The sequence below is a fragment of the Centroberyx gerrardi genome, chromosome 17 (assembly GCF_048128805.1).
Source record: "Centroberyx gerrardi isolate f3 chromosome 17, fCenGer3.hap1.cur.20231027, whole genome shotgun sequence".
Taxonomy (NCBI): domain Eukaryota; kingdom Metazoa; phylum Chordata; class Actinopteri; order Beryciformes; family Berycidae; genus Centroberyx; species Centroberyx gerrardi.
The window spans coordinates 9,696,882-9,833,495 of record NC_136013.1 but is presented as its reverse complement, the minus strand read 5'-3'; the positions used below and the strand labels follow the sequence as shown (position 1 = coordinate 9,833,495).

The following is a 136,614-nucleotide window of genomic DNA, read 5'->3' as shown; positions in this document are numbered from 1 at the left end:
GTTGCCCACTCTGTTCTACAGTGCCATGTAATGCAGAGAGAGGTATAAATAGGGGTCCAAAAGCCCTGATAAGTGATTGATGAGAGCGAGGAGAGTGTGTTGTGGTTGGTTACGCCTCGATCCTCTAGCTGTTGTTAGTTACACCATATCCTCACTAGCACTCTGGTATTTGCAGCCATCTCCTTCACCGCACAGAGTTGACACAGGTCAGGCCAGTGCCGGAGTGTGTGATAAGTGTGTGTCGCCGGGAACAGCGGTGTAAATAATCCATCGATGTCAGTTGGGGATTAATGTGAAAGTTCAGGCGACGTGCTCAAAACTCGGAGGAGGAGTTCACTGTCCTCAGCTATAGATTTGATATTTGCCTGGTTAAATAATGCAATGAATGAATTCTGTTGCTTAATTCACTACACGAATATCACTCTAGGTTCCTTGGACACATTTATTGACTATAACTGTTTTTTACCTTATTGTATCTACACATAATTCACAGAGAACACTAAATGTGAGCAGCAGCACTGTAATTTTCTCAACATAGATTGTGCAAATATTTCATAAAACATCCTCTCTCCATTTAAATTCTGCCCCCCCGACCCTGGCAGACAATACATCAGAGAATGAGCCATCATCCAGATGAAATTCCTACCATACCGGCCGCTGCTGGAGCACGATGGGGGCCGTTGCTTTTGGGATGCATCCGAGAATCTGGAATCTTTTCACAGTGAACTTCAGCTTGTTTACTTGTGCTGCAATATCTGTGTAACGGGAAGTGTTTTAGCACAAGGCACTGGAGAGTGAAGCTATTATTCCTGGGAAAGTATCTGCGCTGTCGCCACAGCTGAGGCTCAAAGCTAGAGAAAAAGGCATTGTTGGAAAAGGCACTCAGGCTCTTCTTTGGGTTGTGAAACTGTCTGAGGCTCACCAAAGATTGTGCTTTCTTCTACCAGGTGGGTTTGCATTTCCATATCTTCTTTTCAAATGTTGTCTAGGTTTTGCAGGCTGTGAATAATTGATTCTAATAGGAATACATTTCTGATTAAGATTAGATTTGGAATATGCTGCTGATGGCAAATCTGCGCTCCCACACGCTGCTGTCATCAAAAGGTGATCACCAGCTTTGTCTACACTCGGCTCATCCGAATACCACAAAATCTGTTAAAGGAGGAGAGTGTGAGGAATTGATGCGAGCATTTTAATGGGTTCTGCATTCCAAGGAGTAGACAACTTTCTCTCCTCTTTAGCAGTGGAGATCATATGTCTGGCTCTCTGACAGGTCTCATCACCCACTCATACCATGACTCACTTGGTGAGAATTGGGGGTTGTGGGTGGGGGTGGCAGCATTACCCAGGCACTCAGTTCCTCCCTGAAGGGGTGTAAGGTTTTGCGAGATCATAGACTTAGTGATTGTACCTCCTTGTCCCCCGGCAACCCCCTATGTGGCTATCCTGTTCTGTCTGAACGCTTTGCTGAAAGCAAGCTCTCCATATTGGAGAAGAGTTTAGAGGCCTGCTCAAAGGGACAGGTCTGTGTGAGTCCTCTCATTAACTACTAGAGCAGCCCCTCGTCTCAACCTAATGGATCCCACTTATCCTGTCATCACCATGCCAACCAGCTGTCAACTCTGGTGCGGCGAGGCCTTTGTGCTTCAGAGGGAAGCGACTGTGTAGCGTTGATCCTTCTCAGTCTACAACGAGTCGCCACCTCAAAGGAGCCACCAAAGTAAATGTATCTGTTCTTCTCTGAGATCATTTGATTAAAGAAAAAAAACAGCCACTGACACCTTGTTGTAAAGAATGAATGCATTAAGATAAGAGGACACCCGAGTCCAGGTCAGATAAAGGCCTATTTATTGGGGCTAGGCGGGCGGCATACGAAATCTGTTGGCAGCTGCCCACTAGTTGACTTCAGGGGATTAAGCAGGCAAAGGAATATGCAAGATCAGCAAGCTTTTTGCTCTGCAGAGCTGGCACAGTCTGGTGCCCATCTAGAAGTTCATAATCTAAGAGACAAAGACCGCCAGTGGCCCTGCTATCTATCAGATACTGTACACGTTAGACTAGAGAGGTTATTGTAAATTCACAAACACACACGCACAAATGCATACACACACAGATTAATACTCAAAAATATATAATTACAATAATCCCTGCTTTAAAATCCAGTGAATAACATTGCCAGTAGCAACACGCTATCCTTGAATATTAACATACAAGTTGTTTTTCATGACTTTCATATTGTGTCTTTTTGTTTGCTGGTGAATATAGGTCACCTCCACATTGGCTTGGTGTCACATGATAGACATTCAGTGCAGCACCCACCATTGCAACAAAGATCAGAAGCTTTTGAGAGGCAATGACTATAATTTTCCCATGCAATTGGGTCCGGGTTTATTTCAGGTCTGGCTTTTTGATTTGCAGCTGCTGATCTGGACACCGACAGTGACCGATACAATGTTGCTGTAACTTAATCCAGTGCGGTGGATAACTCTGTGTAATCCAATGGATCCACCTACTTACCGAGAAGTAAATAGCACCTCAAGGATAGCATGGTTTCACATCAAAATTGTTTTCCAAAACTTTTCCTGCACCTAAATTCCTGACCTGATATGGTTATTTTGAGCCAAAAGCCTTACATAACGCGCAGCAATGGGTTCACATGAAAGCAGTTTGCAGTTCAAAAATAACACAGCCTTGCATTATCCCTCAGAGGTTTGTAGATGCCACCTCCATACACAGAACAGACCCGAGATCCAACATTATGAGCCAATACAGAGGTGGAGATTAACTTGAAATAATTACATTGTAATTATAAGAGTGTAGTTTCTTTACATGTAAGAGAACTGAACTGGATCCAGAGAAAAAAACAGTAGGGAAATGAGTCTATCTAGCCAGAGTTGCATTCCTTTCAGCCTCATCCCAGTCCCTGACCTTCCTGTGTGTGTGTATGGAGGATTAGGCCTCTGTGGTGGGCTGGTGGTCCTCCCAGGCTATTTTTATAAAGATGTCCGCCTCCTGATCCTTTTGAAAAGCGATACGACCACATGCTCCAAGATTCAAATGTAATTAGTTGGCAGTCAGTCAAACATGATCAAGAACTGGGATTTTTAACCAGGTGGTACATTTGGGCTGTGCTGGTTTGTGCTGTGTGGGCCTGTACTGTCTCAAATATGCATTTTTGACAACTACTACTGTATATTAATTTACTTTCCTTGGTTTAGTTGATTGAGCCAAACATTAACAAACAAACAAACAAAACAAAAAAACACTTTTTAATGTAATACTCAAGGCACAGCACCCTAGCTAGTGAGATGTCTTCCCATTTGGAGAGCCAGAGCCCATTAAACACAACAACATAAACAGAGAATGTGATTTTTAATCAAGATGGAAGAGTATTACTATCAACAAAATAGTCAGACTCAAACTGTCATCGCCACCCCCCACCCCCATATCTAAGAATTTGCCATGGGTGGATTGAACATCCACAGCTTCCCCCATCTGAAGTGCTGCCAATACACTCTCAATAGCCACTGAGTGGTCCTGGCAATATAGTTCAGTACCTGGCAACCACAAAGCTATTGGCGCCTTCCTCCCGTAAACCATCTGCAACTGCTTGCATGGTGCAGGCATGGACCAGGGCCACAAGTGTCACGACAGCCAAATGGCTATCTATCTACTGTACTGTGGTACCAATGGCCAAACTGGATATTAGTGTGTAAATGATGACAGATGTAACAGTTTTAGGATCAAAAGTATTCTTTTGCTGATGTGGATTTCTGTGAAATTGATGGAAAGCAAAGATTTGGGCTTGATGTCATAGCATGAATTACATAGTTTCATCTCTCCCACCAGCAGCATTTGAATATCTTCCATTCACACGTTTTTCCTCAATTCAGACTCAGAGTTTATGTAAATATATCAAGATTTTTAAATGGATTAAAAAACATGCTCTTTCTACAGTGTCAGTGTATGGTGCATACATTCCTTTGTTCATAAACATGCATTTTTCATCGCTTTTCTGCATTTCTCTGATAAAGCAACAATGATTAAATCAATTCACGGGCTTGGTGCTGTGTGCACCACCAGCTCCCTTAAAAGGTGCAGAATGGTGCAGTGGAGCATGTCCATTCTCCCCAGAGATTACTGCTAATAAGAGGGCCAGTATTTATAGATGAGCCCCCCCAGTGTATACCCCTAATCCTGCCTTACCCCTTTTCATCCCTGCCCCATCCCTGTGCCTGGACCGCTCTCTGCAGCCCCCAGCTCAGCCTCATCCTCGCCCCAGATCAACTGAGGTAGAGACTTCTTAGTTTCTTTAATAGAACTTTGCTTTTTTTTCACATGCTTTTGAAAGGAGGGGAAAAATGCTTGGCCTCTTGGTTGATGAGAAGGGGATGAGATTGCTTGGACTCTGATTGCAGGAAAGAGGGCCTATTACAGGACTTTTTTTTTCCATTTCTCCTATTCTTCTTCATTGTGCAATTTTCCTCCTCCTCCTCCTCCTCTCTTTGACCTGCAGCTAAGAAAAGCGAGCGACGATGTCCACCAGCGAGCGTTTCGACTGCCATTACTGCAAAGACTCCCTCCTGGGGAAGAAGTACATAATGAAAGAGGACACGCAGTACTGCACTAAGTGCTATGAGAACCTGTTCGCTAACTGCTGTGAGGGCTGCTCTTTACCAATTGGCTGTAACTGCAAGGTAAGGGAGTGCCAGTGCTGACCTGAGAATAACGGTTTTGACGTCAGCAATGTATGAAAGAAGACACAAGATAAGTGCTAAAATACCTTAAAGTACCGGTTACAGCTTTATGTCTATGATGGCCTAAAGTGCTCATGCCCTAAAACAGGCGAGAAACATTTTAAACCACCTTTTTCTTTAAGGTTAATGTAGACCTTACCACGCACCAACCCATTACCCCCACTGGAATTACTTATCCTGCCATGTTCCTAACCATGCCAGCTTTAAATCAAACCTTTCGCCTTACATCCGCTGACAAGTGCAGTAAATAATGTCTTCAACATTGATAGGACCTGTCCTATAAGGATCGCCACTGGCATGAGCAATGCTTCAAGTGTGCCAAGTGCAGCCGCTCTCTGGTGGAAAAGGCCTTTGCTGCCAAGGATGAGCTGCTGCTCTGCACAGAGTGCTACTCCCATGAGCACTCCTCCAAGTGTACCACCTGCAAGAAAACCGTCATGCCAGGTACGGTTGGCATGACGACGGCGATGACGACAATGATGATGATGATGACAGTAATGATTATGCCCAACTGCTCCAGCAGTCAAAATAAACAAAAAATGATATGATATTATGGCGATGATTATCACATGTGCAGAAAAGAAGCTTAACACTTAACACCAGACATGAAATGCAATTTTTCTCTTCCCTATCTTTCGAGGTGGCCTCATATCAGCTCTTTATTCATAGCAATGCTTCAATTACTTCAGCATTGGCCCACGCTAGATTATGAGGATTGCGTTGTCCTCCCCTACAGATAGAGGTGGTCTATTTTGGGCAGGAATGTGTTTCTGTCATAGAGGTACCATATGCTGACTAAGCTGCTCCTCATCCCCTGTGCCAGGTTCCCGCAAAATGGAATACAAGGGGAACAGCTGGCATGAGACCTGCTTCCTGTGCCACCGCTGCCAGCAGCCAATAGGAACCAAGTCCTTCATCCCCAAAGACACCGGCTACTTCTGTGTGCCCTGCTTTGAGAAGCAGTTTGCCTACCAGTGCTGTGCTTGTAAGAAGGTAAGGTTACAGCTAAATGTTTTATACTTATTGACTGCTGCAATAAATCTACCTGACTCTGTGACATTTTTATGTTACTCACACTGTTGCTGAATAGTAAGAAGATGAATAGCAAGAGGAGTGTCAGCGTGTGCCAGTTTGTGGTTGTGTGTGTGTTTTTTTTTACTCTAGCCTGTGTTTGTGTTGCCTCTAGGCCATCACAACAGGTGGAGTGACCTACCAAGACAAGCCCTGGCACCGTGACTGCTTCCTGTGCATCGGCTGTAAGAAGCAGCTGTCAGGTCAACGCTTCACCTCCAGAGAGAACTACCCCTACTGCCTCGAATGCTTCAGCAACCTGTATGCAAAGAAGTGTGTGGGCTGCACCAAGCCCATCACCAGTGAGTCACAGGCTGCGCTAATGTTTTCATTCATTTTGACTCCTCTCATGCTTGGATCAGCTTGGATTTGGAGCCTCTATTTTCATGTGTGGGAACTGTCGGGCCATACGAGGTGAAGATCCTCAATTAACCTGCCTCTTCTGTGTGTGTGTGTGTGTGTCTGTGTGGATCTCTATTTGATGCGTACAGGTCTGGCCGGGGCCAAGTACATCTCTTTTGAGGAGCGCCAGTGGCACAGCGAGTGTTTTACCTGCACCCAGTGCTCCGTGTCTCTGGTGGGACGCGGCTTCCTCACCCAGCGTGACAACATCTTGTGCACCGACTGCGGCCGGGAGAAGTGACCTTTCCACCAGGGGTCACAGCCTTATACGATAACAACAGAGCTCAAATTCTAATGATATACAGTAGATACTGAGGATGCATGAATATTTCTTCTTGCTCTTAAATTAGGCACATCAGCAGGCTGGCTGATGCATATACAAATTCTGAATGGTGTTGGTCTTGTGAATGATTAACACACACACACACACACACACACACAGAGAGAGACACACGCACACAGAGACACACACACACCACCACACAAACTGTGGTGGTTAAACATTATGTATCTTTAAATTATGCAGGAAGCCATATGTGCCAGTGTCAATAAATGTTCCGTATGAACGAGAAATCCATGGTGTCAAAACACTTTATGTGGATTTTTACAACATGATTTTTTTTTTTTCTCACACACTTTAACTTGTAACAAGGACAAAATGATGTTGAAAACTAATGCTTCCCTCTGATGCAGGTCTGAATTTCAATTCCTCTTATCTGTAACTATGATATAGATAAAGTTGTTTCCACTGTATTCATATATGAGAGTACATCCGTTGCACTTAAGATAAGGAATCTGTTCAGAGGATGCATAGAATTTAAATGGTGTACGATTGATGTATGCTTCACTCTCAGAATATCATTATATGCTATACGGACTGTTTCTGTGATACTTTGCTTCCATAATAAACTATGGGTATCATGCTGAACTGGGTTTGAATAGTGCAATATTGGAGGCCTGCTCTTGCTGGTTCTGAAATGTCTTTAGTGAAGAAATTTTGCTCCAATGATGCCATCCAGAGGAGAAGTCTATACATGTCGGTTTATATGAATTCCTTAGCAGGGACAGTAGACACGAAGTTCAGTGTAACAAGTACAGGCATAATGGTACGTTTGAAATGCTGATCTTCTTTCTCACTTCCTTTTTTATGGCCGTACTGTCCCTTCTCAGTTACCATTTAGACAATGATTACTGTAAAACCTCTGTCCTCTGGCGTGTGTGTCGCTTCTTGACCTCTTCACTCCCAGCTGGTTCATATTGTAAACAAAGGGAGGATGACCATATATGGTTTGGTCAACAGATCACTTGTTCTTCTACTTGTAAATTATCCACTGACCAAAGCCTCCACTTTGGTCCATGCAGAAGCCAAGAACACAAGTCACCGTGACCTCTGCGGGCACCTCGAAATATCCTCCTTCACCATACCCATTGTTATGATACTTGTAAAACAGTTTCTTTGGTCAAACTGTTGGATGAATTGTGTAATTGTCCTCGCATGCCAGGATGAGTGGCGCAAAATGCTGACACAGACTTCCTGTCAGGACATAGTCACATGGGGAGATGAAACTACCTCACACAGACAAACTAGTGGAGCAAAACACTCAAGCAGGAGAAGTGAGCAGCACAGAGGTAGGGACTTCTTTTGAATTAGAACACATTTCAAGGAGATGACATTTTCTTTATGAGCTCTATAGCTTTGCTTTTGGCAGATACCTATTGTAAGGGCTTTTTACAGTGGCAATATTCATGAACTATATCTCTGTTCCTCATTACTGGTGAGCCATTATTTGAATAACATTGGACTTGAGCTCTTTTGCCCTCTTTCACTTTCTAGAATTAAAAGTCAGCATCCATACATATCCGCAATGACTTTGACAGCTTTCACAAAAGTACACGTCTATGAAAAGCAAGTTGCCCCAAAAGAAAAGGACAAATCTAGCATCCAATGCCTTGAGTGCTATGACCGGAATGTGTATATAGGGACTAAAGATTCAGTGGTGCAGCACTTCATCCTTCCCAGTAGCACAAATGGAGATGTGAACCCTGGTCAGAGCAAAACCAGGGAAGGTAGGGTGAGAAAACTAGGCTCAAGCAGTCCAGTAACCCAAATGAGGGCAGTCCCAGTGTTCAACCACCTGCTGGTACTGTGGGACCGGTGCGTCAGCGCCCTCAACATGTTCTCCTTAGAGCCCATTCCCACTCTGAAGAAGATCCAGCATGTATCTTTGTTTGAGGTATGCAAATCACCGTTCACGGCCCAGTCCCAGTCAACGTGTGTGGAGATGGTGACTTCCTCCAGCCGGAGGAAAGTGGTGCGGATCCACATGGTTGGGGTGGACAGGTGGGAGGTTGTAAAGGAAGTCCCTCTGCCCCAGGACCCGGTGGCCCTGGCAGTAGATGGCGCCTGTCTCTGTGTAGCTACCAGTGACAGATACCTCCTCTATGATAACAAGACTGGGAGCAGCGTGGAGCTCTTCCCTCACAATCACAGCAGGCAGCATGTCATCGTTACCTCGGCGGGAAGAGGGGAATTCCTGTTGAATGGGCCTGGATCCTTGGGTAAGAGCTGTCTCAGTGTTTATGGTACATGTGGTTCTATGGGACATCCCCTACAGAGCAGGGTTGGGGCCATTCATGAATTGAACTGAGAATGCATGGAATTGGAATGTCAGGAAACAGAATTGAATTCCATTAAATTCCATGAAATTCCACTTCTAACCCTAAGAGAGTTTTGTCTTGACTTGCTAAACATTATAAATCAAACGTTATGAATCAAATAAAAGACAGTTAAACAAATCAAATACATTCAATAATACAATGTAATACAATGTATTACAATTACATGTTATGCATTTTCATTTGCTGTTGTTGATATTCAGTAATCTCAGATATGTGGTACGAAATAACAAAAAAAACATGGAATTTCGCAGAATCTCATTGAATTAAATTCAAGTTCCTGAAATTCCAATTCAATTCCAATTTCCATTTTTTTTTTTTTTTTTTTTTTCCAATTCTAATTCCAATTCCAGTTCCTCAGTTGAGGAGTTCATTCATTCATGAAGTGACCCCAACCCTCCAACAGAGCATTCTTGTAAGGAAATAAAACAGAAAAACTGTAGAGTACAGACATCGCCGAGTCCCTACATGCATCATTATCCGCTTCCGTTCCAAAGCAGCATATATGGGAAAACACTTCACAGCGCTGCCCCATATATCCATCTAGCCAGAGGATATTTGTCTTGCTGATATATCACTCCTCTGTCCTTATCCCACAGGCATGTTTGTGATGGAGACAGGGATATGCCAGCGCCCTCCCCTGCAGTGGCCTGAGGTGGTGCTGGCAGCGGGAGTGTGTTTCCCTTACATCCTGACCCTGCAGCCCCAAGCGCTGTCTGTCTACAGCATGTTGGATCAGCAGCTCAAACAGACTGTGAGTCTCAGCGGGGCGAGGGGTCTGCTCTCCACATCAGGTACGCTGGCACCGTCGCTCCATCACCTAATCCTGGCAGATTGTAAACCACAGGGCCACGTAAACCGCCTGCCAAATGACAGTTTGTTATGAAGAATCTAGCCTTGTGTCTGCCTCGATTTACATTTCAATCCGTCATTCTCGCATCCACTGTTACTACGCATTGAGTGTCTCAAAAAAACAACAAATCTCCCCTCAGATGGCGTGTTAGTGTTCACCGAGAGAGACATTTTCAGCCTCTCTCTGGTGCCGTTAGAGGAGCAGATCCAGGCTCTTGTAGGACACGAGAGAGCAGAGGAGGCCCTATCGCTGCTGGACGGAGTTCAAAGCCACCTTCCACTTCACTCCTACAAGGTGAAACACAGCACAAGGAACTGCTCCGGTTTTTCCTCAAGTAATACCATCGAAGACGTAGAAGGACCTCAATATAATATATTCTCATATAAATAAATGAATAGGCACACAGCGGAGAGCAAACATGTTCCCACTCTGAAATCTAGGTCTCTAACAAAGTACAAATATACATTTTAATGTTCTTCCTCCCAAGGGTTGCAAAAGTACATTTCTGAGGATAACTAGACGAAACACAAGGATTAATCTCTTATCTTCCTTAACTCCTCCATCTAAGAAAAAAAAACATAATCCACCTATTCGGATGCTGCTATAGTTCCACCAGTTTAGATATGCATACACACCACTGATGTATAGATAATATGCATGTATTACAAACCCAGCTGGCATTGCATCACAGTGTATTACTGTAACTTACTGTAATATTTCATCACTGTAGAATAGATTGAAGCAGAATGTGGAGGCATGGACTGACTTGCTATAGCAGGTGTATTCCAGTAGGCTGAATACAACCAAGGACAACAGATGGTGCCTGAGATTTAGTGTAATCTGTGCGATATCTCAGGTTACAGGTTAGAGGTTAGGCTGAGGATGTTAGAATTAATACCCTGATGACTCATTATTCATTCATTACGCTTTGTCCCGTAAAAGCTTTGTTTCGTAGCGTTTGAATATCCCGGATTGTAGCGTATTGCCCTGGAGATTTAAGGACAGCTGTGCAATCTTCTGCCTCCTTAATTTCCAGTTCAAATATTCATGCATTAAAAAGAATATGCTCATGCAATGTGTGCCTGGTCTGAGAGAATATTTGTTCTTGGCAGGAGCTGCATAAGGCCGTCACTTGCCTGGCTGGATTTGTTCAGTTTTACCAGGAGGCTTTTTCAGAGGCCAGGGATCTATTCATGTGAGAGCAAAACCCCCTTGCATATAATTCTCTAACGTCTGTTCCAAATTCAACATGAGTCACAACAAACTGTGCAGTAGTAATTCGCGAATGCTGTGTCTATTCTGCTTTGTTGCACACTGAAGTGTAACACAGATCGATACTTATCACCCACTTGAACAGAAAAGGTGAGCTGGACCCCAGAGAAATCATCAGCCTCTACCCAGACATGGAGCCTTGTGTCGGCGAGGCCTTTCAATCCCAGCTTGATCAAGTGAGCAAGGGCAGGGATCTGCAGGTGCTTCGGCAAGAGGACAGAACCACATTTCATCATTACCTGGACTTCCTGGGTGATTTCCTCAGAGAAGTCAGGGGGATGGAGCAAGGCCTGAGGTGCAGTGAGGAGGTGGACTGTGCCCTCCTGAGGCTGTACGCAGAACAGGGCGACACCGACAACCTGCAGCAGCTTGTAGCTTCTCCCAATGCCTGCAGGCTGGACTACTGTGTTTCTGTTCTGGAGCAGCACAACAGGTGAAAATAAATGATCATGGGTGATTTATAACCATACTCATTGATAAGGTAACATATTTGTTGAATGACAAAATTGTTGAAAGAAGAGGCTCCAATTCAATGACTGAGATATTTGTTATCATTTGTATAATTTTCATATATTTTGCTGAATATTTGCTGAACGATGCAGATTTTTTCCATTTTCAGATTTTTTGCATTAGGCTTACTCTATCAGAACCATGGGAAGCAAACCGACGCAATAAAGGTAACATTTCCAAAGACTCCACACATGTATTTACTGATTGTATGTGGAAAACATGTTTTAGCTTTGCTATATTCCTATAGACTTGGGTGAAGATTGCAGATGGCCACCATGCTGACCCCTCTTGTTCAGATGTGTATGAGCACATAGTGCGGACTCTCAGTCAGTGGACAGACAGAGATGCTGTGTGGACGTTTGCAGACTGGGCTCTGCAGAGAAACCAAGAGGTGCCTGTTCGTTTTTTAATACTCTCAGCTTAACTGCAGAGGGCAGAGTCGCACAATATAACCATGTGGTATAAACATTCAAACTAAATATCAGAGTTAAATGTAACCTACTGTATTAATTGGATGGTTTCAAATATGAGCCAATTTTTTGTTATTAATACCATCTTCAAATGAGTAATTACAGTTTTCCTTGATCTTAAAAAGATCGGAGTGCAGATTTTCACCAAGCGTCCCCCAGATGACCGAGTCACATTTGAGACAGAAGATGTGCTTGCTTTCTTGGAGAAGTACCCACTGGCATTGCTTTTGTATCTTGAGTTCTTAATTCACGACCTGAATAGTGAGGTGGGTACAGCAGCTAATTACTCTAATAAATGGACTCCCTACCTGGAATGCATTGAGAAATGACCACAGATCTCTGTGTACCTGAATCTGCCCCCAGGAGGAGAGACATCACAACCTGCTGGCCCTGGCTTATGTTACTCAGACACTGAAAACCTTAGAGAAGGAAGAGGAAACAGAATCAGACGCAGGGGAAACCAGAGGGAAACTGCAGCAGCTGCTATGGGACTCAGTGTTCTATGACATCTCCACTGTATACGGTTTGTGAATATCTTATCACAAAGTACATAATTACTAAATAGTCAGTGAATTATGTCTTGAAAAGAGATAGATCATGGCCTGTAGTGCTGGAACATGCAAAATGTAAAAGAGTAAAAAAAAGGGCCATTCTCAAAAAATAGTAAATGGAGGTAAGCCAATACAATAAAGGCTTTTTAATACTTTTCACTACATTTTGCATGTTCCAGCACTAGAGGCCATGATCTATCTCTTTTCATGATCTAACTCCCTGGATTGCAAAAACACTTTTTTGACACCAGCAACTTCGGTACAGCGTGCTTTGTATCTTCTTTTCTATAGAATCATAAGTGTTGTTTTATTCAAATGCTCTTCCACATCACAGAGCGAGTCGAACCAACAGCCCTCCACGTAGAGAAAGCCATTCTGCTTGGTAGGGCAGGTGAACACTCCCAGGCTCTGCAGATTCTGGTTCACACGGAGAGAGACCCGCGCGCTGCGGAGGCCTTCTGCTGCAGAGCTGCGCAGGGCCAGGACAGACCGCTGAGGCAGACCCTGCTGCTCACCCTGCTCAACATTTACCTCAGCTCCGACCACCTGACCAGCGCTGCCGCCGACCTGCTGAACAACAACCCCCAGGTCTTCGCACCAGAGAGGGTCATCCAGCTCCTGCCTGGCTCCTGGTCCGTTCAGCTGGTGTCCCAGTTCTTAATGGGATCCCTCAGGGAGACTTTCCACCAGAGGCGGATGGGAGGGCTGCAGAGGGGTCTGGCCCAGGCCGAGCTCCTCAGACACAAGATCACTTGGGTGAGTTTTACGACTTCTTTCCCATTTCTTTCTGTTGAAGAATTTAGTATAAACTGATTAATAAAACAAATAACAAATAATTCAAGGAGAGGTCTGTGTCTTCTTTCCAAAAAGGTTTATTATACACACTGGTGGCAGTGTTCTTTGTTCTCTGAGTTAGATGAGAATAACTAGGTTCTTTGTAGTGAGAAACACACACAGGGAGGGGGAAACATGAAAAGGCATTCTTGAGCATTCACCTGTCCTTGTAAATAAACGTTACACAGCAGCAGAATATGTGTGAATACATACAGCTGTAAGTTAAACCATATATATACAGTATATATATGTATACAGTTTATGAGTATAGGTGTCTAATGAGTATAGGTGGTGATTATTATGCTTATAAGGCACAGGGAGTATAAAGGAATGAAGGAGATAACATGCAGGAGTACATAATGTGGAATGCAGAGTGAAACTAAGTTGAAACTGCTAATTAAAACACAGACATAGAAATGTCTCTCATACTTTCCCAGTGTTTGGCTCATCATGTGCATCATTGTTCCCAATTTCTGAACTCCCTTGCCCCTCCCACTGTCTCCCCTTCAGACCCAGGCCTCAAAAACAATGTTCAGAGTGGACAAGGGCCAGGTGTGCCAGGTTTGTCAGAGGGACCTAACAGAGCCGCAGTTTGTCTGTAACCTGCAGGGTGAGCTGATCCACACAAGCTGCACCGGCTACACAGCATCATAGAGACACTAATGGACTCATCTATTGTCTGTGTATGCATATACTGTATGTGTGTGTGTGTGTGTGTCTGAGCACCCTTGAGAATCACGTTTATATTTGGCCAGATAAGTGTCTGCCTCTCAGTCGATAATTATGCCGGATTAGAGTGTGTCATCTAGGCACATTCAACAAGGATTCAATTCATGGACCTTGGACTAGACACGTTCCCTAATTAGAAAAAGAAAATACATTGCGCAAATAACTGGTTTCAAAATGCAAAAAAGCAAGCGATGCACTTTTCCGGGCAGCATGTCTGAGCCATTTCCTTGAAAACTATAGACAGCAATAGCTATAAAGTGAGTTGTGGAGGACACTCAGGGGCATATATTCACTGATCAGACAGTGGTATTTTACAGGGAAACCACCTGTGGTCAACCTGATGACCCGAGGGAATTTGACCATCCTCCATCGCTGTATATATGCATCCCTACCATCATGGTTTCCACCGACTGTGTATATTTGTCTGCATAAAGATGGAAATAGAATGTCAATGTCAACAACCGACGGCACGTGAGAGACTTTTATTCAGCTGCTGCTTGATGTATTAATATACATTTAAGACCGAAAAGAAATCACAATTACAGGTTTTAAAAATGAAAAGTAAATACGTTAAGGAAGCGCAACGCTGGGTTCATTTTCTGTTATAAACTAATTTTATAAAAGCAGAAAATGACATGTCTGTGTGTATGGAATATGAAATCTGAGGCAATTTTACCAACATCATCCCTATATCATTAGGGAACATCACAGTGTGCTTCCAAATAATAACACACAACCCCAGTCGATCCAGGAAATACAGTATGGAAATCTTGTTGTAAATAAACTTAAACACATATCATTAAGTGACACCACACTCAACATGGATTTGTCTATTTCTGTCGCAATTTAGTCATTAAGGCTAACCATAAATGCAAGTTTTTCTTTATACTGATGCATTTTGGGAAAGGAGTTAAGGAGACGCCTTAAGGGGCTGGAACAGAAGCCTGAGTTGTGCATTTGGCCAGCCTGATCGTAAGTGCAAGTGTTTTTGGCCTGGAGTGAGTGAATAATTGTACTGTAGGAATATGGTGAATTATGTGTATTGAAATTACAGGCCTGACCGTCCGTTTCTTACTCTTTTTTTTGTGCTAATGAGGTTTTCATGGGAGTTTTTCCTTGTTCTCATTGAGGGTCTGAGGTCACAGGGGTGTCATTTTCATTTACTGTTTCACAGAGAGGGTGTTGTGTTGTGAAGCCCTTTGAGACTGTGATTATAATTAAAGGCTATATGAATAAACTTGATTTGACTTGAGACTTCTCACCATGCTTGACTACATGAATCTGGCCTGAATAAACAGAATAAACCTATAAACTCAGACAAAATCACAGTTGTCAGGTGAAAACCTTGCATCTCCCAAATGTCAACTTTTCAGGAACCGAGAAACACAGCCTTAGTTTTAGCCATACATTTTTGAGTTTCTCTAATTGGTTTGGAAAAAGGTTTTATAAACCCAAGCGTTTTAGAATTTTCTCAACCCACAGACGAGCATGTAATCTTTCAATTGAAGTTAAAGTATGAAAATCACACAAATTGGATTTGTGAGGTTTTCACCTGAGGGTGATGAAATGTATTGTCAGTCTTCCCCCAACTGATTCATATCCCCTCTCCTCTTCTCACTCTAATTGCTCTCTCTAAAAAAGACCTTCTATCTTTCTCCTCAGCTCTAGTTTTATTCTTTTCCTAGGACTTCTCTCTTACATGATTGCACTATGGAATATTGTCAGGTCATTACGGCTCTGACCCTTGCTGTCCTCTCCCTTGGTTGCTTGTAGTTTTGATAATCTAGGAAATGAATCTTAATCTATTGTTGAGCATGAGTTAAACAGATGAAAGGTAAATGTAAATGATATAAGAACTGCATGGCTTCGAAGAGAGTATCAAATGCTGGAAAGAAAAAAAAATACTATCCCCTCCATTCTTACTTTGTGTGATATGTTGCTGTGAGCTGTGAATGGACCTGTCAGGGTATTTATTGACTGAGTGAGCGGCTGCTGCCCTGTGAGTGGCTGAGCGCTGGGCCGTGCCTGATGACCAGTGACCACTGGGTGGACTCAGCCTGCAGCACGCCGGGCTCATACCACTCCCTTCCTCTCACGGACATCCTCAGGGAACACGAATGTTGTTTTGAACGCTTGCGGGCCGCCTGCTGCCCTCAAGAATGTTTTTCTCATCTTTGATGTTGGCCAACAGGCCTGAGGAACCCGAAAGGTAAAAATAAACAGACACAAATACAAACGCCCCTCCTTCTGCCCAGCCGTAAGACATTAATTTGTTGTATTTAACTTCAATTTTTTAGTTTTTTTTTCACACCTGATGCAGAGGTCTACTCAGACTGTACAGGAAGTTGAAATCTGCAGTAGAGAATCATAATGATGATCAGCGCCTGTACATGTGGGTGTCACGCTCTTGCAGTCTGGTGTGGTTAATGTTGGGTGAGCGAGGAGGCCGTGGCCCTGGACCCTGGACTGAAGCCCTGGATCGCTGAGGGGCGCTGGCCAGATGGTCGTTTTACACTTGAGGGGAATGGATTGGATGCAAAGATCAACAGTTATGGAGGCAAGTATGGTGGGTATCCAGACATTGGTCTCCTATTATAAATATCCATGCCACCACAGAGCCAGCGGAAGAAGAAGGCGGCAAAACAAGAACATTTTCTTCTTGCGCTTTTTCTAAATTTAAGAAAAAAAAGTCCGCTGTCTGGCTTGCAGAATGTTACTGTTTACAATGTGAACGCTGTTTTGTAACGAGCGTGAAAAACTACTTGAGAGACTTGCACAGAGTTTTTTTTGTCTCATGTTCTTCACAGAGGATTCTTGTTATGAGACTTGTTGTTTTACTATTTCATATCTTCAAGTTTGATATCATGGAAACATTATTTCTAAATACTGTATACAGCACATCTGCCACAGGATGATTTTATTATTATTTCTGTAAGTTGTATGCTTCTGAATATATTGAACTGTAACTTACCCATTTCAAAAGGACGAATGAATGTTCTGAGCATGAAAATTGCAAACAGCAGGTAGCTCAATGAATAAAGCCTATGGGAAAAAAAATGAATACACAATGCTCTGCTGTGCATCGTAGATATTTATAGAGACGCAGCCACAAATTACTGTATCATGTCTCTTATGACGCATTTTTCAGTCTGTTAGTGGTTGCCGGGAGACAAGGAGAATCTTAATTTGCAACCCTTTTGGTAGCAATAATGGTAAGGTAGCAGAAAACCTAAACGATTGAACTTTCTTTAATTCCCACTTTCCCTGGCAAAACTAATGCTATAGCTGTAGCAGAACAAGTATGGGAACAAGTAGCTGAAGCGGACGATCAAAACATATCTATTTTTTAACTCCTAACGCAACGCTGTCATTTTCATGGCTTTCTTTACCTTGTGTTTTGGCAGCATGCCACTGGGAGAAATGTGTAGTGTGGCCCGCTGGAGACACAGAAGGCAGAGACAGTGACCACAGACTCCCACCCAGTCCTCCCGCACTGACACATGGGTAATAAAGCATATGGTATGGCAAGTCATACCATGTCTAGAGGGATAATATCACAGGCTCAATAAGCTCCACTGTATTCCTCTGTCAATGCACAAGACTATTTTCTTTGACTAGATATTTTGAGGGAGATTTGATATACTTCATTTTGTACCCATTTAGCACTTTTGAATAATAATAATCGTTGCTTCAAAAATATTATTTATTTGCCTCCAGATTATCAGTGTAATTAAGAAGTAAATAACATTATTACAAATATTGATGCAGTGCACATTTTAGAACATAACGACTTCTGGCAAAGTGCTTAGGTGACTCTCATCGCTCCCACTATCTTTTCAACGAACTTGCCAGAGCAAATCTCACAGAAATAGCAAAAGCAGCTTCAGATGTACACAGAAACTTCAGTTCTTTCTCTGACCTGCAGTCAACCAGAAATAGATATATTCCTCAATTACTTAAGTGGCATTAGCTTAATGATCTGTGCTGCACAAGGCTAATGACTCCGTTTTGGATAAAGAATGAGAGTTTTTGGAAAGTAAAGACTTCTTGGCACCCTATCTGTTTTTCACAGGCCTCCATGATTACTTTTATCAGATCGAAGGCCTTTCCCTGCTTTTTTCTAATGGGTGAATTTCAGGTGGAGAGTAAAGTACCCTGCCCAAGGGGTCCAGTTGTGGTCGTCCACCTGGTTCCTGAATTTGGAGACATGCGTCTCATTTCCAGGTCCAGCACCTTTCATCTCTGGTTCATTTGGGTTTCTGGGAATAGATCCAAACACTCCTGCTGACTAGTGGAAAGCTGAGAGGAAACTGCCACTCTGTCAGGAATCTTTGCCAATCTTACTTTGGGTCATTGTTCTCCCCATTCACACAAATGGAAAATAATGACCAGGTAACATGCTCATCAGTTGGTTTCATGGAAAAAACTGAGGCGACACTTTTGACACTTGCCAATTTACATTTTTTTAGCATCTCGACAGACCAGCAAATAGCGAATTCAAACGAGATCTTATCAACTTTCCCTTAAAATGAACCTCATACACTTCAGTGATAAGATGTAAATGCATCTCATATACACATAACCCAGATTTCTACAGTAGTACATCTTAATTCTGAGCAACCTGTTGCTGACAATCAAAGATGGGCAGTTAGCAAGCTGCCAGTGACCGATATAGTGCCACAGAAAACGACTTCACAGTCTGTCCCATGTGAAACTAGCATAATTAAAGCTCTGTCACCAGGAGGGACGTGTGCTGTTCACCACTGGAACCCCACTAGTTTCTAACCGTTATCTCTGAGACTGCGCCTCATGTGGCGTTTGACATCACTGATTACAGAGCAAACGCCGCTGTAAGTTACTGTTACTGTACCCTGAGAAAGTGGAGAACGGAGTATCACGTGTAATTAGACATTTAGCGCCAATCCTCCCCACAGATGAACACACCCTTCGCCACAATAGAGAGGCCCGGGAGTTAAAAATGTCCCAGCGCCCCCTGATATCAACCGCTGGAGTCAAAGACGCCCTCCCTCTGCTCTCTAGGACCGAACCTGCAGTAACCCGCACTGTAAAGGCCCATGGGGGGCAAGAAGTCCAACAGCACTAACCTCCCTCGGCTCCATTCAGTCTTAGTGCTGAAGTTCATGTATATTTTAGTGCAGGAAAAGTCCCTTGAGCTATCATAAAGTTATATATAACAATCAAAGCCCCAATCACATCTGTAGAGTACAGTTAAATTAGGGGTATATCGTGTTTTAGCATAGAATTACAATTCTATTTCTACAGATTGAATATCTCTGGAAGTATCATACGAAGGATACTGCCAGTCTTTCATAAAGTCTTTCATGAAGCATAGCTACCATGGAGAGCAAAAGAATAGGCCGACTCTGAGCTGATGTGAAGCTGCACGGCAACTCTGCAGTTTGTGGTTTTACGCCCCAACACATACCCATACTTGAGAGTATTTCAGTATTTCTCAGAGTGTCCGGGCATCAGCATGCATCTAAAAAGATGCAAAGAACAATTACCCAAGAGCAGAAGATGTTCCAGCAGGACAAAAACAAAACCACACATGAAAAGCTAATGGTTGTTCTTAAAGTTCATGGATTCCACATAGCAGGATTTTGAGTCTTTAGCTTTTGTCACATTTAACTTTCCCTCATCTGTATTCATTATTGGTCCTTCATATGTTCCAGCCTGCTACTAAAGCACTAGTTCTATGTAGTATGATTGATTGTCCGTTGAATGAGGTGTTCATCAAGATTTCAGCACAAGTACAAGCCTTGTGGTTTCAGATACGACAGTAAATAAAAAGGCAGTGATTACAGTGGTGACAGCACAGTGACTCACAGCGTCCTAAATAAAGCTCTCTCACTTTCCATTGTTTTATCACCAAAACCAACTCCAAACTCTGTAACTTATCTTAACTTAGCAACAAAACCATAGCAACAGTCATGGATGTATGTATGTGTAAACCAGTGTCAGCATGTTCTTCAAAACCATAAAATGTGGGTGAAGTACATTCTCTAAGAAATTATGTGTAGGCTCTGTTCCCTTCCTGGGGCGAGAAGTACTTTAAATACTTTCAAATGCTCACTGTCTCTTTTCCCCTATGCATAATAAAACTTTAATATTATAGCGCCAAATGTTACAAGTTAACTGGTATAAAGACTCTTGCTTCTACGTCTGTTATGCAATCATAAATTAACGCATTATTATATGGAATATCCATATTATGGCATGATTACAATGTAATTACATCTCTTCATTATATTGTTACTAATTTGTTTATAGTGTATAAGCAGATAAACTTGAAGATACTTCAATACCAGTTGGGTGGAGTTTATGTGTCGGGGACTTATACGGATAATTTCAGCTCCACTTTTTTCGAGAAATAAAATACAATTTGACTCAGATCGTGTATGAAAAATGAATATATCATGTTTGGTATGAATAATATGTATAATGCGCTGCAGTGATGGTCATCTGAAAGTGCTGCAAAATGGCTACCTTCCGAGTAAGGTTGATTTTGAAATTGTGTTCGTCAAAGTTTGTGTTTCTCTGCACCTCTGTGTGATTGAACAAACCATTTTTTTGTCCCCAGGTGATTATTGACATTTACAGTTTATTGCTGTATTTCATCAGAGCTTAAGTGGTCTAGAGCAGTGCACCTCACCTCCCCTGCTCTGTGTATGAGCTAGAGACCAAGACGGATTTTCACAAGCTGAAGCTTATGCTAAGCTCTCGGTTGGCAGCTGATCTCACGTTGGGATAGACTTGCTTGCTGACTGACAGACTGGAGAGATTGGGCGGCTTTTCTCTCCCAAAAAAAGCTCCCAGCTTATAATGTCAGGTTTTGGCACATTTCCGACCTTTAATTTGGAGAGGGTGTTTCAGAGAAGTCACGGAACCTTAGAAAGATAATAGTGGGTAAAAGTATAGCTTACAGTGGCTGAATGTGTACAGGCGTGGAATATAATTAGCTTAATTTCAATGAAGCAAACCACTTGTCTGTGAGGTATAGATAGGATCAAACTCTGCAATCAACAGAGAGGCTTCACATTGTGTGTATGAATTGAAAGTAAAGCAATAGGGTTTTAGAAATAAGATTTCAAACATCAAACAAGTCTCATCCAGGTTTGGAATCTCTTATTTCAGAAAATGTATGCAATTTGCATTGATTTAACAACAGAGTAATAAGAGAAGGTGATCCTCTGTCATCAGAGATGTAATATAATACCTCATGCCTGCAATGATCTAGCATCTGAAATCCATCATGAACCGTACAGACCTCGGGTTTGGACAAAATATGAAGAATTATAGCATGCTATTGTGCAGCAAAATGCACAATTATCAGGAAAATTCAAACTCTTTTTAGGCTGTTGCAAATGCTCCACCTTGCTGTGGCCTTGGGCCTACTGTGTTGAACCTCACAGCCCATAGGGAAACTTACTTGTGCTATCAGAGCAGCCAAAATAAAACTTACTTGTGCTATCAGAGCAGCCAAAATAAAACTTACTTGTGCTATCAGAGCAGCCAAAATAAAACTTACTTGTGCTATCAGAGCAGCCAAAATAAAACTTATCAAGAGATATTTATTGGGAGGCACTCGCAGTCTGCCTGGTCTTTGGTCCCTACTGACTGAACACAAATGTTTGACAAATGTGTGTTGAGAGAAATTCAACAAAAAAGGAATAAATGGCTCTTAAATTGTATAATGCATCATTAGTGGAAATAGATACCGCACTTGCATTTGTTTAGAAAATGATTTTTTATTCATCGCCACAACCAAAGCAATTACAGCTTGGAAATGGTTGGTTTGGCTCATTGAAAGAGATGCACACAGCACACACTCTGTTAGCGGAGCCTGTTTCCATCTTGGGAAAACGCATTTGATCAAATTTTCTGTCCCTTTATTAGACACCCACTTCAGAAAGCATTTAGATGCTAAAGCAAGAGTTTCCAGACAGAGTTTGAGTCCACCTGTCTGGTGTCAGATGGGATTCAAGCAGTGGCTACAGCCGCAGTTTTATTCAACCGCTAGCTGTTGCAATTTGACCAATATGTGACTAGACCAATGTAAACACACTAGAGAAAAAGTGCAGTTTATGTGCACCAATATTAGTACTGTAATTCTCTCTTCCTTTACCACAGGACCTCAAACTTCCACATTTGGAGATTTTGTTTGAAATACAGCACTGCAAATAGCTGAGGAAAAAACACCAATTGGAAACTCCTTCAAAGTCTTGTATGTGTCCCATTCAGCAGAATTAGCAAATCACCTTGCACCATTTAAACTTGACTATCCAGCTCCAACTTTGTTGGCAGTGAGAATGAAGTACGCTATCACACTTACAGCTTATAGTTGCAAAACGTCTGTGCTGTACCTTAAAAGCAAAGCCTGCAACCTTCAAAACTGTGTTTACAGTAGTTTCATTATCCAGAAAAAAGAAGGAGATTTGGTAGAGGCATTATAGAAGAGATTACAGTAACAGAGGCTCTTTGTCGGGAAAGAAGGTCAGAGACCCAAAATAGGCATCAGGCCTGTCCTAGAAAGATCCTCCTGCAAGCTGTCATTGTAGTTAAACCTATGCATACTGCAATTGAGGGGGAGAGTCCTGGGAAGTGACGTTATAATTATTATGTGAAGAGGAAGGGAAAGTTTTACATGTGGATCACCCTGGTTAACAGGTCTACAGTCGTGGTCACTTAAAACAGCTGCTCTGTGCTGAAATTACAGAGCGGGATGACTCACTCTCTTTCTCTGTTTAAGACCACTTGGCTTGGTTTGGGATGGGACAAGCCCTTACAGTAAAACAGGCTTTCCACAGAGAATCTGTCGGCTCATCAAAATAACAAACTCTTTGTTCTGTTTTGTAATGCTGGCCCTGGGGACCACCCGCAAACATTTGTTATTTCTGTCATTATAGGTTGATCAGCTCTGAAGGAAATGTGAACTGTTCATTTCACGCACATAAAAAGACCTGGTATATTTATAAATTTGCATTAAAAAAAACATCTAGACCTCCCACATGCAGGAAATCAGGTATTCTGATTTTCATTTGTAAAATTACATTTCCGTAGCTTTAATCTATATAATGTAGCTGACTCTCATACCTGATTTATCATAACCCAGACAGGATTCGGCCCATTAGATGCCACGGCCTCAACCTTTCCACAAAAAGCCTTTTTTAACAAGTGCATGTAATGTTAAAAGCCAGGGAATTACAAATATGCACATTTCTGGTACATCATCCTTAACACTGTTACAAGTAAAAAGGAGTCTGAACAGCTCATTTGATATAAATGCACGTCTAATAGCTGCTTTAAAAATGTGCTCAACCCTGACTTTTCATTGTGAAAAAGGGTTAAATCACCTTTGATTTTACAGCATCCTGCAGAACTGCCAACATAGTTGATTTATGGAGCTTCTGTTGAATTTCTGGCTAAATATCCACCAAATACTGTACAGCTGTATTTAGACAGTGAGCTTTTTACATGGCTTGTGATTTGTTGTGTCTAAATGTCAGGGACAGTCTCAGATGACCTGTGGTCAGACAACTTTAACGTTGTTGGTGGCTGTTCAAAAGATACACAGGAGGCAAGAAATATGCTGGAGGCTGCTGTGTCAGACAGCCTGCCACAATCAGAAGCCACGTGAGGCGCTCCACAAACTCACAGCAGGAGTGTTTCTGCTTTCAAGATCCACCTTCAGAGCCACTCTTCAAAATATCCTGCAAATATGAAGAGTTCGGGCCACCAAACCCCTAAAGCAAACATAATGAAAAGCCAGCTACCGACATGCAAACCATATGGAATGAATCTTCCATTTGTGTATTTTCATGATTTATTCTGGGATGTTCTTGTGTCTGTGGATTACCAACAGCAAACTGCAAAACATTTGTAGCAAGCCACTTGTCTGAATGATTGTGGTATTATATGTTTAATCTTTGGAGATTGCATGCCAGTTTAAAACTTTTATGTAGGCAAACACATATTCAGAAACACATGTAGACTGCAGTACATCTGAGTTCAATTCACAAACCAGTTGCATTAGAGCTTCTATCACAGTATTATAATTTTGTAAAGAGACGAGTGCATTTGTGTCTCGTTATGGATTTTAGAATTACATATTGGTTTTGCAAGCGCAGTGTGATTGATTTGTTTTAATTTTCCACCAAATTCCAACTTTGAAACTATAAAATAGCACTCTTTTCGCGGTATTATTTTTACGATGTTGTTACTAGAGAATAGACAGCACAATATTGTATGTGTACATTATATAATGTGGACTTATTCCCATTTAGACACACTTGTTAGGATTGCTGTTTCTGGCTGCAGTCAGAGTTTCCTCCCACACAGCCTCCAACAGCCAACCACCTTCGCCTCCAAACCACACTGGATCAAGCCTCGACCCCAGTATTGTTTAAGACATATGTTAAACGCCGGCTGGTTTCTTGTCACCATGTCTCTATATGTACCGGAGGAGAGATATGTGAATTGTGTGGGCACTAACTAACATTTTAGCGCTGACATTTATTTCTGGACAGACTTGGCAGGATCCAAATATACAGAAACAACACTTGTCTTGTCTCTCTACAAGTCATTACGGCGCGGTGCTAAGTATCTGCTCTTGGCGAATGAGGTGACATTGTGTTGTATAAACTTCCTTTCTTCTTTGAGGCGGGCGCAGAAAGTGCCGTGTTTTTTCCCTCACTGTCTAACTATGTGTTAAAGTCAAATGTATTTGTGAATTGACAGCCTTTCACAAAGACTTTTCCACACATTGACAGGTTTTTTTGTTTTGTTTTGTTTTGTTGTGAAATGGCTTACACTGCCTGATGCAGACAGTGAAACCTGCAATTTTCACTGGCTTGATGTCTCGGATTAGTCATTATCCTTAAATACAGGACTCCACCACCAACACTTAAGCGCCGAAAATCCCATTAAGGTGGCTTTATTTAACTTTGATATCCTTAAATGATTCCACAATAAGCATATACCTCTGGCTCCCGTTGTGTCATTTAAGCTGTCTTCTGTTTGATTGGGAATTTTTTCAAGTTTGAAGAGACTTGGAACAAGGCAGGAGGATTCAAAGACAACACATATTGAAATATTTTTTTTTACAACATAATGAATGACAAGACTGAATTCTAAGAAAATTTGCATTCCTTGTTGGAACAGAACAAGAATGCAAATAAAATACCTATAAATGTTATTCTGAACTTTTTACCTTTGTAGTACATCGTGTGCACAAGTTCTGTTTCTGCAGCACCTCATAAAGCGTCTGGCTGAGTATTTTAGTTAAATGAGCTTCTGGCTGCTTGTACTGTGATTTCCTCTACTAAACAAAGATTTAAAAAGTTGCTTCAAACCAGCAGCAGCTGAGTCAGGCCTTTCCAGAAATAAACTTAGGCCAAACTATGGAAAGAGAAAAGTTCAAATTTCACAGTCGAGATAAAGTAACACTTGATTTGGTTGAGCGGTTGACCGACAATGAGCAAGTTTATGCCTTCACAAATTTGGGTGAGGGCAACTTCGTCCAGCGCAGAACAGCCTGACAATAACATCACATGTACAAATTACAATCAGGTGGGCCATGAGCTTAGATTTCCAACTATTTCCAACTTAAATGCAATGTAAATTTCATCTATTTACAAGTTAAAACACCCTAAAATGAAAGTTTTCTCTTCACCGTGTATTATTGGGGTTTAGCTATTTGGTGTTTGGGACCCCAAATTTATTTTTCAACCTTCATGCATTCATTGCAGGCCTGCAGAGCAATCATGCTATTTTTCAGCCACACACTGCTTCCCATTCATCCATTTACATAAATTCACACCTGGGAGTTGTTGAGTGACAGGCGGGCGTTACTCACTCCCCCCTTCTCCTGTCGTCCTGGGGCCTTCAAACTGGTGACCTCCCAGACTGAAGCCCTCATCTCTAACCTTCAGCCTGCCACCGTTCTTCAGCACTGTTCCACTTCCGGCTCCATTTGGGCCGTGTTTGTTTTTGGGACCCTGTAATTTCCCCACCAATCACTCCAGAGGGCCCCCATCAAGTCTGCCATTCATAAAGCTTAAAGTAGCTCTTAGTGGTCCGTGGAGTTTATTGAAACATTAAATTTGTATCCCAGCCGTGATGGTGTATCTTTAGCTGTTGCTTAACTCACGTGCTCGGTCAGGCCCCCTTACATCAACCGCCAATTATGTTCTCCTCTTGGGTGTGGGTTGAGGCTCGGTCAGCATGGCAGAGAAACCAGAAACATCAATTCCTGGGCAGTGGAGCGAACAAAAACAGACAAAATGCGCAAAATCTTTTCTTCAGACACTGTTATCATCATACAGTACAAGCACAAGCATCACCAACATTGCCGGTAGTGTTGTCCAGCAGTATTCTCTGGAGACTGTGCAGTGGTCCTGAAAGCTTTGGGTTGTTGTTAGATACACAGGAAGGCCCCAACAAGCAGCTGGACTTCAGGACACCAGCTGAAGACCGCTGCACTAAGGTCATAAGAAAAATCGCCCCGTCATGACTTCCCACACTTGCTACACCGCAATGTTTTAATTGTTCTGGTCTAACCATTTCTCAGGAGGACAATCAAAGTTTGCATAGAAATATCCTCTTACAGTACACACACATATACACACACACACACACACACACATACACACACAATACAAAATCTGAAATCTGTGTGGGAATAAAATAAGAGGCCATATGGCTTTGATATGCCCTCAATGACTTTGGGTGTGTCATATTCCTAATTAACAGTTTTCATAATTCTTTGAATTCAGTAAAAGTGTTTTGTGTCATATATCAAGTCTATGAAGCATGTGTGTATTTTACAGTGAGCGGCATCAGACAATATGAGAGCGACGTCATGGCCTTCAATTTGAAGGCCGTTAACCTAATTCCTAATGGTTATTACAATGAAGCCTGGCGACCACATCAAGCAGCTGTGGGACTGTAATGAGTTGAACAGAAGCTGCCATGCTCTTTCACAGTCTTCATTTCTACCAATAAGCACAAGAACATTGAGTCTTTCCCAAATGAACTCAGTGGCGTGTTTAGAAAATAAAAAAATATGTTGCGAGGATATAAACAACATCTAAATTACACTGCTAACTTGAGTCCACCTCATGCCAAGGTACACTGTCCTTCCAAGACACAAGATGAATGTTACTGCCTCCTGACATGCAGATGCAGATTGTTGTTATTTTTTTATGGATACAGAGATGAATCATTGTCCTCAGAAATTGAACTAAAAACAGAGAATGTCTTTGCAGTGGTTTTGTGCTGTTTAAAAACATAAATAAACTGAAATTATCTGAACCTATAAACATGTAAAATCCTGACTCCACCCTCTCTTGCTCTGTCATTTTAGCTAAATCTGACTGAAGCTGGCATGGCCGGGCCTCCTCTTGGGGCACAAACATAAAGAGATTTTGAAATAATATAGTATAACTAAAACATATCAAAATAGGTAGCATATGGAGCCCAAGTTGTGGCAGTCATTAGTACACCAGCAAAATGGAAGTTCAGCTTCAAAACAGTTGCAAAACACTGAACACATACAGCAAAACATGACTTTGCTCAGCTGATATAGCAAGACTGAACATGTGGGATCAAGATAAAAAATATGACTGGCATTTATGACATTTGCCTGATGGTGAGCCTCCATCTTTACTGCTTGAGTCGCACGTGTCCTGCTCACGTGTAATCTGACATTTCTTTATCATCCCAAGATATTCAACACCTTCGCTGTAAACCCTCGCTCCCGTCAGAATTTCAAACATTTGGAAATTACAGTAAAATCGCAAAATTTTATTTGACAGGAACAGCATGCTCAAACAATGCTTGTCAACCATGATTAAGTGCTATAAGCCTTGCAAGGTAGCACTTTGGAAAATTACAGATAATTTGGTCTAATTCTGAAAAATAAAAAAGAAAGAAAAGTTCAAACAAGCTCCATGTCGTAGAATCTTTAATTATAGCCCCGGTGAAAGAAGGCTCTCGGTGTCACGTGTTGTATAGGTGCCTTGTGCAGAAACCTGGTAAACCCCACCATCATCCTTTACACAAATATACACACATATTCACACATCAGTCAGCAGTATATTCATCATGAGAACACAGGAAGGAGATGTACCATAAATGGCCCCATGGATGGAATATAGAGTACCCTACACATCGTTTATGGCTACTTGTGTGTTTGAGAACATATGATTATTTGGGTGTATGCATTTCCTATGTGGCCGGGCTGAAATTGAGAAATTACAGTTGGAGGATCTAAGTAAGCAGGGCAAGGTGGAGGGTGAGGGAGGATAATACTGGAGGATATAGCTGATTGAGGAAATACAACATCATGACAGAAACCAGCTGTAATTGTAGGAATAGGCCCGAAAACCTCTGATGATGTATATGTGCTGAGCGGACCAAAAATAACAAGTGACCACAGGGGCATGGCCCCTTCTCGGCAGCAGCGTCCCACTCTGTGGAGGTGCAACAGTAAAACCTGCCCTCTGGTGTCTAAACGCCGGTACTGCGTGCGACGGCCGCCACACACTGCCTCGCATTCACAAGGCAGGGACAGAAACAGGCCCAAATGTCTTTTCCAGCAGCTCTTTATATAGCTTTATTAGTTGTTTCGAGGGTGAAACACTTACAAAAATACGCAACTTAAGGACTATAAACTGTTCGTCCTGAAATAGTGACCGAAAATCAAAGCCTCTCTGTCCTCCATTAGCCGCAAAGACAAGCTGACCAAATAATATCCAGGATACTTTGTTTATCTCAGGATGAAAAGCTAAAAATATGTACAATTCAGACGATGTACTACATCAGGCACAATTGTGATGATAGACAGATAGAATTAATTGCCATGTTGTTATTGAAACCTCAATCTTGTTATTGCTGCTGAGATGCATTAAGTATTTAAAAAAAAAATCTGGGCATTCTTTCAAAAGACTTGTCGATGGAGGAGTGGATAGATAGATAGATAGACAGACAGACAGACAGATAGATAGATAGATAGACAGACAGACAGACAGACAGACAGACAGATAGATAGATAGATAGATAGAAAGACAGACAGACAGACAGACAGACAGACAGACAGATAGATAGATAGATAGATAGATAGACAGACAGACAGACAGACAGACAGACAGACAGACAGATAGACAGACAGACAGACAGACAGACAGACAGACAGATAGATAGATAGATAGATAGATAAAGACAGACAGACAGACAGACAGATAGATAGATAGATAGATAGATAGATAGATAGATAGATAGAGAAAGACAGACAGACAGATAGATAAATAGATAGATAGATATTTTTGATCCTGGAGGGAAATGAAATGCATAGAATAATGCTACACATAATGTACCAAGTGAAGACTTTGCACTTGTAAAAAACAACACTTTTCAGCCATAGCACTCTACACAACCTTTCCATTTCCCACCATTTCCCCTGTTTACCTTATCATGGCGGGGTGGAAGGTGCCCAGACGGTCAGCAGAGGTAAAGGGCAAGTCTACACCGACAGGCTGAGGGAGATGTAAATTTGGAGATGAGTCTGCTACTGTACATCCTCAATGCCAGCTTTGTGAAGCAATGTAGGTGCCCCTAGAAATCTTTTTTTTTTTTTTTTTAGATTTCTTTGGGTATATTCACATGTTGGAATATTTATAGAGGGGGTCTTATAAACACTTATAAATATAAACATGTCCTGAACATGTGAAAAATATAAATGTTGCTAAAAAAAAAAAAAAAAAGCGAAAATATTAAAAGTCCAACTAAATTTAAAAAGTTTCTTTAATTTTATCCCCAGCCAAAACAGCATGTCACTCTTCTCTATTTATTTATTTACTGCTGTTTTTGCTTGAACTTGATGATTCTGTAGTTGAGAAGAAGACTGAAATAAGTGATAATCATGTGTCTGGATATTCAAGACATGGAGGCACCCTGATGTGACATGCCTGCTTTGGGCAGATCTGTCTGCTAATTACAGCCTAGCTCAGAAGGAGGGAGGTACTTGTGCGGTGGGGGCTTTTTTTTTTTTTTAATGATGCGAGGGGCAGATATGGTATAAATACCCACATCATTGTACTCGAAGGCAGCATATCCTCAGTTGTGCTCCTACCCTAAGGATATACAGCAGCACCAGCAGCTTACTGGTGCTGAAGAGATTTTTTTTCCTCTTCTTTGGATGCCGGTATGTGTGTGTTTTCTCTTCCTCTCTAAACATCTCCATCTCTGGGGGAGTGTAGGCAACATTTAGGCTCTTCTCAGGCCTTCAGTGGCTCCTGTGCCAGAGGGGAAAGCAAGCGGGCTGGGGAAGGGAAGCGGGTTTTGGCTCCGGCTCTGAGCTGAGCAGCGTGGGTGCTGCTTGGATCCTCCACTGAAGTGCCAGTGGAGGATCCAGAATGCTGAGATCTAGCATTGAAATCTAAACCTGTTACTCTTAACTTAGCTGCTTTTTTTGTGCTTTACTTGCATTTGCTGTTCATAGAGTTTTCTGTAAAGATGTAAAACTTGTAGATTTAGTTGAGAAAGTTTTTAAGTTTAGAAAGAAAACGCAGAACTAGAGAGAAAGAAACTGCTTGAACAACCTTGCTGACACTCCATGCAAAGAGGCTGGTTGTCCTAAATGTCTCCCTGTTCCTTTTGCAGATTTGACCTTTGAAAATGGACATACGTGTAGCAAGCATCCTCCTCTTCATGGTGGCCTTAACAGCTGCCCACGGAGAGAGATACGTGGTGAAGAAGATGGTGAAGGCCGCTCCTCAGTACCAGCCCTACTCTGTGAAGAGCCATGGTAAGAAACTGCAGCCTCCTGCTGTCTCTACAAACTGTCTTTGTTCCCTGCAATCTGTTTTTTCATGTCAACTCTGCCCTCACAGAAGTTGCCACTACAGGCAAACCTTCTTCACATACATCCGCACTCAATAATTCCTCTCTTTGCAAACAACATTTCACCCACTCTCTCTACGATCCTGCCTCTTACCTTTGGATCTCCAGCTAGGGCATGAGCATCTCTGTCCTGGCCAATAGGAAGAGAGTAGACACCCAGACAGAGGCGGGCCACAGGCGGCCGCACTCTACTCGCTCGACTTTGAAACTTGAATTCCAATTTGCTCTAGAACCATCTTGTGCTCTGATTGGCTGTGAGGGTGCGGATGCTTGTCCAATTGCATAGTCCGTTTAGATTATGAATTTGCATAACAGCGCTTATTTATAGGGTGTGCAGCTTTGCAGTCCTTTCTTTCTCTGGAAGGATAGGATGAAGTTAAATAACTGCATCTAACTTCGATCCTTTCTTACAGTTATTGTAGTTTTACTGAGGCTTTTACTTATTCTTTTACATTTAACCTTTCTCAAATGACTTGCATTTGGGGCTTTTTCATGACAGTTAACATGACAGACACTTTAAGAAACTTTTTTTTTTTTCAGATTTTTCACATTTCTCTGTGCATCGCTGTAACTGCTTTTATTGGCTGTCTGGTACAAAGTGTTCACTGTATCATCAGCACTGTTGAGTTGCAATGAGGAGTAGCTCATGTTTTTCATATCAATGTTAGGGTGAATTTAGGTTAATATCTCCCTCTAGTGATATCTAACATTTTGATGGCCATACTGTTGTCATGAAATTTGAGCTGCACTTTTTAGATTCATTCTTTTTAGTAGATTTAGCATATATCTCACTTTAGTCATTTAAGCTGAAAAAGTTCACAATCTACAAACTTTCTAGGATTCTTTACTTTACTGAAGACAATAGAGAGATTGATATTAGTACATGTTGTAGTGTGTTGGCTTACATGCAACACAAAATTTGCATTATTACTTTTGTGCATATCTAAATAGTGCTATTTTTATTTGAGAAAGTAGCTATAAACTATGTGCCTCGTGCTGGATTATTTTTAGTTTGTTACTGACAATTACAGTCCAGTCACCCAGCAGTGTGGTTTGTTTGGGTGTGCCTGCCTCACACAGAAGTAGAAACATCTGTTCAGCTTTATCCAAACTAGGCTACGGTCGGCCAAGCAGTGATGCCTTTTGCACTTGACAGCATGTGACCACATTAAGGCAGCAAATTAAAAAAGACTCCCTCTCATTTAGACATACGGTTTCACAAACAAGTCCCCTGGAGTTTTCACTCAAACTCTTTGAACTCCACTATATAAAAAACAGCAATTAAATATGATACCAAACTTGGCAGGAAAGACAAATTTCAAAAATTATTTGCAAGTTTTTAAGAGCTCAGGGTTTGAGGAAGGAGTTGATGACATGACTCAGTGAGTGAGTGACTGGCAACCCAGAGCACAAGACTTGCCCCACCTCCTCTTCAGCATCAAATATCATTGAATGAATAGATTATCTTGCAACAGATACTATTATTGTGTTTTAGTACATAGTACAGGACATAACAGGGGACATAATAAGACAAATGCTTTTACTTATTCTTTTGAAATGTTCTTTTTCAACAACATGCTGCCACACACTCATTCATACTCACACAGACTCAGACCTGAGATCTGCCCAGTACAACCATGTTCTGCTACTGTTTGGCACTTTAATGGAATATAAGTAGAAGCACTTCAGAATAACTTAAATTTATGCTCTATGATAGCATTGTCTTTACCATGTTAATGGTAGTAACATGTTGTTGCAGTGTATGGACCACTGCTTTAATTACAATGTTATAAAATGTAGCAAACTGGTTATTGTACAACAGGGTTGGAAATACAACCTTAATTACATACTTGGTCAAGTGTATGCAATTGCAAAGGCGTTACTTTACTATTATAGGCCTATTATACCATTATAATGCAATGTTACATTCATAGTAATAATAATACACAACTTGGAGCTTTTAAGAAAATCCACTGTGGTTACAGTTTCAGTTGTTATTATATAGGATGTTATTTTGTTCTTTGTTGTTGTTTTTTGTTTTTTTGAGGTATTGATGAGGATCTCTGTTTTATTCTTCACAGTTGTGTCAGTGGCAGGTGAGCCTGGTGCCCCAGGTGAGCCCGGCCCTGAGGGACCCGCTGGCCCTCCTGGCGAACCAGGTGAGGATGCCACTGGTGAGCCTGGACCCCAAGGACCTCCTGGACCCCAGGGACCTGCTGGCCACTCTATCGCAGGCAAGCCTGGATCCGCAGGTGGACCTGGCAAGCCTGGCATCCCTGGTGCCCACGGTGCTCAGGGAGACACTGGAGCCCCCGGTGCTCAGGGACCCAGAGGAATGCCCGGACCTTCTGGAAGCCCCGGACCCGCTGGCCTCTCCGCTACTGGCAAGCCCGGACCTTCAGGTCTGCCCGGAGGAAGTGGACCCAGGGGAGAGCCCGGTCTGAAGGGACATCCAGGTGTACCTGGTCTGCCAGGAGCTAAGGGTGATAGAGGGGTGGGAGCAACCGGACCTCAGGGTGATTCAGGACCTGTTGGACCTACGGGTGCAACTGGAGCCCCTGGTCAGTCCGGAGTTGGAAAGCCAGGAAAGGCAGGTATGCCCGGTGAGCCAGGAAAGTCAGGTAGCCCAGGTAGGGATGGTAGCTCTGGTCCCATGGGACCACAGGGACCCAAAGGCCACACTGGTGCCCCTGGTGTAGGTATGCCAGGTAAACCAGGTGAGAACGGAGCCCCAGGTATGCCCGGCCCAGGTGGTCCTAAAGGCCACCAGGGACCTGCTGGAGCCACTGGTGCCCCTGGAGTCCCCGGATATGGCAAGCCAGGTGCAAATGGACAGAAGGGAGACAGGGGAGTTACAGGTGCCACAGGTGCCCCAGGTGGAAAGGGTGAGCAAGGTGCAACTGGAGCCACTGGTGCTACTGGTTCAACTGGAGCCACTGGTGCAACTGGCCCTCAGGGTCCAGTAGGTTTCCCAGGTGAGGGCGGCCCTTCTGGCCCTAAAGGTGATGCAGGTGCAACCGGAGCTCAGGGACCTAAGGGATACAAGGGAGATCAGGGAGCACAGGGTTTCCCAGGCAAGCAGGGTTATCCAGGCACAGCTGGCCCCACTGGCCCCAGAGGAGCCACTGGAGCTACAGGTAGCAAAGGTGACCTCGGTGCCCCAGGTACCCCAGGTGCCCCAGGTATTCCTGGCCCCGCTGGGCCCAAAGGTCTTCCCGGCCGTGCAGGTGAAAATGGTGCCTCTGGTTCTGATGGCGCTCCAGGTGCCAGAGGACCTGCTGGGCCTTCTGGTCCCGCTGGTGCTAATGGCCTGAAGGGACACCCAGGTGCCCCTGGTGCTCCCGGACCTGCTGGCTTGGCTGCTAAGGGTGTCCCTGGACCTCAGGGTCCCCCTGGTCAGACCGGTGACTCCGGCGCCGATGGAGCCGAGGGCCCAGCCGGTCCCCCCGGCCCCCCCGGTCCTCCTGGTGAGGTTATGTTTGAGAAGAGCATGGGAGTTGCTGAGGTTATGGTCAAGTCCCCCATGTCTGCTTTCACCGCCTCTCTGGCCACTCCCTACCCTGCTGCTGGCACCCCCATTAAGTTTGACCAGATCGTGTACAATGCCGAGAATCACTATGACCCTGATAGTGGCCTGTTCACTTGCCAGGTGCCCGGAGTTTACTACTTCTCCTACAGCATCCATGTTAATGGAGCTCATGCCCTGGTGGCTCTGTACAAGAATGGCCAGCCTGTTATGTTCACTTATGATGAGTACAACAAGGGCTTCCTGGACCAGATGTCAGGTAGCGCTGTCCTGTTGCTCGATGAGCAGGACACCGTCTACGTCCAGATCCCCGATGATGAGGCCAATGGCGTCTTTGCTGCCGAGAATGTCCACTGCTCTTTCTCTGGGTTCCTCATTGCTTCAACGTGATACGGTGGGAGTTCCCAAAGGCCAAACAACTAAATTTGCAATCTATTTCTCAAACTAAAGTAAACTCCCTGTTAATTTTTCCTCAGCCAAACACAGACAGGTAGTTCACTCTCTTCTTTGAGGAATAGTAGCATCTCGACTTGAAAAATACAAGAAATGGGTGCTTAGAAGAAGGAAATCTAATTTATGAAAACAGGTTATCAGGGATGGGGGAAGCAATCCACAAAGTTACCAGTGAGCTTTTGTAATGGAGACAGCATGTGAAATTGAGGTGTTATAACTGTTGTGTCCTTAATTTTTCTTTTCCACTCTGTTCCTTTTATACTGACTTCAACTGGTGATTCTTTTTTTTTGTGTTTGTCTGTTTTTGTTTTTTTTTGTACCTTGTTTTTTGGTGACCAATAATCTTATTAAAAGTACACAAATACTTTCTGTGCAACATGTTGTACCTGTTGTCCTTGTATGTGACTTGAACATTGTGAAATAGTAATGGTCAAATTGACCATTATGATGATATAAGACACCAACAATACTGTCATACCAATACAAACTGTTTACCAGCAACATTGTTATATCCCTAAATATGCATTATGTCATGTAACGCATAATGACCAAAATAAAAGATGTCTTAACAAATGTTTTTGTCTCAGTAACAATTTTTCAATGTGATCCCAAAGAACTTAAAGCTGACTGAATTTCTTATAGACAAATTACCTGAAAGCACACATGAAATAAATGTTAAACCACTACACTGTGACTGAAATGTGAAAGTGATAGGTCATTTTATTGGATCAGGTGCAATTATACTATTACACACTGGAGATTGTATTGGAAATTTCCTAATTTTGTTAAAGCAGAGAAGCCAGTTCACTTTAATGTGATACTTTATTAATTTCCTAGGGAAATTCTACAGAGCAGCTGGTAGGGATTCAGTGTTCTGCTCAAGGACACTTCGGCAGGGTGAATGCTTTCCAGCACAAGAGCTTGAACCTGAGTCCTTCAGATGATAGATGATCTCCCTACTCTCTATGCCACCCTGCTGCCTATTTTGTATGCAATATGACACAAGCTGGGATTCAAACTCATGTAGTAGCATTTGCTGCACAGCACTAGATTAATGATCCATTAATATACCTGGAAATTACCTATACTTTCCATTTTCAAGTGCTGCAAAATACACTAAAATACTGCCAAAACCCACACAAATCTTTATCTCATGCAAGTACAGATGATAGCATGTTTAACAACGATAGTGCTCAAAGTAGGGAACCAGCCATAGCCACATGTATCAAGTATGCTATTCACTCTTATGTGTATTATGTTGTTGTATTAGCTTACTTTCTTGTAATAGCTTATTCTCACGACTCCCTATATCGGAGATGGGATGGATAAGGATTGTAAAAAGTGAATCCTTCCCCACATGACAGCCATTGGTTGTCTGCTGGTGGCAGCCACAGTTTGCAGAAGCTGTTTGCCCCTGCAAGACTGAAGGTGTGTGCTGAAAATAGTTCTGGTGGGATGAAGGACAGGGACGGTGCTTTGGCAGGGCAGAGGCTGTTTGATCCTCCCTGGGAGAGAGGGATGGTGGTTAGGTGAGGGGCCCAGGGAGACAGAACAGAGAGTAAATTGGGCAGAGGAAACCGCCGGGGATTGCCAGCCATAAGCCACAAGCAGCTGAGGGGACTACCATTCAGAGACGGGCTGTGGTCGGGGCGAGAGGTGGACCGGAGGCGGGACAGACAGGAAGACAGACGGGGCAGTGGCCACGGTCCACTCCACAACCCTGTCACCACACTCCCAAATTATCAGCTGGACCTAGAGGAATATTACACTTTGATTTATTTTCGTTTTTCAAAATGCGTAGGCTGTCTGGTATTTCATCATTTGCCACTGACCACTATGTATCTGTGTATTCGTCTGTATCTATGTATTTATCTATCCATCTGTCTATTTTTTGAAAGAAAGAAAGAAAGAAAGAAAGAAAGAAAGAAAGAAAGAAAGAATGAATGAATGAATGAATGAATGAATGAATGAATGCTAATGAACTGGAATGAAGACAATGTTGGACCACACCAAGGAAGAAGGAGGTTGTTAAAGAGTGGTGTGTGGCATGCTGGGATACTATGGGATGCTGGGACACTATGTGAGCAGCGCGTGGGCCGGGGCGCCGGGGCAGAGGTGGGCAGCCGATACCTCAAGATCCTGTCCAAGAAGGACATGCAGTCCGGGGAAGCAGGGACAGAAATATTATGCGTAAAAAACACACCCTTCTTGCGGTGGCTACGCTGCAGTATACAGGGTTAATCTGGGAGCAAAGGAAATAGACGGTTTAAAATGAGCTTGGGTACAGCTGTGGGCGGCTAAAAACACCCTGCAGAAGTGTGCTGCCATCTCTTCTACTCTTAAAAAGATTCTGGTGTTTTCATGAGGTTTTGGATTTCCTAGAAAGATTCCCAACATGTCAATGGTGAGCGAAACTATCAATTAGATCCGTGACTGCAGTTGTTTGCTATAGATACTGAAATGACGGCAGCTCTAGACATAGTAAAAATGTTTGTTTTGAACACTGTCATTTACAGTGCAAAACCAGGAGCTCTGTGATTGAAGCAAACACAGCTAACCCCCAAATCTTATCACGTAATTATGCTGTGGTTGTTTTCCAAGCAGCTCAGCCATTTCCCGAGAAGAGGAATTCGAAGTGCAGCGAGGAAATCTCACTTTGTCATGCTGCAAATTATGCAGTGTGAGGGAGGGAAATATGCTTGCCATAATCACATATTTTGTAGAAAGTGTTGACAGGGGTCTCAAAGGGGTATTTCACTGAAAATTCACCTCACTATTTTGTCCTTACCTTAGGTGTAATTGATCCCACCATGAAGATTAGCACTACAGACTTAATTTGATATTTGGTTGGAATTTACTTGAATTTCTATGAAACCCTATTCACTCCTTTTAAGTATATAAAACAATTAAATAAGCTGGAGAAATAATATTCCAAACAGTATCCTTTACAAAAGCTTTGAGTCATTTTAATTTTCTTCTAGATCATTTCATTGAGTTAACCCAAAGATTTAGTGCCTTCCCTGTGAGTTTGGTAGACAATTTCACATTAACTCAATAACTCTAAAACGATTTAGTTTCTGCATGTTTGAGAGAAACATTACCTTTGGGGTTTTTTTGGAGGGTGAAATGCCCCTTTAAAAAAGCTCAGATACCAAGTATAACTCAGAAATAGGCAAGTCAAATATAGAGATCAATTTTTTTAAAGATTAAACTTCTCTGCTTCACATCAAGATCTGAATGGGTGAGATTGATGGAAACAGCAGCTCTTCACCTCCAGCTCTTTCAGCCACTCACCACATGAGGGTGCTGTAAGGCAAACAATCCCCATGAACATTATCCTCAACACACTGCTCTCCACCACAAAAACCAAGATTAAAATCTCACACCTACTCAAATTGCAGAAAGCCATCATGGGAGCTTCTGATGTCTGCTACGTCTGTGAATAAATGAGCTCAGAGTGCCAATTCACACTTTATTCCTTTATTCTTTCACAGTGCTCGAGGAAAATAGACTGAACACCTCAATACCATTTTGTAGGCAGTTACATTCGATCTTGAATAAGGTGAAGCCTCATTGTTATGTACAAAAAAGGATAGTGTTTAAAGATTGCACCCCTAACCGTTTCCTGTGTGCTTTTCAGTCTAATCAACGCATAATTTTCAGTGGAGTTGTAGTCATCACAGCTTGATGCAAAATCTGCTTAAAACATCTCCCAATTTTATTCAATCTTACAAATGGTGAAAAACAAGGAAACTTCATTTACAATGGGTAATCTGTTAAAAACTTCAGTCATTTAGGTACATCTCAGTCATAAAACCAGTAATATCAAAGTCTATACAACGTGCATTACTACAGAGTCTTGAAATGGTGGAATCTAATGGAAAGTGATGAGCACCTATTGTTTTGACAATTAACTAAAACTAGTTCATTCAGGAATGGTAGTGTGTCCACAGGAGCATTGAGCTTGAGTTGTAAACAACTGTGCACTGCAAAGACAACATTTAAGACTTGGTTTAGGACTTTCCCTTTAAATATCACAATGTGTCAATCTTGCAGACACAGCTTTAGCTGCTACATCCAATTGCCCAGCACCAAATACTTCAATTAAATATGTCAAATTCACCAGCCTGTCAACACAGTCATGGTTTCATGTAGAAAACATTCACACTCGCATTCACACTTACACGCTCACCCACGTCACAAATGCAAACACCAATGAGCAGTGAGGAAGCGGTACGCTCTCCAGTACACCTTCTGTCCATCACTGCCAAGGACATTGCAGTCATTATGGATGAAATGGTTGTAGAATAGTAAACAAACACCAACAAAAAAATTTAACAAAAAAATCCCTGGTTTTAGACAAGTCCTCGCATTCCTTCAGACAGGTTCTCTCCACTCCTTCGTTCCGGTGTCTCGTTCAGCAGGATTACTCAGCGGCGGCCGGGGCCTCCGGACTGGCTGCCGTCTCCGGTTCAGCAGCTGAAGCTTCGGCCGGTTTCTCCTCCGCCGCCTCTCCCTCTGCCTTCACCTCCTCGGCCTTCGGCTCCTCTGCCGCGGCCTCCTTGGCTCCCTCCTCTGCGGCCTCGGCTGGCTTGGCCTCCTCGGTGGCGGTGGCGGCGGCGGCCTCCTCCGACTCGGCCTTCTCTTCTTCGGTCGGGGCGGCGGCTCCCTCCTCTGCTGCCTCTTCGGATTCCTTCTTGGTCTTCTTAAAGGAGAAGCCGCTGAGCTTGAAGGAGGGTTTCTTGAAGGAGAACCGCTTTTTCTTCTGTTTGCCGTCCTCGCTGGTGGAGGGGGTGCCTTCCTCTGGCTTGGCAGCAGCCTCTCCGTTTGTGGCGGCGGGCTCCTTCTCTCCGTTGGTCTCGGCAGCCTCTACTTTCTCTGCTGGCTCCTTCGGCGCCTCCTCGGCAGGAGTGCTGCCGTTGGCCTGCACATCTGCTTTGTTGGCCTCCTCTGCAGCTGGAGAGGCATCCCCATTGGTCTTGGCATGGCCATTCTCCTGGGAGGAAACACAGAAGAAATGTTACTCCTATGCATGCACATCACCATGCTGATTAAATAAAGGGACTACACTGTGCTGATTGCCCATAATCTCACCACTATGAGGCCAAATAAGGATCTTCCTATGAACATGTGCATGCAAGACTGCCCCCTGCAAAATCTGGCGTGCTGTGATATTTATTCATGATCGTAGAGTACTAGTAACCAATCGGAAAATAGTCCTAAAACTGCAGCAACATCTGTTACTAGGAGAGTGACGACAGATCAGTGGCTTTCAGCAGTAGGCTAGTCGGTTAGACGTCAATACCGCCGGGATCCACCAGGCGGCGTCGCGTGTCGGCTCGGTGGGAAGAACATAGGAATTTTGGGAATTTTTAATGACCCGTTTCGTCAAACAATACATTTTATTTCCCATTTACAGCGTTTTTCACTTTCTGGTCCTGCTGCTCTTTAAAACGTGTTGACGGTCTGAGTTATGAGCGCATGGAGCATGGCCCTTTCCTCGAACCTGGCAACAAAGGCGTGGTATCATTTTTAAAATGGCCATGCCACAGTGAGAGCGGCTACAAACCCTGCCATGCACCCTTTAATCACTGGATAACATACAGCCACAATGTTTATGGAGCCCGAGACTCAGAGCAACTGTGTGATGGTTACAGTGAATTAGAAATGCCATTTGATCCATTCTCTAAGAAACTAAATATTCCATAAAGGATTAGCGCCTGACCTGCTTAATGCTCAAATAGCAAATATCAACATGTAGCAATTTAATGAAAGCCTTTCAGTAAATGATCCCCACTTGAAATAATGTTTCGTTGCCAAACGTTTAAAATTGCAGATACAAAGTCGCCAGTGAAAATGGATACATGTGGCCACTTTCCCTGAATACCGGTGAGCGTGGGGATGCGCTAAATTGAACATGGAGCACGCCATTGACGCAACACATTGCTAAATTGAGACCAAATTCCACTTGATCAATAAAATCAAACAATCCAAATATAGTCCTTTACCTGTCCATTTGTCTTGGCTGCAACAGCTGCACCTTCTGCTGGCTTATCTGCAGCAACTTCTTCCTTTCCAGCGGTTTTGGAGATTTGTGCTCCCATGCTTTTGGTCCAACAAAGGAACCCAACCGATCAAATGAATGAACAAAGACCGCAAGCCTCCTTCCAAAATTCAAGTCAAACGCTGAGACCTCCTTCTCAAACCGAAGCCGGGGAATCAACTCGAGACCAAAATTACCACACGGGACGGATAAGAACTTGCAAAATGTCGCAGGATGCAACTAAAGAAACGCGAATTCTTTCAATTTTTTCTCGAGCAGAATTTGTAAATGGAGAAATTGGCTCCGCCGCAAATGAGATGCGGAGTACAACGCCCAAGTCCACTGATGAATGGGCACTCGGGCTATGACGACACAGCCACCCCGTCTCCACCAATCACAAGTCCGACTAAAATACAGAGGGTGGGGGGTTGTGGAGAGGGGTGCCATGGACAATAGGAGAGAAACAACAACATGGCCAACAACTTGCTTTTATATCCACCCAAAAGTGCAGAAACTTGATTTATTCCGGCTACAAAACAACTCAGATTTCATTGAGTCAGTAGGGTTAGTTGTCGCCTTATTTGAAGGAAGGAATACTTCACAAATATTTGTTCATCCCACACTGGAAAAAACAATACATTTCATATATAGTTTGGAGTATGTTTAGATATATGGTTAAAATCTAAACAAAATGGCCAAAAATGTATTTACACATGTAGATGACACTCATTCAAAATATATTTTGGACACTGGGAATACATTCTTCCTATGAACTGCTGACAACATGCTATATCTGCAGGTATAACCACAATATATTTTGGCCACTCAAAATGATTTCAAATGAATGTCATCTATATATACAATTAGCCTAGATATTCCCCAGTTTTTGTATATTTTGATACATATTTCTAAACATAATCTGAAATGGAATGTATTTTTTTCCATATGGGGGAAATATCCATCTTCCCATATCCATATCTACTCTGGAATAGCCTGTTAGACTGGCAAACTCTGTCCCTTGTTTTAAGAAATGACTAAAGACCCACTTATTCTATCAAGCATTTTCTTAATTTGCTGTTGTTTGTCACGCTGTATCTACTCACTGTTTAGCCTATATGTTTATGTCTTTAACTTTTTTGGTTGTCACTGTGTACTCCGTCTTAATAAATCCTGTTGTGTGTCCATAATTTTTTCTTAATGTGAAGCACTTCTGTCTTGAAAGATGCGTACAAATAAAGTTTACCCTACTTACAAAGCTTAACTTCCAGATTCAGTGAACAAGAAGAAAAACATCACAACTTTTAATGTATGCAAGTACCAAAACAATAGCGTGATCAGGACAGCTGACACAGCATCGCCCTGGCAGTCTCATTGTTATATCATCACGCACCCTCCTCACATATGTGCCACCCAGAAAACAAACGTCTCTGTCAGTATAAGCCCTTCTGCCCGCAACTTCCCTGATCCCGTCTTGCATAACAGCGTCTTGTCTGCTTGTTGCAGCTGGAGCATCCCAGTGACCTACATATAATGAGAGTTTATGGCCTGCTGCTGCTGCTGCTGCCTGCACCGCTCTCAGTCCACCACCAGCCTCAAGTCTCCTCTCTCACCCATCACTGCATGACCCCGCATCTCCATGGTTACCGGTCCAAAATGGCTTGATAGAGGCCTTTAATGCTGATGACTCCTGGTTATAGAGAAGGTTACAGGGTGAGACTTGAGTTTGAAACTGAAGCAGCACACAAACAGACAACAGTTGTGGATTAGGGTGACTTCTTTCACCCACCCTCCTTTTTCGGCGGGCTAACTAGGCCATGCTCATTGTTGTGATGTTCTGATGACATGCAAAGCTTTAATTATTGCAACGATCTGCCATGGGTCCATAAACTAGGGGATAAAGCCTTCGGGGCACTAAGTGTTTTCATAAGGCACCAGGCAAGCAGCAAACCTTTGGGTCCCAAACATTCAGCTGTCCAACAGGCACCTCACCTGAAGATATCATCTCAAAATATAAGTGGTGTGTGTGTGTGTGTGTGTGTGTGAGCGAGAGAGATTGCACAACTATTGCAAGCTGCTGCCTCCCCTAGGCAAAGGAGCACAAGTCAGCAGAAAAAGGACATGTTTTGGATGAGTTATACTGGGAAGTTTACTGAAGAAATTGACTCTGACATCGTTGCAGCAGTGATCTGACAGTTCGTACACATAGTACAGTGTTACATCAGTGAACACTCACTGCTACATACTGGGCTGGTGCAGAAGTCTGGATTGATATGCATACATTTTCTTAGAACAGAAGCGTTGATCTGAAAACAGTTTCCCACTTAAGGCTCAGAGACAGTTTCTCCCCACATGCCATCAGACTCTTGAACTCACAATCAGCCACAGTCACATGATCACGGTTTTAGGAGATTTTTACTCTCTGGCACCAATAAATGTTTTACTATGAACTTGCTATACAATAATTATGTCCTTATGCCCTTTTATTTTCCTCTTAACTTCTGTTTTTCCTTTTTTAATTATATTCTGTACTTTCTTTATTATATCTTTGTGAATTATATTTTCCAAGCATAAAAGCATTTCATTGCACTGTTTACCCTGTGTATGCTGTGCATATGACAAATAAACACACTTGAACTTGAGTCATAGTAATGGTTTTCTTATTTTAGTGGCGTTGCATAATATTTTGTGATAAAAATCCCCCTCCTATTCTATTCTATTCTATTCTATTCTATTACAGTCTAGTCTAGTTCTGTCCAATGAGCCTACCGCCTGCAAATATCTTTAAACATAGTTGCAGGTACACTTACTTGAAGTGTGACACTAGAACAAGCTCAAAAGTTGTAACACCAACATCATCTAAGATTCATCTCAATAAGGTTTTCCTCATATTTTGCAAATATAAATAAAGGTTAGCTCAGGTCTAGTGCCACAGAGTTAGACCATTCTCCACTCTTTGTTTCACCAGCCAATGCCTGATCATATGCCACAAAGCCTACAAATAGGCCTGACAGAAAATATCTGTTATCCATATGGTTCCCTGCTCCTTACAGTAGCCTAGTCAATGAACCAGGTGAAACCTTTTGGTTTTCTTGTCACCTAACCACTACACAAACAGCAGCAAAAATTGGGAGTCATAGGGGTCCAAATCATGTTTCATAATTACTGGGAAAATTCCTGGGCCGGCCAAAACACTGTAAATCAGTTTAAAGCAATAATAATATTTGAAGCAGGATGAGGGTTGTTTGGCCCAAGTGGGACACATGCCACGTCTGTCCCCATCACTCGGTTGATGATATTTTTGTGGTCCGGTCATTAATAGAGAACCAAACCACAGCATTCCAGTTTCACTTGGTTGTCAGACTATGCTTAATCCTTAAAAACCTATCAAGAAACTTTCTGGTAAGCCTAAGTGGTTTTCATCATACCTTAATAATGACAGACTCAGAAATGCTTATCATAGTGTGATCATGAGGATGGAGCTTCATAATTGGGACTTCACTATGCAAATATATACTCAAAGGTCTAATCCATAAACCAAAGATTAGGCCCAAACGAAAAACACAGTCTGATGTTTCTGTCTCTCTGCCTGGGACTGGGTGCAACTGCCTTTTTTTTTTTATTGTAAATATCATTAATAGAATAAACATCAGAATACACAATGAGATCTAATTACTTGAACAAGAACAGAACATATGCCAACCTGATTCTGAACCTTGTTTCTGTTTTTCAGTCAAAGACCCAAAGACGAGGAGGTGTCCGACTAGACATTGTAATCTCTGATTGGTGGAACGGGATGCCAATCAAAGCTTTGGTCCGCATCAGCCCTACGCCATCACATCTGCGTCAAGCCAGCCAGAGAGAGGTAGACTAAAACCGAAAGTTAAGCGATTCTGCCTTCAAATAAAAGCGTAAAAATGGTCACTGGAAAAAATCGAATATAGGGTGTACAGAGCAGAATCTTATTAACATAAGCTACTAAGTGGAATTAGTACATAAATATGTATGGGGGAACATCAATAGCGTGTTAGTTTACTACAGATGATTCATCTTTCTTTATTTCCACTTTGGTGGTACTTCGTATGACTCAAAAAGTTGAAAAATAAGGCTTTTATTCTGAAGGCTGTGGCCGGAAGTCACGTTTGTTATTCTGTTTAGCTTGACACTGGTCGCCATCGTCATCATCTGTACGCACGGCGACAGGGGCTTCTGAATCGGCAGGGACGGGTATGCCGCTGTTATTTTCTCAATGCCAAAAAACACTAACAGAGAGTAGAAAAAATATCGACGAATTTCCCCCGATAGTCCTCCTGGAAACCCCGATGGATTAGTCTGATTTATCTGCGGTAAGCACGTTTTTCTGTGTTGAATTTCAATTGGTGCACCCGCCTCGTCCCTTGCGCTGTAGACTGCGAGATGAATTCATCTCGGGAAAGCAGATAAATAACAGTTTGTGGGGCGCAACGTTCAAGCCAGTTTTCACTTCAAATGCTGTAGATGTAGGTTTATCTGTTTGAGGGATAACTTGGCCCTTGGCCGGCCGAGTAGCCCTGACTGGAAAAGACTAGTAATGGACTCGTAATTGTGGATGATGTTTTGCAACGCTGTGATTCTGGAGAGGGGGCTCTTGTGTTGCAGCAGCAGGGATGGATGCGCTGCAGAATAGCTTGCCACTGAGGCTATGCACAAACATAAACGCTACGATGGCCTACAAACAGCCTGCTATTGATTTGCTCAAAATAACTGTGAGATGCTTTGGCCCTAATTGCATTGCCGCGCTGTTAATTATCTAATTAAAGCTGTACTAATCGGGTTATCTAATGTGTCTGGAGGTGCAGCCATCCATCTTGTGTGAAAATCACTATGAATGATATATTATTTGCTGTAGCCGGGCATTAGCCTCAGTTTTATCCATCTTCCACGAGTTATGCTACTTTATATATAGGGCAGTGTGACGGCTGAGCTGTAGAAACAACATTGGAGTTGTTTGTTGGTTTGCAAATGTACCACTTAGCATCCTGAGGCTCCTGGTGCTCAGTCTGCCCTTGGTATATGAATGACTGCACATTTGGCGTGCGTGATATGTATCAAGTTTGAATGAAAGGGATTGAGTTCATTGCATATTATGTTTCATGAACCGTGTACATTTCCCCTCAGGCCCTCTAGGCCCATACAGTTAAAGCTACAGATATTTGCACATACTTGTGAATTCAGGACGAGGTTACCATGAAATATATGTGCTCAGTACAATGAAATATTTGGTTCAGTAAGGAGCCAGTTGATTATTGTATACTCTCATCAACATTCTGGTTAAAGCAAACTGTATTCATTTACATACAGAGTTCCCCTCTTTTTGGTTTTTAATCTGAATTGATATTTTTGAAAGATATCAAGCATCAATCAGCAGATGTCACACAGGGAGATACTGCCGCAGAACCTGAGCACTTATCCAGCATGTATAGCCCGTGTCTCTGTTTGCACTTTCCATCAACCCAAGCGTTATTTAGTTATACCGCAAACCTTCCAACCTCCAGTGCTGCAGGCCCACCACATCATAATTTCCAGTGGATTCTTACTTTGACCATTGCCCTCCACTGGCAGCAGATCTGGAAAGAACCGTTTTTAAAACCCCAGTGCAGAGCGACACGCAGAATCAGTGAGGAGCTGCTCTACTTCCTGGAAAGACAAAAAGTTAGTGCACGTTGTTCTGAAATGCTTTTGAAAGTGTTTGTCTCCTAGTCACAAGTCTTACAGAATGGACTTACTGATTTACAATGGGCTCAGTGATTTAACAACATGACTCAACGTACTCGACTGTGAACAGTGTGACACCAAAACACAGTTAGGCCTAAACCCACGTTTGCATATGAGGCTCAACTGTGGGTTGTCTAACTACCTCTTTTCATTCAGTAGATGAAGAATGCTTTGAAAGCCCAACACTGCTTTTCATTGTGTAGATAATCTTGTGGCCCAGTGAGTGTGTGTCCATTGTCTTGTTGTTGATACACTGAATGAACTCAGTTGTCCAAGACAAGCAAATATTGTAACTATCCAGAGAATGGTACCCATAAGGAAGAGTTTGTGTGTCAGTGCTGTACCGAAACCAGTCAGCATACTTCTTGGCTTCACATGCATTTTAAATGGCAAACGGCTGAAAACGACCCCTTTCTCGGCCGATTCTTTGATAAATGTATGGCGAGTTGTATCTTGGAGTTGAATAAGCTCATTGCGAGTGCAGCTCCAGTAGGAGGGGAGTGGGAGGCTTGACCTTGGTTTGTGCCATGTCAGTGAACCGAGTGCAAAGGGACCCCACACTTCAATTTATAAAGGGCCGCGTTGTTGAAGGCTGCGTTGAATTGCTAAGCGATTATATTCAGGAGAGATTTGAAGTTCATCAGGGTTAAATAGTGAAGGCATTCCTAGATGTCGTGGCAAATTGGGCACAGTTCCTAAATCACATTTCAAGGGCTCAAAGCCACTTTTTTACATTTTTGTTTTTTACATAAAGCTAACACAGAACAGAAAAAAGGAGAACAGGTCAGTGTGTTACTTATGAAATGGCGTCTTTTTTATAGTTGTAGCACTGTCATAAACATTGCAATTTATTAACTCAAGCGCTCTAGATTCTCCAGCACATTCAGCTTTTTATTTGTGTATCACATGTACAGAAGCACAGGACACATATCTGTTTTACAGGCTCGACTGACTGACTGCTATTTAATCCATCAGTTACAATGCGTGACCCTGACATGTTTGTCCATTTAATTTAGTATATTGATCTCCTGGCTATAATACAGAGGGGAGAGTATCTCATCATGGCTCCCAGCACTGTGTGTCATTATGGATGATTGAGGCATGTGCCCTCACAGCATCAAAATAAAGCCCTTCATTTCGTGAAATTAATTTGCAGTTGAGCCCAGGCCTTGTGACTGATGTAGTGCTAAACCTGTCCAATTACTTTATGTTCAAGTAGTATTGGCACCGTGGCTCCGTCCCTCTCATTCTTCACTTCCTGATGTGAAGGAATCTTGCAGCAGCGTTGACAAATACTGTTCAACAGAACTGGCCAGACGTCAGAGTAAGAATTCAGACATCTTGAGCTGATCAGCAGTTTTAATATGACATTTATGTCTACCTCTAGATAACGAAGCTTGTCTGCCTGCCTGTGTTTATAAGTCAAGTCCTCCCACTCTCTCTGTCTCTCTCTCCCTCTCTCTCTGCCTTGTGCTATTAACTGTTACAACACATTACGTAGCTACAACCGTGTCCCCATTGGACCTTCTTTATCACGCCAGCACGGTCCTCTCGGAGGCAAGCTGCTCATTTGGGTCTGAAAATAGCGTGATGAGTGTTTTTGCAGGCCGAGGTGGTCATGCGATACCCAGGCTGTGCCACGGAGGGGAAGAGCCCCGCGGCTCTGATGCCATCATGTTTTTTTGGGGGGGAATGTTGTGCCTCGGGTCGGGCACCGAGCAGGCCGACATGTCTGTCTCTGTCTGTCTGTGTGTCTGTCATGGGGGGAAGCAGGGAGAAAACCCACCTAAGGTCATGAAGTTGTAGGTTTTTGTCTTTATGTTTTGAGATGGTCCTTAATTTTGGTTCATGTGTGTAACTGAATAACAGAATAGCTCGTCGAGTGATTCTGAAAGCCATGTACACTACTAGTCAAAAGTTTGGACACACCTGATTGAATGAACTGTTTTTCATAATCTTAAAGCCATTTTGATCTAAAGGCTTATGCTTAAATGCTTGAAATTAGTTTCTTAGACAAATATAAAGAGTGAAGTTGATGCCTATATATGAATTTATCTCCAAAGCCTTTGGCTTTCCATCAAGGCAAAGGGCGGCTAAAGGGCGTAAAGAATCTAAAATATAAGATAGTTTTGATTTGTTTAACACCTTTTTGGCCACTGCATAATTCAATTTGGGTTATTTCATAGTTTTGATGTCTTTGCTATTATTCTAAAATGTGGAATAAATAGTAAAAATAAAGAAGAATGTGTGTATCTGTGTTGAATGCTGGAGAAACTCCCTCTCGTTGTATTGTTGTGAATGGCTGTTGGATTCTGGTTGCTGCTGGCTGCTGTTGAATGCGGTAGAGCAAAACTTGTCAAATCTGAATTACTATATATCTTCTTATGTGGAAGTGTGTATGTTGATGTCCGAAAATGGCTGATTTCTGCGGTGCTCATTCAGCAACGTCAGTCACAATACCGTGTACGCACAGACACGATTCATATGCAAATGTTTATTAAGCCAACACAACAATACCACAAAGGCGACACATAAACAATACGAGATGCCCTAGTTTCTGTGCAGCAAAACGGCTTCAGATATTTCAAAGCTGTGGTAGTCCCTGGCCTTTTTGCTTTAGAGCAGAAAGATTTTCATAATCCCCAGAGGCAGCATGATGATGTGAGATCTCCTCTCATTTACTCTGCTCCCTCTAGGAATGGATGCAGCGCAATTTCCAGAGCGACAGTTAAAGGGGAAATCCATCATAAAACAGAATCCACCTGTGTTGTTCCTGTCATCATGATGATCAGTGTGGTTCTCTCAGACAAAACTAAGATGCTAATATGTGACCAGCGCTATGATCGTCAAGCAAGAGGCTGACTTTGTGGATTCATGTATTATTCTTTTAACTCTTATATGCAAATGGGCTTTGTTTCACAGTAATGCCACCGGTTTCAAACCCAGAAAATGTTCCCATAACTCTTGAAAATCACCCTGGCTACTGTTACAGTGTGAAGTCAGTCTGCTGTGCATTGTCAACAGCTCCAGAAAGTGTCGCTTGATGATATAATCGTCAAGAGTCTTGGCTCTATTATTTCTACTGCAGCTCTTGGAGAGACTTGTGCATATACACTTCATCCTGAACATGTGTTTTAAGGTGGATATTTTTGCTTTAATGATACCTGCTGTGATGTAGGGCGCCGCAAATAGGCTACTAGAAGATGGGAGATGTAAATATAAATGACAAGGAAGATTATTTGCTGTATTAGGATTACCGGAGAAGCTGCAGTCTTTTTATCTCATATATGTGGTCTAAGCGCTGGTCTAGGCTTATACTGTTAGGCTACCGCTGGGCTCATTTCTTCCTCTGGGTATTTTATGGGGTTTTATTGGCAGTAATTAATCAAAATAATCTCCTCCTCTCTGCAGTGGCTCCGTTGTTCTGTTAGTTAAGCAATGTGGAGCAAATAAAGATCTGGAATCACTGAAAGTACAGTGTACAGTAGGTGAGCTGTTGATTTGATAGGTCTGTATTTTATACTATAGATACCCACAAGCCCCCCTGCTGACTTGCTAGTGTTATTAGTTTTTTATCATGTCCCAGTCTGTTGACAGCGGAGACAGCCAAATACATACAAGTCAACATAGGTAAGATCATGACAGGCTAACAAAAACGCAAAGCAGATGTTTTGTAGATTTGGTTAATCATCAATCTAAATATGTTGTCATGGCGATAAGTGATACGTGTTGTAACCTGATAGTGTGTTTTTTTGTTTCATTTTCACTCTGGCATTAAGTCCACAAATGAAGCCATTAGAAAACATTATGGACTTTTCTGTTTAATTTCTGACACGAACAAATGACTTGTGTCGCAGTATTACTGTTGGCCGGGGCATTTCTGTGCTCTCTGAAAAGATCATTTCATCCTCTGTTTCTGTGGGATATTATGTGCCTTTCAAATGTGGAAAACACTGATGCAAGCATTTTATTAGTTTATTAATCTTTCATACTATATACAGTAAGTTGCCTGTACCCTGTTGCAGTACCCGCAGTATGCAGCAAGTGACACATCTGTTTGCACTTTTTTCTGAGTAGGCGTTTGGGTTCCTTTGCTAGTAAATGTAAAACAGAGTGCAGGCCTGAAGGAATTTAGTCGTATACTGTATAGCTTTCCCTTTAACCACTGAGCTTCAGTGTCATCCTGGAATAGAATTAATTTAGGGGGGGAAACAATGGGAAGCTTCCTGATACAATATATCAAAAATATGATAGTTCCTGAATCAGAGCTGTATAAGGAATATTGAGAAAACAAGTATGAAGAGGATCAGATGTAATGAGACTCAGGGTTCAGAAAGTAAGTGCAGGCTGTTTCTGTTTCTAAATCTTCTTTATATCTGTGCTGGTGCTGATGTGTTGGTCGCTTTCAGTGATCCTGCCCTCCTGTTTTTTCGTCTGTATCACCGCCAAACACATTCCTCGCAGCATGATCATTCCTCTGGTTATGTTAAACTCCCCTGACACGAATGCGTCAGCGTCTGCGACCCGCCCTACTCCAGCCGCCCCGTGGGTCTCTCGCTCGGTCTTTGACGGGGGGGGGGTCAGGAGCGGGCCGACGGCTTCCCGCTGGGCCCGTCCTGCCGAGACGCCAAGCGCTCGCCCTCAGCGGCACCTCTAGCCTCCATCCTCGGCCACCGCGGCTGTAAACAAGCGTGTTTTCAATTACCCATCTCAGAAGTGAGTTGGCTGCTGAAAGTCAACAGTGCTGTCAGGCAGCGGTCTCTTCCTAGCCGTTGTTTTTTCCCGGCCGCACGGGGCTTCCAGGGCTTAAGGGGGAAACAGAGAGCTGGAATGTGCATTAGTTTAACTGGGTCTTTAAAGATGGTAAGGCTCTTTTAATTGGCAAAGCAGATTGCCTCAGCCATTATAGAAACTAGTTTAGCTTTACAGAGGGCCAAATGCTCCCTTAGTCCCCCTCATGAGATCCAGCGTAAAGCCGGGGAGTGGTTTGTTTGTTAACGGCCTCTCTGTGCATTTTAATTTAGGCTCTGCGTTGTGAATCTATAGATGGGTGTGTGGCTCCTCGTAAAAAACAAACAAAAATAAAGTGCATGCCAACTCGTAAACGCGGCTGTTGTGTGTAAATTCCTTTCACAAGTGTGGTAGTGCCATAAGACGGAAAAATAAACCCTAATAAGTAGCGCTGTTAGGCTGTTTTATGGCGAGGTATGCTGGAGGATATTCCCAGCGTGCAATACCTCACATCAACATGCATCAGGATACCAAATATCACAGTTTACAACAGTATAATCGAATTAGCCAAACACTGCAGCTTACATCCTCTAGTCACATCGCACTCCTCTGTGTAATTAGTAATGGAGTTTAAAGTATCATGTTTTATTTCATCCTAATTGAAAGTATTTTCAGAAGGCTCACCATAACTCTCTGTGGAAGCTCTGCAATAATGGAATATTGAATCATAATTTCCCCAGTGGGATTGGCTTTTAAGCTATTATTTTACCTACCTACTAATTCCAATCCCTCTCTCTCTTTCTCTCTCTCTCTCTCTTTCTCTCTCTCTCTCTCTCTCGCTCTCTCTCTCCCCCACAGAAAGTAGAGAATGGGCTGTGTCCAATGTAAGGATAAAGAAGCAGCAAAACTCACTGATGACCGGGAGACCAGCCTCACGCAGAACTCGGGGTACCGCTATGGGGCCGACCCCACGCCGCAGCACTACCCCAGCTTTGGGGTCGCCGCAATCCCCAACTACAACAACTTCCACGGCGCGGCCACACAGGGGGTGACGGTGTTCGGAGGGGTCCACACGTCCTCGCAGTCCGGGACGCTCCGGTCCCGGGGAGGAACAGGTGAGAGTGTTAAACTGTAGAGTGCATTCACTGTCTGTGGTTGTGTGTGAGACGTGCAAATGCAAGACAAGGACTCAACCAATATGGGTTTTTGAAGGCTGATGCCGATACAGGTATTTTTAGACTTATGTCGCTGATAGCCAATATTTTGTGCCGATATTCAAGATCTTTAAATTTTACCTTTTTCATGGCAAACACTTGTAAAACAAACACAGGTATTCAGTCTTTTACCCAAGAATTTTATTGTTGACAGCTTGGAAAAGCCTCTGAAACAGCATTTAGGCCATCTTGGGACACCAAAACTCTCCATTGAAACCCATACAGTTTACATTTTTTTTTAGGTGGGTTAGCAGCTACTTAAGGCAGGGTGACTCACTCCACTTATTCAGTGGTAGGGGAAACTCCTGCCATTAAATAAAGGAGTTAATTTACAAAAAACATGACTGGAAAATTAAATGACAGACTGTTTTTCTGTAGCGATGATCAATGAGGAACCTGTCAGATCAGCAATGGACGGCACTGACTGGCCATTTTCCAATACTTAATAAAAGGCCAATATTGGTTCAATATATCTCCAAACAAATATACCGGTCCAACCCTAGTAGCTAGTTGCCAGTTGGATGATCTCAAATTAACTCCATCAAGGTTGGCATTGCCACCTGATCCCTTGTCTTTCCTCCTCTATTCTATAAATGAGTGTGTGTTTCTTATCTTGTGTGTGACAATGTTGCTGTGCTGCGATAAATTCATCTTGCTAGACAAGATGAATGTCCATCGGCCGCAAGTTAATGGAAAACAGAGTGACCTAAATTATAGCCGGTTCTCGGCAAGGCGCATCTGACGACCAGAGAGATTGTGCTGAATAGTGCTAAAGTAGAGAAATATTTTTTAGTTTCTCACTCCGATCTCAAAGATACATACATGCAATGCATAAATTAACAGCATCTCTAGCTTTGATGTCAGCTACTGTGGGCCTTTTCTGAAGGTAGATCCTCAGCACAGATACTGTACATGAACTGCATGTGTACTGTGGAGTCAGCAGCATCAGCTTTTATGAATAAGAAATGACTCCGGGAGGGCAGCGCTGAGCAACATTCATATCTGAGATTGCAAACGAGGAGATTACAGTAAGAAAACACTCAAAGAAAAGTCAAGTGGAAAAAGAGCTAGAGCTGAAACCTTGTCTGACCTCTTTTAACACTCCGGCATGTTTGCTTCTGAGACGGTGGCGAGTTTTGCTGGACTTCAGGTGTGGTTGAGAAGACATGGAGGGAAATATGCAGGGCTTTGTTGAGCCACTGGAGATTCTGATTTGATCTGAGTCATCCCTGGACAGTCATAGTGTCCAGAGATGACTCAGATCAAATCAGAAAATGAAATCATTTTTACCAGTTTCAGGCCTTTTAAGAGAGAGACTCCAGGGCCGATAAATTCAGATAAATCTGACTGGCCTCCAGAATCTAGACAGTTGGCAGCATTAACTGTTTGCTCACCTTTCTTAGAGGATCCTCTCTCTAATAAAGAATAGTCTAAATTCCTCCTGTTTTCTGTATGTAAATAAAGGAATAAATGAAGAAGGCAGTAAGAAATTGAATGTTACTGCCTTTACAAAATAGGCAGCCCATATGTTCGACAGTCAAACCCAACAACAAAACCACAATCAAAAACACACCATGATACTTTATCCATACGCTTCACACTTCACTCTGACGTTTTGCTACCAGCGCTATAACCGCCACATGTAAATTGCCTCCTGCAGGTGTGACCCTGTTTGTGGCTCTGTACGACTATGAAGCCAGGACCGAGGATGACCTCAGCTTCAGAAAGGGGGAGAAGTTCCAGATCCTCAACAACACGTAAGCGCGAAAGCATCTACATGACAGCATGAAGGGTGGCGGTCCTGTTTTTGGCCCTCTGTTTTTCATCTTTCATGAATGTTGAGGCAGGCAGAGGGAAGAGGGAAGAGGGAGCGGGTCCGACGCTTGTAGACCCAATCTGTGAAACATCAGTCAAGGCTTATGAAGGTTGTTGTACTTATCAAGTCTGACAGATCTGTCATTTTTCAGTGGTAGTTTTGCATAATAATGATTGACTGCTTAAATTTAGCGCTGTAGAAATACCTGACCTCTTGTGTTGAATTGTTGTGGAAATAGTGATGCGACTGCTCTGCTTTGACACAACACAAGCATGTTCCTTGGATCATGTATTGCTTATTTTCAAGTCTTCCTGACTCACAGCTAGATCATGCCTAAACCCAGACCACAGCCTGTTCGATGCTGAAGCCTCATTTAAATCCTCATTCCATCCGGTTTCTCAGCCGCCTTGCCAATTACTATCCTTCCTCTCTTGCTATACTAGCATGCCACCCAATCTATGCATTTTAAAGAGATTATTCACTGAAGCATCGGGAGCCCATGCATAGGAAATAGACTGCATAAAATTTTGGAACTTTTTGGGACTAGTTCGCTCTAGTCAGCTCTCAGGGATTGGACACCCATTGGATTTGTGTATCCAGTAAATCTGAATGTTTATTTATGCCTGTCTGAATAATGTGTAAATGTTGATTATTCCACCTTCCTTCTATCCTCTCTCTCTCTCTCTCTCTCTCTCTCTCTCTCTCTCTCTCTCTCTCTCTCTCTCTCTCTCTCTCTCTCTCTCTCTCTCTCTCTCTCTCTCTCTCTCTCTCTCTCTCTCTCTCTCTCTCTCTGTCAGTGAGGGAGACTGGTGGGAGGCTCGTTCTCTCACTACGGGTGGAACTGGTTACATTCCCAGCAATTACGTAGCTCCAGTGGACTCTATCCAAGCTGAGGAGTGAGTAAAAGTTTTTATATGAGCACACATTCACACTCACTCGCACACACGCACACACACACACACACACACACACAGGCAAGTTCCCAGTCTCACAGCCACTGCAACAAACTATCTCCCTCAGCGGTGAGCACATCATAAATATTTCAGAGCTCATCATGCCGTCTGTTGTAAAATGTGGCATAATAGCACATGAGCATAAAAGAAAAACATTTGAACCAGAATTTCAACAGCACAGTTTGATTATTCCTTTCCCTCCCTGCAGCTGGTATTTTGGTAAACTAGGCCGAAAGGACGCAGAAAGGCAGCTCCTCTCCAACGGCAACCCCAGAGGCACTTTCCTCATCCGTGAGAGTGAAACAACCAAAGGTACTTTGACAAAGTAGCATCCAACATCCTGACAGGTTGATTGCTTTCAAGCAGCAGCAAACAGACCCATCGGTTTGAATAAATAAAGATTCGGTAACACGTTACTTGAAGTGCACAGTGGCATTGCAAGCAGATTACAAGCCCGTTAGAAGCATGGATAAACTTTTCTTGCAATATAATCATCAGACAAACATCAGAAAATTGCATTGAATTTAATGTCATTAATTATGCAATTGCCCCATATTCATCCCCCTAATTCTTTTACACATTGTGCTATACTCTCATTAAAACAATTATCATGCACTCACAATGTGCTTATAATGTTCTTATGATGTCTTATAATCCCTTATGAGCACCATGTCAAGTAAAGTGTTACCAGAGTTTCTACTTGAGCCTTCTTGAATCTGCCCCTTTTCTTCTGTATCAAATGCGTCTCCTCGTCTCTGCTGCAGGAGCCTTCTCCCTCTCCATCCAGGACTGGGACGACATCAAGGGAGATCATGTCAAACACTATAAGATTCGCAAGCTGGACAGCGGAGGCTACTACATCACCACCAGGGCTCAGTTTGAGACGCTCCAGCAGCTCGTGCAGCACTACTCTGGTGAGACTCTGTGGGGAAACTGTGGGGAAAAAACAGTAACTTACTGGCTAGGATGAAATTCTATATCTTGTTTTTCTTCTCCTAAAATGGTCAGATTGTTACGGCTGAAGTATCTTAAGCACAAAGGGATGATAGTTTATAGAGAATTCAAATAATTTCATACTATTCTAATGCAATTTTAAATTCAAACCGTATCATTCCAGCTAGAGCTGCAGGACTGTGCTGCCGGCTGATAGTCCCGTGCCACAAAGGCATGCCTCGTCTGGCTGACCTGTCCGTCAAAACCAAAGACGTGTGGGAGATCCCGCGGGAGTCGCTGCAGCTCATCAAGCGTCTCGGCAACGGACAGTTTGGAGAAGTCTGGATGGGTGAGTATCAGCGTCTATTTGGCACCGACTTGAAAATGGACGGTTGTGAGCAATTTTGCAAAACAGGGATCATTCAGCATGACCCCAAGAAAGAAGTGCTTGTTTTAATAGGCTATTAAGAACGATTTCAGAATTAAATGTAGACATTATGTCCCTGATTTGAATAGGTTTTATTGGGTAGATCTGCATAAACCAATGTCCATGTTGACCAGATCAGGATTTTGGAGATTTCAGTGGTTTCTGATTGGATCCAGGACTTGGAAGGGCTTTTAGACCTGTCGAAACTTGTAGTATGCATCTATCAATTATGGAATATGTTTCTTATGTCTAATTATGTTTTTATGACACGGCTTATCTTAACTCAGTTCAGGCACAGTATCTTAGTTCACTTCAGTTCAATAGAACCTAATTTATCCCACATTGGACAGTTAAATGCCCCATGTGTGCCTGATCTGCTGCCATCTGAACATATTAGGGGCCGGTTCCACAAACATGGATTAAGTCTAATCCTAGAGTGGATTCTTTTGGAGATTTTAATTGAAAACAACTTTTTAGTCTAGCTCTAAGCTAAATCCATGTCCATAAAACTTGTCCAGTATTATTCAACAGACAGTAGATGCTTTCTGCAGACAGAAATCAATGGAAATGTATTTCCTTTATTTCCCTTGAGCAATGTTGTGTATATAGGTAATCAGACTCTGACTGTAATATTTGGTTAGGATGGATTTGATTAAATTTAAAGTCAGTTTAACTGGTAGAATAGCCAGTACTCTACTGCTAAATGAACACACAGCTCATTTTGTTCTTCCAGTGTTGGTTATTCTTCCAGTTTTTGCAATATTTTGAGCCTTTTGCACCACACTATATATGTCTCTATGGTTTTTGAGTTGAGGGCCTCCAGCCTGTATTTGTACAGCCTGTTACACATCGTCTTGGACTTAGAATTGAAAGGTTTTATTCCAAAAACATATATATTCAATGTTGCCTTATATTCATTCATTGCTCCATATTTAAAATAACAGACGATTACATCCTCTAAGATAGACAGACAGGCTCAAGATAACTGATAACTTCAGTAGTATTCAATAAACAATTTTACTTTCATTTCATTTAATGCCAGCAATCATTTTATCAGACTTGGCGTCACATTTTTTGAATTTGTTGATATCTCATTTTGTGATGACTATCTTCGTTTTCTGACTTTGGAACAATGCCAGACTTCCCCTCCTCCTGGCTGACTGTCCATAAATGTTCCCCTCCTGTCTTGTCGTCAGGCACGTGGAACGGCACCACCAAGGTGGCAGTGAAGACTCTGAAGCCGGGCACCATGTCGCCCGAGTCGTTCCTGGAGGAGGCTCAGATCATGAAGAAGCTTCGACACGACAAGCTGGTCCAGCTGTACGCCGTGGTGTCAGAGGAGCCCATCTACATCGTCACCGAGTACATGAGCAAAGGTAGCACGCGCTCAAACACTTGAAAACACACTATGAATATTACATACCCGCATGCAGGCACACCCACGTAGTATGTACATAATTTATGCATCTATGGACAGTAGAGATGTGGACATGCACATCGATGCAAGTGCAGTATATGTGCTGTATTTTGCATCCTAATTTACAGTGCATGGTGCTCATTCCCATGTCTCCCGTGTCCAAACACAATTACACAGTGATACACACCCGCTTACTAACTGCGGTTGTGACAGAGGTCATCTTGCTCAAAAACATTGAGTTGTTCAGTTACCACAGCAAACAAATAAAAGACAAGCTTAGTGTAATGTGTGTGGCAGCAGTCCCAGAATTGATGTCACTTTAGCTGCAACATGTTGTTTTCAGTTTTGATCCAGATCTGAGTTGAGGACTAGCAGCTGGTGATGTTTGACTGTGTGATACAGTAGATCCCAGCTCATTTTTTTGTCCCCCTCTCTTTTTTTAGGGAGTTTGCTTGACTTCCTGAAGGACGGAGAAGGGCGAGGCCTCAAGCTGCCAAATCTAGTGGACATGGCAGCTCAGGTACACTGTTGAAGCTGATCATAAATCATGATGCTGTACACTGTGAATCTATGTTCCTCACTAACACGCCTCGAAAGAGATATATTTTGTAAGACCATAATTCACTTCAGTCATTTTCAACTGATGCACACTTATTTATTTAAGCTCAGTGATGCAAATGTATAGCCATTTTCAATCTTGTTATGCCGTTGAATTTAAAGCTGCACTAGGCAACTTCTCACTTTGGCGGCTCCATCTGGCAGCGAGAGGTAACTGTTTAAAAAACTTCAGTACCCAGAAATAATGTAATGCAACATCGGTAAACTATAGGGTATCAATTAGTGGGGATGAGACTCACTTTGTGATTTAGGCTGATAAGATGGCTGTATTTTTACATAAAGATCTTGCCTAGAGCAGCTTTAATCACCTAGAAACCATTGAGTAATATGATGAGCACTGAAAAACCAATTCCATTTCCCAGGTGGCGGCGGGCATGGCGTATATCGAGAGGATGAACTACATCCACAGAGACCTGCGCTCTGCCAACATCCTGGTCGGAGACAGCCTGGTGTGTAAGATCGCTGACTTTGGTCTGGCCCGGCTCATAGAGGACAACGAATACACAGCAAGACAAGGTACCAGTCGGTTTTAAGAGACGGCACTTTTACTTTACTGGTAAAGATCCGATGTGGAAATTTCGTGTGGCTGGGCGCTTGTTAACAGGGAGTTACTGACGGCTTGTGTGTTTGTATAGAGATTTTCCTGTGACAGTTGTGTAGTTGTTATATATGTCTGATATCTGACTATTAGTGGTGCTACAGTTTGTTGTCAGCCATAGTTGGATGAATGTTAAAATAAAGATTCCTCCCCACAACCGCAGCCTCTTCTAAAAAATGTCATCGTCAGAGGAAAAAGTTGGTGGGGTGTCCAATGACTTATTCCAAGACAGATCATATTGTGCACACACACACACACACACACACACACACACACACACTTAAACTTGTTTTTTCAGAATCATTTTATCCACGAACTACACTAAACGAACAGGAATTTGTTTTGGTGACATTGGTGGAAAAACCTAATGAACTCACATATTGACATAAGTACATGCGGTTGCACATGGCACGAAAGGCAGCGGGACATCACATTTACAGGACTGTATTCAACCCAGTAGACTACACATATCACTGAACATGCTGTATATACATAAAGCACTCTATCATTATGTATCTAGTTGGAAGGAAAGGGGTGAGGCAGGTTTTCCCCTGTCTGTCAGTCATAATGCAGCTGTATCCTGGTCAGCTCCAACCTCTTTCTCCCCCGAGTTGGGGAGTTGGCAGACTTGAAGTTTACCAGGAGGATTTCCAGACTCTTTGTCATTCTGTCAACATCTAACAGCCGCTCATTTGTTAGTGTTTTAAATGTTTACTTGTTCACCCGGGGCCGAGCCCAAACTGCGAGGGAGAGGAGAGATAATGGAATTGTTCCTTTTTTCCCCCGGTGGGATGTTATCATTTCCTCATGTCTGTGCGCTGATGAAATCACAGATGTAGGGAAAAAATACAATACAGCGGAGAGTGACCTAGTTTACTCCTTGGGTTTCCCTAAAGAGGCTATTACTTTATTTCTGTCTGCATTTTTGTTGGAATTGCAGCAGCGAAGTCAAGTAAAGCATTTTAAACCTGCAGCTGCCTACTTAACCCCGCGAGTTTCAGCAATTTGAGAAAGATGTGGGAAGTGTAGAATCACATTTCTGAATTTGTCTTCAGGTGCAAAGTTTCCCATCAAGTGGACCGCTCCTGAAGCTGCTCTCTATGGGAAATTCACCATCAAGTCAGACGTCTGGTCGTTTGGCATCCTGCTGACAGAGCTGGTGACAAAGGGCAGAGTGCCCTATCCAGGTGAGAGGGTTTAGCCCTGTATGTTGTATAAGCACTTCTCACTTTCATTCGATTGCCCCAGTTTGATGACTGTGGTGTGTGTGTGTGTCTTAGTGTCTACTGACATTGTGTAAAAGCACACCAGTATTGGTGCGGTGCTGGCTGACAGGAGCAGAATTAATCAAAATGAAAAATGTCGCTACAGCTCCGATGCAACAAATTTGATTGTCCAAAACCAACGTTTTGACAGGCAGGGTAATCTAGTGGAATACACGTCACCTGGCCGGTTTTATAGGGCAGAGCACAGGTGTATGTAATCAATGTCACATGACCATAAAATAGGTTACTAGATTCTAGAAATGGCAAACATAGAAAGGCCATACCCACATTCTAGAGAAAACACAAAGAGGCCATCTAGAAGTACAATTACAGAATAGCGGTAGAAATACAAAGTATACAACAGAACACACATATCCACAAATCCAATAGAACAGCACAGCAGTATCACTTAGTTTCACAGACAAGATCACATTACAGACAAAGGCACATAAACAACCGATCTAATGCAACTCGCAATTACAGGAGAGGGCAGAGATCAAATTCTACATTGAGGCAGAGAAGAGAAAAGGTCTTGAGGTTGCAGTAGAAGAGATGGGGCGATTAGCCTCAATAAAATGTGCAGACAGAGGATGGGGAACATTCTTACATCTGATAGTGCTGCGATGCTCGGCTATACAATATACAATACAAGATATATTCAATGCCTGTTTTGTTTTCCCAACATACACTTTGCCACAAGGGCATGTAATCATATAAATAACCCCACTGGTTGGACATGAGATGACTCTGTTAATGGGTATTTTCTTGTCAGATTGAGGGTGTTTGGATGTAACTTGAATTTTTATTGTGTATTCTATTGTATACTTTGTATTTCTATTGAATACTGCTATTTTGTATTTGTACTTCTAGATGGCCTCTTTGTCTTTTCTCTAGAATTTGTGCATGGCCTTTCTGTGTTTGCCATTTCTAGAATCTAGTAACCTATTTAGTGGTCATGTGACATTATTGATTACACACACCTGTGTTGTGCCCTATAAAACCAGCCGGGGAACATGTATATTCTATTAGATTGCCCTGATGGAGGCAGCTTGCCTGTTGAAACGTTGGTTTTGGACAATAACATTTGTTGCCTTGGAGCTATGAGTGTGCGGCAACGTTTTTCATTTTGATTAATTCTACTGACACTGTAACCATGGCTTTTTACCCTTGTGTAGAGATTTAATGAAAACTAAAAAAAAATACAATGTACATTAGTATACATTATGCAGAGATGTTCCCCGATGATCATGTTTCTGTTTCTGTGAACATATGAAATGTCCCTGTGCTCCTTTGTCTGCCATCCACATTACTTTTATATTACATTTACAGTTTAAGCATTTAACTGCCGCTTTTATCCAGAGTGATTTACAATAACATCAGAATAAGCTCAAATTCTTAGATAAACAAAATCACAAGCAGCTAATAGTAAGAAGTTCCCTGGCAATATTCCTGTGACTGCAGAAAGATCTTGTAAGAGAGAGGTTTCAGGAAAAGGGAAGAAATGCAGGAGCTCATGAAAGAGATTGAAGGGATTTTTATTTTTTTTTGAGAGCAATTAGAGCGAGTAGCGGAGAGGGGAGAAGATTCAGCAGGGAGACGGAGATGTGAGGTAGTTTATTGAAAAGATGAGTTTTCAGCACACAGTGGGAGACAGGGGGCAGCGGTGGGAAGAGTACTAGAATATCCTACTCAACCAGAAGTATTGTTAATAGAAGTAAAAGTACTGGTGTAAAAATCTACTGAAATAAAAGTAGAGTAGAGTAAAAGTCACTGAGTTATTTTTAAAAAAAGCGTATTTTGTTAGATGTGATACTTTCCATGCGGACAGAGTTCAAAATGTATTCTTTTAATTGGAAAATTTGGAAAATACAAAATAAAGGGCACAAACAAAATAAAGCTTAGATTCTCTTCTTTGCTGACTGACTGTTCACTGTGAACGGCTCCACCATCTGTCAATTGTTCAGTTTCTGATGCTTATGGGGAATCTACAAAATGTATACTCTGTAATGGATGTGATTTAAAATGCAGTGAGGTACATTACTTCATTAAAAACGTAGTTAAATGAAATGAACTCTTTTATTATGTTTACTTCCTGGAAAACAGAGTATCTTTCATGGTGAACTCATGCTGCACTAGTAGGCATAAATATAAATTTCTAACCAATAAAACTATCCAATTTTTGAACAATCCCGCTCCTCCGCACCCCTCCCATCAAATAAAATTGCCTTTCTCTCCCTGAGTCATATTCCATTGGTTTAGACTTTTGAATGATCCCTCACTGCATTGTGTCCTGCCCCAAATGCATCAAATCAAGGAAGTAAAGATGCCATTTCAAGGGGTCTTTAAGTAAAAGTAAAATTACTGACTTTAAAAAATACTCAAGTACGCAAAAAAGCTACTCAGTTACAGTAACGGGAGTAAATGTAATTATTCGGCTGTTTTGGCTTATTCCCCCCATGTTCCTCTCTCCAGGTATGAACAACCGGGAGGTGCTGGAGCAGGTGGAGCGGGGCTACAGGATGCCGTGCCCCCAGGACTGCCCCACCTCCCTGCACGAGCTCATGGTCCAGTGCTGGAAGAAAGACCCGGAGGAGAGGCCCACCTTCGAGTACCTGCAGGCCTTTTTGGAGGACTACTTCACTGCCACTGAGCCTCAGTACCAGCCAGGGGATAATCTCTGAGCTCCGTCACCTCATGTTATTCACACACTCCGGCCACCAGAGGGGAGCCAGACGCCACCGCCAAGTTGTCTTGTCATCCCACGTGGCGAGACGATCGAATTAACTCATCGACTTGACTCCTGACTTCCCTGCTTCACGCACACAGGGACGGCAACGCTACGACCGACTCACTCCTATCACTCTCACACTTCCAGTTCTCTCTTGGTGCGTCGAGGTGTGGAACGACTTCACATCTCGATGCACTTCACCGAGAGTGAAAGCAAAGGATGTTTCTGTTTCTGGGACAGGGGGAGGGGGGAGGGGGGGGGGGGGGGGGGGGGCTGTGATGACTGAAGAATCGAAAAATGACTGCTGCGGATGAAAGAGACGAATCGTGTCGTGTCAACTTGTATGTAGTGTAAATATAAATTGCTTGTTTACTTATCCCTTTTTATTTTTTTGGTTTTCGTTTTCATTTTATATTACTTTTGATATTTTGGAAACGTGTGGATTTTTTTTAATCCGAGGTCAAAGGTTATTCCAGAATTATGGCTTGTAGAAAAACGTGTGAAGCTCACAGTTGGTAACAAATCGTGACATAATCGTATAGGAACGGTAACAGTTAGACATTGTGGACCGGAACATCTCAGACATTTCTCTGGGAGTCCACTGACCTTTTTTACGAGGTTAATATAATGATATTGCTATCCTCTTCTCAAGGAACCTAGATGTACTATAGCACCCGTTCTTGCCTTTTTATGTTTAGTAATATTCTTATAATGTAAGGGAATGCCTTCATGCTTTCTATACACTAACTAAACGCCTATTGCATCATGGACTCTTCCACCCAACGTGTACGGCATCTGCACTGATATTAAGTGCATCCATTGTATTTGTGCTTCAGCCAATGATTTTCGAATCCGCTTAAAGTAACTTTTAGTTCATTATGGCTTCTTGCGGTTGTAACGGGGGCTGACCCGTCCCACTAACAGCAACCATTGTTAGGCTGACTGCTTATTATAATGATGATATTTTAAAAATGTATGTTGCATTATTGTATGGCAGCAGGCTGTGTAAGAATTATGCTTTCAACATACAGATTGTCTTTTTGCTTCTAAAGGCCAAACAAACAAACTGCCATTTTCATGACTGGAATGAAGGATGCGTACCTGTATTTGTCCCGCCATAATGTGTATATGGAAATAACATGTTGTTTATGAGACCAGACATGTTTATTTCATGGTATTTATTTGCTCCACATGTCTGCCATTCTTGTATGTCCTTTGCCGGGGAAACCTGCAGCTCTGGACAACACATCCTGAAGTACTGAGTATGTGAGATGGTGCATTCCAGGACAATACGCCATTTCTTTACGTGTATTTATGTTACTTTTTGAGGGGGGGGGAAGTGAGCAAAGGATCCTTAGATTTTGTATCACTTTGTTTACCCTCATTCAGTAGATATACAGGAAATGTTTTTGGTCTCCACATTATTTATTGTCTCTGTCTGTTACTTGTACACAACTGGTTTTGAAATAAACAATCTTGCCATCATCATGATCCTGTAAGCTGACCAGTTTCAACCAATGAAAAAAACCCATTCAAATATGCCCTGATTGTTGTTTTAGAGATCATGCAGTGCCAGAGACTTTTCCAACACCAGCAAACAAAAAATGGATTGACAGAAGAAATCAATCATTCATTTTTATATAAATATAAGCATCCAAAAGGGCACTGCTGTCATTAAGAGTGATTGGAGTCTCTGTGGTTGTCGCCCAAGGCTGAACATGACATGAAGAAGACGGTATGACTGAACCGCGGATATATGCAAATCACTTCACAGGTATCTGCTGTGTAAATAAGAGTGAGACTCACTGCGCATACCAGCACCGAGCAACTGACAAAGAGGAGTGAAAACTATTTACATTTTTGCTTTAGTGTATAACAACCAATGTTTCATTGTTAAGCCTATAGACTAATAATCCTTTATAGATTATTCTAAGGTAACTTTCGTTTTCAAATGAAGTCAGTCCATTGTGCAGTATTACCTTACTATCAGAAACTGCTCCGATCTTTCTGCACAACAAAACCTGCCGGAATGCACTCTTGCCTCTGATTGGATGCTGGTGAAGTAGTGAAGAATTTGCATACAGCAGGCTGTAATATAAACTAAGCTACAAGCCTCTGCACCCACAGGAGTGTGAAGAATCCAACAAGGAACAGGTAGGCTTTTGTTGCTCTTCCTAGTGAGGGTGTGTTCATTTGGTCCTGTGTGTACAATGCACATTTTTCTAAAAGCATCATGTTTTCATGAGGTAATGTCAAATTGATTACTGTGTGTTTTTTCAATGCCTAATAGGAAACCGGCAATAGGAAATCACTCTGAATTATCTATTCTATATCTGAAATAATTTAAGTGGCTTTGATGGCTCGTGTAAAATAAGTCTAAAACAATTTAAGAAACTTATGTATGACGAAAACTGTCTATAGGAGACACTTTTAGTTAAAATTCATATATATATGCTTTTTTTTTTATCATACTGTCAACTTCCACAGAGTTTGGTGTTTGTTTTTGACTTAATTGGTTAATATTTGACAATTTAACTGTTTTTCTGCTTCTCTCTTACTTGATAGCTTCTGGCCACACTGAAGTAACCTGGTTAAAATGGAGGAATCTGAAATAGCACCAGAATTGAAAGCATTTTGCAATATAAATAAGCCTTCAGGAAATGGTATGAGCCCTGAAATCACAGTAAATAAAATATTACAAGCTAATCCGTGTGATGATAAGGTAGTGCCAAGCTGTCGCAGGGATGCAGATTATTTCTATCAAAGCACATATAGAGGCGGACAGGTTTTCAGAGGGCCGGAGCTGTGGAGCCAGTCAGCTCGTCTTGCGCAGCCTTTAGAGCTGACGCAGCACAGAGAGCCAGCAGAGCGAGGAGAGACTCAAGCTGGGACGCATCTCCATCGTCATCATCAACCCGCTGACGGCTGCTGCCCGCCTGCTGCTGCACAGAGCAGTCAGCTGGACCTGAGAGGAGCCTGCAGTTGTTGGAATTGTGCCCCAAACCTGTGCGGGCCCACAGAGCCTGCAAGGACAGACACAACTAGGTAAATGAGTGAGAAAAAACAGGCTTCTTACGTCAGTGTTAAGAAATCCAACAAAGAAACCAACAAGGAATGCAGTACAATGCAGATTAACTTCACACGTAAAAGCCCAAATCAACACTAAACCACATAGAACAAAACATCTTTGTTGTACTGCTCTTTTTGGGTTGAAACCAATCAGTGATGTCAATGCAGGTGTTTTAAATCTGATTTCGAAGGCAAAATACATGCAGTTCAACAATAACTTTCTGCCATATCAGATTTAGTGTTGATTTGCCCTTTAATATTCAGGGGAAAGAATGAACACCAAGCTCAGCTTCAGAGCGATCTGGAGGAACTGGAGCCTCCCTTACCACTGAGATCTGAAGTCGAGTGGCAACACTACACCCCCACTGCACCCCATCAACACTACTTGCACCCATACAGTAAGGAAAATAGCCTTTGTGTTTGAGTACTGTGTATTTCCTTTTTTTTTTTTTTTTTTAATCTCTTTATTCAGGAACATTACTAAGGTACATACAAGTTCAAACAGAAAAAATCATAATTAGCTAGTAATGCTCCATTTTGCTTTTATAGAAGAAACAAAAAACAAAACAAAACAAACATACAGTCAACAGTAACAACCTAACAAAGAAAATCTAACAGAAAGACACTGTCCTTCCTGTCCCCCCAACCTATCCAACCCCTGAGGTCATCTCACACAGCACAAACACTTTTGCACAGTACACAACAATTATAAAGGAAAAGACTGTAAATTGGGGAAAGTTCATAGTATGCAACAAATTGGTCCTTTAGCACTTTCACTTTCATTCATTTACTAATTTTGGTCAATGATGTTATGTAAAAAAAAAAGGAAAAAAAAGGTAAACTATGACTGACTGTTTATCATCGTAAGGCAAGTAGACACTGGTTGCTCAGGTAGAATGAGTCCCTTGTGGTTGCCCTGAAGTACTCCAATATAAGGTATCTTTGCCTCCCTGCAAGAGGGTGACCAGATCATCCGGTAAGTAGCTGATCAAGGGTTTCCATATCCTATTAAAGATCTTTAGGCTACCCTTGGCTCTAGCACAGAGTCTCTCCATGGGTAAGACCCTAAATATTTCCCGGTACCACTGCGTGACTGTAGGAGGCTTATCCATAATCCAGTTAAAAAGAATACACTTTCTGGCCAAAACAAAATCAATTTTTGGAGGAGCAGAATATTAGAAGCATTAAGAGGCAGGTTCTTGTCAGGCAGATTAAGCAGGAACAGACCCGATGTTTTTTCAATTCTACTTTCTAAAATGGCATTTAATTCTTTGGTTACTGCTGACCAGAATTTACAAATGATGGGGCATTGCCACAGGCAATGTATGTAAGTACCAATCTCTGTTTTGCACTTCAGGCAAAGAGATCGGCTGGGGTCAAATTTATTAAGAATGTAGGGTGTTCTGCTGTCTGTGTAAGATTTTATATTGAGTTTCCTTAAATCTGTTACAGCCATATGTTTCGTGACATGCAAGGATGCACTCAGCCCAATCGTCTGCTTCGTACTTAGTCCCCAGATCTCTCTCCCATACTGACTGAACATGATCAATATTATGTTCATTCCAGGAATCCAATGATTGGTAAAAAAAATATGAAATAAACCCTTTAGTTTTGGTGAACCCTGTGAGGCACTTATCCAGGGGACTAGCCACTGGACCACCAGGAGGCAGCAAAATATCTGTTTGTATGAAATGGCGAACCTGCAAAAAGCCAAAAAAGTGCGTACGTGGTATGCCAAACTGAATTTTAATCTGTGTAACAGACATCAATGAATTTTCTGAATATAGGTCACCAATAACTCTAATCCCCTTCCTGTGCCAGAAATCAAAAACCCTGTTATTGATACCTGGGGGGAAGGCCTTATTGCCAATTATAGGAGTCAAAGAAGATGAAAACCCCTTCCTCCCTGTATAGGTCACCATCTCTCTCCAGTACTGTGTATTTCAATGAAAGGAACAAAGATAGGAAAAAAGTAATTTGAGAGAGAAAATGCTGCCATTAGAGGCTATTGTATTTTTTCAGCGTTTTTTATGACTGTTTTATGCTATGTTTTATGTTATCAAAGCTACATAACTCACAGCACAGAACACGTGCTTACTATCATGTGATTACACAAAGCTATTTTTAAACCGTATCTATAGACTATCACCAGACCATGGATGCCAGGTATTACCACTCTGCAGGAGGAGGAGAATTCAAAGACTGTGTGTACGGCATCCATCCAGTCAGTGGATACCCACCTCACCCATGGCACTACTCCACTCCCTGCCAGGACAGACGAGCCTGGTCTGACCTCCAGAACTGGTAAAAAACACTTTGGGGTGGAATGAGAGGAATGAAAATGTCTTTGCATATTACCATGTGTCAGCTGGATGCAACTAAAGAGGCTTTGTTCGTTTTCTTTCACATTTTTCAACATTGTCACTTCAGGCTCCATCCTCATGGTAACTTCATGAGTGGGAGTGTTCCCCAAGCAGGTTTCTCAGTTAATGTGCCGCAGTTCTCCGTTCCTCCTGTGGAGGGCGTGTCACAGGTCAGCGTGATGAACCTGAGAGAGCCAGGACTGATGAGTCCAGCAGCAGCAGCTGCCTCAGACCCACATGAGACGAGGAGGACCATCAGTCTGCCTGATGAGTGTCGTGAGTCGCTTTCTGCTTTCTTTTACAGGACAACAGTTTGGTCACTTTACCCAATATGTGAGGAGAGGATTGGCCCTAAAATCTGTGTATCCAGTTGGTAGCTCTGACTGGTACTGTAGCATACAATATGTTCAGTAATTGTACCACAGACACAGAGATGATTTTGGTGCCAACCTTCTATTCACATATTGGGTAAGGTGACCAATGGCCCAAACTCCCAAAAAGTCTTTTAATTTACTAATGGAGAGTGATATATTATGTGGTACTACAGCAGAATCTCTGAGATTTATTTGGATTTTATGATGTGTTAGATGGCGTTTGTGTTGAAAAGGTGGAAAAGAGGGAAATTCAGTGTCATTGGGTTCACACTGTTTACTATTCTCCTCTCAGGAAACATCTTTGTCACCTATTCTGCGGACACGGCCTCGGAGATGGTCCCCTTTGTGGAATTTCTTACGAAGCAAGGTTTTCGACCAGCTGTAAGTTACTAAATCTTATAAGAGATGACATTTTATTTTACCTGAATCAGCTTTACAGTCCACTAACAGCCGTGGCCCGTCTGAATTTCACAGATTGACATATTTGATAATCCCATTAGACGCATGGACGTCAACAACTGGATGGACAGCTACCTAAAAGATGTAAGTGGACAAAGTATAGAACACAAAGTTTAATTGCTTATCTTATTGTTTTATTGTCTGTAAAGTGCTTTCTAAGGCTGTTTTGAAAGTCCTATACAAATTAGATCAGACTTGAAACTTTAATGAGTTGGATCATCACAGCAGCAGAGAATAGGATAAGAACAGAACATAAAGTTTATAGAGTTAACTATATAGAGTCATATATAACTTATTAAAAATAAGGTTTTTAGTGGGAAAACGTAGCCTATTAAAATACAGCCCTATCTGCACAGTGGTTCTCAAAATCAGACAAAATGTGATATTACACATTAATAGGTGATTGAATATCCCACTAGAAACCTAATAATCGCTGGATACAGTAATAATGAAAACCAAATGTAGCACAGAACAGAAACGCTGCCTGGGCTTCAGATGTCTTGGAGAGATGCTCATTGGAAGTTGGGATTTATGAACATTGTAGATGAAAGAAGGAAAAAGAAAGAAGAAAAAAAAAGTCCAAGGTGGTCTCTCTTGGAAAAAGTCAAAAAGCCTTTGTGAGACGCAACACAGTGCTTTTTTATCTTTGACTTTATGCATTAGCTGTTAAAGGCTTTTAACTTTTTCCAAGAGAGAGTGCCTCGGACTTTCTTTTCTTTTTTTCTTCTTTTTTGTCTACAATGTCCCAGTATACTTGAATGGTTTCTACACGTTTCTTTTATTCCACAGTCTTTTTAGACAGTGAATGTGTAATTGTCAGTGCAGAGTGATGATGTGTTTTTTTATGCAGCAATCTGTCCTGATTATCATCGCCATCAGTCCCAAGTATAAGGCGGACATTGAAGGATCTGGAGTGGACAGACGTGGTCTGCATACCAAATACATTTACTCCATGGTGAGAATGTTAACTTATGAATGTTCATTTTGTTTTATGAGACATAACTCTGAGAAGAATTGCTTGAGAGTTGCTTCTTATAAATCTGCTTTTTCCAGATGCAGAATGAATTCATTCAGCAAGGCAGCTTGAATTTCAGATTTGTACCCGTTCTCTTCCTTGATGCAACCCAGGTGAGAGAACTCAGAATTTTTGCTGAATAACTGAAAATATATAGATTTTTTGCCACACCCACACCCAAGTTTTGCTGTTACTCAATTATTCCCTTTCCTTACACTTTCTCTATCACATAAACATATGTACATACACACACTCCTTACAGAGGCACGTCCCAGGTTGGCTTCAGAACACGCGTGTTTACCGCTGGCCGCAGGACACTGAGGATTTGTTACTGCGGCTGCTGCGGCAGGAGAGATACGCCCTGCCTCCTGTACCCATGGAGCTCACCCTCATCATCAGGCCCGTCGCCCCCAATGCTGCAGCTACACTGTGAACACACAGGGGGGTGTGGGTGTGTGGGGGTGTGTGTGTGCGCGTGTGTTTTTTGTTTGTTTGTGTTTCTAAGGTGTATTTTTGATATCTCTGAATAAATCCAGCCTGAGTCAACAGCTGATGTACAAAGCTGTGTTCTACATGAGTTGTTCTATCAAAAACTCTCATATACTGTAGTTTTTATAATGTTTCAATAAACAGTTTTTATCTGTGTGTACCAATACATACCATATAAACAGTGTTTTTAAATAAAAGGCTGCGCTCAAAAAATACACATTCAAGGAAAAATTTGACTATATCTTTTTACCAATTTACTTCCTACTCTACTTTAAGGCACTGCTTTACACTATACTCTTCCAGTAGTATGAGCAGAACTGTATATCCTGTTAAACCTGTTGTTGACCCTATGGTCATGTAACCAGGAAACACAACTGAGACGACATACAACACATTATTTCTCTGAAACAGGTTAGTTTCTGTCACGCTGCTCAGTGCTGCTTTACCATTCAGGTCCTAGTGACTCATTGAACCCTGACTGTTTTTAGCATTACACAATCCAAGTGGGGATTCACACACTTTTCTAAGGAGAAAAATACTTTTTAAATTGTACAGATTCATAGCCATTTAATTTAGGTTTTGATGTTCCTCTATGAGCAAACTGTCATAAAACACTACAGTATATACAGTACTAATATAGTAGACCAAACAGTTGTAGGGTACAAAGCAGAGCACAAGAGGGCAGTGTTTTAAGGCAAACACTAAACCCCTTTTTTCACAGATGGCAAGTGCTGGCTTGGCTCATTGGTGAAGTTATTAATAATTTTAGAAACATGTTTATTTTGAAACTGCTTCATGAAACCAAAGACTACAACACATCTGAGATTCAGTTAAAGAGTGGTGAGTGATATGATGTCAAAACCTCAAAAAGGACAAAATGAAATAATTTGCAACCATCAATATTATCACTTGTGATCACGTCTAACAGTGGAGGAAGAAGCAATACATTTCTGAGGACATAAGAGTGGAGGAACATTGTACTACAAGTTTCACTACAAGTTTCAACTGTGAGTCTGTGTTGTCTTTTCCCCATCTCGGGGTGCCTGTTACTGTATGTTCCAATCCTTTTTTCCAATCCTTGCACCGTCCCACCAGTAGGGGTTCCCCATTCGGCCAACTGATCTAACACACCCACCCTCAACCGCCAAAAAAGGCCTGACAGAGCGGCTGGTGTGCAGAACTCCAGCTAAGAATAACCCGGACCTTCTGGGGGATAAAGTTACCTTGAAGCCTCCCTGTGCTCTGCTCTGACCTATACCCATGTGAGGCACCAGTAACACTGGGTGGGATCTGCTGTCTGTACCCAGCCCTATGCTTAGCTTGGCTCTCTCCTCCCCTGTTTTGCTCTCCTCTGCCCTACCATCCCCAGACCCCCCTCTGCAATGCTGCCACACCGGCAGCTCCAAATTCCCCACCACCTGTGAAGCCACAATTTTTATTTTGTTTTCCAATTTCTTCCTTTTCTTGGAGAAGTTCAACCTGTGGATTATATGGGCCAGGAAACGGGACAATTCGCCGTGATCGCTGAGTGGAATTGGAATAATTTATTGACTGGGTCACAATTTCACTGACAAGTGGATGCTGATTGGATTTACAAAGGCTTTGCTTATTCCCTGCAGTCAGCTCTGTATGTGGAGGCTTTGCCCCCAAGTCAAAGGATTATACCTGAAGTAGTCTTCATGTCACCATGGCTGAAGGTAGGGCTTTTACACCTGTGTAATTAACAACAGTTAACTTTGTTTTCTGCAGCGCACATTTCCATAACAACTGTGCAACACCTACAAGACTATGTTATAAATAGATGGCACTGTTTGTATAGGGTACCCCCTCTTAGGAAAATGTTCTGAAAGTTGGTTGCTATAAATACAGGATATCATGTAGCCAGAGCATTAGTGCTCCTCTCCTGTGACATGACTGCTGCTGTGGCTGACCATGGGGTTTCAACAACTTTTCATACCATTTAAATCAAGTCTCCTTCTTCATCTTATGCAAAATGCTCAAAGAACTGGTATTTTATAACTAAATAGCTTGTTTGAAGAAGTCCTAGGTCTTGAATGAACTGTTTCCATGTAATGTGCAAAAGTTTGAATCAATTTTCTCTCAGTCACAACACATATTGTGGTAAAACAGTGACACCACCTGTCGGTTTTCTATAATTCAGTTGAATGATAGGAGAGTTTACTGTTTTTCTATCATCCAACATTTGTTTTTGAGGAAGTGAATCATGAGACAGGCATGCTCAGAGTTCATTCACAGTGTGAAGGTGTCTCTAACACCTTGGCGCCCGGTCCCACTTGTAAAGTACACTGCAACTGCAACACTAATACTCTGTTAGCTGATGATGGCAAGGACGTCACTAAATGCCATGACCAGCATTTTCCACTGCACTAAATAAATGAGAATCATGTGCATGTTTGTTTGGATCAGCTTTCCACCGAAATCAGCAGATTTCTGATTCAGATTTTTAATCTAGCAAGATTTCAAATACATTTATGTTAATTAAGTTATAGCCTCTTAAGTATTCCATCTAATTCAAATAATCCCTTGATATCAGGAAAATAGATCTTATACACAGGCAGGGGATGAGGTGTAAATGGAAAATTCCAGTAAGCCAATTAATAAAACAGAATACAATAGTCCAGCTAAATGGAATGACTCCACCATGTGATGTTTAAATCCCTACAGATCACAAGGGAAACATCCCTCACCTGTCATGGTTTAGTCTGGAGTCTTCCAGTCTCAGTCTGGACATACAGCTATTGAGGAACATTATTTTTCCAGACATGCCACACTAAATTCACCTTCCTGGCCAGAAACTTTGATTAAGCCACGTTAATATGTTCGCCAAAAGTAAAGTGATGAGTTGTCATTGGAAAAAAGAGATACCTTCCCTTACAAACAATTTGTTAGCATGAAATGAATGGGACAATGGTAGATTTTAAAAGCTAGTGGATGCCTTAAGTTTTTTGTTCACAAAATGATAACACTTTCACAGACTAGATAAAAAACTTAAGATAATGATTTTGTCCAAGATGGATATGTAGCATTATTTATCAAATACTGAATCACAGTGTTCAGTACACTGGAGGGTAATGATTGCATGAGCAGAAAATACTTGAAGCATAGTAAACAGCTTTGCTGACTCAACATGCTGCATTGTGTTACAGTATATTTGGAAAGTAACAATAAAGAACATTAGGAACTTTGAATGTGACAAAGAGAAGGTTTCCCCAATATGTTTGAGACAGTAAACATTATGAATGAAAGCGCTGTGAAATTGCGATCAGTATTGGTTACTGCACTGTTGTTTGTATTTTCTCTTGTAATATAAGATGCACATTGAGAAGTGGGGCAGTTATGCTGATCATGTTTACACTGTCACCCATCAGTCAGAATGGCTGTATTACAGTAGACTAAACATGCAACAAGGATGCATTCAAAGAACTGTTCCAGTACAGCAGCATTGGCATATAGTTGGTAACAGTTAAATAGGGTCACAGTCATGAGTAGGATAGAAAAAGACCAAGTTGATAATGCTGAGAAGCGTTGGTAGTGCAAAACAGAGTGACTAGGATCTGCAGGTGCAATAAAGTCTCTCTCCTTTTTCTCCATTCAAAGGAGTAAAATCCGTTTCCTCCTCTGCAGCCGGCGGGTCCAGCGAGGCAGCGGCTCCGGCACCGAGCTCGCTGAAGTCCAGAGGCCTGGGGCTGCTCAGGAAGCTGAGGCTCTCTGTGGAGCTGGTGATCGCCCTGGTCGCCCTCCTGTCCTGGGTGGTTGTGGGAGTAGTGATGTTCGACTTTGTAGAATACAAGGCAGTCCCTGGTTAGTCTCTCTCTCTCTCTCTCTCTCTCTCTCTCTCTCTCTCTCTCTCTCTATTCTGCTCCCTCCTCTTCTCTTGTTTCTTTTCCTCTTTCTCTGTCTTTCATTTACCTCTATCTGTTGCCCACTCTTTGTTTCAATCTGCCTGTCATATGTGCATCTCTCTCTCTCTCTCTCTCTCTCTCTCTCTCTCTCTCTCTCTCTCTCTCTCTCGCTCTCTCTCTATCTATCTATCTTTCTATCTATATATCTATCTTAAATAAGTTAACTATGGCAATCTGACATATACTACATGCTCTGTCATTTGCTTATACTATGAAATGCAGTAAATTATCTCAAATACCTGATAAGTTGTCTTTTATCTCACACAAACATATTTATGTTACTTACATATACAGAATGTCATTATCTGTATGTTTGTTTGTGCTATTCTCAGACATTCAAGAAATCATTTTGGACCCTGTGCAAGCTGTAAACGACGCTGTTGATGAAGTATCAAGTCTGCTCAATAAGGTTCAAGGTACATAAGAGAGACAGTTTGCATGGTATACTTTGTTTACTGTATAATAGTTTTATGATACTTCATTCTTTTCTTGTCCCCAGAATGTGCGCCTGATTTAAGTGACCCGATGTCAGCAGCAAATTATGCAGCAGACGAAATAACAGAAGCAAAAGATGGATTTGTTCGCTACTTTTCTGATGAGGAGGGTATGAGGAGACCAATCACTTACACTCTGCCTGACTAAGAGTCATTACACACTTTGGAAGAGAACAGTTGTCAACATTTTAGCATAAAACTAATGTAACCATGATTTTATTCATTTCTTCCCCCCAGGAAACTTCTACCTCAGCTACGTCGACCCTGTGGTCGTTGGCAGAGGAGTTTTCCACTCCACTAATGACTTCATGTGTGGAGTGACGGGCTCCTTCAGGGACGTGCTGTGTGCCATGGTGGACACTATATTGGATACTATATTGGATATACATAAAGGTATCTACCTCTATATTTACCCAGTTTCATTCAAAAGCAACATAACAGAATAATTACGCTAATTATCTGATTATCCCTTATTAAGGAAGACTAAACTTTAGATTTTTTAAGCAAAACTATCTTGGCCTTTCCATGGAGCTTGAATGTTTTGTCTGGTTTATCATAAAATTGGAAACTAATCGATGAATTTGCATTTTTGCCCTCATTAATATCTTTGTTTTTCTCAGGACAAATTGACCTTAGCTTCATTGACCCTGTGGTCATAGGCAGAGGCGTCTTCAGTGTTACTAATGAGTTCATGTGTGGAGTGACGGGCTACATCCAAGATGTGCTGTGTGCCATCTTGGATACCGTTCTGGATGTAGTGAAAGGTATCAACTCCTTGTCTTAACATGTCTCTAATCTGTAACGTCATATTTAGATAATATGATATGGTCGACTGAGTGGAGCTAAATGAATAATAATACATTTACCAACCACATAACAAATTAATGACATATTATTTACTAACTATTCCTTACGAATGGAATATTGACACAAGCAAAAACACAATATAAATGACTGTCAACTCTGAAAAAGGTTTAAAAAATGGTGTTATGTTTTACATCTCAGGCATTTAGCTGATGCTCTTATTTAGAGCAACTTACAATGAGTGTTACATTGACTATTGAAAATATGTAGAAGAATTTTGCTTGTGTGTCTCATCTACATCTCAATATTTTCCTTCATGCTCACCTGATTGTTAAACAGTCACCTTTAATGGCACTGTTGAAGGCTTTCACTGTAAATTTGCATATCAGTGCATTATATTTATTTGTTCTTTATTTGTTCTTCTCAGGCACCACTGACATCAGCTTCATGGACCCTGTGGTTGTGGGCAGAGGCTTCTTCAGTGCCGCTAATGACTCAGTCAGCAGAGTGTTGGGCTACATCCAGCATGTGCTGTGTGCCGTCTTAGACACCGTACTGGATATAGGAAAAGGTATCCGCTCCCTCTTTTAACCTTTTGATCATTTTTAGTGTAATATTTATATGAAGTTTGATTATGATTGAGTCAATGGTGCTGACTTACTTATTATATTGCGATCCAGATAACAGATTAATTACTAGATCTTTATTATTATTATTAATTATTAACTAGTAGCATGTGTTTTCTATGGAAGGCAAAATAAGGAATTGAACTAAACTGGTTACTAAAAATACAAATTTAGAGGGTGAATGTTGATAACATTGTCTTTCATCCTCACCTAATTGTCAGCTTGTTGAAGTAGTGAAAGTCTTTTGTTGTCTTCTTTAATGTTTTGTATAACAAAATTGTATTCCTTGAATCAACTAACTAATTTGAGTTTTGGCCTGAATATATTTTGTTTTTCTCAGGAACCACTGACATTAGCTTCATTGACCCAGTGATTGTTGGCAGAGATGTCTTCAGTGTTACTAATGACTTTGTGAGTGGAATAGCGGGCTACATCCAGGAAGTGCTGTGTGTTATCTTGGAAAAACTGTTGGATGTGGTAAAAGGTACAGTATCTGCCCCTTGGTTTTAACCTTTACCTAATCTCTCTGGATCATTACAAATTACTTTCCATTGTTGGCCGACTGTATGCTTCACTTAGAAACTACTACGGATTAACGAATCATTAACAGAAGTACTTATTGACGATTTTTCTGTTGATCAGATATCCAGGATGCTGTGGGCTTCAGTCCCATGGCGGTTCTCAGTAGAACAGCAGAAATCACCAAGGAGCAGACGAACATGTTTGTGAGCTACGTGTCCAACATGCTGATCGGTGAACAAGGTGCGCTTTAACATATGAGTTACACAACAGCTACATCTCAATTATGAATATTGCTGTGTTTGCATTTGCTGTGATTACTCTTACCTACCTCATATATGAGCGATAGAGATACAAAGTTATAAATAAGTACATCTTTTGCGTATAACTTGTTGTTTTGGTGTTTCAGGGATCATTCCTGAGGTGACCATTGACCCCATGAAAGTCGTGACAGACGCTGTAATGGAGATGACGGACAAGAAAGACTTGTTCTTGGGTTACATGTCGAGCATGCTCGTTGGTGATCAAGGTATGCTGGGTTTTCTCAAAAACAAATTCAAATTCATATTTTTCGATATTCATGTTGATCCGAAAAGAGACATGTATTGACTCTTGATGACTTTTTGTATATTTTTCTCTTGTTTTAGGTGAATCTGTAGCCACACCACCGGTTGTAAATATAGTAACAGAAAAAGGTCTGTGCATTTGTTTATCTTGATTTTAGTAGACCTAGAAACATATCACGATCTGTCATTCATTACTCTGAAAAAACACTAATTATTTAAACATGGACAATTACACAACAATTGCACACTAAGTCTTTTTATTCTCTTTGATCAGATGAAGCTGTGGCTTCAACATCTGACATACATTTGGTGAGAAGGAAAGGTAAGTACTGACAATATTTTTCTTTGCTGACAAGACTGACAATCATGCTTTTAGAACATTTAAACTAACTGCCTTTCATTATCATATCTTCTATGAAATCTAGGTGAATTTTTGCCACCTTTTGAAAAAGGTAAGTAAATACCACCATACATTATAAAGATTATACGCTGTGTATTTTTGACATTTGCAATGTGCCAGCAATTAGTCTGCATAAACTTTTTGACTGCTTTTTAAATTTGTCACACTGACATGTTTCCATAATATTTGTTTCTGGCCTTTCATGCATGTCTCTGCATTCATTTTTGTGTATCTTACCATTTTATTTGACTTGGTTTCAAGTTTGGCTGATGTCATGTTCAATGTAATACAGCAAGCCTGAAGTACTGTGAAACTTTATGTCAATTCCATTTGAATAAACTCCATTTTGCACTTATTGAGACATTAAAAAGAACTTACTGCATGAACAAATATGCATCATAACTACTGTGTATTTACTTTGTAATATAATAAATGTCTGTATGCAACCAAGTGGTTATGGGTTTGGTGACTGCCTTTATCCCTCCATCTGTCACACAGACAGTTCATTGGATTTAACATTTTCTCTGCATTTCATGGAAGTCTGCCTTCATGTTACATGTGTGTCTTGCCAGTTTTTTGTGGTTCCATTCATCACATTTTGTGTCCATTTCAAATGTTGGATTTTCTGTGGAGCATTGAGCATGAAAAATTATCTTTAATGTGGATTCTTTGGAGTTGCATTCCTCTGACGCCGCCCTCCTGCATTGTCCAAGCATCTTCTGTATGACTGACTGCCATCTGTATGTCAACAATTTAAACATCGGTGATATACTGTATGTATTTGGATTGTTTGTACTGGATGATGTTTGTTTCCCTTGGAATATTTCATTTTTATCTTTGCATGGAACCATACATGTCGTTTACACCACATGTTTCAAGTGTTAGTATTGATAATATTGACTATAATTATGTTGGAGGTACAGAGGTGAGGCCTCGAGTCACATGAGTTGGACTCAAGTCTGTCTCGAGTCACAATTTTAATTGCTTGAGACGACTTGATGCATGAAGAGAAGACTTGAGACTTGACTTGACTTGGGTTCTGGTGACTCTGGTTGACTTTGACTTGTACTTTAATGACTTGAAAAGGTTTCGAAAGTCTTGACGAAAGATCTAGAGTTTGTGTAAATTACTTAGATTGAAAGATATGAAATTTGTTCCACCAGACAACTGAATTGTTGTTTGTTGTCTGATAATAGAGTTTTAAAAATGATATTGCATTCAAAAGTTCTAGATATTTTGTTTTCTTTAAGATACTCGACTCTGTTCTACATTTAGACTTGAAACTTGACATTAATGACATGGACTTGACCTGGTAATCTACATTTAGACTTGGGACTTGACTTGAGACTTGTGCCTCAAGACTTGAGACTGGCTTGGGACTCGAGCAAAGTTGACTTGGTCACACCTCTGTGGAAGTAATTTACTATTTTGAGAAAGGGCTGATGGGGGAAGGGTCAGTTAGAATGCTAATAAGCAGGTTTTGCTAATATCACCAAGTGGTATTTACTAACAGCAACATGTGGTGTTTACTATACAATGTCCCTAATGTTATGAATGTTCATCATCAGTTGCCATTTCACCCCATCAAATTCCTTCAATTCCATAAAAAAAAAAGTTTGGATCTGCACTTCTGTGTAAAATGCCAAAGATGTAAAGGGCTAGTAAGAGAGATTACATGGCTTGATGATACAGTTGCAGAGATGATGAATGCTGCCAAAGAGGAAGCTGCTCCTGCTCCAGAGATAAGTGTCACTCCAGACACACAGGAGGAGGAGGAGGAGGAGAAGGAGGAGGAGGGTGAAGTGCCCACTGAAGCTTCCATTGAAGAAGATGGGAAGGAGGCAGAGGAGGACGATGGTATTTTCACATGATTTTTCCTCTATAATGATATTCATTAATCAGTTACAAGATAGAAACGATGCAGGCACTAAATTTCTTGCTATCACATCACTAGCGAAGCGTGTCGACCTCGAAGAAACAGAACACGAACCATCACTGGAGGATGAGGAGATCTCTGATGATGACAGCAAGGACGAGGAGAAAGAGGAAGAGGCACAAGAGGATGATACTGAGGAAGAGGAGGAAGAGGAGAAAGAGGAGGAGGGAGAGGTTAAATCAGAGGGGGATATGGCAGAAGCTGAGGAGGAAGAGGAGGAGGAAGAGAAGGTGGTACAAAAGGAAGCCTTGGATAGTGAGGAGGAGGAAAAGGTGGACACAGAGGAGGAAGAGAAAGATGAAGAGGTGGGTACAGATGAGGAGGAGAAAGAGGAGGAGGATGAGGAGAAGATAGAAGAAGAAGAAGAGGTGGCTACAGAGGAGGAGGAGGATAAAGAGGAGGAGGATGAGGAGAAGATAGAAGAAGAAGAAGAAGAAGAGGTGGCTACAAAGGAGGAGGAGGAGGAAGAATTGAAAACAAAGGAGGATGTAGAAGAAGAGGAAGATATTAAGACCGAGGAGGATGGGGCAGAAGAGGAGGAGGAGGAAGAGGAGGAGGAGGAGGAGATAAAAACAGAGGAAGATGTGGTAGAAAATGAGGAGGAGGCGGAAGAAGAAGACCATGACGTAGATGATCAAGATGACCTCACTGTCAAAGACGAGGCCAGTGATGAAGATGACGGAGGAGAGCTTGATGAAGAAGAGGAGGCCACTGACCTTATTCTAGGCGACAGTGATGAGGAGGAAGAGAAGAAGCAGGAGGTCGAAGAGGCAGATTCTGATGCCGCTGTCGACGAAGACGTTGAGGCCGGAGATTATGATTATGATCATGATGAAGATAAAGATCTCGATGGTGATGAAGAGGGAGACGAAGACATGGCTGACGCTGATGTCAAATATCAAGATGTAAAAGCTGATCAAGAAGATCAAGAAGTTGAAATGAAAGATGATAAGGCTGTGGAGGAAGAGGAGGAAGAAGAAAAACAGGACGAGGAGGATGAAGAGGAGATTAAGATGGAGGACATGAAGGAGGAGGAGGAGGAGAAGAAAGGTGTGGAAGAGGAGGAGGAGGAAGAAAAAGAGCCATCAATCCAACAACTTCATCTTCAACTTGAAATTCTGACAGCTGAAAAGCTTGATGTGGTCGATGCAGTGTCTGAAACTGACGATGAGGATGAGGAAGAAATGACAACCGTATCCGATGGAGATGAATACTCCGACATCATCGACGATGACGACGAAAACAACAACAACAGTGAGAGCAGGAAAACTGAACCTAAGAGACGGAGGAAGGTTCACATTCCCTTCCAGAGGCTCAGAAGAGTCGGATCCAGGGCGAGCCTCAAAGAAGACAAACTGGATATTCAGCTTGAGAAAGGTATAACACATTTACCATTATCATCACATATTTTTTTATCATTTTTTTCATTACCAGGTATTATCATCTTAAATGTATCTGAATGGTGAGTGTGTTAATGTGAACGTAGTGTTGAATGAAAGCGTGATTTTCTTATCATCCATATATAACATTTGTTTCCAAGGAGATACTGAATGCTTTTCAACTCAAAACAGTCTTCAGTAGCATTGTTGTTTGGGAAATGACTGTAAGGTTATGAATATAATAAATATTTGTATAGTGTTTGATGTAGCATGCTTGATATTTCCATTTTACCAGTTTATAACATGCAACATTGTGTTTGTGATTTGTCTGAAAATCTAATGTTTGTCAACTACCACTTGACAGTTGATTGATTTTTCGGGGGGAATTTTTTGACTGTAATATTAATAGTCATCAAGCAGTGCATCAGTGTTTTACCACCGGATTGAATTTCAACACCAGGCTGTCTACTAGATTATAACCTCACTGCTTTATAGGGCTCATTACAGACAAATTTAGGGCTATAATTGAATAGCAAATGAAGATGGACACAATGAGGCCAAGTCAAGTTTTATTTAGACCAGAAACTCATCCTGACTTAGGTGTGAATAGCTGCAAGGAAAGAGGATCTTGGGACTGATGCACACTGTCCCAAGTGTCCCTGAGCACATTTCATCTCTTTTTAGTGTGCTTTATATGTTTCACATTGATGACTCAGTAAAGACAAATCTGTCTCCCACTGTGCTAATTCTGAATGGTCCCTTATTGAAACAATAAAGCGATTGCCCTTGGCGGTGTGCTGGGGCCATTTGTACAGAGAGCAGCTGGACGGAGTCGTCAGACTGCCAGCGAGACTTACAGAGAAGCATGGATAGGTTTCTCACTGAAGACGTCGGAGTCAACTTGCAGCTGTACTGTTCTGCCATCCACAGTGAATTATGGATTGTGTTAAAGGGAAACAGTCATTGAAAAATGCTAATTCATTAAATAGATGTTTATACTTTACTGTACAACTCTACAAGCTGGCTCTAAAAGTTAGGGCTAGTTGTTTCAACAGTATATCATAACATTATTTGTGGTGTGTTTTTGATTGCTTATAGTGCTTATGCATGCATGATGTATTTTTATGATGACTTTATATTGTATCTCCCTACCTGGAGATACTGCTTAATGTATTGTGGACATACAATTCCACAAACCTTTTATTTTCTTTACATATTTCACATATTTCTATATGATATACTGTAGTTCTCAAAGAAGCAAAGGAAAGACATGCAACAAAAGAAGTAGAAGATGCCCTTATTAAAGGTAATATTCTGACCCTCCCCACCCTTTGAGCAACTCCATCAATTTACCTTACTACCAACATTAATTTTTACATTTCTGTCACTTACAGACCTCAAAGCTGCAGAAACCAAAAAAGATGAGAAGAAGGAGAAGAAGGAGAAGGAACCCAAATTTGAGAAAAAGGTAGAGACAAAACTTAAAGAAGAACAGCCTGAGAAAAAGGTCAAACCTGAGGCAAAACCCATTGTGAAGAAAACAGAGAGGCCAAAACCCAAAGGTAATCAGACTAAATGATGAAATGAATGCCTGAAATGACAATATATTGTTGAAATATCCCTGGTGTATTATAGGAAAAATCCACCCTAAAACACTAACACTGCTAAAATATAAACAGCCATTGATGATGTACCTTGCATTTCTGGGACCGTTTTGTTGTTTGGTGTATTTTTCTTATTCCTGCGTAGACATGACATTGAGATATTTCCTGCGCAGCTACAATGGAGTTCATTTTTTTTCAATTATCTAAATCCATCGTAGAAGATGAAGATATACCAACCAACAGTAGCCTCAGTAGACTATAATGCAATGCAGCCATGCCTTGCATCATTGCATATCTGTCATTGGTAGCATGTGAAATACAACGCCCTCTCTGATGGCTTATTTGTAATTTGAACAACTGGGCACAGCACAGCACGGCATTGTTCTCTCTGCTCTCTCATTTTTCCTCAACTGGGAAAACTTACTATGCTCTTGCTAACAACTAAGTGTTGAAGGTAATTCTGGGAAATGTAGGAAATCACTACCTGAAGTAGAATTAGATGAGGCAGGTTGAGGGAAAGAGGGTACACTAAAAAAGTAAATGACAACACTTCACATCACAACTCCTGGAATGCATTGATCATAAACTGATGATATATAACAGTGTAAGTATCCGAGGATGGCTATTGGGCTTTTAGATAGCCATAGGGTATAATACGTAATGTAAAGATGTAAATATGACGTATGCCTATATGCATGTCTTTGAAGATACAGTATAGTCCTGTCAAGTTGCCTCATATTACAGTAACAGTGTTAATCTCATGACCATGATAGAATGTGCTGCTGCTTCATTAACATGTTCAACTGTATTGGTTATGTATTCATATGAACATGCTGCAAATATATGACTGCAAATACTGGTAAACATGCAAAACAGGACTGTATCTGTGAAACAAGATTCTCCAAACAAACTATAGTGCTAACTACAGAAAATAACATGTCAGTAACCTTACAATTTATCCACATATTCTCAGTGTTTTACCACCAAAAGATCTACTTTTCAGGAAGTGAGAAAGCTATGATTCCCCCATTGACACTGAGTCAGAGAACATGTGCTCCACCTGTAAGAAAATGTCAGCTATTTTCTTACAGCAAGACAAATATTTTTTAGGACCTGAAAAACTGACATTTTTGTGATTGTGTTTAGAAGAAAAGCTTAAAAAGGAGAAAGAACCAAAGCCTTCCAAAGAGGAGAAAGAAGTGAAGAAGCCTTCTAAAGAAGAGAAAGAAGTGATAAAACCTTCCATAGAAATGAAAAAGCCTTCTATAGAGGAGAAAGAAGTAAAAAGGCCTTCTAAGGAAAAGAAAGGAGTGAAGAAACCTAAAGAAGTGACAGAAGTGAAAAAGCCTTCTAAGGAAGAGAAAGAAGTAAAGAAACCTAAGGAAGAGAAAGAAGTGAAGAAACCTTCCAAAGAAGTGACAGAAGTGAAAAAGCCTTCTAAGGAAGAGAAAGAAGTAAAGAAACCTAAGGAGGAGAAAGGAGTGAAGAAGCCTTCTAAAGAGGAGAAAGACGTGAAGAAGCCTTCTAAGGAGGAGAAAGACGTGAAGAAGCCATCTAAGGAGGAGAAAGAAGTGAAGAAGCCTTCTAAGGAAGAGAAAGAACCAAAAAAGCCTTCTAAAGAGGAGAAAGAAGTGAAGAAGCCTTCTAAGAAGGAGAAAGAACTAAAGAAGCCTTCTAAGGAGGAGAAAGAAATCAAGAAGCCTTCTAAGGAGGAGAAAGAAGTGAAGAAGACTTCTAAAGAAGAGAAAGAACCAAAAAAGCCTTCTAAGGAGGAGAAAGAAGTGAAGAAGCCTTCTAAGGAGGAGAAAGAAGTGAAGAAGCCTTCTAAAGAAGAGAAAGAACCAAAAAAGCCTTCTAAAGAGGAAAAAGAAGAGAAGAAGCTTTCTAAGAAGGAGAAAGAAGTGAAGAAACCTTCTAAGGAGAAAGAAGTAAAGAAGCCTTCTAAAGAGGAGACAGAACCAAAAAAGCCTTCTAAGGAGGAGAAAGAAGTGAAGAAACCTTCAAAAGAGGAGAAAGAACCAAAAAAGCCTTCTAAAGAGGAAAAAGAAGTGAAGAAACCTTCAAAAGAGGAGAAAGAACCAAAAAAGCCTTCTAAAGAGGAAAAAGAAGAGAAGAAGCTTTCTAAGAAGGAGAAAGAAGTGAAGAAACCTTCTAAGGAGAAAGAAGTAAAGAAGCCTTCTAAAGAAGAGCAAGAACCAAAAAAGCTTTCTAAAGAAGAGCAAGAACCAAAAAAGCCTTCTAAAGAGGAGAAAGAAGCGAAGAAGCCTTCAAAGGAGGAGAAAGAAGTGAAGAAGCCTCTTAAAGAAGAGAAAGAAGTGAAGAAGCCTCTTAAAGAAGAGAAAGAAGTGAAGAAGCCTCTTAAAGAAGAGAAAGAAGTGAAGCCTCTTAAAGAAGAGAAAGTGAAGAAGCCTCTAAAAGAAGAGAAAGAAGAGAAGAAACCTTCTAAAGAGGAAAAAGAAGAGAAGAAGCATTCTAAAGAGGAGAAAGAACCAAAAAAGCCTTCTAAGGAGGAAAAAGAAGAGAAGAAGCCTTCTAAGGAGGAGAAAGAGGTGAAGAAGCCTTCTAAAGAGGAGAAAGAACCAAAAAAGCCTTCTGAAGAGGAGAAAGAAGAGAAGAAGCCTTCTAAGGAGGAGAAAGAGGTGAAGAAGCCTTCTAAAGAAGAGAAAGAACCAAAAAAGCCTTCTGAAGAGGAGAAAGAAATGAAGAAGCCTTCTAAAGAGGAGAAAGAACCAAAAAAGCCTTCTAAAGAGGAGAAAGAAGAGAAGAAGCCTTCAAAGGAGGAGAAAGAAGTGAAGAAGCCTTCTAAAGAAGAGAAAGAACCAAAAAAGCCTTCTAAAGAGGAGAAAGAAGAGAAGAAGCCTTCTAAAGAAGAGAAAGAACCAAAAAAGCCTTCTAAAGAGGAGAAAGAAATTAAGAAGCCTGCTAAAGAGGAGAAAGAAATTAAGAAGCCTTCTAAAGAGGAGAAAGAACCAAAAAAAACTCTTAAAGAAGAGAAAGAAGTGAAGAAACCTTCTAAAGAGGAGAAAGAAGAGAAGAAGCCTTCTAAAGAAGAGAAAGGAGTGGACAAACCTAAAGAGGAGAAAGAAGAGAAGAAGCCTTTTAGAGAAGAGAAAGAAGTGAAGAAACCTTCTAAAGAGGAGAAAGAAGAGAAGAAGCCTCCTAAAGAAGGGAAAGAAGAGATTAAGCCTTCTAAAGAAGAGAAAGAAGTGAAGAAGCCTTCTAAAGATGAGAAAGAAGCAATAGAAGAGGCTGAACCTCTGAAGAAGAAAGTCACTTTTGAAATTAAAAAGACAGGTAGGCCACTAACGAAGCAAAGCCTGGGAAGCTAGTTCAGGCAGACAACTCGAGTGGCTCTGTGGCTCTGTGCTCTGGATCAGCGATGTTTCAGCTGAGCTTGCCTATTGCCATGACTAATTGGACGGCCGGTCAAACTCTCATACTCATTTTTTTGCTGCTGCTCGCCCTGATGCCGCTGCTGCTGCTGCCGCTGCTGCCCATGCTTCTCACATCCCACCTCCACCCCAGCATCCACCTATGGTCTCTGTTTCTTTGTGGTTCACCAGAGGGGGTTGCATTGATCTCTTCCTGCTGTCGCTTTAGGCTGGCATTAATTTACGCTTCACAGGGAGCCAAAATACAATTTATTCTCAATAAAAATGTTCCTATTCAGTTTGTGAGTTGTCTGACTGAAATGCAATAATTGACCTCATCAACATAGAGAAAATGCAAGTTGCTGTATGGAGCATTCATGTTATGGATGTTATGTGTTATGCTGTTATGTACTGTGTTTATGTGCTGGTTAAATGAAGGGTTTAATTCCAAAATGGCATCTTTCCTTTGCATGATATTCTTAATTTATTGGCTTTTTAAAATATTACGAGCAATAACTGAAAGCTTGTAATATTTAAGCAATTTTGATGCTTTTGATGGTTTTTTGAAACATTATGTTATCACATTTAGCAGAGAAGCCTCATAAGAAGCCTTCCAAAGACGAGGAAGAACCAAAGGGGCCTGAACCTCTGAAGAAGAAAGACATTCATGAGACTGAAAAGAAAGGTAGGCTAATAAATCAACTTAACGTGTTAGGTTCCTCATCTACATGTATGCACATAAAAGACAAACTCTGTATTTTTACTAAACATTAATACATTTTGAATGGCCCTATGATATAAAACTTGATATTGTAGAGACATAATGACTGGTGTTTTCTGTTGAGATGTTTTTTATTATTTTGAAGATGAGGGACCCAAAAAGGAGAAAGAATCTAAGAAGCCTTCTAAAGAGGAGAGAGAAGTTAAGGCAGAGGCTGAACCACTGAAGAAGAAAGACACCCGTGAAATTAAAAAGAAAGGTATGCTGCTAAAACGTCAAAAAAAAGTCATAACCGTTATTGTACAGTATGCTGCCACATGTTATTTTTATTGTAAAATGCTTATGAAAAGCTATGGACATGGTTTAGTTTGTAGAACATTTCAGAAAGGATATGCACAATGGCATGTCATGGAAACATCAACTTTTTAATCATGTACTGTTAGGTTTAGTCAAAAACAAAGAATGTAGTTAAAGTTAGGTTAGGTTCAAGGAAAGGGTACTTTGATTAGGTTAGGTTATGGTAGGGTAATCAGAAGCAGTCACATGGGTTAACACACTTTGACTAGAAGGCAAACAAAATTGGACTATTGTTACCCATTTGGTTACAAGGAACAATTTTGTTCATGTTTTGTGATTATTTTTAAGATAAAGAACTGGAGAAGCCTTCCAAAGATGAGAAAGAACTGAAGAAGCCTTCTAAAGACAAAAAAGAGGTCAAGAAACCCTCTAAAGAAGACAAAGAGCCAAAGAAGCCTTCCAAAGAGGAGGAGGAACCAAAGAAACTATCTAAAGAGGTTAAGGAAGCCAAAAAGCTTCCCAAAGAACGTAAAGAACTAAAGAAGCCTTCCAAAGAAGAGACAGAACCAAAGAAAACTTCCAAAGCAGAGAAAGAACCACACGAGCCTTCTAAAGATGAAAAAGTACAGAAGCCCTCCAAAGAAGAGAAAGAAATCAAGAAGCCTCTAAAAGCAGAGAGGGAACCAAGGAAGTCTTCCAAAGAACAAGAACTAAAGAAGCTCTCTAAAGAAGAGGGAGAACTAACAAAACCATCTAAAAAAGAAGTCAAGAAACCTCCAAAAGAAGAAAAAGTAACAAAGAAGCCATCCAAAGAAGAGAAAGAAACAACAAAGCCTTCTAAAGAGGTAAAGGAACTCAAAAAGCATCCACAAGAGGAGAAAGAAGTAAAGAAGCCTCCAAAAGAAGAAAAAGAACCAAAAAAGCTGTCCAAAGAAGAGAAAGAACCAACAAAGCCTTCTAAAGAGGTGAAGGAAGTCAAAAAGATTCCCAAGGAAGGGGAAGAGCTAAAGAAGCCTTCCAAAGAAGAGACAGTACCTAAGAAGCCCTCTAAAGAAGAGCAAGAACCAGAGAAACCTTCCAAAAAAGAGAAAGAACAAACGAAATCCTCTAGAGAAGAGAAAGAAGTCAAGAAGCCTCTCAAGGAAAAGAAGGAAACAAAGAAGCCTCCAAAAGAAGAAAAAGAACCAGAGAAGCCCTCCAAAGAAGAGAAAGAACCAACAAAGCCTTCTAAAGAGATGAAGGAGGTCAAAAAGATTCCCAAAGAAGGGGAAGAGCCAAAGAAGCCTTCCAAAGAAGAAAAAGAACCAGAGAAGCCCTCCAAAGAAGAGAAAGAACCAACAAAGCCTTCTAAAGAGGTGAAGGAGGTCAAAAAGATTCCCAAAGAAGAGGCAGCACCAAAGAAGCCCTCTAAAGAAGAACAAGCACCAGAGAAACCTTCCAAAGAACAGAGGAAATCTTCTAGAGAAGAGAAAGAGGTCAAGAAGCATCTCAAGGAAGAGAAGGAACCAAAGAAACCCTCCAAAGAAGAGAAAGAACCAACAAAGCCTTCTAAAGAGGTGAAGGAAGTCAAAAAGACTCCCAAAGAAAGGGAAGAGCCAAAGAAGCCTTCAAAAGAAGAGACAGTGCCAAAGAAGCCGTCTAAAGAAGAGCAAGAACCAGAGAAACCTTCCAAAGAAGATAAAGAACAAAAGAAATCTTCTAGAGAAGAGAAAGAGGTCAAGAAGCCTCTCAAGGAAGAGAAGGAACCAAAGAAACCTTCCAAAGAAGAGAAAGAACCAACAAAGCCTTCTAAAGAGGTGAAGGAAGTCAAAAAGACTCCCAAAGAAAGGGAAGAGCCAAAGAAGCCTTCCAAAGAAGAGACAGTGCCAAAGAAGCCGTCTAAAGAAGAGCAAGAACCAGAGAAACCTTCCAAAGAAGATAAAGAACAAAAGAAATCTTCTAGAGAAGAGAAAGAGGTCAAGAAGCCTCTCAAGGAAGAAAAAGAACCAAAGAAGCCTTCAAAAGAAGTGAAAGAGCCATCAAAGCCTTCTAAAGAGGTGAAGGAAGTCAAAAAGATTCCCAAAGAAGGGGAAGAGCCAAAGAAGCTTTCAAAAGAAGAGACAGTACCAAAGAAGCCCTCTAAAGAAGAGCAAGAACCAGAGAAACCTTCCAAAGAAAAGAAAGAACTAAAGCCTTCTAGAGAAGAAAAAGAGGTCAAGAAGACTCCCAAAGAAAAGGAACCAAAGACGCCTCCCAAAGAAGAGAAAGAATCAAAGGAAACCGAACCTCTAAAGAGGAAAGACACTAAGACAGGTAAGCCAGCAATGCAATGATGTTTAAAGCAACCACAATATATGACAGGACCCATTTATCCTCAAAACTCGACAAACACTGTTATTAATTTATTTTAAATGAAATGTCTGCAATTACATAGAAGAACCCAAAAAGAAACCTTCCAAAGAGAAGGAGGTGAAGAAAGAAATTGAACCTCTGAAAAAGGACACGACTCATGAAATTAAAAAGACAGGTATGCACAGAATATATAACTATGTTTGACTCCTAATTAATCCACATCAAATACTATTATGATACAAAATATTAATATTTTTTGTATATGGATACATTCATTGTATGTATTAATTGTATTGTATGATGAAACACCATGTGATTACTCATAGAAGAGCCCAAAAAGAAGCCTTCCAAAGAACAGAAAGAAGAAGCTAAAAAGATTGGTAGGCTTCATTAATTCAATAAGGTTGTGTCTTCGTCTCTTCCATGTGAAACTGTTCCTTCAGCTTTTCCCTTTTATTTCAGAACATGAACCCAAAAAGCCTGTAAAGGTTAAAGTTTTCAAGAAGGAAGTTGTCTCTGTCCTGAAAAAGGCACATCTTAATGTTACAAAAGCAGGTGAGACAATACGTAAAAAGCATGGGTCACTGTAAAGTTTTACCAGCATTTTCAGTATTTGAATGAATGAAGTCTGTAGTGACACAGTTTACATTCAATTATTCAGAGGAAGCCAAAAAGAAGCATGCAGTGGAGCTGAAGAAAGAAAAGAAAACTGAGCTTCCTCTCAAAAAAACAGGTGAGAGAGACTTCTTGTGATAAACTTTTCTGAATCTAATACACACAAATCAAAATCATACTTCATTAGCAATACAGTGTTATGTTACAAAAACAAGCACAGATCCTGTACAGACCCATGGCACGTGTTCAATTCTATGCACTGAAGCACTGCAACACGGTTAAATGACCTAATTCCACTAATGTTAAGGTAACGTTTATGGAGCCCCTAAAGTCCCGAAAGGTGATATTTTTTTATCTTGTGCGCACAAGTTAATTATCTTGTGGGAACAAGTTATTATCTTGTGGGAACAAGTTATTATCTTGTGCGCACAAGATAATTAACTTGTGCGCACAAGGTGACATTTTTTTATCTTGTGGGAACAAGTTATTATCTTGTGCGCACAAGATAATTAACTTGTGCGCACAAGGTGACATTTTTTTATCTTGTGCGCACAAGTTAATTATCTTGTGTGCACAAGGTGATATTTTTTTATCTTGTGCGCACAAGTTAATTGTCTTGTGCGCACAAGATAATAACTTGTTCCCACAAGATAATTAACTTGTGCTTACAAGATAAAAAAATATCACCTTGTGCACACAAGATAATTAACTTGTGCTTACAAGATAAAAAAAATATCACCTTTCGGGACTTTAGGGGCTCCGTAAACGATAAAGGCACCTACCGTTAAAGTTTGTAGTGCAGCAAAGAAGAGTTACTGTCTGCAAATCCCCGTTACTGACTGTGGAATGTTAAGTTTCACTTTTGTTTTCACACCTAGAGACTCTGTGGATTGAGTTCAATGCTGCTGGTCTGCTGTCTGTACATCTCCAAATTACAGACATGACGTGATGCGCACATCAGGCGCATTAGAGATCGATTTAGATCCATTTCTGTACAGTGAGCAACTTTTGATTTTGTGCCTCTGTATGGGAAACATTGCATCACACAGTCAAAAACACCCTCTAGAGACCATCTGACGAAGCACATCATCTCACTAAGCGTTACCTGACTGACTGACTGACTGAGTGACTGACTGCCTGACCTGAATTTGCCTCATGATGCCCTCGGCTGCGCTGTGGGAAAAAAAAAGCTTCAAATACAACAGCGTGACACGGAAATTGTGGCATCAGCTTTCTCTCCTTTATTTCAGCCGATGAACCCAAGAAGCCTGTCAAGGTGCTGAAAGCTGTCAAGAAGGAGGTTGTCCCTGTCCTGAAAAATGTTACAAAAACAGGTGAGTAACAGGCCACTCAACCCAACAGTATGCGAACTTAAAGCTGCAGTTTGTACGATTTTAAGCATTGTACTATCTCTAAAATATCGTGGATCAAGAGGGATAATAAACATGGCTATATTTAAAGGGGCAATAAGTAACATCTTTACAGCCTATAGCGCAAAATGATCATAGGCCTGGTTTCAAAAGCCTTTATGGATGATATGTATGTAAATACGTGATGGCAATGTTTTATTCATATCTTTTACAGTAGAAGCTGAAGTTTCTAAAGAAAAGCCCAAACCCCCACCAGTTCAGAAAGGTATATAACCATTATGTTTGCTGCAGTATTTTGCACTATCTCCAAAAAGATGTTGATACATTTTTTGTGTTGCTTATTATTTATTATCATATTTGTCTCTCTTTCTGTTGCTGCTCACATTTTTATCTCTAATGTTATGAAACAGGAGTGATGATGAGTGAATTGTCTCATTTGTTCAGTTAGTCACCATGTTATTTTCTATTTTAGATGCTGTAGTTACCAAAGAAAAAGTCAAACGAGTTCCTGCAAAGAAGGGTAACAACATATTTTTCAGAATAATTGTCCTTGCAGTACATAATACCTATTTTTTATTTGACTGCAGACTATGTACAGTTTATGTAAGCATATTATACTTCAGCACCTTCCATATTGTGTGCATATATGTTTGTGTTTGCGTGTGGTTAAATACTCTAAAAAAATTTAAAATTTTAAAAAATTTAAAAGATAAATACTGATTTTGCCATATTTAGATGTTGACGTTGACAAGAAGAAGGCTGCTCCTATAAAGAAAGGTATAGATTTCTCTGCTTTTTATTTTTACTGCATAATATTCAGGGATGCAAAGTTAAAGCAGCAATGTGGTGCGCACTATTTGTGTATAATACAAACCTTATACAGAAACATCACCAGGTTATCAGGCTATAAAGTTAATTCTGAAGTTACTTTAACTAAGCAAATGGCAAAGGTAACAAATACAAAGAAATGTAATGGTTTATTACATACATCAAAGCAACAGACTGAGTGGAAATATAAAAGTCTAATAGTAGAATCTCCTTTCTTCTCCCTTCTTTTTTTGACACAGAAGTTCCAAAGGAAAAAGCCAAAGCAGCTCCTGCTAAGAAAGGTATATTCATGAATTTACAAGCTATAACCTCTTCATGATATTTTCATCTTCAAAGATCAAAGCAAATAATTGCTATAATGGCAATAACCGCCCTCTAGAGGCCATCTGACAAAGCACATCATCTCACTAAGCGTTACCTGACTGACTGAGTGACTGACTGCCTGACCTGAATTTGCCTCATGATGCCCTCGGCTGCGCCGTGGGGAAAAAAAAAGCTTAAAATACAACAGTGTGACACTGAAATTGTGGCATCGGCTTTCTCCCCTTTATTTCAGCCGATGAACCCAAGAAGCCAGTCAAGGTGCTGAAAGCTGTCAAGAAGGAGGTTGTCCCTGTCCTGAAAAATGTTACAAAAACAGGTGAGTAACAGGCCACTCAACCCAACAGTATGCAAACTTAAAGCTGCAGTTTGTACAATTTTAAGCATTGTACTATCTCTAAAATATCTTGGATCAAGAGGGATAATAAACAAGGCTATATTTAAAAGGGCAATAAGTAAAATCTTTACAGCCTATAGCGCAAAATGATCATAATATATCTGCAGGGGGTTGACATGGTTATTGATCAATACCATTGACTCAACGATTACTTAACCAGGTGTTGAGATCTCTGGCTTTCAAAACTCACTGTTCGGCCCATACTCTGTTTTGCCCATTGGAATTTCAAGACGCTCCCAATCCACACCCAACCTATTCAACCTGTGCAACTCTCTATCTGTTGTGAAGTTGTGACTGTATTGTTTGTGTCAATTACAAGCATCTCCACTCAAGGGGGTGGGAGTGGTGGGGTCTGTGTCTTAGACTTGTGTAGAGGAGATAAATTATATCAATGGTGTTGCAATTCCTACTGGTCGCCAATAGAGAGCGATACAGGTCATAGATTACTTAATGCCCCTTTCAAGCCATAGAAATGACCACTGAAATTCTTACTTGACTTAAATTTGACTTGACCTGCCCTTCCCTGCTAATTTATGACATTTTAAAATCTGATATCTAATTGCAAAATTGCAGCTTGAAGTTAGTAAGACTCTCTGGGAGAAATGGAAAGCATGTCGAGCCATCATAAAACTGTGTTTATCATGAAATTCAGACATTCATTTAGCCAAAGGTACAACAATGTAAGCCCAAGCAAACTGCAGCAATGCAGCTGCACAATGCAGCTTTGACGTCCTCTAGAGAAAAGGTTTTCTCGATCTATCAAATATGCCATTATATGTGTTTGAGGTTAAACAAAAATAAATTATATGACTATGACTATATGTTACTTCTGAAATATGTTAATATGATAGTTCATATAATAAGCTACTATGATGGTTACCGTACAATTAATAATTTCCCTAATTTGGGTATTTAGAGGAACAGACCAGGAAAAGAGTTCTTGAAGAGGTAAAGGAAGACAAAAAGATTGAACTTCCTGAAAAGAAGGCACCTGCTGAGAAAAAAGGTATAAAAAGCTATATAAAATTCCCAATCCTGCTTATCTTGATTGGCATCAATAATGTCAAATAATATCAAACGCAGAACTCAGCTAGACAGACTAAGCTGCTGTTTGTCATGACCTGCACTCTAGTATGCAGTATTAACAAAGCTCAGGGTTTATCAAGCTGAAGTGACAAACTGATGTCATTTTGACAGCTACTGTAATTATTATGCATTTCTAACAAGCATGTTCACATATTTAACTTTGCAATGTGATAATTTTGTAATTTTATACTAAACAAAAAAGAAGCATGTAGAAGAGCAGAAGGAAACTCACTTTAAAGAAAACTTATATGTGGGATGTGGATATCCAAATAGTTAAAATAAATGTTGAAAAAACAAGGTCCTACACTGTTTGCATAAATATCTTGATGTTTATTATAGAACCCAAGGCTCCAAAAGAAAAGGCCAAGCCACTGGCTGTGATAAAAGGTAATCAATTGCTAACTATCTATTTCAATACAATACTCAATCCTCAGCATTATATCTTAGATTATTGTGTCAGTTTAAATAAACAAACCAAATGTAGGCAAACCATCTACAGCTTCACAGTATATTTAAAACTTTTGTTTAGCAATACAATCAAAGATCCACACATTACTTACTTTAATTGAAACAAATATATTATCGGATTAATTAAATTCCACCCTCTTTTAACCAAGTGTTGTCCTTGTTTGATAGAGCCTACGGTGAAAAGTAAACCTGAACCTGCAGAGAAAGGTACTAAAAAAAATGTTTGTACTGCACCATTACATGTAGCCTTAATAACAACAACAACAACAACAACAAAACAACAAATAATAATAATAATTCTAGAAGAATGCACTAAACCTTGTGAGTCAAACTATCTAATGAATGATATTTTTACATTTTCCACAGAAGTAAAGGTTCCTGAAAAGCCTAAAGACAAAGCCAAACCAGAACCTGAAAAGAAAGGTACTGCCATGATCTTTTTTCCTTTGTTTCGTTTGTCAATTTCAATTCTGACACTTTTTAGCTATCACACTATCAACAAAAGAACAACTTAATCATATTCTAGGTAGATATCATGCATTGATTTTAATCTTATGGTGGTGACATTTCATGTGTTCTGCAACATATTTACAGTATTAAAATCATATAGGCTATTCAAAACAGAAATGGCATTTTGTGATGGCAGTGTCATTTTCTTGATAGTTAGCATGTTATTTTATAAATCTTGGAGCCTCTGCTCTCTTTTTCACCTCAAAATGAAAACACACAAAACACTGAAGATGGCTATGTGTAACTGTGCTATACAATGTGCTATGCTGTATATACAGATAAAATTAAAATTAATTATCAGTAAGCTTTATTTATACCTTATGAACTTAAGGCAGTACAAAAGTTTAGCTTTTAAGAGTCTTTTGTTGTCATAATTTTCCACCAGTGGCAGCTCCCAAGGAGCCCAAGGAACCAAAGGAAAAAATCAAACCTGAACCTGCAAAAACTGGTAATGCAAAGACTCGCTGACTGCATTTTACCAGTTTGGGAGAAACATACTGAATATGCATTACAGTTACATTTGTGTCTCTCTCAGAGAGGGATATACAACAAGAAAATCCTATCTAAAACCCATGAAAATCCTAATTACAGCACATGTCGCTCCAAAGTTCAGTAGTAACAGGGACGGGCAGAAAGGCGTCCATTTGAATGGCAATTCTTTAAGACAATATTAAGCTGTAACCAACACCTGCTAAGAAAATGGAAAGCCCATCAGCTATGATTGTTGCCATGAAGACTACATGTACATTCATCTTTTTTTCCACAGACACTGATGCAGTGAAGGAAAAGGACAAACCAACCCCTGTGAAGAAAGGTAGGCCTGATTTCAAAAGCCTTTATGGATGATATGTATGTAAATTCGTGATGGCAATGTTTTATTCACATCTTTTACAGTAGAAGCTGAAGTTTCTAAAGAAAAGCCCAAACCCGCTCCAGTTCAGAAAGGTATGTAACTATTATGTTTGCTGCAGTATTTTGCACTATCTCCAAAAAGATTGTGATACATTTTCTGTGTTGCTTATTATTTATTATCATATTTGTTTCTCTTTCTGTTGCTGCTCACATTTTTATCTCTAATGTTATGAAACAGGAGTGATGATGAGTGACTTGTCTCGTTTGATCAGTTAGTCACCATGTTATTTTCTATTTTAGATGCTGAAGTTACCAAAGAAAAAGTCAAACGAGCTCCTGCAAAGAAGGGTAACAACATGTTTTTCAGAATAATTGTCCTTGCAGTACATAATACATATTTTATGTAAACATAATTCTTCAGCACCTTCCATACATAAGACTGTAAACATTGCAACAGCTGAAAAGATATTTATTTATTTTGTGTGTGTTTGCATGTGGTTAAATACTCTGATTTTGACATATTTAGATGCTGTCGTTGACAAGGAGAAGGCTGCTCCTATAAAGAAAGGTATAGATTTTTCTGCTTTTTATTTTTACTGCATAATATTCAGGGATACGAAGTTAAAGCAGTAATGTGGTATGCACCGTTTGTGTATAATACAGACTTTACACAGCAACATCATCAGGTTATCAGGCTATAAAGCAAATTCTGAAGTTACTTTAACTAAGCAAATGACGCAGGTAACATCTACAAAGAAAGGTAATGGGTTTATTTATCAAAGCAACAGACTGACTGGAAATATAAGGGGGGGAAAAGAAAAAGAAATATAAGAGTCTAATAGTAGAATCTCCTTTCTTCTCCCTTGTTTTTTTTGACACAGAAGTTCCAAAGGAAAAAGCCAAAGCAGCTCCTGCTAAGAAAGGTATATTCATGAATTTACAAGCTATAACTTTTTCATGATATTTTCATCTTCAAAGATCAAAGCAAATATTTGCTATAATGGCAATAACCCTAGCCTGCTGGAACAAAGTAAGTAACGTAGTTTTCATCATACAGAGGCTGCTGCTCCCAAAGAAAAGACCAAACCAGCCATCTTGAAAAAAGGTAAGACTGTACATGCCATGATATATATGAAATATTAAACTTTACTTTAACTTAAACTGCAATGATATGGATTTTATTTTCCAATTTGTGTTGACAGAACATGAGGGCGCCCACAGAAATGCCTCTCTGGTGAAGGAGAGAGTCAAAATAGTGCCTATGAAGAAGGGTATTCATTTCCATATTCATCTTTTCTTTTATTAGTGTTGCCACTGCAGAAATCATGTTTCAGATATTAGTACCTACCAGTCCTTGCATGCCTAAGTGACCTTTGCAAACCAAGCCTTGCAAAGAAAGACATGCATTTTTTTGTTTAGCTTTTCAAAACATACAATATTCGCTTTCTTTTGATTCAGAAGTTGAGGTGCCAAAGGAGAAAGCCAAGGCAGTACCTGCAAAGAAAGGTACGGCACATTCTGTAGAAATATTTCAAGGATCAAAATGTTTACTATAGCCCAAGGTTTCGGCTTTGAATAGAGGAATTCATATATTATATGTTTGCTTTAGCAGCTGAGGTTTCAAAAGAAAAGACTAAGCCAACTCCACCAAAGAAAGGTAAGGCTGAGGTTTCCATTTGGCTTCACTGTCTCAGTGTGTCTGGTTATAACCTAACTTCTTATCTGGAATAATATATCTAAAACTTCTTCACTTAGAAGCTGTTGCACCCAAGGCAAAACCACCTCCAGTAATTAAAGGTAAGAGGACACCGATCAACTTTTATGTTTGCTTTTTTTTAATTATCAAGCAATTGATTCTCATATAGTATTCATCCATTATTTCTCACAGAGGCAGAAGTCCCACCCAAAAATGTCTCTCTAACAAAGGAGAAGGTCAAGGTTGTGCCACTGAGGAAAGGTATATCTATTTTTTACGTTTTAAGTCTATTTAAGTTACCCTATACTAAAAAGTAATTGCATCTTTTTTTATGCAAATCAATATTTTTATTCAAGGTGCTCAGTATTCTATTTATGAGTTTATTCATACAAATATCAGATTCCATTTTCATCATGTTTCCTGCCTGTATAGCCAAGATATAATTATAACCCGATTATAGGAAACATGAGGATATTCCAGTGTTAGTTGGGATACTGAGGCATGTAAACACTTTATCCCATTTAGTATTTTCTGTGGTCTGCATAAGCTCGGTTTCCATGGAAATATTCAGAGCATTCTGTTTAATCATGCATGTGATTAGGATTAGATATATACAGTACAAACAGATTATTTTGAATGACCTTAATTCGGGATATGAGGCATTATTGGGAATGATGTGTGCATTCATTTAAAATTGCATTGTTCCTAATGCCTAAATTTAATTTGTGTTGTTATTAAAATGTATCATTGTGCGTCTGTTATACAAACTCAGATCTTTAAGCTGTAATTCTTTCTGCGTCTCAGTGCCTGTGACTCCAAAGGAGAAAGTCAAACCAGCACCTACAAAGAAAGGTAGTTTGAAAAAGTGTACACAGTGTAAACATTTTATCAAAGTCAAGTATCATATGTGACCTAAATGGCACATTTGATTGAATTATTTATCAACGATATTTCCTGCATCTCTCTGATTTCCGAAGTTCTGTTTTCATTTGTTTAGGTAATATACAAATGTTCAAGTTATGCATCGTCAGACTTTTTGGTTTTTGGATAAACTGAACTGGCTACCATTGCAGCCAAATAGACTGACAATGGTTGATATTTTTTGCTTTAGAAGCCGAGCCTCCCAAGGAGAAGAAGGCCAAACCAGTGACTCCCACAAAAGGTTTGTTTCTCTAAAGTATTTTCTTTGATTTCTTTCACATTGTGTTTTGTTTCTCTTTCATTTTAAATTAAGTAATATTTTCTGTAATGATAGTTTCTCATTTAACTGTATGCATTAGAGTTAATGGGACCACACATGTATTATTCTAGCACCTGTTTCCAAGAAAAAGCCTACATCTGCTGAAAAGAAGAAAGGTATACAGCAGAAGTGTGGTGTTTATAGTGTTTATAGTGTTTATTGTGCTTATTTGTCATACTCTGCAAATGTACTACACCATAAAAATACTAATTGTCAGCAGTACTGTGGCAATATTAGTCATGATTAATTTAGTGACTGACTGTTCTCCTGAAAAGTAACTGTTGATGATATGCTCACCCAGTCTACATGTTAGCCTGCCGCAGGATAATGGCAACACTGAGCTCAAAATATTTTAAACTGGTTTCACAGGCATTCAGTTTAATTAAATGATTTCTATTCAGTGAATATTATTTCAATTCCAAAAACATGTTGAGAAAATGTGTGCTGTGGAGCTAGTACAAAATATTGAGTTGCGGATACCCATTATGTGTTTATATATCACTGTTGTAAAACTGTGAAAGTCCCATTTTGGTGATTTTTCACGTTTTAACTTCGGTTGAGGGATTACAAGCTCCTCTATGGGTTGAGAAAATTCTTCAACCTCTTGGGCTTATGAAACCCTTTCAGGAGCCATTGGGCAAACTCAAAATGCTTTGTCATCAAGCTAAACCAAGGTTGTTTTTCTTAGTTAATGAAAACAGTGACCATATGCTTTATCTAACCCAAAACCTGCATATTTAACATAGGGTGTGAATCGCTTTCTACTTTCTAGGGTTGTAGCTTTTCAAATATATCTGTTGTGACATTTTCCCTTGTTTCTTTTTAATGTAGAAGCTGATGTTGCAAAAGAGAAGGCAAAGGCAAAAGTCTCAAAGAAAGGTGCTGATTGAACTTTCCCTCCCTAACAGTTTATATTCTGCATATTCAGATTATTCAGATCCAAGACAGTATCATAACATTTCTGCAAACATCCAAGCTAGGTTTCCACGTAAGTTTCTATATGCTTACATATGCTGTCATGATGTTAAAACACCTTAATCCAATATTTAAAAAATGTGGCATACTTTCACTCAGTGGTGAGTTTAGTTACTCCTTTGTATACATCAATAGAGCAAGACTCAACACGCTGAGAGGCTTATACTAACATATTACTTGTTTTTCGTGCTTTTCTCAGAACCTGAGGTCAAGCCAGTTCATGCCAAAAAAGGTGCTGTAATAATTATCTATCAATCATTATATGACAAAAAGCTGTTTGACTGTCCTTGACACAATAATTAATTCAAGACCATCCTGTGTTAGATGCAGAACCTGAGGTTACAAAGGAGAAGCCCAAACCAGCTGCTGAAAAGAAAGGTACCTCTTTTATTTAAAAAAAAAAGTAACGAAACATCTAAAGCATTACAATTTGTCTTGTTCACTCAAATTCATCATTGTGAATTATGGCTTTGCATTTGAATTTGCTCCTTCTCAAAAAGAACCTGAAGCAAGGAAGGAAAAGGTCAAACCAGTCCTTGTGAAGAAAGGTAGCCTGCTGACAGATGAATTTCTGGGGTTTTAGCTTAAAAGATCATCATGATCATTTAATTATACTGTATAGTAATATTACTAAAACAACTCTAACTTGTCACCAAAGTACATAATAACAAAGCTGTTCACTGAGCATCAACAAATACCTAAACAACTTATTTTCTGATATCTTTACTTTCTTCCTGGTTATTTTTTTAGAGCCTGAAGTCCCAAAGGAGAAGGTCAAACCAGCCGTTACTAAAGGTACAATACCAACAATTTTTATTTCTCACATTACTGTTAATACACAAACTGTTTGATTAATTTATCATGCAACAAGAATAGTGATATAGGTTTTTCAGCTCTATATGTCAACGATACATTTGGTGATGCATTGGAGGCGATGTTAACCAGATGTTAACGTCTACAGCCCTTTGAATATACACAGTACTTAAATACTTTCACAAATAAAATAAAGGAATTGTATGTTTTTATAAATTGCATTTTCTTCCTGATGGCCCAGCCATCTCTAGGCAAAAGACCAAACCAATCCGTGTGAAGAAAGGTACATTTGTGGTGCTTCAGTAGAGGCGGCAATTCATGTAACCCATGTAACTGGGGCTTAATGGGTTACATGTAATGTGATCACACAGTAATCTGATTACAAAATGATGCTCACTGTAATATGTAAAAGTACTTGTTGGATTACTCATTTATGAAATTAACAATACACAAATCATTTTGGAAGCAGAGTAATCCAAAAGTATCTGAAAGTAATCAGGTTACAGTAGATTAGTAGATTAGTCTCTAATAGATTACATTCCTCATCCTGCATGTAAATCCTATTAGTGGTCTTTGAGTTATCTTGAGTTTGAAAACAAGTCAAATTTGACTTGTTCTAGAGCCTGAAGCATCAAAGGAAAAAGTTAAACTTGTTGCTGATAAAGGTTGAGAATATTTTCCCTGCTGTATATGAAATTGGTTTAACTCTTCGATTTAAGGAGGTGCAGAGACTTAAAAGCCTAAAAGAAGGCTGAATCCGCGCCTGTAAAGAACAGTGAAAATGAACGGTCATCTGGCTCCGTGCACCATCATCAGATGCATCAGTTAATCTGTACAAAAATGGACAATGAATTAAGCATAATACTTGATCAGAACAACATGGTTATCATTACAGTAATCTGATTCATTTCTTGTGGAGATACTAAAGAAAAGCCCGAACCAGTGGCTGATAGGAAAGGTACCAGTACAGTGTTTCACTGCTATAACAGAGCTGGACTTTCTAACACTGATTACTGCTTTCCAGTTCTGTGTTTCTGGGTCTGCAAGCTGCTTTAAGCTTTAAGAGTTGTATTTTTGCAGTGTATAGTACTGTGGTTCAGACAACAGTTTGACTGACTTCAGCTGTACTGCTCTGTGTGCTGTGGGCCACATTTGACCTCATTTTGCGTTTTGCAGAACCAGTGACTCCTAAAGAAAAAGACAAACCTGTTGCAGTGAAGAAAGGTACAGTGCTGTTAGTATATCTCGATACTTGTAATCACAATTGTATTTCCTACTGCATTTCAATTCATGTACGAATTTTCAGTAGTGTTAACAATGTTTTTTAGATGTTTTTGTGAATGCTTGCATTGTTGCGTATAGAACTTGTAGCATCAGTAGAATAGCAACTCCTGTTGAAGCAGCTGCTAAAAACAGATAATCAAGGCTTTCAAAACTTTCAATTGTTTTCCTTATCCTCAATTACTGGGGTGAAGTGGATAGGACTTCCATATTTTAATTAAAAAAAGACATTTCCATATGCAACAGCTTAGCCTCGACCCATAACACCTTCATAACACCAACCATGTTTTTTTTTTTTCTTTTTTGATAAATGTCTCCTTCGCATATTTCATCTTACACAGAAGCATATTGACAGATATTTTGTCTAATTCTTTTTTTTCTTTTTTTATACCATAACAGAGGCCGCTAAAGAGAATGTGATGCCAATTTCTGCAAAGAAAGGTAGGTTTTTTGTTCCTGTCGGCAAATTCACACAATGTGTCTGAGCCAGTTTAATAACCTGAGCCTCCTGAAGACAAACTCAAATTAGATAAAAGATAATAAACACTAACATAATTCATAGTTATGTAATAATTCCCTACATAATGAACATATATCTTCTGTACTTACCCTTTTAAAGACTGTATGTGTCACAACATGCCAACAGACCTGAAGCATGTCTTTTTCATAACGTAACATACTATTAGTCCTGAGGAGGTGCTAAACCCATCATCCATGTTATTCATCCTGAAACTGACAAAAAATACAGTCAAGAAAGATAAACTTTTTTACCTTCAGTGGAGGGTAAAATGGGACAGGTCTGTAATTATGAACCACTACTTTCTTGCCTGGCAATGAAACAGAAGCATAATCTCTCTCACTTATGTTCATTTTATATTTGTGAAATAGAGCCTCAGGTTTCCAAAGAAAAGGTCAAACCCACTGCAACAAAGAAAGGTATTGTGTGCATGCAATCAACTGTAAATTTATGAAAATCCCACAGGCAATCTGTGATAAAACACTGTCAGGGGGCAAAGCAGCTGCTGGATTGATTTTGATTGATTATGATTATTAACCCTTTGTGGTCATTTACAGAGGACAGAGTTCTTAAAGAGAAACAAGAGCCTGCGAAAAAAGGTATCCTGATTATTAAGCAACTAAATTCATCATGACCAGACAAATGCACTTTGAGTTTACAAAATACATCATTTACTCATGGGTAAAAATCCCTATTTCTGTTGTAGAAAAATCTACTGAGAAGAAAGCCGCCAAAGAAGAGAAAGCAAAAGGTAGGTACTGTAGAGTTGTGCTGTATTTTAAAAGACTCTTAATGGTGATACTATGCTTTATTGTTGTTGTGATCAATATTGTGTTTTCCTTTTTACAGCAGAGCCTGCTATAACAGACAGCTTTGCTATGGAAGGTATGTACAAATCCCCTTTTTTTACATGGGAAATATCACATAGGTGTGCAAATTGCAAGTACAGTTTTCTCTCTGGATGCCAGGGAAAGGCAGGGAGCATGTTATACTCTACTATACTCTACTATACTCTACTATACAGTAGTACTGACCGTCCCTTGGCTCCTCCCACAGATGAGATGCCCTACTTCCAGTGCTTCTTTGTGGACGAGGATGAGGCCCAGTTTCCGTTCTACGCCTTCTCACCGCTGCAGATATGAGGCTTCAGTCTGAATCCAGTCTGAACTTTAGTGTTGAGTCAATTTACTGATATTGACAAGGCCAAGTCACGCCGTCCACTGCTGAAACGCAGCCTGCCGTCCACCATTGCTCTTCAATGGAGAAGCCTGGGCGACAGAGGACGACGGGTGACTTTGTGTGATGGACAGTTCTTATTTTCGTTCCAGCTTTGGTCGAGCTCTCGTAGCTGATACATGCAGCCAGTGTCATTCCTTTCCATTTTTGCTTTTGCTTTTTTGTTTGTGTTGAGTTATTTTGAAAGATTGATATGCATATAAAAGGCATATCCAATATTTTAAATGGAACAATTTAGATTAATCTTTTTGGCTGTGTGTTTATTCATTTGCACCCTCACAGGGATACATGCAAATATTTCTAATACATTTATACTTCATTTCATTTTCTTATAATCATACACTAAAAAAGGATAACCTCCATACTATTGCACAATGTTACAAATTGTTTTAAAAGAGTAATATTGAATATGTTCAACTACACTGTAAACAGGGTACAAATAATGCCATATTTACCACTCCAAGGCTGATAGAGGGCCGAGTCCTCCGAGTCGATATTTACTTGAAAAGTGGTTTAAAGTGGCACATTTGTTATTTCGCTTACACACATCAGTGTGTTTTTGGCTTTCTTCTGCGTTGTAACTTGAATGGCATTAACTAAATGTTTAATGCCCTGCTTGCTGTGCTTTCAATGCTTCGATTACAATCAAGCATTTATATTTATAATGAATAATTCCATAATTGCTAATATTCTTTCATTCATTTCTATGCTACTTTTTGTTTCTCTCACATTTTCCTCTTTTTCTCTCTTCATTAGTATTTGTAAAAGCACAAAAGGAATCACAGCTGTTAATGAAAGGGAAATGATCCTCTTTGTGTTTTTAAAAAGTTGTTCCTCTACTTACAGCACCAACTTTTTTTCTTCTTTTGTTTTGTATTTCTTATGTGTCGAAAGGAATGACCATGCACTGTCTATGAGAGCTCCCAAACAGAACCAAACAAACCCTGATCAACGCCACAACACACCGCCTGACCACCTCTCCACACTGAGAGGGTGTTAGACTTGAGGTGTGGTGGCATGTGAAAGTCTTATGAAACGATAACATCTATCTGTACCAACTCCTCGTTCTGATACGGGTGCTAATAACAAGCACTGCGTTGGCTGATCTCTCAGAATGAGGTTTGAGATCATATGTACATTTTCAGTGGGTAACATCAAATATCAGATTCATTTTGTATCGGAAAGCACATTTTGGAAAAGCGTTCTCCAGCCAATCTTTGTATAATCTGTTCTAATTCCTTTACTGAAGGTTTGAATTTGATGCTACTGATTTTAGTCAATGTGATGCCGAATAAGTCGATTTTTTGTCTTGCACTGGATTGCAATACTGTAATCAATGATGTTTTACAAACTGGAACATACTGTACAAAGTAGGGCACATTTGATGAAATTTCTGTCAATCAAAAGGGATGTTTGCTGTGGCTAACAGCTGTTCCTTGATAGACCAAAAATGCTGTTGTCAACGAGTTTGGTCAACGGCTATTTGTCTGTGTGCACAACAAACAAAGTCAACACATTTTGGAATTGTTCTGAATGGGTTTTCACTAACAAGCAAACAGCAGCTGGAAGTTAGGGAAACCTTTTCAGGTTAACTTACAATTAACTTATACAATTCCTGTTGTAACTTAAGTATCATCTATAGCATTTTCATATTATTCATATATTATTAATATAGTATTAATACATATCTAATATCAAGATTCTAATTTATATTGCATAATAGCTATGCTAATAAGAACATTAATATAAATAGGAATTGTATATCTTGTACATGTAATGTACAGAATAGGCTACATGATTTCAGACTGATTTTGAATAGCCAAATCATGTATTTGGAAACTCTGAAAGATGAAGAAGACGTGTGTAAGGATAGCAGTCAGCTCTCTTCCAGGTTTATTTGACAACCTGACTATTGATGCTAATGTATGCTGAAGTAAAGTTTGAGTCTAGTGTTGAAACACTAACATCTTTAATTATATCTGCACATCATTTAATCATGCGTATAGTTGCAGAAGAGGTGACATGTTGGGGATCTGGACTGGTATCTCTCAGCTAGCCTGTACCAGCTGCTGTCCACATATGGCTCTTTACATTGTGCTCCATATGCTGCGTAGAAGACAGTTGTTACAGCTTGTGGCATTGTGCGTTAATGCTGAGTCGACTCAAATGTAAGTCCACTTATCTTTAGTCATCAATAACGTAACATAATACTGTATGGTGTATTGATTTTCAAATAACACTCTGCAACTCACAGTGAACTCAGGCTCCAGTAATTGTATTTTGACACCTGGAGTTTCATTGGTGATGATTGGTAACAGCGATGCTCCAGTTTTAGTGAGTGTTGTTCCCACAGTGACAGAGTGAGTGAGTCTTTGCATATTTCTATGAGTTACTAGTTTTAAGTAAACAAGAAATGGTGTCGGCCATAACAAAAAAGACATTTTTAATTGATGGTGATGAAAGATGAAATATTTCAAATTTGAGTTTTACTATTCTACATTTCAATCATGTTGACTGAATTGTGTCTCCAGACTAACCTCAACCAGGTATACATGTGCAATACTGGTACTTTAGATGATCTGAATGATCAAAGCACTGTATGTTTGTCTGAACTCTGACAGTCCTTGAAAGTACTGTGCATGATGTGTGTGTTTTTGTTTTATGCTCTCGAATGTTTTTTTTGTGATATCAGTAACATTTTTTTTTATTATTTTCCAATTGGAACTTTAAGAAGGGAAACTTTCTCCCTCTTAAATATGCAGGACAACTGGCGGCACCAAATGTGTTACTTGAAGTTATGAACGAGGCTATTTATTACCCAATAAATGTATCTCCTTACACTATAATTACAAGTATATAAGTATTTATATTCAGAGTAACCTCATTGTAAATAGTTAAATGGATGGAAAAATATACAATACCATTACTACTGAAATTGCTGCCCCCATTGTGTATCATACTCTCTTTTGTCAATTACACCTTCAGTATTTTTGTGAATGTAAGAGTAATGCTGTAAGAGACATTAAAAAATAGAAATGCAAACGTTCCTTTTGTGTCATATCTTTTATCTCTAAGTGCTGACTACGAAATAGTGTAGTGCAGCCTTTTTCACAGTGGATGGCAGCAGTGATCGGCATCTCAGCTGCCATACATTTATATTATTACCAAAGACATTAAGAGTTTTAGCACTGAGCAAAACACAAAATTCACCAATTTGATTGTGACGTCTTGTTTCAATAAAAAGTAATAGTTTTATGTCCACGTCAGGGCATGGATGAGGCTTTACTTCCAGGTTTAAATCATATAGTTCAATTCATATTTGCATATTTGCAGTTACATTAGTTACACTGACATATGCAGTTACACTCTGTCTTTACACTTACACATAATAACATTAAATGTGCTTCCAGTAATGCCCCCCCCCCCCCCCCCCTCCAGTGTCACCAGTTCCTGTGTTAATAGGATTTACACTCTGTTCCAACCTTTTAAATGCTTTTTTTTTTTTTTACTCACGTGGGGGAAGCAAATTTCTCTCCCCAGATGCTTTTGATAAACATAATCTAAAAGGTCATATTAATAACAATAAGATAATATTCTTTATTTACATAGCACTTTTCAAAACAAAGTTACAAAGTGCTTTGAAATAAAGAGAGATAAAAAAAACAACAAAGGACAGATCAATAAAATAGAAAGATCAGTGAGGTAAAACTAATAAAAATAGAAGTAAATAACGATAATAAAGGTAAAATAAATAGATCCAGCCATAGGTATAACAACTAATGGAATAAATAAATAACAGAAGAGGCAGCAGGGATGGAAAATGAATAAAAGTCAAAGGTTATGAAAAGGCCATACGGTAAAAGTAAGTTTTAAGAAGAGATTTAAAAGATAGATGATAAGGATGGAGAGAAAAGACTGTTGGCTGATGAACACAAAGTTATGAAAGCTCCAGAATGGGAGTTATTCCCCCCAAACAGCTGATGCAGGCCGGCAGTCATCATATACTGTGAATAGGAAGGAAGTTAGGATGCTCTCGCTGCCTTTCTCTCTCACGGGTCTTTGTGTGTGTGTGTGTGTGTGTGTGTGTGTGTGTGTGTTGGGGGGGAGACAGAGCGAGAGAGCGAAAGAAAGACGTAATTGAATTGAGGAGGATATAAACGGGCAGGTCTTCACACTGTATTTCTCTAATGAGACCAGAGAGGGGTTACTACAGGTCAGTTTACGCCACTGACACAGATTCCACACAAAGAGGCCTGCTGCTCTCCTGGGAAGATACTGAACTGAACTCTCTCTCTCTCTCTCTCTCTCTCTCTCTCTCTCCCTCTCTCTCTCTCTCTCTCTCTCTCTCTCTCTCTCTCTCTCTCTCTCTCACTCTTTCTCCCTCCTGGAATGATAAGCTCCCCTTTCTTTCAAAGTGACTTGATGTGATTGTGCCACTGTGAATATTATGTGAGATAAACTTGTCTAAACTTGTCTTTAACTATATAGTTCATATTCAAATGAATTTTGCTGTACAGTAGGCGTACAGTGGCAATTTTTTTGGCACATTTTAAATGGAGCGTAAGGGCAAATTTTGTTTGAAATTAATTCAGCAGGCAACGGCCAAATAAGTTCCACTCCAGTTACCATAGTTTTTTGTGTGCCAGTCTATTCAAAAGCAGCCAACAACTTGGCAGCCTGTGTGTTGAAATGAGAAGAATGGCCACTTGTAGTCGTAGTATTCAGTAGGCTGGACGCAGCGTACGGAGCGGGACAGGAAGGCTGCAGCTTGCTCTTTCCATGTGGGAAAGACGGGGGATTGATGAGGGAGCTGGTGAAATTAAGCTGAGCATGGCATGGAGAGAGTGTTGCAGCATCACCACTAATTAATAATAAAGTGTAAACCCCCCTTTGTTTATCCAAAATGTAAAGCATGACAGATGGAGATTATAAAGGCTTGTGGACATATGGCATATTAATTTTTTGGGACAGTTGAATGATTTTAAACAAATAACCGTGGGATACTGGACCGATACAAACTGTCCTGCCCACATGCAGCACCTTGCCCTTGTGGCCGTCTGCCTGTCATGCCATGCCATGCCACATCATGTTCTCACAGGGTTGGTCCACCACTATCGAAAGATGCTTCTACGTAATGACACCACAACTTAAACCAGATTATCCCAAGGCCAGTGACATCATCCCTCTCCTCCCCCCCGTACTCCTTGCTGTCCCCTGCCATCTAGGGGTTACTGGAGGGCATTCCCTCTAGTATGAGTTCAGCGGCCACACTGAGTGCTGCGGGGCCGATCAGCACCCAGCTGTCACCTGGAGCTGACCTATCACAAAGACACCATTGCTCTTTCTCTCTCTATTTGGGCTGACACATTCGGGAATAAATGTAGGACTGCATACAAATTTGCAAGAAAAAAAAAAGAGAGAACTTCAGTGAAAGCGGCTGCTCTTTTGAGATGAGTGGTACTGCTGGTGCTGCGCTGTGGTGACTTTTAAAGATCAACTGACAAATGACATGAAGAAGGCTTAGTCAAGTAATTTATTTTCTCCCTTTTTCACATGTGATACACAGGATGGATCAGTACGAAAAAATTTAGTCCCTTCAAAATATGAGTCTGTGCAACAATTTCTGAATTTCTTATACAAAATACCTTACAAAAAGAAGATTTCCCCAAAATATTTATCTCATGTTACAACAAGTGCAAATCACTGCAGTACAGTAAAAACAATAATTGGAAGATGGAGCGGCTCCTTGACCATTCGCAGTGCTGGGATGATTTGATTAGTCGCGGACGCTGGGAAAGTTACGCCTTCTCATATGTGCGGACAGCCTGGACTCCCTCAAAGGTCAGGGTCTGAGGCAGAGAGGGCAAAAAGCAAAAGACAGCACATATTATGTAAATGGGAGGTAAAATGTGGCTGTATGATTCTAATGCACTGCATAGAAAACCATGTATGCAATGCAGTATGTTGTCTCTTGTCAAGTTGCTTCATTCTGATATGAATTGGTGTATCTCCACAAATTACTTTATAATTTGTAAATAAATGTAATCATAAAGATGAGTACAAAAAAGTTTATTTATCACTGCAGGGTTTATACCATACTCCATCATGTTATGTGTCTTTTTTAATTCAATCTCACCATCACCATCTTCCCATCCTTGATTTCTCTGACAAATTTAGTTTCTTTGCCATCCCACTTCTGCACATGCACGAGATTGTCTCCATCCATGGAGAGGGTCGACTGCAAGCAGAGGCAACATTTTGTCTTAGTACTGTGAGGAAAATCTTTTGGGATACAGTATGAGAGCAGTCACTTTACAGTTTTAAAGACTGCACACACTCTTACTGGCTGCACAGGGCTCAGTGCGGATGATGCACAGCTGTCACAGATGGCACTCAGCTTACTTTGACATTGCGGTCATCAGCCGTGGTCTCGTCAAACTCCTCTCCCAGTTTGGAGGAGATCTCGGTGTTCCTGAAGGTGCTGAGGGTTTTCACCACCACCTTGTCTCCCTCCTGGCCGATCACAATAGTCGGCTTGGTGACATTTCCCACTTGTCTTGTGGCAAAACCGACACCTGTTCAGAAATCAGATTATTCCAACTGTGCGGCTGCAGTGATGCTCCTGATTCAGTTTGGTGGTGTGACATCAAGCATGACAATAGATGAACTATGAATTTTCTCTACTGAAAGTGAAAATATGAAATAATATTATCCCGGTGAAAGAAAAGCTTTTCTGCAGGAGAATAATGTAGAAAGCGTCGCTCACACTACATAAAATTATCTATACATTTAGTAAAAAAAAAAAAATACTCACCAAGTGCCTTCATGTAGTCATCAAAGTTCTCACTTTCGATCAGTTTCCATGTGGCGCAGAATGCATCAACCATTTTGCCGAGATTGTTAGTCCGATACAAGATGACTGAGAAGTTAGTGTGATGCTGACAGACAACCTCTGGTCTCCGTACAGTAAATCTACCGCATGCCACGCTGCCTGCCAAATTAATACTGTAAAAAGGGGCGGGGATTAAAAGTCTGAGCTTGTGATCTGGTTGGATGTTTGGGACGCTTTCTGAGCTGTGATTGGTCTTGGAGGGTGGTGAGAAATTGGTAACGTGCCGCTAATTTATGGCTTTGTATGAATAATGATGATCAAGTTGGTCATTTTCAGACCTGCCAACTCTCCCGTTTTTCCCGGGTTTCTCCTGTATTTTCACCCCCTCTCCCGCCGTGCTCCCGTTTGGTAATTTTCCCCGTAAATCTCCCGTATTTCCCTTTTTTTATTTTTAGAGTTATACAGAGAGAGAGAGAGAGAGAGCGAGGGGGGGGGGGTGAGTGAGCGAGAGAGAGAGAGAGAGAGAGAGAGAGAGAGAGAGGGGGGGGGGGGGGGGGGTGAGCGAGAGATAGAGAGAGACAGAGAGAGAGAGAGAGAGAGAGAGAGAGACAGGTGAAGCTCGAGGCATCAAAATGCGCAAAAATGACTGACCTTTTCAGTAGTGCAAGCCAGCAGCATTTCCATTGCCGGTGGAACGGCATCAAGAGGCTCAGTCCACCCCTTTACTCCACCTTTTAATTGTTTATAGTTTGTTATTAGACAAAGTTATAGTTTATTAGAATTTATTGTTACTTGGTGTTGGTTAATTTAAATATTTATTGTTGAAAGTTACCAAATTAAAGTGCTAAAAATGGCAATGGCAATCCCTGACTGATTTCATTTGTAGGCCTATTGATACAGATTATATCGCCTTTTCAAATATAGCCCTTTATCATGATGCACTAAATGCTCAATGTTGTGGTCTCCTCACAGTGGTGGTCTGCTGGCGACAAACCGTATGTAGTACTAATTTATATAGTGTATTAGTAGTGACACTAAGTCTTGCTATTCATGTAGCCTATGCATCAGTGGGGTGGGGATGGTGAAATATCCGCAGGCTGGATGTGGGCCGGTCTGGGTCAAAAAGTCCAGGGCCATTTTCTTGTCCCAGTCCGTCCCTGATCAGACGCCAGCAAAAAAAAGCTAAATATCTATATAGATATTTAGACACTTGGGAGACTATTTATCCATTCCTGACCAGAAGTATGTTGGGAAACAACCATCCGTTTTGCAAGGTTTAGGGTGGAGTTCAGTATTGGTCACAGTGGGAAAAAAGATGTCAACCAACATGCTAGTTGGTAGATCTCTGGAACAGAGAGAGGAAATCCCTTTTATAATGTAAAAATTATGGTCGGGTGGGGGTCCCGGAAAATCTCCCTTATTTTCAAAGCCCAATGCTGACAGGTATGCATTTTTTATCATTATTTATTATATTTATTTCAGTTCGTCCTGTCACCACTAGAGGGCAGTATTGTCAATGCTAGGATTGTTCTCTCAATTCTGGGTGATGCTCATTCAAGTGTTTTGCAAAGTGTTTGCATATAGAATGGAATAGAACAGAACAGAATAGAATAGGGTGGTGAAAGCCAAGAGGTTGGAGAAATGGGAAGGTCACAAGTTCAGCTCTGAAAATCTGTGGGAAAACGGGTGAAAAATGCTCAGCCTTCCCTCAAAAACTCCCACCATGGTTCCCCTGAGCAAGGCACTTAACTCACACCTGCTCCAGTGAAGCCGGTCAACGGCCAACAGCAGAGGATTGTGGATCTGTGGCTGTATGAATGCGTCGCACAGTGGCGCTGAAAAGGCTAAAGAACATACAGTACTAAGGAAAACTGCTCCCTCATTAAATGGAGGTGAAAAATGCATAAAAGGCCTTTAGAATCACTACCAAAGCCACAGATTCCCCCCACAGAAAATACAGCAAGTTAGCTGTAGTTTTATTGAAATGACTGTTATTGAAAGCCAAACAAGTAGTCACTACTGTATAGGTTTATTGTTGATAAAACACTTCCCCCAGATACAATTTGACACAGACTTATGGTTACAGATATCCACTGTCATAAGGATTCTACAGTAGACCAGTCCTTGTCAATAACACTAATAAATGATGCTGCATGATACAAAAGGAAATACTTGCTATTGCAAAGTGTGTTCTCAAACGGTTTCCTGCATTTGCTTCAAACAAAAAACTGAAGAAATTCCCACTAGCAAATTCTTGGCACTGATCCAGGCCAGATTAATGCATGAAACAAAAAAAATTATAATTTCTGCAAGCAGCATAGAAAACCTCATCAATTACAAAATCAAATTCCCAAAACAAAGCGTATTCTTTACAACCATTGTTCATAACACACATAATATATACTGACATTTTCTCAAATAAATTACCCATGAATGATGTTCAATTCCCTGAAGTTCACACATTATAGTGCATGCAAATGAAACATGGATGTTTTATACTCAAGATTAATGTCGTAGCAAATCAGGGATCTTTTTCTTATTTCATATTCAACGAGAAATAATGATAATTAGAACCATTTGAATTCATGTTGTTATACAGTATTGTTCTGGAGCAGGACTGTCTAAATACCTATAGCGCTCACTGTAATAGAGCAGGCAGGGACAGTTTGGGATAAAGGAAAAAAGGGATGAAAGAAAGCAAAAAGTGGAAAAGCAATGAGAGGAAAATCAAAGAAAGAAATGCAGAGGTAGAGTGAGAGAGGCAGAGAGTGAGGTAGGGAGGACAGAGCAGCGTTGGGGCTTCTCCATGTTAAGGCCTAGCTCTCCTCTCTCTTATCAACCGAAAACAAGCTCATCTATAAAGCCCATGAATGCAGAACAACTTTTTTGTTCACGAGGCAGTGACTGAGGGATTATAAAAATGCCAGCCACTTTGTTATTTTATGAGCCACAGAAGAACCTAATGATGGTTGATTACCTACCATAGTGGCTTGTAGACTAGACAACTTGCCAGTCCAAGCTGAAATTTAAAATCCGTTAGCTGGCGGCTAGTATAAATTTCCCACCCTGATATCTACAGTTTATACAGAACAGTATATGATATAGGCTCTAGCTATTAAGTGCTTCAGTATGTAATTGCTATATGTTTAACTTTCACTTGTAACAGCAAAAAAAACATTCTCGTAGAAACTGTTTTCTCTCGACCTACACTTACAGTATATGTTTATATAGAAGCTACTGATCCGTGTGGCAAAAAAAAACTGATTCACTAAAAGGTCAAATGGTCTCCCAGTATCTCTCAAAAAATAAAAAAGGGGGGTTAAATAGAAAGAAATTGGAATAAAGGGTCAATTATTTGGCTGATCCAATTGTGAGAGCCGGCAGAGAGGGGTGGCGAAACAGAACTGTGTATTATCTCCCAGTAATATTGCATAGACACAAAGCAGATTACAGTCACCAGTTACAAGACAGCAAAGCAAAGTGCCAAAGATGAAAACCCTTGTCCTCCTCTGCCTGTTAATTGCTCAGACAGACAAGAACCGGAAGGGATTAGAGGGTTCGATTTTTAAGTTTGTAACATTTGGACAGTAATACAGTATGCAAAGGGAATGGGTTCAGTTTTTTGGCACAAGACTGACGTCTAGTGGATTGTCCTGATTGCAAAGTGGTGTCTCACTGACTGAGTGTGTGCATGTAGTTATAGGTAGCTGTGATTTGTCCATGCGCCCAAAGAGGCGGGGCTATCTGAACACCCCGACATTGATTGACAGCGCCACCTCTGGCTTCCTGGCCTTGGTTGGCCCGGTCTTCTTCTCCGGTCCGGCCCCCTGAGCACCATCAGATCCTGCAGCCTGCCCTCTAAAAACGAGCAAAGATACAGGACTTTACAACAGGGTCTTGTATAAGAAATCACATAACATTAAGCATAATCAAAACTAATGAACATACTTCACTGTTAATTTCACAGCTATAAATCACTGTGACCATGATAGGATTGCCACTTTAAAAGGATATAGAAGGCCTTGTATTTCTTTCTTCAGTAGTTAGTTACAGTAACATCCATGAAGCCATGAAAGTAATATACATTTTCCATGCTACTAAATCTGTCAATCAAAGTAAAGAAGTCCCACCCTTTCCTGCGTTGCTCTGCCTGCTCTCTCAGCCTCTGCTGGCCCTGCTCATCCTCCAGCGTGCAGAAGTCCCTGTTGCTGTCAATCAACAGGTTCTGTCCAATCAAAGAACAGATTCAATGTTGCTAAGAGAAATAAATCCCAAAAGTTCTTAAGTGACTCATTTTAAAACATTTGTTTACTGAACATGACCTGAGTGAGCAAATAGTTTTTTCATTACCTTGATGCCGATTGTGTCTCCATCTTTGAGGTGGAACGGCACTCCTAAGAGTGATTCTGCCTTTTTCTTCTTTTTCCGTTTGGAAACCTGCTGGCTCTGTCAGTAAAAGACACAGGATGTGTAAGAGAAAGCTGACTCCTGGATTTGATGTTAGATTATGAAATGAAAAATACATCCAATGAGTTGCTGATGAACTGAACAATGATCAAGGTTTGATGTCCTATCGTTGGCCACTCTTCCCTACATTTCTTACAGTTAATATTCCTTTCTAATGTCCTTCCCAAGGTCTCTTTCTGCTGCTTCATCATTTCCTCTTTCGACTGAATGTTTTTTATTGAGCAAGACAGTGCAAACACACATTTTGATTGCCCACTTCCCGACTCCGCCCCACCCAGGATCTCTTTTCCTCCCCAGAAATGCGTCTCTTTCTTTCGTACCCAGTTGGAGATCGTGTCCCAGGTGTGTTTGTCTGGCTGGTGTTTGGCCAGCAGCAGTGAGTCTGGGGAGAGGCCATACTGTGCAGCCAGGGCAGTGCGCAGGGAGCGGGGGGAAGAGTCACGGGATGAGTCCCAAACCAGTTCCTCTGGAGGGTAGTAACACCTCTCGCCTGGCACTCCCATCCGAACGTGCAGTAACACCTCCTTGGAGCTGAGAGACAGGAGGAAAGTAAGGGAAAAGAGGTAAAATGAGGGAAAGACAAGGATTGAAAAAGAGGGAAGTGATTGCAAAAGATGGTAGACACACAATGTTGTTGACTTGGGGTGCTGCATAAAAACTACCCATGAGCAGAAATCAGCTACACCCAAACCTTACCTAAGATCCTCCTCTTTCAGTAGCTGTTGCACACAGAGGTCTGCACCACTGGTAAGCTTCAACTTCCTAAGCAAGAAGAACCAAACAGAAAAGGTGGGTTATGAGGAGGAGCAATGACTGAAAAGTTTGGCATCTATCATGATGAAAAAGACTGGTACGGGAGGGAAAGCGGCCATAAATAATGTTTAAAAGGAATGAACCAAGTGAGAGGGTATTTGGAGAGCAGGAGGAGTGTGTGCGTACCTGAGTGTGAGCTGTTGTCCTCTGAGGATTCGTGCCAGCCTCTGCCCCTCCAGCTGCCACACACGCAAGAAAGCGGGGGTTGGCGCACACACACTCTGAAGGGCAGGCAGCGTCAACACCTGGTGCAGACGGAGACATGCAGGCAGAGCAAAAAGAGTGTTTTGACACATTAGGAAGTGAGAAGCATCAAATCCGCATGCACACACACCTTGTGTAGCCTGTCTTGAAGTTTTCTATACAAGAAAACAGCAGCAGTGTTTCCTTGACACTCACACAGCCAGTAAAATGTAAATACAATAAAAAGTCATCATCTGGCCTTATTGCTCAACCTGTCCCCCAAGAAATAACAATTACAGCACAATTGTCCATATATCATGATAGAAATATCCAAATGAGATTGATGAGATTCTTAAAACTGTAAAACCTACTGGAATTGATCCTGAAATAGGCCCGGAACCAAATTTACATCCATCCCACACATAAACAAAATAATTTACAGGACAGTAACAATCTCTTTATCAATGCTTAATATGATCAGAGAGGATTAACTGAGGATCCAAGAGGATTAACTTACTAGTACAAATAAGAATCAACTCTCGCTCTTGCATGCATACACAGCATACACTACCTGAGACTTGAGGTCCTCCAGCGTGGCCTCATCTGTGATCTCCACCTGTCCTGCAGTTCTCAGCTCTGCCATGTTGCCACCAGACAGAGGAAGCAACTGAATGTGCATTTCACTTGCCTCCAGCATCCGGCCCTCAGAGCAGCCATTATCAGTGTGATTAAAATCTGTTTCTGAGCTGTTTCTATCCAGATACAGCCAAACAGATAGCTTGAGAAAACCCTGACAGAGAAAAAGAGAGAGAGAGAGATGTGTCACAGGCTAAGGGGAAAAAGAGGTATCATTCATGAAACTACAGCCAAAAACAAAATGTTTATCACAGAAAATTATGTTGAAGTACCTTTGGAGGCAGCTGTCCTTCTGTGACGACTAGTGTCTCCCCGTGACTTATCTTCAGCTGTGACAGAGAAGCATCCTGAGGAAAACAAAATGTTGTTAAGACATTCATTGATAGATACTGATGAAAAATGAAGAGGGAGGACTGCATAGACAATAATATATGTGAAAGCCTCTTTTATCCAAAGCGCTTTACAATTCCAGGAGGGCAAAGAGAGGCATGGAGGGAAAAATTAAGACCGCATCTAGCCACTCACCTCATCCATCAGCGGCTCACCAACCTCCTCACACCAGTCGAGCCTCCTCAAGTGCCAACTGTTGCCTATAATTCAAAAGACATTAATAATAAATGGATATACTGTAAATCTCTCTTTCCACTTTCACTGAATAGGCGGGGGGTGACATACTACCTAAAAAAAAATATATATATTTTACAATGTGAAGTTTCAGTGCCTAAATACTGTTTCACAAACCTGTCCACCCAATAATGTGTGTAACCATGGTGAATACACAACAGTTGAGTCTACACACAAGTTTTGCACACACAATGTAAAACCCACCCAGCACAGAGCAAACACTATGGAGTGTTACCTTCAAGTCCCACAGCATCCAGCATTGCCTTTAGACACTGCAAATACAACAATCAAAAGGTTGTACACACACATATTGTATAAATATATACATGTATATATACTGTAGATGTCTTAACAGAGCTACCCACGAAAGACACACTTATTAGACACACACAATATTTTTCTCCTCACCTCCTTGACAGTACAAGTCTGCTCCACAATTATGTCCATCTCCATGCCAGCAGAGGGCGCTGCGCCCACAGAGAAGTGCAGGAACAGCTGTAACACAGAGAGAAAACCTCCAAACATCAGTCAAGCCTTTGAGAAGCTGTGAATTTTCGGAGAATCCCCCTCGCTTCCTTAGTTCTCCTTTAGCTCGCTTGCTAAAATCTACAAGTCTCAAGTCAGGTTTACCAGTGCTTGAAGCTAGTTTTCACCTTTGTAGCTACAAGTACAAAGGGTTTATTGAAGATTGCAAATAAAAAAAGAGGTTAGCACACCTGTGATGCCTTGGGTGAATTTCCAGGACACAGAGTCAGTGTGGTCATGAGCCGCACCCCTGCATCCCGAACACTCAACTCCTCACACACTGTCAAATAAACAGAGAAACCGGGTTAAGCACATTTAGTAGATGAAAGATTACCACCAGGGGAGTACTTGTTGAAATTCAGCAAGGGGATAGTGTAGAGAAAAGGCATTTTTATCTCAATATTTAAAATAAGGGGAGTTTCCAGTTATTTTAATAAGGGGGAAACCATCCACACTGTGCACCATTAAAATCACCCCTCGTAACAAAAAACTGACACAGTACCTGGAGGAAGGAGTTTCCCTGTACGGTCCACCTGTCTCAAACAGTACTCTGCACCTAGCCAGTGAAACAAAGAAGAACATCAGATTCAAGTATGTATACTATTATACAGAGTCAATAAAAGGACACAAACACAAAAAACACACACAAACACCTGCAATAGCTTGAATAGTAGCTAGGATTAATGTTATTTGCAGTTATATATGTATAATACTGACCCTTGCCTAGGAGCTGCTCCTGTAGCTGCAGCTCCTCAATGGCCCTCTGTTTCACTTCACACAGCAACTGGTGGGACAGAGGCGTGCAAACACAAACACACATTTTTCAGGAAATATAATGCAATGCTGAAATGGAGAGAGACAGAGAGCAGAGAGAGAGAGAGGGAGAGAGAGAGATACAAAGAGGTCGAATATGAGTAACTGACCATATTTCCTGAGGCTGGAACCCTGGCTTTCTTCCTTTCCTCCTCTTTCTCCCCCTCTCCTCCACCATGCGGTCTGAACTCCACCTGGAGCCAGCGGCAGTCTGACGGTGTCGTCACAGTGACCACATCTCCGCTTAGACTGAACACACTGAGGGAAGTGGAGGAGGCGGTTGTAAAACACACACAAACACAACAGCACGTATGCACCTTTCCACACTGCAGCAGACTCACCTGCTGTCGAAGGACTGCGGCTCGAGCACCAGCAGCGCGTCTCCATCTTTCAGTGACAGCTCCTTCAGGGTCCGCTGCATGTCCTCAGGAGGGAACACCCTCCATCCGCTCGCCCCTCCCCCCTCTCCTCCCCCCTGGCCTCCTCTCTTCGCTCCCCCATGCTCCTGGCACAGCAGACTCTCCTGAGGCTCCCCCAGCGCCTGCCTCACCTCCCCTAGAGTCGCACCGCCTGCGAACCCTCTCGCCTCCCTTTTAAGTCCTGGCCCCCCATTTTCAACCTCGCCTGTACCCTCTTCGTGCTCCACCCCGTTCTCCACCTCCTCCTCCCCATCTTCCTCCAAAAAGGGGCGAACGACAGTCAGCAGCACCGGCTCATACTCTGCTCCAGTTGGGACAGTCGCACCACATACCTGAAGAGACAGAAAGGGACCAGGAGAAGTGTCAGCCATTTGGGATCTAGACGAGAGTGGATTTGTTCGTACTGTGTTAAACATATTGAGTTTAACTGGAATTACAGTCACTCTGGGTATTGTGTTGGATTATGTCTTTCCTCACCTCTCTGCCGTTCCAGACAAACAGGTCAGAGTTTGTGTAGATGCCTGCACTGTACAGGGAGATATTGTCATCTGCAAAGAGACACACACACAGAATATAGTTACTGAAATGTACAAATTACTAGCTTCTACTGTCCTGCTGAGGTATTTTGCTAAGTGTCTTACCGATAAGAGTATTGTAGAGGTGTAGACCTGCCGGAAGACACTTGGCCACAGTCAGAGCCATATCCCCTTCCCAGAGTTCCTGCATCTGAACAGACAAAAAACGCATATGCACACACACACATACACACACACACACAGCTTATTAGTACTATTATTTTCTGAATCTCCAAACTCTATGGCAGCCACTGTTGTTGGCAATGAAGTTACCTGGTATATAGCTAACCGCAGGTCTCCCACAGTCTTTCTACGGTCAAAACTGAGGGTGGCGATCCCATCCTGCTCTTTGCCGATTGGTTGAAGGGCTCCATTTCCTAGCCTGTAAGAAGGTGCTAGGTGCAAACGCAGCTCCACGGTGTTGTTGCTGGCTTCAAACTGCTCACTGTAACAGGCGCAGCATGAACAGTGTGGACACATTAATAAAGTATGTAACAAACAAATTACCATACAAGACATAAATGAACAAATGAAATAAGTTCAATAAAAACAAGTGATATGTCTTGATGATCTTACTTCTTTACCTAGCAGTTCTGTTATACATGGATATTCTAGGGACACAGGAATATGTGTTACCTCCATTTACCTCTACTGCTTGTAATGTTGGCTATTTAGGAATTTTATATTGTTGTACTGTTACAATCAATCTGGATAACAGTGTCAGCTATATGGCTAAAATATAATATAGTATAGCGTAATATGAAAATATAATAATTTGTGTCTTCATACCGCCTCTGCTGTAGTTTACTGTTCTCCTCCTGAGTCATCTGTGCGAGGTAAGAGGGAACTTTATACAGGGGATTCTTCAGCGCTGTACATGGACAAATACAAAACAGTATGTTAAAGAGTTGGTTCAGTCTCTCATCAGCCTCCCAAGTCCTCTCCCTTAATAGATAACATATCGGCCATCTGGACACTTGCACAGTACAGCTTACTTGCTTAGTTTTTCATTCTTTCCTATATAGTTATTGATTGTTACCATATTACAGTCTGTTCATCGCAGACAACCAAATATGTAAAAGTCAAAATGGCAAACACACAAAACAGATGTTTGGATTTGGTTCACCAACAAACTAAAATTGGGCTCTTTGGATGAGAATCTACAAGCAGGGGAAGTGTGACCCACTTGTTTTTTCCTGTTTTTTTCCTCCCCACTTAACTTTTCCTTTTCTTTTTTTTGTCCTCTCTTATTCACCTCTCCGCCATTTCTTTCTCTGATCCGACTGTGCAAACACATATCCTCTCCAATCCCAATGCAACACATGGCATGCATTACCTTCACTGGGCCTGTGCAGCTGTGTTTTCCTGTAAAACAGCATGTAGGCGCTCTCTTTGCCCTGGAACTGCTTCTCTATTTCAGACTCCCTGATGGAGGTCACCGTGGAGTCGTTCAGGTCAAACCAGTGGCTACCCTGCCGACAGACAGGAAGATACATCGAGGTAAACAGGCAACATAATAACAACTAGGTGTCTGTCAGGAATCAAGATAAAAAAAAATACAAAAAAAGAAAGTAGATCAGCTGTTTTTTTGTCTTTACAATGGCTCCTGCTGGATAAATCGACTTTTAAACCTCGGATTTATGCTGAAATGTGCCCATTCCTCGACAATACCTCTAGTTCAGGCTTTGGTTCCTGGTTTAGTTCTGGTTGTGCTTCAGCAGGTCCTGGGTCCTGAGCCGGGGCAGGTTCAGGGTTAGCGGGGCGTTCTGCTGGGCTGGGGGGCTCGGTCACGGGGCTTGGCGGGTTTGCCTTCAGTCCCACTCGGGTACCATTAGACACCAAGATAAACACATCATTGTGGGACTGCAGGAACTACAGCAGGAGAGATGATGGTAAAATAAAGCATATGAGGTCAGGGAAAAAACAAGACAAACAAACATCACAGAATTATACCAGCAATCATTGCTGCAAAAGAAAACTAGAGCACCACATAATTACTAGGAAGCTACACATACCTTGCCTATGGGGCCATAGTGCTTTCTGAACTTTTTGCTCCAAGATGAACCAATCTTATGCATCAGTTTCTGGCCCAGCTGGTCCAACAGCACACTCTTGGACGGCTCCTAGTGGAGGGGAAATGAAGAGCACCTAATTAATAACAGTTGTGTCACTGTCTGGTGATGGATTTACAACACGGAACATGTAAAAGCATGTACAAGAGTCCATGCACTAGATAAAATGCAGACAAAGGAAGATCTTAAGAGTTGGGTGGTGTTGTACCTGGGCTATAATAGTAGTGAGGACGGACAAGGGGTCGTCTTGTTCTAGTTTTGGCTCGCACACTTTGACCTGCTGGACCTTCTTCTGAGTCTTAGGTTTGGAGTCTTCCTCCTGAAAACAAGACACAGTGTTACCTTGCTTAGTGCACACATTGACAAGCTTACAGATTCTGATGAACTGAAGAAGTTTTGCTTTTCAGGTAGTAATGCACAAAGGCAAATCTGCCTATATGCACATATGTTATCTACATCTATAAATTCAATACATTTGATTTTTACATTGCACATCTGCACACATAGACACTTTCTGTTCATATGTATGAGCTTCTGATAATGTGAATATGACACACATTTTACACATCCAGTAAATACTGTATGTGGTAAATTCACTTTTTAAAATGTTATATATTGCATATATCTTGATTTTTTTTATACATTTTATTTCTCTTTCTACATCATACATTTCATATTTTTTATATTTTCATAATGTACATGTATATATTTTACATTCATTTGTTCTTTGTTTCAGTATGTTCTACTGCTATTATTCTGCAGACGCTGCATGCATGTTGTAATTCATACACTTTTCATTCATATATTTCTACTTAATATGTTTCAGTGTTGTAATCGCTGTGTTGCGTTATGTTTCATACTTGTCATTTGCTCTACTCTTTCCTCCACTCTTCTTTATATTCTATTTTACTTTGCTGTACAATATTACTATTTTAATAGTAATATTAAATATTTGCTCTTCTGCTTTTTCTCACCACTGGCTCCCATTGGCCGAGCTGGTCAATGTCTCTGATGTACACATGGTAATGGCCGCCATAGCAACCACCTTTATGGATAATCACAGAGAACAGCTCATAGGAGTAATCAGAGTCCTCTCCATCAGTCTGTGAGGAAGCAACATAATAGGGTTAGAGTTATCATGTCATCTCACTGTTAAAAATACTTTTTGTATTAAGTGAAGTGTAGACCTGGAAACAAAGAAATGGAAAAACAGGATAACAAGATAAGTTCAGTCAATAAGAATCTATTTCATATGTTTACATGTGTCTAATCTGAAAATAAGTGAGGCCAGAATGTTTAAATCCGCCTAGTACCTGTTCACAAAATGGCCGCAGGTTGATGGTGAGGGGGAAGGTGTAGCGTCCTGTCTCCTTGTATCGCTCACATTTGGCATAGTCAAAGCTGAATCTCAGCAAAGACATGGTCATGAATGGAGGGAGCTTCCTCAGCTTGGCAGACTGAATCATGGGAAGGATGGGAAATGAAAGAAGGTCAAACAGTGAGTGAAAGACAATCATTTCTACATTAACAACAATAAATAAAAGTTTATACAAAGTAGAAGTCTTTTACACTGATTTGTCTATTGCATCCTCTTGTTTATGCAGTGATTTATTTATTGCACATTATAGTTTTAAGTGTTTGTTCAAAGCTGAAATAGGAAGAAATGCAGGATTTCAACATCTCTTAGATTCATTGTACCAAAATCTTTTTACACTATAAAGCAACTACAAAGGGTAACAGAATGTGTCAGTGTAACCTGTAAGCTGGGACTCACCTTGGCAGCAGTGACTAGTCTGTCACACTGTGCACAGCGGTATAAGTTGTTGCCCTCAAACAACTCTTCCTCCACAAACATATCCCACAATGCCTCTTCCAGGCTACACACACCACATACACACACCGTCAGGTCCAGGAAGTCCTCCTAAAGAAGGCATACACAGATAAACATTTACACCAGACCTGGGTCAATTAGTAGCTGCAAATAATTCTTAGTATTTATTTAAGATGGGTGAGATTTACTGCACTAGGACAATTCCTATAGCGTCAGATGTGACTAAATTGAAAGTCAAATATTTTCCTGCAATTGTCTAAATTTTACTGTTGGGTGCAGTAAACCCCATCCACCCTGCACCCAAGTAGGCTAAAACAAATCCCAAAAAGTACTCGCACACACTATTCTGATTAAATTCTGATATTTACACATAAAACATGCAAATGTATACAGCGAGCTATGAGTACAAAAACTCTGAAACAGCACTTAAGACTTCTAAAACTCTCACACTGAAATGAGCATAAATGAGGGGGAAAAAAAAATTTACGGGGAGTAACATCTCCTTAAATCCGGGTGGCTCACTGGGAAAAAAATCAAAAGTAGAGGAAACACTCCTGCATAAAGAAGCTAAGTAAAGAAGGCAGAGAGGCGTAATGAACCCTGCACATCAACACACCTGTCTCTGGCTGACGTTACCACACTCCTTGCAGACAATGCTGTTGACAGTGGTCCCATGGTACAGGCGGTGGATAAACGAACTACCACTAGTGCCCACAAGAGAGTGCTCCAAAGCACTGAACAGAATCCTGTTCAGCTCCTGCACATCATGCTGATTAGTCCCCTGGGAAAGATTGAAAACAGGAAAAGGTTCAATTCAGAAACAGAAGGACAAGGTCACGGTTTTATTTTAAGTCAATCATTTACACACAGCAACATTTTTCTCTATAATCGGCACAGCCAGTCCCTCCTGCCCTCATCTATGGCTAAAGTTACACTTGCCATTTTGAGATCTGATTATAAATATCAAATGTTATCAGAGCCCATCACTGCTTGTACACACTTGGCCTGGAAATGGTGGTTATGCATGTCCTGTGGCTGCTTTTATTCAAATCTGTGTCTGCATTACTTTTTTCCTACTCTCACTCTCCATCTTACTTTGCTTGTATGCACATTGTGGCTGGATTGCGTCCAGACTATGTGGAATTCCAGCCGCAATGCAAGCCTGACCACTTCCATATCAAGCTTGGAAAATGTGATCGCAATGTGAGCAAAATCCAATTTTGGCACATCTAGACGCGTCCACTTAATGCCACTTCATCGTGTGACTGGATGATAAGAGAAGCACTGAAATGACAAGTGTAACTTTGGCATATGTTTGTCGCTCTCTCTCTCTCTCACTGACGCAGATAATAACAGACACAAACCTCACTACTGTTCCAGCCAAAGCTGTCGGTGAGGTCTGCGGTTGAGGCACTCTGCTGGTCCACTAGCAGCAGACTGGCAAATAGTCTCTGCAGCTCCAATGGGATCACTCTGACCTGAGGAGGACAGGAGGGAAAAGTTTATTACAACACGCAAACACACATTACATCCATGGTTAAACTACCAGCATTCTGCAACACTTACTTTGGCCTCTGGTTTGTCTTTGTCCTCCAGACATCCTAATTCCTCCGCCCCCAAGCCGAACAGCTCCTCTGCACAGACACACACACACACAAAAATGATAACAAGTAAAAGTCACATTCTGTTTCTCAACCAGCTGTCCTTGAGTAGACCTGGTTATCTGCTTTACTGACGGGTCTAAACCTCTTCCTCCCACCAAAAGGACAGGTGATCTGGCCTCACCTCTGAACTCTGGGGTGAACAGCAGGGTCTGGAGCAGAGAGTTGAGGTAGCAGGTTCCTCCCTGGTTCTTAATGCCGCACAGATTGCTTCTTCCCCGGGGTGGAGGTGGCTCTTCTCCCCCCTTTGCAACTCTCCCCGTGGAGGGACCGGGGGAAAAACCTTCCTCCTCCTCTTCCTCGAAAAGATTCCCAAACATGCCTGCCTTTGTGAGGTTTTTTTTTTTTTTTTACTCCGTTTTCTTCAGTTATCCGGGGGCTCGGTTCATACAGGATTTGAGCCTCGTATTTCGTGTGTTAGCACTCCGATTTGCCCTCTTGCTATCTCATCTTGGTCTTGCCAAGTTCTCTGTTGACAATGGCTGGACTGACTCTGAAATAACACGACTTCACGGGGCTAAACATAGCTACTATTACCGGCTGTGAATGCGATTGGATATTAGCTGTCTTGATTAGCTAGCACGCTAGCAAAGCTATTGAATGGCAAACCGAAACCGATGTGCGTTGTGACAGCTCAGCAAAAATACAAAGCTCTGGCTGTCGGTAACGTTAATGTTCAGTGTCAGTTCGACTCGAGCTACCTTCGACAAAATCGCGTCTCGTCAGTGTCTAACCACGAATACCGTTCACAGCCAATGCTTCTAGTTATGTTTTTATGCGAGACAGATTCGGTCATAAGCTTGCCCTTCCTCTCTCTGTCTTAAAAAAGGTAATAGACGAAACGTAAATAAAAATACCGTTGATGAACAGTACGCAGCCATGTTTCTTCCAGGCAGAAGGTAGAGTGGTGGATTGTGGTACGTGTAGTGTCACATCCGGATCTTTATAGCGATCTATTGGTTTCACGGCTGTAAAAACTACATTTCCCACAAGTTTTCTCCTCGAAGTTACAAGAGGATCGTGGCACTTGTAGTCTTGTACCACAAAGCATGTTATTATGGTATCTGTGTGTCTGGGGCAGGGATGGGTAACTATGTGCCTGCAGGGCTAAGAGTATGCAGGTTTTCATTTCAACCAAAGACTGTTAATCAGAGACTACACCAGGTGATTTACTGCTAATCAGAGACTACACAAATCAGAGATTACACCGGATGATTTCACTACTAATCAGAGATTACAGCAGGTGATTTCATTGCTAATCAGAGATTACACCAATCAGAGACTACAGCAGGTGACTTCACCACAAAAAGAGACTACACCAGGTGACTTCACCACTAATAAGAGACTACACCAGGTGATTTCACCACTAATAAGAGACTACACCAGGTGATTTCACCGCTAATCAGAGACTACACCAGGTGATTTCACCGCTAATCAGAGACTACACCAGGTGATTTCACTGCTAATCAGAAAAATCACCTGGTGTAGTCCCTGATTTGCAGTGACATTTGGTTGGAATGAAAACCTGCACACTCTTGGCACATTGTTGGTGTATATTTGCCCATCCCTGCTCTAGAAGTATTTTCCTTTACTTGGCCAACACATATTTATATACAAACAGTTTATAAACTTCTTAATAGTCTTGTTTATTTTAATTTCAATAATTTACTGACACATTTTGATTAATATAATGCATGCAGTCATGTCACAGGCAAAAAGAAAAGAACATTCTCTTTTTAGGTGAAAGAAGAACATTTCCCATTCATGAACAAATTGTTAAATATTACAGTGTTAAATGCTCTCACAGAAAAGCTGTATTCTTACAGAAGCTGTCTTCAGTTGTATTCATCTGAAAGACAAGGGACACAAATGCCCATATATTCTCACAGAAAAATCCAAAGTTTATGCGATATTTGTGTTGAATTGAGGTACATCAGTTGGTAGCCTAGCACTGACAGATAAAATTAGGCCATTGTGGTGTAACTGTAGAGTTAGGCTGAGGTTGACCCCAAAACTGTGAACAGGTACAGTATGCTAAAGGCACAGTTACACAAACACACACATACACACACACACACACACACACACACACACACACACACTCATTTCACGCATTCATGCAAGCATCTTCTCACACAGGTATCCACAGACACACACACACACGCATACACTCAAAACACAAACACACAAAGTATGCACATACACACACACACACTCTTTTCACATACACGTTCACACTCTTTTTCCGCCTAGTGAGTTTTCAGCCTGAACACTTTGGAGAGAGGTGCTTTGGCGCTAGAGTAGATCAGGTAAGACTCTCCTTTAGAGCTGAAAAACTCCCAGTCACTGCACCCAATCGTTGGGAGCCAATGAACAGGAACGAAGCCTTCATATCCCTGCCACCTGAAAACAGACAAGAGGAGTCAAAATTATGTCAACAGTCAAAGCTAGATTCGTATTTCTTACATAAACTATGGGTTGAGACACAAAATTGGCTGTGGGCCTTTTCCTAGTGGATCCACACATGTCAAGAATGCTGGTATGTTTTCACGAGTCGATATAAATCTACATTACTACACTCTAGGTGTATGTCCCTAAAATGATTTTATGACAAGTACCACCAAGTTACAGGCAATCAGGATGAATTATGTCACTTTTACTGGGAGCGGGAGCCGTGCTGTTGAAAGGTTGAGTACCTGTAGAGAATGCTGTTGAGAGAGTAGGAGTCTCCGTCGAAGGAGTTGGCAACAACCAGGAAATTCTCCTCCCCGAGGCTGAAGAACTCCCAGTCCACTGCACTGAAGGGGGAAAAGAGTATGAGGAGAGGATGAAATGTCAGGAAACAAACAGGAACCGGGTGATTATACCGGGTGTGTGCATGCATACGTGCAGCCGGCATGCAGTATACTGTATGTCTGGTGTCTGTCTGTACATCTGTACCTGTAGGTGACAATATCCTGGAAGCGGACGAACAGCTGTCCGTTCATGTCCAGTTCGTAGATAGTGGAGTTGATGGCGTATCGACTAGGCCCGTTACCATGGAGTCTGTGTCCGTTGGCAACAACCAAGAAGACTCTGCTGCCAATCTGGAACATTTCCCAGTCTGTGGCACAGTATGTCTAGATTGACAGAGAGAGAGAGCGAGAGAGAAGAGACTATAGGTGTGGCGGTGTAAACTGTGAATAACTTGCTTGAAAGGAGAACTGAGAGCAATACGTGTAAAATAACTGTCAAAATTCTGTTTCAATCATTTCTAGATGATTTCAGATGATTAATTTCCACCAGCCTCAAGGTGTTCATGTGAGCCTCACATCCAGCTGCGGAGTTCCCCTAAATCACAGATCCCTCTGTGGTTTCTCATGTGACTATCAATGTGTCAACACACTCACCTCAAATGTGGCTAGATTCAAATATATGATTCACTATCAGTTACATGTCAAAGCCATATCTCACAAGCAAATCATGGCTAACCACATGCTCTATTTTTGGCCTGTCTTAAATCCATGAACACACCCGTTCCTCGCTCTCTCTCTCTCTCTCTCTCCATCTCTCTTTCATTATCCTTTTATCTTTCCCCGTCTGTATTCCCTTCCTTCTTTGTGCGCAGACAAGATGGTTTTTCATACTCAGCTCAAAGATACAGATCTTATCAGAGGAAACAGAAGCCCAGCTCGTGAGCACATGAATGGTATGGAAATCATGCAGCAAAATACAACATTAAAGCGCCATTAATCCTGAGTCCACACCCACACCCATACACTTTTCAAATCTTCTATTTTTGAGTGATGGTAGCGATATCAAATTCCCTTTTGTCTTTCTACCAAGAGATACAACCTGCCACCATTTCCTCAGGACCAATAACCATTACTCTCTATATTTTATGTTCAGCACATACCTTAATTGTCTGAAACACTTCAAAGCTCCCGTTGACCCACACGTAGATGACAGAGTCTACACGAGTGGTCACTCCGTCAAAGGCGTTCGCAACCACCAGGAAATGGTACGGTCCGACGGTGAAGAACTCCCAGTCGTAGGCTCCTGAGGTCTGTAGCATCTGGTGGACCTCAAAAGACTTTGTCAACTTGTTCCACTTGTACACCACACTATCTATGGTGTGATTATTATTGCCTGAAAAACAAACCAGCAAGACGGAGAATACAACAGACAGATCATAGGTAAGTCATTTCAGGAATTCTGAGGTTAACAATTAGTCATTTGATGGGCATGTATTTGTCAATAAGTTGTAGAAGAGCCTAGTGAATTTTAACCTTGTCTGTGATTGGCCACAGCGAGATAGGTGTGTCGGTGGATGCGAAAGGCCTCCCAGTCCCGTGCACAGTGGGTCTGCAGGGTCTGGTATCGCACAAACCGTTTCCTTCTTTTGCTCCACTTGTAAATCACGGAGAACTCGGCCTCTGACTCTTTCTCAGCGCGCTCTTCTGGCCCTCCGCCAGAGTTAGACACCACTAGAAACGTCTGGATCGAAACAACAAAACAGAGGTAATATGAGTTAAGAATCCATAGGGGGATTAAAGTGTGTGAGTGCACATTCAAAGCTCTCCACACAATTTCTGAATGTGTGTATACATGCATGTGCTTGAGGCATATGTCACTCTATCCCACCCACCCATCTCTTCCACCTCTTTGTACCTTCTTTCCCATGCTGAAGTGTCTCCAAGCCAAGGCTCCATAGGTGCTGATGTTCTGGTAGACCTGGAAGCCTGTGCGGCTCCACAGGTACACAGCAGACCCAGAGGCTGTGGACCGGTGAGCCATCGCAGCCATCAGACCCATGCCGGGTACCTGGAACACCTGAAGACAGGATGGAGATAAGCTTGTGATGATGTCGTTTTTCATTGTATTTTTACGCACATTCAGTTAAGTACTTGAACTTGAAGATAACCAAGAATAATATCAGGACAATGATCATTTAAGCTGCGCTAGACAATACACCCGTCTTATCAGCCTAAATCACAACGTGGGGCTGCAACAGTAGACATCCCATCCCCCCAAATTGATTCACCCTATTTCCTTCGATTCATTTCTGCTTTATTGGATAGTCACAGACAGAAAGGATGAGAGAGAGACAGAGGAATGACATGTCACAAAGGTCCCAGGCTGGATTTAAACCCAGGACATTGCAGGCACATGGTATGTGCCTCAGCCACTGAGTCACCAGGATGACCCTGATTCAACCCATTTGCCAAATGAAAATTCCCATGTAGGTTATGGTCATTCCTGTGCCCACGGGAAGTAAAGAATCAAACCTCTGGGCGAGTGAAATAAAAAACTGTCTCTTAAACAGCAGTGAGCGAGCGCTCCATCCACAGAGAACTGGTCCCACCAACGTTAGATATTTTGCATCTCTCTTCCCTTTGATTTCCTTTGGTATAAAGCGATCACAGATGTCACATATGACATGCGCATGCTGTGTGCAGTTTACTGACAGTGCATTGCATGATTTCTGGGTATTGAAGTTTAAATTTCAAACAGTGCCAACATTCAAAGTTGCCTAGTGCAACTTTAGGTTTGTTGATGATACAGCCAGGGGTAATGAGGATCCTATCAAAAATAGAATAGCGTGTATACACAACAAATGGATACCTCTACATCATATGTCTCTGAGGTGGTGGTGAGGACCTGATGTTCCAAGACATAGTCCAGTCGTTTATGTTCTGAGGAGAAGTATAGAGATGGAAAAGTGAGACTTTTGTCATATTTTAGCTATGCTGAATAGAAACTTGCTCTTGCGTGGATGGTTGAGTTGGTTCTCACCCTCTAGCACAGGGATCCACACTGCACCGTCGCAGAGGTAGAGGCCTTTCCTGAGCGGATTGAACCACAGCTGGCCTCGTAGCGGCTCTGTACAAAACCGTTCCAACCCCACTGATACTCGCACCTCTGCTTCTGACAGTGAGAAAGACAGGAAGACGGTCAAATAGGCTGGGAAGCAGACAGGCGGACAGCCAGCCCGCCAGACAGACAGACATGCAGAGACAGACAAAAAACGGCATGTGCTCCATCGCACTGTATCATATGTCTTTAAAATTAAGTGTGCGTTACCGTATGAAGGCATATAGCCCAGGGCCTCCTTCTCCACGGCAGGCAGGTCTAGGAGAAGTGGTGGTACTGACAGAGCTGCTAGTTTTGGGTGGGAAGAGGGGCAGATCTGAGCGGTGGCATCCGCACCCGGCACCAGAACCAGCTGTCGCAGCAAACCCTGGAGGAAATTGATAAAGATTTAATCCTTTTAGAAAGAAATATATGAATTATTCAAGTGGTTTGGCATCTCAATTCTTATTCTTATTATTTTCTTATGGCAAAAAAATAAGTCTTACTGAAAACAGGCCTTTCCATCTCCCCCGATTGCCAATGTGGAACCTTGATCCCTGAATGTTGAGGTCAGAGGGGAAAGACCTAGAGGGAACCCTGTTTGCCAAACATAATAATAATAATATCATTATTTCAAATGGCTGAGGTGAGTTTTACTTCTCTAAATTAATAAAAGGCATCAGTAATTAATCAGTAGGCTCCTCCATTCTTCTTCTATTTTTAGGTCTGAAACAGAACACTGAGAGCAATTGTATTAACTGTATATGTGGTGTATGGTTGCTGATATTCCTCCCTTCTGTGCGCCAGAGGGAGTTTCCACTATACCACTAAAACCATCTATCACATACTGTCAGGCCAATATGATATGCCTATAGGGCGTGAGCAGATTTGGAGCTGTGCCATCATGTTGCGATGAAGGATCTACTACCCCTCAAGGGAATCAGGAGGGAACAGGAAGAGAGGACGATGGCAGAGTATCAGAGAGTGTGAATGAAAGAAAGAGTGGCAGACAGAAAACAGGGAGAAGATGGATAAAGAGAGAGAGATGGAGGAAGGTTTAGAGAGAAAAAGACAGGGAACATACAGAGGTAAGCAGCACTGAGAAGGAGCAAAAGAAACCGATGAACTCACATTTCCAGTGGTGAGCTGCAGTCCACTGTGAGCTTGGCATGGCCGCCACTAACGGCCATAACGAGGGTATGCCATTGGTTATCGGCCAATCGCGTGCCTCGGAACACCCAGTGCTCCGCGACCCCTCCGTGATCTTTGAAGAGAAAGTGCAGACGGTTTCTCACCAACCTCAGCCCCAGGAGGACCCGTCCTCGATCCTCATCCCTTTTGACCCGCCTCTCCTCCTCCTTTCTCCCTCCATCCCGCTCTTCTCCATTTACATCCCTGTCTTTGTTCCTTTCTAAATTTGTTCCTCCATCATTCTCCTCCTCATCTTTCTCCTCCTCCACAGTTCTGTTCTCTTCTTTTCTTTCCCCCACCACAGCAAAGATGTATTCATTTCTCTGGAAGACAAACAGACATATTCAAAGTTGGGCGTTGTATCTATGGGCCGCTGCCGTCATCCAAAACATTGAGGTGTTTCAGATGATGGATGCTTACCTTGGGTGCAATGTGAGAAACCTTGAGCGTCACAACAATAGAGAAGTCTTGGGGGAAGAGGTCACAGTTGGCCAGCAGCTGGGAGGAGGGGAAGCTCAGGGAAGAGTGAGGGCTGGAGAAGTGTACGCCCCTCACCCCTCCAGCCTGCATCATATGCACCCCTGGCATGAGTTTGGAGGTGTCCCGCTCCAGGACAAAAGACAGAAGATCCAGAGGGAGCCGATCTGCAGACAATAGGCAGATAAAGAAGTCGGGAAGATTAAGTTTTGTTTTACCACTAAAGCAATTTTATACGCTATAAACTAATAAACTAATTAATGCTATTGCAGCCTTGAGTCTCTGAATCCCCTGATGTGTGAGAAATAGCCTTGGGTGATGGTGGAGCTACAGTAGGGGGTTGATTGAGTGTTATTAAGAAATCCACCCTTTGGGAATGGGAAATGATGTTAGAGTATTACTGATTCCCACATAGATAAGAGACGACATATAAATATGCTCCCTGAACAGATTTGCATAGACGTGTTGTGGAATCTGTTAAATCCAATGTCTGTACTAGTTAGTGGGTGTTTTACTCATTTAATTTGAGCTAATGTTGCACGCATAGCAGCACACACAAACCCTCCCACTCTACTGTAAGCAGACTCACACAGTTGGAATTATCCAAAAGAATTTTAGCTGGAGGGGTTTGCCAGGTTTTACTCATTTAGATGAAACCATAAACCATTCATTCAAACAATCATTAACTGAAGAACAGGCGTGTTCAGCTGAGCTCAGCTAGTGAATAGAAAGGATGAGGTTGGGAGAGATAGAATAGAATAGAATAGAATAGAATAGAATAGAATAGTACCTGTACAGTGTCTCCATGTGTCCGTGGTCGTGTCAATGACCCTTAACCCCAGGAGCAGGAGCAGCACGAACGTCAGCGGTGACATCACAGCCAATCACAAACAGCCTGTTTGGTCCAGATGCCAACTGGCCCTCATGCCTCCATATCAAAGGGATTTCTCTGTCTCTATCTATCGCTCTCTCTCTCTCTCTCCCTCTCTCTCTCTCTCTATCTGTCTCTCTCTCACTCTGTTTCTCTGTCCTTAGAGAAGATACAAACCAAAGAACTGTGTATTCTTGAACAAATGGATCCCAGCAAGCATCTTCAAATCAACCAAATCCAAATAAAAGTGTCTAGTCAACAAATTCTTCAGTCATCAAAGTCATCAAAACTCTACCGGTTACCTAAAATACATATACACGTAAAATGTAGCAGAAGCAGACAGTTCACAGAGCATCTGTGCTTAGAGAGGAATCCATTCATCTGTGTGGAGAATCACGTCCCCACGCCCCCTTTTAAATACCAGAGCCATGCAAATCACTAACCAGCCTGTCAGTCATCCTCCCTCAACCGCCTCTGATGACACGGACCTGCCAGAGGGCTGCTGACTGTGTGTGTGTGTGTGTGTGTGTGTGTGTGTATGTGTGTGTGTACGCACTTGTGGCAGACAGACTGACAGACAAGAGATAACCAATAGAATATGAATATTTGAATGCAATGGTATAGCAAAGGTCTGTGAAAAGGCAAATTCCCCCAGACATCCAGTATACTAAAGGGGTCTTAGTGGAGGAAATGTCTTTTTAATTAAAAGGCAAACAAAAAACAACAAAAGAGCACCTGTGACCTTTGGTCCACCAATGGGCGGATGGATATAAGCTGAGATATTACCATATTACATGTTATCCCATAGTTTATTACCTGAGAAACCAAGGTATGTGTGCGTGCATGCGTGTGTGTGTGTGTGTGTGTGTGTGTGTGTGTGTGTGTGTGTGTGTGCGTCAGAGGTAGCCTTAAGAATTTGTCTAGCCCATCTGGCACCACTGAACCCAGCAGTGATATTAAAGGCTTAAACCTGGGTGTTTTCCTAAAAGATCTGCAAATATTACTTCTCAAAAATGTAATGAAATCTGTGTGCAGTGAAATTAGGGAAACACTGTAGCGGACGAAGTGGGTGGGGTTTGTTAGCAGACCTGGGTCAAATAGTATTTACAAATAATTCTTTGCATTTGCTTTAACCGGTTTGGAGTACCAGATGGGTTGTGTTTGCCACAAGACATTATAATAGTGTCAGATAAGCACAGAAAAGTATATGAAATTGACCCTCAAACACTTTCCTGGCATTGCACCAATTTGCTGGCAGTGACTGTATTATCCATTTATGACTCGTCGATCTGGTACTCCAAGCAGCTGAACACACACACTAAGAATTATTTGCAAAGACTATTTGATCCTGGTCTGGTGGTTACTAGGCACTTATGAAATAATCAGTGTGTGTGTGTGTTGTGAGAGATAGTGGGATCTCAGCTTCTGTGTCGGATCTCTCAGAATCCTCTCATCCACTGTTCAGCAAATTTACAAGGCAAATTCACTTTCGCTGTCTCTCTTCTTCTCGCCCACATTAGGATGCCAGCTACTCATTTCCCCTCGCTCTTCTTTTTCTCTATCCATTCGTTCATCTTGCTTCCTTCCAGGCACGCCGTGGATGGAGCGGGCTTTGCACTCCATGTGTAATTTCACGAGTGGGACCACAAAAGTCAATGCAGATAGCCCACCCATCCACATATTTTTCCTTATTCCTGGTTTGACTCATCGACCGCTGCTATCAGTCTTATCACTGTTCCAGCTGGACTGAATCTGACCATCGAGCCAGTTTATCAGCAGATCTAGGGTTCTGAGTCAGGCCCCAGGTGATACAGGACGGCCTTAGAAATTATATACTATTTGAGATAGTCATCACGCGGCTCATGTAATTTAATAGTTGCTCCGGAAATATAAGATCTGTGCCTTTGATTTATCCTGAGTGCTTCCTTCAACATAGACAGCCTTTGTCTTTTAGATTGGCATCTGACATTTGTGCGTTTGAGACAAAGTGACATGAAACAACCGAGGTTCAGCAGTGCCACCTGTCTGTCTGAACATAACTCATCCTACTTGGCGGACTCTTCTGTCAACTGTGCCTTACAGTACGATGAGTGCATACATTTTTAGCAGGGATGGCTCCAGTGGGAATTGAAACCCTGTCACACACCAAATATATATAACTCAGGGCCATAGACGTCTCTGACAACTGACAAAATGTATAGCCGGCAGCAGGGTGGCCTAATGGTCTGTCCCGTGACTCAAGTCACAGGTTCAACCACTGCAACAGCCAATTTCAACAGTCATGTCCTTCAAAGTGTAAGCAAGACACTGAATGTCTACCTACTGACTT

General features: G+C 41.2%; 10 protein-coding genes across 10 annotated transcripts; 6 read left to right on the top strand and 4 right to left on the bottom strand.

Moving 5' to 3' along the window:
* The first annotated feature begins 4,208 nt into the window (after positions 1 to 4,208).
* On the top strand, positions 4,209 to 6,694 carry fhl5 (four and a half LIM domains 5). Its single transcript, XM_071902200.2, has 6 exons — positions 4,209 to 4,292; positions 4,517 to 4,697; positions 5,027 to 5,201; positions 5,581 to 5,750; positions 5,944 to 6,130; positions 6,320 to 6,694. Exons 2-6 carry the CDS (start codon positions 4,536 to 4,538, stop codon positions 6,469 to 6,471), a joined length of 846 nt encoding a protein of 281 aa, XP_071758301.1. The 5' UTR covers positions 4,209 to 4,292; positions 4,517 to 4,535; the 3' UTR covers positions 6,472 to 6,694.
* A 1,401-nt stretch (positions 6,695 to 8,095) lies between these two features.
* On the top strand, positions 8,096 to 14,050 carry LOC139914039 (transforming growth factor-beta receptor-associated protein 1). The gene is made up of 11 exons (XM_071902228.2): positions 8,096 to 8,789; positions 9,506 to 9,700; positions 9,899 to 10,053; positions 10,872 to 10,954; positions 11,117 to 11,464; positions 11,651 to 11,708; positions 11,789 to 11,932; positions 12,137 to 12,277; positions 12,375 to 12,534; positions 12,897 to 13,318; positions 13,907 to 14,050. The coding sequence occupies exons 1-11, from the start codon at positions 8,096 to 8,098 to the stop codon at positions 14,048 to 14,050; spliced, it is 2,544 nt and encodes an 847-aa protein (XP_071758329.2).
* A 16,243-nt stretch (positions 14,051 to 30,293) lies between these two features.
* Positions 30,294 to 35,599, top strand: col10a1a (collagen, type X, alpha 1a). The gene is made up of 3 exons (XM_071902208.2): positions 30,294 to 30,347; positions 30,806 to 30,950; positions 33,127 to 35,599. The coding sequence occupies exons 2-3, from the start codon at positions 30,821 to 30,823 to the stop codon at positions 34,959 to 34,961; spliced, it is 1,965 nt and encodes a 654-aa protein (XP_071758309.1). The 5' UTR covers positions 30,294 to 30,347; positions 30,806 to 30,820; the 3' UTR covers positions 34,962 to 35,599.
* A 3,120-nt stretch (positions 35,600 to 38,719) lies between these two features.
* Positions 38,720 to 41,363, bottom strand: marcksb (myristoylated alanine-rich protein kinase C substrate b). The gene is made up of 2 exons (XM_078289582.1): positions 41,033 to 41,363; positions 38,720 to 40,020 (listed from the first exon to the last, which is right to left on the bottom strand). Exons 1-2 carry the CDS (start codon positions 41,126 to 41,128, stop codon positions 39,451 to 39,453), a joined length of 666 nt encoding a protein of 221 aa, XP_078145708.1. The 5' UTR covers positions 41,129 to 41,363; the 3' UTR covers positions 38,720 to 39,450.
* A 3,907-nt stretch (positions 41,364 to 45,270) lies between these two features.
* On the top strand, positions 45,271 to 63,699 carry fyna (FYN proto-oncogene, Src family tyrosine kinase a). Its single transcript, XM_078289684.1, has 12 exons — positions 45,271 to 45,410; positions 52,408 to 52,664; positions 54,424 to 54,520; positions 55,377 to 55,475; positions 55,741 to 55,844; positions 56,297 to 56,446; positions 56,650 to 56,814; positions 58,089 to 58,268; positions 58,753 to 58,829; positions 59,290 to 59,443; positions 60,581 to 60,712; positions 63,263 to 63,699. The coding sequence occupies exons 2-12, from the start codon at positions 52,418 to 52,420 to the stop codon at positions 63,469 to 63,471; spliced, it is 1,614 nt and encodes a 537-aa protein (XP_078145810.1). The 5' UTR covers positions 45,271 to 45,410; positions 52,408 to 52,417; the 3' UTR covers positions 63,472 to 63,699.
* Positions 63,700 to 65,651: 1,952 nt separating this feature from the next.
* LOC139914037 (uncharacterized) lies at positions 65,652 to 71,346 on the top strand. The gene is made up of 10 exons (XM_078289641.1): positions 65,652 to 65,672; positions 66,084 to 66,563; positions 66,852 to 66,985; positions 68,729 to 68,891; positions 69,018 to 69,226; positions 69,617 to 69,705; positions 69,799 to 69,867; positions 70,634 to 70,738; positions 70,837 to 70,911; positions 71,061 to 71,346. Exons 2-10 carry the CDS (start codon positions 66,115 to 66,117, stop codon positions 71,229 to 71,231), a joined length of 1,464 nt encoding a protein of 487 aa, XP_078145767.1. The 5' UTR covers positions 65,652 to 65,672; positions 66,084 to 66,114; the 3' UTR covers positions 71,232 to 71,346.
* Positions 71,347 to 97,236: 25,890 nt separating this feature from the next.
* Positions 97,237 to 104,641, top strand: LOC139914036 (uncharacterized). The gene is made up of 22 exons (XM_078289683.1): positions 97,237 to 97,273; positions 97,587 to 97,628; positions 97,763 to 97,810; positions 97,908 to 97,976; positions 98,164 to 98,211; positions 98,318 to 98,362; positions 98,461 to 98,502; positions 98,594 to 98,662; positions 99,206 to 99,253; positions 99,513 to 99,563; positions 100,473 to 100,520; positions 100,816 to 100,848; positions 100,941 to 100,994; positions 101,117 to 101,164; positions 101,367 to 101,411; positions 102,606 to 102,653; positions 103,110 to 103,151; positions 103,599 to 103,646; positions 103,785 to 103,826; positions 103,934 to 103,978; positions 104,077 to 104,112; positions 104,284 to 104,641. Exons 4-22 carry the CDS (start codon positions 97,967 to 97,969, stop codon positions 104,367 to 104,369), a joined length of 888 nt encoding a protein of 295 aa, XP_078145809.1. The 5' UTR covers positions 97,237 to 97,273; positions 97,587 to 97,628; positions 97,763 to 97,810; positions 97,908 to 97,966; the 3' UTR covers positions 104,370 to 104,641.
* Positions 104,642 to 110,066: 5,425 nt separating this feature from the next.
* On the bottom strand, positions 110,067 to 111,416 carry fabp7a (fatty acid binding protein 7, brain, a). Its single transcript, XM_071902193.1, has 4 exons — positions 111,278 to 111,416; positions 110,866 to 111,038; positions 110,600 to 110,701; positions 110,067 to 110,312 (listed from the first exon to the last, which is right to left on the bottom strand). The coding sequence occupies exons 1-4, from the start codon at positions 111,348 to 111,350 to the stop codon at positions 110,262 to 110,264; spliced, it is 399 nt and encodes a 132-aa protein (XP_071758294.1). The 5' UTR covers positions 111,351 to 111,416; the 3' UTR covers positions 110,067 to 110,261.
* Positions 111,417 to 113,314: 1,898 nt separating this feature from the next.
* Positions 113,315 to 126,797, bottom strand: usp40 (ubiquitin specific peptidase 40). Its single transcript, XM_071902198.2, has 31 exons — positions 126,039 to 126,797; positions 125,820 to 125,887; positions 125,618 to 125,731; positions 124,870 to 125,034; positions 124,197 to 124,343; positions 123,736 to 123,879; positions 123,397 to 123,525; positions 122,631 to 122,741; positions 122,366 to 122,473; positions 122,022 to 122,222; positions 121,687 to 121,822; positions 121,140 to 121,221; positions 120,624 to 120,795; positions 120,417 to 120,501; positions 120,253 to 120,323; positions 119,698 to 120,107; positions 119,467 to 119,614; positions 119,261 to 119,327; positions 119,046 to 119,093; positions 118,735 to 118,823; positions 118,427 to 118,513; positions 118,254 to 118,290; positions 117,920 to 117,984; positions 117,667 to 117,741; positions 117,330 to 117,548; positions 116,702 to 116,820; positions 116,459 to 116,524; positions 116,083 to 116,293; positions 115,646 to 115,741; positions 115,426 to 115,520; positions 113,315 to 115,153 (listed from the first exon to the last, which is right to left on the bottom strand). The coding sequence occupies exons 1-31, from the start codon at positions 126,232 to 126,234 to the stop codon at positions 115,036 to 115,038; spliced, it is 3,879 nt and encodes a 1,292-aa protein (XP_071758299.2). The 5' UTR covers positions 126,235 to 126,797; the 3' UTR covers positions 113,315 to 115,035.
* Positions 126,798 to 128,163: 1,366 nt separating this feature from the next.
* On the bottom strand, positions 128,164 to 134,289 carry tspeara (thrombospondin-type laminin G domain and EAR repeats a). The gene is made up of 13 exons (XM_071921081.2): positions 134,205 to 134,289; positions 133,358 to 133,581; positions 132,878 to 133,260; positions 132,253 to 132,343; positions 131,978 to 132,134; positions 131,690 to 131,821; positions 131,519 to 131,589; positions 130,565 to 130,726; positions 130,183 to 130,390; positions 129,810 to 130,042; positions 128,855 to 129,033; positions 128,611 to 128,712; positions 128,164 to 128,317 (listed from the first exon to the last, which is right to left on the bottom strand). The coding sequence occupies exons 1-13, from the start codon at positions 134,287 to 134,289 to the stop codon at positions 128,164 to 128,166; spliced, it is 2,181 nt and encodes a 726-aa protein (XP_071777182.1).
* Positions 134,290 to 136,614: the final 2,325 nt, after the last annotated feature.

Excerpts from the sequence above, each read along its gene's own strand:
- LOC139914039 (XM_071902228.2), top strand. The coding sequence starts at position 8,096 with ATGACTTTGACAGCTTTCACAAAAGTACACGTCTATGAAAAGCAAGTT. Across the intron at positions 9,701-9,898 it reads GGGTCTGCTCTCCACATCAG|ATGGCGTGTTAGTGTTCACC; the intron begins GTACGCTGGCAC and ends ATCTCCCCTCAG. Across the intron at positions 12,278-12,374 it reads TTCACGACCTGAATAGTGAG|GAGGAGAGACATCACAACCT; the intron begins GTGGGTACAGCA and ends ATCTGCCCCCAG.
- marcksb (XM_078289582.1), bottom strand. The coding sequence starts at position 41,128 with ATGGGAGCACAAATCTCCAAAACCGCTGGAAAGGAAGAAGTTGCTGCA. Across the intron at positions 40,021-41,032 it reads CAGCCAAGACAAATGGACAG|GAGAATGGCCATGCCAAGAC; the intron begins GTAAAGGACTAT and ends GTTTCCTCCCAG.
- fyna (XM_078289684.1), top strand. The coding sequence starts at position 52,418 with ATGGGCTGTGTCCAATGTAAGGATAAAGAAGCAGCAAAACTCACTGAT. Across the intron at positions 56,447-56,649 it reads GCTCGTGCAGCACTACTCTG|CTAGAGCTGCAGGACTGTGC; the intron begins GTGAGACTCTGT and ends GTATCATTCCAG. Across the intron at positions 59,444-60,580 it reads CGAATACACAGCAAGACAAG|GTGCAAAGTTTCCCATCAAG; the intron begins GTACCAGTCGGT and ends ATTTGTCTTCAG.
- tspeara (XM_071921081.2), bottom strand. The coding sequence starts at position 134,289 with ATGTCACCGCTGACGTTCGTGCTGCTCCTGCTCCTGGGGTTAAGGGTC. Across the intron at positions 133,582-134,204 it reads CACATGGAGACACTGTACAG|ATCGGCTCCCTCTGGATCTT; the intron begins GTACTATTCTAT and ends TATTGTCTGCAG. Across the intron at positions 130,043-130,182 it reads TGTGGCCAATCACAGACAAG|GCAATAATAATCACACCATA; the intron begins GTTAAAATTCAC and ends TTTGTTTTTCAG.
- fabp7a (XM_071902193.1), bottom strand. The coding sequence starts at position 111,350 with ATGGTTGATGCATTCTGCGCCACATGGAAACTGATCGAAAGTGAGAAC. Across the intron at positions 110,702-110,865 it reads CTGATGACCGCAATGTCAAA|TCGACCCTCTCCATGGATGG; the intron begins GTAAGCTGAGTG and ends CTCTGCTTGCAG. Across the intron at positions 110,313-110,599 it reads AGGATGGGAAGATGGTGATG|ACCCTGACCTTTGAGGGAGT; the intron begins GTGAGATTGAAT and ends TCTCTGCCTCAG.
- usp40 (XM_071902198.2), bottom strand. The coding sequence starts at position 126,234 with ATGTTTGGGAATCTTTTCGAGGAAGAGGAGGAGGAAGGTTTTTCCCCC. Across the intron at positions 124,344-124,869 it reads GTAACGTCAGCCAGAGACAG|GAGGACTTCCTGGACCTGAC; the intron begins GTGTGTTGATGT and ends TGCCTTCTTTAG. Across the intron at positions 118,514-118,734 it reads ATTCACCCAAGGCATCACAG|CTGTTCCTGCACTTCTCTGT; the intron begins GTGTGCTAACCT and ends TCTGTGTTACAG.
- col10a1a (XM_071902208.2), top strand. The coding sequence starts at position 30,821 with ATGGACATACGTGTAGCAAGCATCCTCCTCTTCATGGTGGCCTTAACA. Across the intron at positions 30,951-33,126 it reads CTACTCTGTGAAGAGCCATG|TTGTGTCAGTGGCAGGTGAG; the intron begins GTAAGAAACTGC and ends TATTCTTCACAG.
- LOC139914037 (XM_078289641.1), top strand. The coding sequence starts at position 66,115 with ATGGAGGAATCTGAAATAGCACCAGAATTGAAAGCATTTTGCAATATA. Across the intron at positions 66,986-68,728 it reads ACACTACTTGCACCCATACA|ACTATCACCAGACCATGGAT; the intron begins GTAAGGAAAATA and ends CCGTATCTATAG. Across the intron at positions 70,739-70,836 it reads CCAAATACATTTACTCCATG|ATGCAGAATGAATTCATTCA; the intron begins GTGAGAATGTTA and ends TGCTTTTTCCAG.
- LOC139914036 (XM_078289683.1), top strand. Across the intron at positions 99,254-99,512 it reads ACCAGCACCTACAAAGAAAG|AAGCCGAGCCTCCCAAGGAG; the intron begins GTAGTTTGAAAA and ends TTTTTGCTTTAG. Across the intron at positions 101,412-102,605 it reads CAAACCAGCCGTTACTAAAG|AACCAGTGACTCCTAAAGAA; the intron begins GTACAATACCAA and ends TGCGTTTTGCAG.
- fhl5 (XM_071902200.2), top strand. The coding sequence starts at position 4,536 with ATGTCCACCAGCGAGCGTTTCGACTGCCATTACTGCAAAGACTCCCTC. Across the intron at positions 4,698-5,026 it reads CAATTGGCTGTAACTGCAAG|GACCTGTCCTATAAGGATCG; the intron begins GTAAGGGAGTGC and ends CAACATTGATAG. Across the intron at positions 6,131-6,319 it reads CTGCACCAAGCCCATCACCA|GTCTGGCCGGGGCCAAGTAC; the intron begins GTGAGTCACAGG and ends TGATGCGTACAG.